The sequence below is a fragment of the Mangifera indica genome, chromosome 2, assembly GCF_011075055.1.
Source record: "Mangifera indica cultivar Alphonso chromosome 2, CATAS_Mindica_2.1, whole genome shotgun sequence".
Classification (NCBI taxonomy): Eukaryota; Viridiplantae; Streptophyta; class Magnoliopsida; order Sapindales; family Anacardiaceae; genus Mangifera; species Mangifera indica.
Window position 1 is genome coordinate 23,405,568 of NC_058138.1, and position 127,428 is coordinate 23,532,995.

Consider the following 127,428-nt stretch of genomic DNA (forward strand, 5'->3'; position numbering starts at 1 on the left):
TATATAAAGGGATGTAATTTCACGCACCCTTTAGTAAATTCTCGCACTCTTTAGTAAATTTTCGCACCCTTTTACACACCTGCACCAATTCTCGCACCCTTTCACGCACTCGTACCCTTTAGTCAATTCCTGCACCCCTTTACATTTTCACGCACCCGTTTGTATTTTTACACACCTTTTCACATTTTCACGCACCCGTTTATATTTTTACACACTTGTTTTGTATTTTTATGCACCCGTTTGTATTTTCACGCATCTCTTTACATTTTCACGCACCCATTTGTATTTTTACACACTCGTTTGTATTTTCATTCCCTTCCCGCACCCCTTAACACTTTCCTACACCCCTTTTGAGAAAACGCACCGTTTTGAGAAAAACATACCGTTTTCGATATATCTATTATTTTTCATATATATCAATCAATTTTAAATTTAATTATTTTATAAAATTTGTAGATTTTATTCATAAATTTTATTCAATTTATAGATTTTCAATGTGTTTTTTAATTTTATTCATAGATTAACATTTTCAATCTGTAGTATATCTGTTTTTCAATCTATAGATTTTATTCATTACAGATAAATTAATCTTAATGCGTATAGTTAAACGTAAATAATTAATCGGTGAACTAATACGGTAAACGTTGAGAAATTAAATGAGGGTATTTTTGGAATGAAAATTTTAATTTGCTTAAAAAGGTAAAAAGTATGAATTGCTGCCGAAAAATGTTTAAGCGGGAAAGCGACTGCCTATTTTAATTAATATCCGCAAAAGAAAAGATGCCAGCATCAGTATGCCTATATAGTACACCTCGCCACGTGCTTCGGTTCCTCCTCGGCCTTCATAATTACTTATTTAATAATACTAACTAAAGGATTAAAGAAAGACTAAATTAACATTAACATTAAATAAACTGGTTCCAATCAATAAGACAAGATGGCAACAAATTGGACTCAGAGAAAACCTGGACTGAGTTTCTTCACAGAAAGAAAAAAGGCCCACGGGCCATGAAAGGTTGGAAGGTATCCACATCCTATGGGTCAAACAATTATAACTGCATCAAAAAAACCTGAGCCCAAGCTGAGAAGTTTGTCTAATAAGAGAGACCAAACCTATATTCACATTCCGTAATGTAATTTGTAAGGTTATATTGGAGCTAAGCTGGCAATTATTCGTTCATTTCGATCAAACCTGAAATGAACAGATATGACTCAAACTTAAGTTATGGTTTTAAAAATTTTCTCAAACTCATGAGGTCTAACAAATAAAAAAGACATGAATTAGAGTTGAAAAATGATGATAAATAAAAAAAAAGAAAGCAGTGTTATATATATAACTTTGTATACAAATAATAATATATCGTTATGTGATTTGATATTATTTTACTTTTGATTTAAAACTATTTAATCACATTATGAGATATCATCATTTATATACATAATTTTATTGAAAAAATAAACCTATTTATAAGTAATGAGGTGAGTGATTAAAATTTCTCTCACCAAACATGGGACAATAAAAAGAGTAATATTATGTATATTTTGATTAAATATTAATTTATTATTAATTTAAAAACATCTACCCTCATAATGACATATTAAATGCACCTATTTACAAAAAATATATATCATCCATGTTCAACTTTTGCAAATCTTTTTTGCAGAGTGTTTATAAATTTTGTTATAGTTGTAGACACACTATTACAATTAGGGGGCGTTTGATTTGGATAATGTTTTATTACTAAAATAGAAAGATTACCTTGAAGATAGATTACTTAAAAGATTACTGAGTATAAATGATTACTATATTTGATAAAATTTGATAGGTATAAATAATTATTGTGTTTGATTAAAGGTAATAAAAAATTACTAATAAATTATTTTATTTAAATGCCTTTGAATATAATTATTTTAAATATTTTTATATTATTTATCATATTAATTAAAAATAAATTTATTTTTATCTCAAAAAATTAATAAATACTAATATAATTATAATAAATTAATATTACCTTGATAATCTTTAAATACCTAAGGTGAAGGTGATAATCAGATTACCATCTATATTATATGCTACATCAACATTGATAATAGAAGATTACTATAATATTTTATTATTGATAAACTAAACAAAGAAATAAAAAATAGATTACCAATGTAATCTTTAAAAACCATAACCAAACGGCCCCTTACAGTTCATTCTTTCTCGTTACAGTGAATTACAATTCAGGATTGTTAACAAAACTTCTATAATATAAAACACTCAGCGTGAAACGTTTAATAACACTAATATAAATTTCTCTTAAAAAAATAAAAAGGAAATTATGATGAAATAATTTTATAATATTCCCTAAAAATTTTACCTATGATCCCTATGTAAAATATCAAAAAGTACAATGAACATGGTACAGAAATCATTAATGGTGTTTCAATTATTCAACAAGATGGTATTGTCTAGGATCTCTCACTCTGATCTTCCAGTGTCCATCAACCAAACTTGCATTTCTTGCTATCCCTCTCCACTTCTTAATCCTCCAATTCCCGTGCTTTGTTAGTGCACAAAATTTCTGCAACTTCTTGGGCATGGCATCGTAAACTTCCCACCATTTCTTGTGAGCTGAATCGCTGGCAAAAATATGGTGATCCACCTTATCCCAATTACAATCATAATCCTTGTAACACAGCCATGGCTTCAATCCCACATAATGAATCGTGTAAAGATTTTACGGGATTTGATGTTCATCGTTGCCATGCTTGTCAAGCTTAAACACCTTGAGATAATTAATCTTCGAAGGCAATCTATGCCACCATGTAAAAATTTCGTTCAGAAAACCTTGGTCGCCTCCGTTATAGGAAGCCACCTTGAAGCTCTTCAGCATTAACTTCTCAAACATGCACAGAGATGGCTCGATCACCATAATCCTTTAGAGAAGAAAACAGATGCTTCTGCATATAAAATCATCGAATCTGCTCTTTATTTTCCTTGATGAAACTTAGAATCTTATCTGTTTTCTCTGTTGTTGTTCATTGAAAAAAGCTTTTCACATACTGTTTTTTCTTCTTTTCCATATCAGCTAATTCTAGTTTGTCATTGTGAAGAGGACTGACTGAAATTAACTCAGGAGTGTAGAGTTCTTCTCTTAAACTACAAATCTTTTTAGGCGCCCTAAAAATACAGCACCGATCAGGATTCGACTTGGGCTTCAGGATTTTAATGTCAATTAGCAACTCTTTGACCAGATCTCCATTCTCAAAGGCTGCAGTCATCTCCATGTTGACTGCTTTAAAGCCAAAGGTAGATAACAATAGCATGAGATAATTATTTTCTTCTCTATATGTAGCTTTCAGAGAATAACACGAAATCTCTCATAAATCACTTGAAATGTACAGTTTCAATTAAATTATTTGGTTAGTAAAAGTTTTGGAGTGAATCAATTTGGTTAATACAAATTTATATTGAAAATAATTTAGATTAAACATTTTTTTTTTCTGGTGTTGGAGTCCGGCAGTACCTCTGTTCTTTAATTTGATTTACTGAAAAAAGTAACAAGATAATTAAGCAAATGAAAATCAAGTAAACAAGAAAAAGAATGATAAGAGTCTAATATTTTGCAGTAAATACAAAACCCTGTAAAAGTAAAAATTGCCATAATTATATATTGAAAACTCAATTATGCTACTTATCATAATAGGGTAGTGTTTTAAAATCAAAATAGAACCGATTAGTCTAATCAAAAACTGATGATAAATATAATTCTAATTATGGCTGAAACTCATTTAAATTATTGAATTAAATTGACACAATCATCAACCTGGAGATGACATTTTGATTAGGTCTGAAAACAATAAATTGAGGTTAGTATCTTAATTTTTATCCTCTATATTACCTTTTGTAGTTTTTTTTATACAAACATGTGTTTACTTAAATAAGGTATTTGTTTATTTCTTGCTTCAAATAAACATCAGCTGAAGAGGTAAATAATTCAAGCGAACTAATGTTGTTCAAACTATAACATAAATTAAGCTAAAACAAAGAAGAAGAATAAGTGAATCTAACATCCAATAAGTTGTGCTCTCCTTCATCCGACTTATGTAGTTTCACTGCTCAAGGTAAATCACCAATCAATCCTTTGGCTGACACTGATATTGGGTAGCCTTTGCGTAGTGTATATCTTCTCAAGTAAGTGAAATGTTTAACTACCACCTCGGAGTTCTAGTTAATTTCAGACTTCTAAACTCGTTAAAGAAATAACAAGAAAGCTCTATGAATGTAGGTATGCCAATGCCAACGGAAGCTATCTTGAATATTTCCTCAAAGAATAAGTATGGAAGTTGATTTTCAAATAACTGCAAGGATGCATAAAGCATATTATAGTGGTGTTGTAACTAGTTGTCTAGTAATATATTATCTCCATCATCAAATCTCTTTCTTAAAAAGATCTCTACGATGAAGATGATATCATATAGAATCATCATAACAAACTTGAAACTTCGAAGTGTTGATGTTTCTATGTAACAAACACGAATATTTTTTCATTTTTTTTTATGAAACTTAAAATCATAGCAATTTTCTCTATTGTTGTTCGTCTAAGAAAACTTTTCACATACTTCTTTCTTCTTTTCTATGTCGGCTGATTATTGTTTGCCATGGTGAAGAGGATCGATTGAAATTAACTCGGAGGTGTAGAGTACTTCATTTATGCTTCAAATGTCTTTTGGCACCCTGAAAATAAAACACTGACTTAGATCAGACTCGGACTCCAGGTTTTCATCAATGTCAATTAGATACTCTTTGATCAGATCTTCATGTTTTAATGCAGCAGTCATCTCCATGTTCATTGCTCTGAAGTCAAAGGTGCATAACCATCAACTCATAAAAGACGGAATGAGGTATATTATGCATTTGAAGCAAATAGCAATCCTATCCATTATCCCAAAACAAATTAAGAGCATAAACAAGTGCAGTAATTTGAACCTGAAATCTTTACATCGATTCATCCAATATATAACTTATCCTATGGCAGGACTTGAGAACATATTGTAAAATAAATCCATATATAAAAAATTCGCATCGAACTTACTGACATTTTTAAAGATTGCATACTTTTATTACATAAGAAGTGAATTATATATAAATAGAAAGTCTTTGTTATCAATTAAAATAACCACAGCTTCAAGTGCAACATAATTAATCAATCTAATACATCTAGTTCTATTGCTTGACAGAGTAAATGGTCCGTATAAAAGTGAGATGATGGCAGCTGCACAGTTGCTGTGCCTTTCCAGATATCGCCAAAATACACGCTTTTCAATCATGCCTTGTTGTGGTTGTATTGATTGTTATAGTGATCGTTCAGAGCCTTATAAAGTTTAGCATAATGATCTCCGACTAAAGCAATTTCTACGCAGAATTTGTTGAACAAAGTTGCTGATGCCTTACTGTCGCCCATCCAATTGCAGATAATTCCCTAGTCAACAAGCAGCTGCGCATCCCTTTTGTCTTCTATAAGAGAGTCCAGAAGTCGAACATAAGCACAGACGACGAGAGAGTAACGTGGATAGCGACATTGCTCCAATGCCATGATGTTCTGTAGCATGGTGTCTGTCTCGTGGAAGACGCTTAATTGTGGGATCCTTAACTCGCCTTGCTCAAATCTTATCACCAGTAAGCGTCCCTCCCCAGAAGCACATCTGAATTTCACTCCTGACTCTTGTAGCTTTGTGGCACAATGTAACTCGCTTATATCAACGGTATAATTTTTAGTATACTCCTCTGCTGGGAAATTTTCCACTAGAGTAGCTCTTTGCAGATCGGTGAAATGTTTGAACTCCTTTTGCTTGGGTGCACGCTGAGAAAACATCTGAACCCTGAAGAATTTAAAACCAAGATCAATGAAGGAAGGGCTACCGGTGACTAAATTGTATAATCCCTCGAGTAAAATATATGAAAGTTGATTTTCCAGTAAAAGCAAGTCCAATTGTAAAGCCAATATTTCCGCTGGTGTATTTATCAAAAAGTCATTTTCATGTCCTTCAAAATCCCTCATGAGAAGCTCTATGATAAAAAATCCTTACCTACTCATGACTCTCAAGCTTGCAGGAAATTTAAGAAACTATGAATATATATATATTGTTTAGTAATAACTTTTAACACTGATATTATTTTATAAAACTAGATATAACTTTTGCTTTCAAAAGTTACATTGTTTCAACTGAAAATAAAAATTGTGATTATTCAGATTAGATATGTTCAATTGAAAAGTTATGTCTTTTTAAAATATAACTTTTGATTAGAAAATCATGACTTTTAATGTCAATAAACATGTTATTTCAAGTCTATAAATTAAAGTTTGAATTAGATGTTTTTAATCCATTCCAGTTTTTCTCTATACAATTTTATTTTTTCTTTGTTCAATATCATCACATTAATATTGTTTATTGGGAGAGTATTTAGTAGCGTTGACTTTTACTCTAGGGGCTTTAATAACAGGTCTCTGAATAACATATTCATATCTTTTGTTCATGGTTTTTCATGATGGCTAAGACTTCCTCACATTTATTGTTAGTTGTTCGTTTGAAAAGCCTTTTTTTTGTATCTCCCTTTTTGGTTTTCCATGTCTTGGAGATTTTGGTTTTGCGATTTGAATTGACAGTGATTGACGTGAAGGTGAATTCCCTAAATCCCTCGTCATCGTTGTCTTATGTCATTGTCATAGCTTGTCTCAAGCCTAGTGACTCATAGTCTCTGAATCTCAGAGTACTTTTTTTTTTTAACAAGGCGGATGAAATGATGCGTAAATTTATTGCACACCTGCGTATTTTAGCTCGTAGACTTGGAGGGGAATTTTAGTAATTATATAATTAATTTTAAAAAAATAAATATTCTTTTGCAAATGTGATCCAACAAGGCAAGATGACGGGGTCTTTGGTGGAACCACCTATGCTTGCACGGTGGCATAAATTTCTCCCATTTAAGACCATAATTACATTAATTTTCCAAATAAATATTTTTATAAGCTTTTTGCCCCACAAAATTTGAGCTTTAATTCAATTAGCTTTATAATCTTTTAAATGTAAGATTATATGAATTTTAAATGTTATTCAAGTCCAACAATAAGTTCATTAAGTCAGGTAATAGTAATCTTGAGTTTGACTTGATAATAATTGAGTGGAACTATATTCAACTTATTTATTTTAAATTCTTTAATGCTAAAGAATTAACTAAGATTTACGGAGGATAAATAGTCAATTCTTTGCCTAATAATCTTCGTTATTTAGGGGGTATTTGGTTTTAGTAATGTTTGATTACTAAAATAGAAAGATTACCTTGAAGATAGATTATTTAGAAGATTACTGGGTATAAATGATTACTATGTTTGATAAAATTTGATAGGTATAAATAATTATTATTTTTGATTAAAGATAATAAAATATTACCAGTAAATTATTTTACTTAAATACCCTTGAATATAATTATTTTTAAATATTTTTTATATTATTTGTCATATTAAATAAAAATATATTTATTTTTATCTTAAAAAATTAATAAATAATAATTTTTCTATAATAAACTCAAGATTACCTCAGTAATCTTTAAATACTTATGGTGAAGGTGGTAATCAGATTACTACCCATATTACCTGCCACGTCAGCATTGGTAATAAAATATTACTGTAATATTTTATTACTGATAAACCAAACAAGGGAATAAAAAATAGATTACCAAGGTAATCTTAAAAACCCTCAACCAAACGCACCCTTATAGTAAAACATTTTTCCAACCACTACAGTAGGTTTTTCAGATTAGGGTCTTCCTTCCTCTCTTCTTTTCTTCTTCAATGATCCTTATGCCCAACTACTTTTGTGTCTTTCACTTGTGTTGGCTGGCAATCGTAAAGTTAAATGAATTAATTCTGGTTGTCCCTCTGTAGAACTTTTTGGTGCCTTGGTGGTCTGGTTTTATATAGAAGAAGAGCATTCACTCTTCTTTTAATATTATTTTGTTGGCCAGAAGGGAAAAGGAAGAAATCCGAGGCTTAGTCATATTATCTTCTTGAAATTTTTGGAAGACAAATGCAGATTGACTGACATGTTAAGGATCTGAAAAACCTAATTTTTCTTAGTGCATGGAAACAATAAGAACTGACGAGGAAGCAGGATAGCCTTATTTTGTAATCTTGTCATTTTAATTATTGAACTAAAAAAGTATATATCACTTAAAATTACATAACTTACAAGATAGAAAATATGGTTTGTGTGATAGTAAGAAGCAAGAGTATTATTGCTGCGACATTTGTTGTGCCTCTTCATGGATTGTTGAAATATACCCTTTTCAAAGTTGCCCAGGCTCCGTTCCAAGGATTTTTGTAGTGTTTTTTGAGCTCTTCGCATAAGTTATGGTACGGCGAATCGTGTACACCTACATTTTGATTAAGTTTGTTAAACATAGCTGCCACTGAAGCATTGTCCCCTATAAAATTTAAAATAATTTTATTTTTAACAAGCAAATCCACATCCTTTTCAATATTGATAAGATAATCCATTAGGTCAACGTAATTGCTAACCAAAGCATTATTTGGGTAAACATATTGCTCCAAAGCAATAATGTTTCTGAGTAGACGTTCAGTCTCATCATCTACCTTTAGTTGTGGTATTTGCAATTCATGGACTTCTAAAAATGGGATCAACCGCTTTTGCTTTTCAAATTTTATATCAAGTAAGCTCTGTTCTTGTTTAATAATACCCTTAAACTTTATCCCTGACTAATGTAGCTTCACTGCACAAGGTAAATCACTAACCCCTTTTTCATTTGACACTGGCTGGTAGCTTCTGAGTAGGATAATTCTTCTCCGATCTGTGAAATGTTTAACCTCAAGGGCTAAACTACTTAATCTAACACCCAAAAAATCAACACAAAGGTCCATGGAGGTAGCTTCCGGGATGCCATTGAAAGCCCACTTGTATATTTCCTCAAGGATAAAATATGGAAGTTGATTTTCAAATAATTGCAAGTCGCTCTGTAAAGAAGACTTTACTGGCACTATATCTAGTAATATATCACTTTTATCTTTAAATTTGTTTAGTCTGGAGATCTCAATGATGAAGATAGAATCATATAGAATCATCGTTACAAAATTAGAACTCTTAAGTGGACATGTTTCTGCTTAACAAGCACGAATCTGTTCTTCTTTATCCTTGATGAAACTTAGAATGTGATTTATTTTCTCTCTTGTTGTTTGTTGAAAAAAGTTTTTCACATACTGTTTCTTCTTCTTTACCATATCAGCTAATTCTTTTTTGCCATGATGAAGAGGACCAATTGAAATTGACTCAGGAGTGTAGACTTCTTCATTTACTCTACGAATCCTTCTAGGCACCTTAGAAATACAACACTGACCAGGAACATACTCAAACTCCTGGCTTTCATCAATGTCAGTTAGCAACTCTTTAACCGGATCGTCTTCTTTAAAGGCAGCAATCATCTCAGCGTCCATTGTTCTGAAGTCATAGGTGCATATATAACAATTGTCAATAACAATGAACCGATAATCTAACCGTCAGAAGAAAACTAGGTTGCAAGCATGAGGTAAATATTTTCATTTCTATCAATAGCTTTCAAAATAATACACAATTTCTCATAAATCGCTTGAAATGTAAATTAAATTAAATTATGTTGATAAAGATGTTTAGGAACGAATATAAGAAATAACCCAATATTTCTGTTTTTTATTTTCCCCTCCTCTTTTTTCCTACCTACTTTCCTTCCTCTCCTCCGTAGCTCCCAGGTTCCGCCACCACAAAGACCTAACGTAGCGGGCAGATGTCTGGCAATCCAGGACCAATTGCATATGTAAAACGGTGGTTACATTTCTTCCCACAGATGACACCAAAGACTTGTATTATTCTTCACTTCTAGTTTTATGGCACATACACAATTAAGGCATATTAAACAGAAGAGTTAATAATTAATGTGGTAAATAGAGTAAGAGATAAACAATAAAAAATGACAAAAATTGGATAAACAGGAAGACCTACAAGAGATAGATGAAGATGAAATAAGACTATCAATCCATTAATATATTACTGTAGCAGTTGGTTGTTATGTATCATAGGGTTGTCTTACAACAACAATGATTTAATTGTTGAGAGAAACTCTTCACAATGGTCATAAATCTCTTAAAAAACTCTCAAGATTATGCATGGTTCACTTTCACTGTTGCCAATTATTATGAAGAAAAAATATAGACAATTAAGACATATTTAATAGAAGAGTTGATAATTAATATGGTAAATAAAGTGACAGACAAACAATAAAAAATGACAAAAATTAAATGAACAGGGAAGACCTGTAAAAGATAGATAAAGATGAAATAAGACTGTCAATTTATTAATATATTATCGTAGTGGTTGGTTGTCATGCATTATAGAGTTGTCTTACAACAACAATGATTTAATTATTAGGAGCAACTTTTCACAGTGATCATAAATCTCTTAAAAAACTCTCAACATTATACATGATTCATGTTCATTGCAACCAATTATTATGAAAGAAAATATAAACAATTAATGCATATATAACAGAAAAGTTGATAATTAATATGGTAAATAAAGTGAGACAAGTAATAAAAAATGACAAACTGAATGAACAGGAAAACCTACAGGAGATAGATGAAAATGAAATAAGATTGTAAATCCATTAATATATTATCATAGTGGTTGGTTGTCATGCATCATAGAGCTATCTTACAGCAACAATGATTTAATTGATAGGAGCAACTCTTCACGATGGTCATAAATCCCTTAAAAAGCTCTTAACATTATGCATGATTCACGTTTACTGCAACCAATTATTATGAAGAAAAAATATAGACAATTAATGCATATTTAACAAAAGAGTTGATAATTAATATGATAAATAAAGTGAGAGAAACAATAAAAAATGGCAAAAACTGAATAACAGGGAAAACCTGTAGAAGATAGATAAAGATGAAATAAGATTGTCAACCCATTAATATATTATTGTAGTGGTTGGTTGTCATGCATCATAGAGTTGTCTTATAACAACAGTGATTTAATTGTTGAGAGCAATTCTTCATAGTGGGCATAAATCTCTTAAAAAACTCTCAAGATCATATGTGATTCACTTTCAATGTAACCAATTATTATGAAGAAAAAATATAAACAATTCATGTATATTTAATAGAAGAGTTAATAATTAATATGATGAATAGAGTGATAGACAGACAATAAAAAATGACAAAAATTGAATGAATAAGAAAGACCTATAGAAGATAGATAAAGATGAAATAAGACTATCAATCCATTAATATATTATCGCAACGATTGATTTTCGTGCATCATAAAGTTGTCTTATAATAATAATGATATAATTATTGAGTGCAACTCTTCACGGTGGTCATAAATCCCTTAAAAAACTCTCAAGATCATGCATTGTTCATGTTCACTGTAACCAATTATTATGAAGAAAAAAATATAGACAATTAATGCATATTTAATAGAAGAGTTGATAATTAATATGGTAAATCGAGTGATAGACAGACAATAAAAAATGACAAAAATTGAATGAACAGGAAGACCTACAGGAGATAGATGAAGATGAAATAAGATTGTCAATCCATTAATAAATTATCGTAGTGGTTGGTTGTTATGTATCATAGAGTTGTTTTATAACAACAATGATTTAATTGTTAAGAGCAACTCTTCACAGTAGTCATAAATCCTTTAAAAAATTTTCAACATCATGCGTAGTTCACGTTCACTGCAACTAATTACTATGAAGAAAAAATATAGATAATCAATACATATTTAAGAGAAGAGTTGATAATTAATATGATAAATAGAGTGATAGACAAACAATTAAAAATAACAAAAATTGAATGAATAGGGAAGATCTATAAAAAATAGATGAAGATGAAATAACGATGTCAATCTATTAATAAATTATCACAGTGGTTGGTTGTCATGTATCATAGAACAGTCTTACAACAACAACGTTTTAATTGTTAAGAGCAACTCTTCACAGTGATCATAAATCCTTTAAAAAATTCTCAACATCATGCGTGGTTCACGTTCATTACAACCAATTATTATAAAGAAGATATATAGACAATTAATGCATATTTAACAAAAGAGTTGATAACTAAGATGGCAAATAGAGTGACTGACAAGCAATAAAAAATGACAAAAATTGAATTAATAGGAAAACCATGCAAGAGATGGATGAAGATGAAATAAGATTGTCAATCTATTAATATATTATCATAGTGGTTAGTTGTCATGCATCATAGAGTTATTTTATAATAACAATAATTTAATTGTTAAGAGTAACTTTTTACAGTTATCATAAATCAGTTAGAAAACTCTCAAAATCATACATAATTGACATTCACTGCAATCAATTATTATGAAGAAAAAATAAAGCCTTATTAATGAAAAAGTATTATCTGTTATGGGAAATTTTTTATTGAGGACAAATGGGCCCGTCTCATTTTATGTATATATGGTTTAACTTTCCAAATGGGTTCTAATTAGTAAGAGTATACTTTGCCGTCTAATTGATACAAAGTAATAATAAGGCCTAATAAAAGAATGAAAATCTTAATTTTACTAGTCTTTATTTTTGGCTTTACAATGAAAATCTCAAACCAAAAACTTTCCGATTTGATAAATTCAAACTCAAATATTGTTTTGATATTATTAAGTTTAAATTTGAGTCAAACACTATTCGATTAACTCAATTTAATGATGAAAAGTACTTTATTAAAATATTAATAAGAAGTTTGAAATGTTGAAATGCACAAGCACATGAGGGATACAATACAAGAAATCAGGCTGCTTGCATGATGGAACATATATTTTGGATGATAGTGATTAAGAATAGATTAAGTTATTCTTACACAAATTAGTTAAAATTTTGATTCTCTTTTTTGATGAATCCAAGATAGATTGAAACCGAAGACCCTCATCATGTAAAAAAAGTGTATGGAAATCTAAACCCCAAGGGTAGGTGCGTTTGAGATGGATGTTGGATGCTGCCTGGGCAATTCCAAATTCTTAAAAGAAATATCCAGAGAAAGAGGGAGGAGGCTTATGCAAAAGAGTGAACTAAGATTTAGAGCACCGATAGTCATTTCTTCACCTGATAATCTTCATCATTTATAGTGAAACATTTTTCCAAGTACTACTATGAGTTTTTCAGATTTCCTCCCTCTCTTCTTTTCTTCTTCAATGATCCTTATGCCCAATTACTTTTGTGTCTTTCACTTGTGTTGGTTGGCAATCATAAAGTTAAATGAATTTATTCTGGTTGTCCGTTAGGTCCCAATCGAAGCTTAATAAAATAGAGTTCAGCTTAGGGTGAGAACAACCCAAAATATTATTTCAAAAAATCAAGCTGTCAGTACATCTGCTGAAAGGAGTTTAAATAAAAAAAAAGAACATAACAACTTTTTCCACTACCTAAATTATTTCCCTAGGTATTAGGACCCTAACTGCTATTTAGCAGAATTATTTAAAAAAAATGCTAGACCCCATTACTTCTCCCACTACTGAAGTGCGTTTTTGTGTATGTTGCATGGCAACTGCTGGACCCCACTACTTTGCCCACTACTGAAGTGCGTTTTTTGTGCATGTTGCATGGCTCATGCAACGCACCACGTCGTGTAATCCATGGCCGAATATTTTGGACTTTTCTATGGCACTTGCACAAACCTTCTGAGTTTATCATTGTCCCCTTTCCGCGGAACCTTGTCCTCAAGGTTCAGAAAGCGAGTCTACAGGTCCTGCGAATTTTCCCAAGTAGTATCTTCAACGGAAAGACATTTCCACTTAACTAAACTTTCTTCCACAAATTTAGAGCCACGTTTTATCCAACGTGTATCCAATGTGGTTTTGAGCTCCAAGATGAAGTCACCATCGGGGGAAATAGGCAGCATTTCAGAACTGATATCATAAGTATCACCCACGTGTTTCTTGAGCATGGACACATGAAAAACCGGATGTATATGAGAGCATGGAGGAAGCTTGAGCTTGTAGGCTAAATTGCCAATTCGTTCTTCCACCAGATATGACCCGTAAAATCGACTTGCAAGTTTCTGATAGGCCCATTTAAACACTGATTATTGATGATAGGGATGAAGCTTGAGAAAGACCAAATCGTCGACCTGAAACTCGACATCTCTGCGCTTCGAATCAATCTGTTGCTTCATTCGATTATTGGCAGCATGCAAATTATCCTTGAGCTGCTTTAGTAAATCATCTGGGGCAACCAGGTTTTGATCCACTTCATGTACTGAACAGGTTCCTTCTTGATATGGTGGAATTGTTGGTGATGGTCGACCGTAAAGGGCTTAAAAAGGAGTCATTCCAATGGAGGAATGATAGGTGGTGTTGTACCAAAATTCAGCCCAAAGCAAGAAGGAAAACCATTTTCGTGGTTGATGATAAACAAAACACCTAAGGTATTGTTCTACACAATAGTTTACTACTTCAAACTGGTCGTCGGTTTGAGGGTGGTAGGTTGAGCTCATCTTCAATTGTGTGTCAGATAGTTTAAAAAATTTCTGCCAGAAATGACTAAGGAAAACAGGGTCTCGATCATTAATGATAGACCGTGGCATTCCATGTAGTTTAACAACTCCTTCAACGAATTTCTCGACAACTATCTTCGCGGTATATGAATGGGACAAGACTAAAAAATGTGCTGATTTGCTTAATCTATCAACAACAACCAGAATAACTTGCTTGCCATTTGAAGGTGGAAGTTCGTCGATAAAGTCTATAGTGATATCATCCCATACTTGACATGGGATCAATAGTGGTTGTAGGAGTCCGACGGGTGACAAGGTGTCAGCCTTAACGCGTTGGCATATTTGGCAAGAAGCAACATATTCCTTCACTGTTTTGTACATGGCAGGCCAATAAAATTGCTGAGCTAATTTTTTATATGTGCGAAGTACACCCGAATGGCCTACCCAGGTGGAATCATGAAACTCTTGCAATAATTATTGGATGACATCTAAATGGGGAGGAAGGACAACCCGATTATGAAAATAAACCAAATTATTGTGCCATACGTAAGGACTGTCTGGTTTGTCTTGTGCTTGCTAACGGAGTCTTTACATGTAAGGATGGGTTTTAGCTTCAGTCTTGATGGTGTCCCATATGTGAGCTCGAGAAACGGTGAGAGCATCAAGGCTTGGGCTACCCACTACGCGTGATAAGGTGTCAACTGCGTGGTTTTCCTTGCCTGGTGTAAATGTGATTTCATAGTCATAGCTAAGCGATTTAGAAACCCAATTTTCTTGCTCTGGTGTCGCAATACGTTGTTCGAGTAGGTACTTGAGGCTTTGGTGGTCTGTTTTGATGTGAAACTTTCGGCCCAACAGGTAAGGTCTCCACGTTTGTACTGCTTAGATGATTGCTAGCATCTCTTTGGCATAGGTGGACCAAAACCGTTTAGTGGTTCCCAATGTTCTGCTCATGAAAGCAATAGGTTTCCCTTGTTGAGTGAGAACTGCCCTTATGCCATCGTCGAATGCTTCCACTTCAATAATAAAGGGTTCATTGAAGTTTGGCATGGCTAGTGTTGGAGTTGTAGTCATGACTTGTTTAAGATTCTGAAATGCATGTTCCGCTTCATCTGTCCACCTGAATTGCCCCTTTTTTAAGAGATTAGTGAGAGGCCGAGTGATGACACCATAATTATGAACGAACTTTTGGTAGTAATCTGTAAGGCCTAAAAATCTACGTAACTCAGAGACATTAGTAGGCCTAGGCCAATTCAGCATAGCTTGTATTTTACTTTGATCCACTTTAACTCCTTGTGGAGTCATAATATGACCCAAGTATTCCAACTCTTGTTGACCAAAAACACAATTGCTCAATTTAATATAAAACTGATGTTGTCTTAATATTTCGCAAGCTTTCTAAACATTTTCAAGGTGCAGATTCCAATTCGGGCTATATATTAAAATGTCATTAAAGAAAACTAGTACAAATTTTCAAAGATAAGGACGAAATATGGAATTCATAACTGCTTGGAAGGTAGATGGGGCATTGCAAAGTCCGAAAGGCATAACTAAATATTCATAATGACCATTGTGAGTACGAAACACTGTTTTGAGGATATATGGATGATGAATTCGTATCTGATGGAATCCCGCCTGTAAATCAAGTTTGGTGAAATAGGAAGCCCCATGAAGTTTATCAAGCATATCATCCACAGTAGGAATAGGAAATCGATCCTTAATGGTCACTTCATTAAGTGCTTGATAGTCCGTGCAAAATCGCCATGTCCTATCTTTTTTTTTTACCAACAAGACCGGGGATGAAAAAGGACTAGTACTAGGTCGTATAAGTCCTAACTGTAACATGTTTTGAACCTGTTTTTCAATTTTAGCCTTTTGAAAGTAAGCATACCTATATGGTCTTATGTTAATGGGTTCGGTCCCTTCTTTCAGGTTAATGTGATGATCTACTGTCGAACTGGCAGCTCAATTTTTTGAAATAATATTCTGGATTGTTCTCACCATGGTTTTAAAAATCGGACCGGACCGGACCGGACCGGACCGGCCGGTTGGACTGGTTGATTCGTGAATCGGCACTGTAGCCAGGTTTGGTTGAATGCAAAACCGTTTTTGAAAGGAAATCGGATTGGACCGCTGTTGAACCGCTGGTTCTCGACTGAACCGCGGTCCAACCCGGTCCACTGTAGAAACCGGTTCAAGGCTGTTGCAGATGCAAAATAAAACACTGTTTTTCTTCTTTTTCTCTTCCCTTGCAGTGCACGCGACGCAGTCCTCAATTGTTGCAGCCGACGGATTTCCTGTTCCTTGCCGACGACGGTTTAAATACGGCTGCCGACGACGACGCTGCCGACGACGACGCTGCCAACGACGACTCTGCATCATAGGGGCATTCATGCTGCTCAATAGAAAGAAAAACTTATTATTGCTTTGACCCATATATAGAAACAAAACATTAGATTGGTAGGATTTACATTGAAAGAAAGAAAGTAGAAAACCTGATCTGCAAAGCTCATGTACGTAAGATTCTAGCACGCTCATATTTGGTCATAAATTTCTATGTTTTCCCAGCTGCATTTTCTGTTCATCTTCTTCTTTTTCTCGGCTTCAATAGGCTCTTCTGTAACAAATTAAAAAGTGAAACTAAAGTTCCATCGCTGAAATAGTCATAAACATGCACACTGTTGTAATATTGTGTTTTATTATGAACAGTAAAGATAATTACAACTTTGACACCATCTAATATTTAAGCCATACCATCAAAACAACTGCATATCAATTATAAGAAACTACACATCTAAGGGAAACTTCTTTCTGTGAAATGAAAAAAATGATAATTTTACATAAATATATCAGAACTCACCATGGCTAATATCTCCTCGGTTCTTAAAAAACATAGCATATCAAAGTGAAGAATTGAAACACTTATTCGTATAAATAAGAAATGTATATTACAGTGAAAGAGATAACTAACTCTATATCCATATCACTGTAATTATCGTCGGCCACGGTTGATTCTCAATTTTGTTTTTTGTGGTGGACCTAAAGTTACATAAATATATCAGAAGCGATGACAGGATCTTTTATCATTAGTGATAATGAAGAATGAGTAATTATTCATTTATTAAACTTTATATTAAACAAATTATATTTTTGATATGTTTTGTTAAATGTTGAATTGAATATTATTTGTTTCATAATGGTTATGTTGATTGGTTGATTTTATATTTTATTTAATGCATATATTAGATTTTTGATTTGTTTTAGTGTTCAATAATTAATAGTGTATGTGTTTGTAGAATTGGATTTGTTTTATGTATATGTTTTGTTTTGATGCAAAATTAATTGTTATTACTTATTATATTTATGTTCAATAATACATATATTTTGTTAATTGTGAACATTAAAAAGTACGCACAATATAAAATTTACTGTATAAAGTATATGTAATTACTAATTAAACATAATTTTTTTAGGTTTTTACACAAAACCGGTTCAAACGGTCCAATCGACCGGTTCAAACGGTTCAACCGGTCCGACCGAAACCAGTACTTAAAACGATTTTTATTTCAGTCCGGTTTTGAAAACCTTGGTTCTCACCCTAAGCTAAACTTTATTTTATTAAGCTTTGATTGGGACCTAACAGTAGTATTAGAGCCATCACCATGTCTTCCAGTTGTAATCATGCGGTACGGGTGGTAACGCCGGCATTACAGTGCTCGCCCGGGGCTAGCAGGGAGTTAGCACACAACCAGCCCACGTGGGCGCCGAGGCTGCGGAGTGTGGTGGTATGTTAGAATCCCAAGTGCAAGGTACAGAACTTGGATCCCACATTAGAAAGTATGAGCAACTAGTGTGGGGTTTATATAGCCTTAGACTCTCCCATCTCAATAGCTAGCTTTTGAGGTATGATTTTCCTAAGGTTCGTATCATTGTCCCTTAGCTAGCTTTTACGGCTTCAATTCATATATAGTTATTCAATCAACATATATATATACACACATGCACGTAATTGAAGAGTAAATTCATCAATGTGAATATATATAAACCGGACCTCCTTCTGTTGTAAATATGTTGTATTGTTTATCAGTAGAACTTTGTTGGTGGTCTGGTTTTACATAGAAGAAGAGCATTCACTCATCTTTTCAAATATTATATTTGTGACCTGCTGGAGGGAAAGGGAAGAAATCCAAGGCTTAGTCATATATCTTCTATGAAATTTCTGAAAGGCAAATGCTGATTAACTGACATGTTAAAGATCTGCAAAACCCAATTTTTCTTACCGGAAACAGAAAGAACTGACAAGAAGCAGGATAGCCTAAGAAAGAAAAAGGCCCACGGGCCATGGAAGTTTGGAAGGTATCCACATCTTATAGGTAAAACAATTACAACTGCATCAAAAAAAAAAAAAAAACCTGAGTCGAAGCCTGAGAAGTCTGTCAAATAAGAGAGACCAAACCTGTATTTAATTTTCGTAATGTGATTTGTAAGGTTAGAACAAAGCTAAGCTGGCTTAAATTCATTCGGTCAAATTTAAAATAAACAAATATAACTCAAACTTAAGATATGGTTTTAAAAATTATTATCATATGATTTGATATTAATTTTTTAATTTAAAATTATTTAATTATATAATAATATATTATTATTTATACATATAATTTTATTAAAAGATTAAACATATTCATAAATAGTGAGATGAGCCATTAAAATTTCTCTCACTAAACATAAGACAATAAAAAGAGTAATATGATATATACTTATTTTAAGTATACAAATAAATATATACGTATATATATTACCATATAATTAAATATTAATTTAAAAATCACCCATTAGTTTTAGTTCATTAAAAAAATTGGTAGTAAATAGGTAAAAATGTATATTACGATGCACAACTTTTGCAAATCTATTTTGCAGAGTGTTTATAGTTTTTGTTAAGAATTAACGGTGAGGATAAGAAAATTACAGCTGTAGACACGCTATTACAATTACAGTTCATTCTTTCTCGTTACAGTAAATTACAATTTATGATTATTAACAAAACTTCTGCAATATAAAACATTCAGCGTGAAGCGTTTAACAACACTAATATAAATTTCTCTTAAAAAATAGAAAGGAAATTATGATGAAATAATTCCATAATATTCCCTAAAAATAATTTATCAAAATTTTAAGTATGATCCCTATCTAAAATATCAAAAAGTACAATGAACATAGTATAGAAATCATTAAGGGATATTGAAATTTTTACCACTATTTTATTCCGTATATACAAAATTGTCACCTATCCTAAAGCTTTCACAAATATACCACAACAGTACTCACTTTCCCCAAAATACCCCTCTTCAATATTTCATGCATAAATTCTCTCTCTTTTGTTCTGTAATTTTTTTTTCTCTTCTTCCTCTTCTTCCAAAGTGATAAAAGAATCACTCCCACTTTTTCCTCATCTTCAAAAATAAAAACAAGAAGAAAAAACTGAATTCTTCATATTAAGAATTTTTCAAAGTAAAGATTTTAAAAAAAAAGAATAACCTATAAAAACTCAAACATATCTACTGTATATATCTTGTAGAAAATGATGATCGGAGAAGAAGATGTAGTAGTATTTAACTGAAGAAAGATAAAAAATTGACGTTTAAAGATTTAAGTGAAAAACAAAAAATTAAACATTTAACTGAAAAAAAAAACGCTTTTTTGTTATTTTTGAAGGTTGGCGTAACGCCAACCCTTGGCGTTACGCCAACCCATATTTAAAAAATAGGCAAAGGGTTGGCGTACGCCAACCGATAAAATATTAAAAAGCAGGGGAAGGGTTAGCGCACGCCAACCCATAAATATTAAAGCAATATTAAAGCAGGAGAAGAGTTGGCGTGCAATATAATAATATTATATTATATTATAATAATTTTATAATATAATAATATTATTATATATATTATACCACAACAGTATAATATATAATATATTATATTATATATATACTTTTATAATAATATATATAATATTTTATATTATAATATTTAATATAATATAATATTATATAATATTTTATATTATAATATATAATATATTATATACTATTAATAATATATATAATATAATAATATTATTATAATATATAATATTAATATTATATATATAATATATTTTATATATTATATTATATTTTTAATTAGAATATTATAATTATATTATATTATTATATATTATAATATATAATATTATATAATATAATATATGTATATATTATTTGCCATTTTATATAATATATACTATATTTTATTTTATTTCATAAAAGGGTGCGTATGTCAATGCTTGCATTTTATCTTTTATAAAGAGATGGGACCCATATCAATAAAAAGGTTACAGTATTATATTATAATATAATATATACATAATATATAAACCAAGGATGTCATTTTATATATATAATATATAAACCAAAGGTTGGCGGCATCGCCAACCCTTGGCGTCAAAATTATATATATATATATATATATATATATATATATATATATATATATATATATATATATATATATTAATATTATAATATTATATATATATATATATTAATATTATAATATTATATATATATATATATATATATATATATATATATATATATATATATATATATATATATATATATATATATATATATATTAATATTATAATATTTTATATATATATATATATATATATATATATATATATATATATATATTAATATTATAATATTTTATATATAATATAATATTAATTTATATTTCTATCAAATTTCAAATTAATTTAACAAATTAAAATGGTGAAAACTGTTAGATTTTACGCCAATCCCTGAATTTAAATATATCATAATATTATAATCTAATATTAATATATTATAATATAATATTATATATTATAATATATAATATGTATTAATATATATTAATATATTATTATATATTATATTATTATATATAATATATTATAATATATAATTATATATATTATATATATAATATATAAACCAAGGGTTGGCGATGTCGCCAACCCTTGGTCAAAATAAAAAAAAAAAGGGAGCTGGGGGCAAATGGTGGGACAAGGGAGCTGGGGAAATTAAAAAAAAAAAAAGAAAAAGTTGGCGTTAACGCCAAGCTATATTTGCTATCACTCTTTGGTTTTTTTGAATGGTAGGCCCACCTTTAATCCTTCCAGAGATTTATGACAGAAGCATCAGGATTCTCTGCAAGAAAATATTGCAGAGAATAAAATATATATAATATATTATATTAATATAATGTATATATTATATTAATAATGTAAATAATAATATTATATGTATATTACATAATAAGATTATGTAATATATTATATAATTATAATTATATTATATATAATATATTATAATATATAATAAAATATATATAATATTTTAAATTGCAAATATATAATAAAATATATTATATAAAATATAATATAATATAATTATATATTATAATATATTAAATATAATATATAATATTATTATAATTATATAATTAAATAATATATATTTATAATATATAATATATATATATAATAATATATTATTATATATTATTATATTTTTTTTATTATATAATTATTATTAATATAATATATAATATATTTTAATATAATTATAAAATAATATATTATTTATATTATTATAATATATAATATAATATTATAATAATATTAAAATATAATATATATTATATAATAATAATAAAATATAATTATAATATATAAAATTAATATAATAATATAATAATATATATTAATATAAATACATTATGTACATAGAAGAGTTGGCGTACAGGCCAGGTTGGCGTTAACAATTTTCAGATTTCACGCCAAGCTTTTTTTATTTTTTTTAGGTTAAACGCAAATTTTTTTTTTAAGTTTTAATTCTTAAATGTTAATTTTTTTTCAGTTAAATCCTACTGAATGTGATATTCTTTGATGGTCATTTTTTTCCAATTGAGTTTTTTTGTGAGTTGCTCTTTTTTTTTTAAATCCTTATTTTGAAGAATTTTTAATCTGAAGAATTTTTTATTTCCTGCTTTTGTTTTTGAAATCTGAAGAATTCAACATTTTTTTCCAGAAGAGAGAATGATTGATTCTTTTATCACTTTAGAAGAAGAGAGAAAAAAGTTGCAGAGAAGAGGAGAGAGAATTTATGCATAAAAGATTGAAGATGGGTATTTTAGGAAAGGTGATTACTGTTGTGGTATATTTGTGAAAGTTTTAGGATAGGTGGCAATTTTGTATACACGGAATAAAATAGTGGTAAAAATTTCAATATCCCAATCATTAATGGTGTTTCAATTATTCAACAAGATGGTATTGTCTAGGATCTCTCACTCTGATCTTCCAGTGTCCATCAACCAAACTTGCATTTCTTGCTATCCCTCTCCACTTCTTAATCCTCCAATTCCCGTGCTTTGTTAGTGCACAAAATTTCTGCAACTTCTTGGGCATGGCATCGTAAACTTCCCACCATTTCTTGTGAGCTGAATCGCTGGCAAAAATATGGTGATCCACCTTATCCCAATTACAATCATAATCCTTGTAACACAGCCATGGCTTCAATCCCAAATAATGAATTGTGTAAAGATTTTCCGGGATTTGATGTTCATCGTTGCCATGCTTGTCAAGCTTAAACACCTTGAGATAATTAATCTTCGAAGGCAATCTATGCCACCATGTAAAAATTTCGTTCAGAAAACCTTGGTCGCCTCCGTTATAGGAAGCCACCTTGAAGCTCTTCAGCATCAACTTCTCAAACATGCACAGAGATGGCTCGATCACCATGATCCCTGAGTTGAACAACGAACGGTCGTTCCCTGCGGCTGATAACTGCGGGAAATAGAAGAACTTATCGATTTTCTTCAAGACGAGTAGATCAGCATCGATAAAAATAACTCTGTCGTATTCAATGAGTTGCCATACGCGAAGCTTGCTGTAGTTCCATTCATTGTAGGAGTCTTTTCTGGAAAACGGGCTGCGAATACGTGAAATTCGCTTCGTCTTCCATCCGGCAGCTCGAAGCCCTTGTAAAGATTTGTCAGTTAACGATTTATCATGAAGAAGAACAAGGTCTCTTGCGGAGTTGCTTTGGATTATGCTTTGTGCCAACGCAATCGCTTCACATACGTAATCTTCTGAGGAATGAAGAACTGTTACATAGGCTTCTCTTTCATGGTCTGCTGTGTAATTCAATTCTGGTTGCTGGAAATATCTCCATTCCTCTTTTGCTGCAAATTGAAGAGCCAACACTCAAATTACTCTTAGATCATTTCAGAGTGAAATCAAGATATAATTTCAAAGTGAGCAAGCATAAGCATTAATGAAAATTTTCTTTTCTTCTAAGGGCTGAATTCCAGTCAAGTCCAAACAAGAGTTGACTCAAATCAAATATATCCAATTTGAGAGCCAATAACGAGATCGTCAGAAAAAGTTATCAGAAAATGTCAGAAAAGAATAAGAAAGGTTGTGAAAAATGATTTTCAAAATATTTTCAGCTGACTCTCGATTGAACCAACAAGCTTCAAGCCAAGTTCAAGTTAACTCACATACATTGTTTTACTTTGAGAGAGAGAGAGAGAGAGCCGAGAATAATAATATAGGGGTCTCAAGTTAGGGTAACAGCATATAAATGTAAAGGGTCAAGGAGATTAACAAAAAAATGTAGGAGGGTTAAGGTAGAACAATAACAAAATAATCAACCCTAGACCCCCCCTCCCTCTTTCCCTCCTTGTCAGGAAACTAAACTAAATTTCATGTACTTGGCAATCTAATAACTAAACCTCACCTGTTTCTGCATATCCGGGAGAGATTTGGCATGAACCAACAGGCATAATAACTTTATGTTTTAACCTTCTCAATTCAGGCTTGTAAACCCAATAATCCTCTACATGCATCACCATATCATCGCATCTAAAAATCTCAATCATGGGTCCACAAGACCCTACAAACACAACGTACACCGTCCGATCAGAACCCGGCTTCACCCGCCCACTCTCTACCGCAAGATTTGCCACCAAGATTAACCTGTAACCTAAACACATCCCTAATCCCCTCCTTCTCACCACCTCCTCCTCCGCAAGGAACTCTCGCCACTATCAAGTCAAGGTCCCCGTACTCTTCCAGCCTTGGCAACGGAATCTCCGGGCACGACGGCGCGTGCCACTTGTGATCTTCATCAATCCACTCAGGAAAAAAATCACTCCATGTTTTATCTTCGGCCACACGATCGAAATGCACGTGAACGGCTTCAACTGATGTTCCATGAACTTCATGTATATTATTATCTAAATTGACTAAACCAACTTTCAGTCTTTGACCGGCGACTTGTTGTTGAATGAGTTCGAGCCATTTGGGCTTGTTTACGATGGGGAGAGGCTCGGTTCGAACTGTGAGGGGGTCGAGGAGATGGGGTTGTTGGGGCTTGAAGGAGAAGACAATGATGAAGAGGGAGAAAGAGAGGAAGAAGAGGGAGACGATGAAGAGTTTTTGGTTGAAACTGGCTGGTTTAGAGGAGGAAGAAAAGGCCATTTTTGAATTGTATTGAGTTGTTTTTCGTGTCTTTGAAGGCTTGTTGCTAAAGGGACGGTGGTTTATAGGTCATAACTCATAACGTGAAGAAATGAAAGGATGCTTGCGGCGTGCATGGCTGCACGTTAAGGCTGCCGATTGGTCTTCTTTGGTAGGGATGCAAGAAATGGATCTGCTCACGCGCGATTGTTGCGGGTGGCTGTGGATTTTATATTTAATCTCTATTTGCTAGTAATTAAAAAGAAAATCTATTAATAATAAATCTTCGTTAACTTAGTAAATTTACCTACCTCAAAAATTGCCACGAATGAGTTTCCATGGGTGGTAAAGTAGAAATTTAAGGGCATTACATCTTATGCTAAAATTAATTATTTATTTTTTAACATTTAAGGATGAATACATTTAGTTAGCTAAGTAGAATTTGTAATACATTTTTAACGTTATTTGGGTTGAGTTTTCGATTCGAACAGATAAAACTTAAGTTAATTTAAATCTAATGAAAGAATTATAAAAAGCTATAAATAAATTTATCTTTTTTTATCATTTTTTATTTTTTATAGTGATATATAACTTCTCTAATAACTTATTTTTATTTATAGGTGATTTTTTTACTTTTTTTATTTTCAGTAATATTATTTCTTTTTCTTTGGTTGTTCTCATTTGTTAATCAGAGTAAGTTCTCCTAAGAAAATGATTTTAATTGGATAACATTTAATTAATGGGAACTCCATTTTCAAACCTAAGAAAATGATTTTACAAAAAATTAAAATAGTAATTGACATTTTAGTTTATGCGACGCATATTACCAGCGCGTGGAGACAGATGCCAAATAGATATACATAAACTTCACTTTATAGTAATTTATGAAAGATAAGAGCAACCGAACCCACCCAATACCACATCAGATTAATAAGGACTTTGTATTGGATACCTTTTCTATTTCAAAGATTAATAATATCTATAAAACTTAAATGCAGTAATAATGATGCAAAAATGGACATAAATATTGAAGTATTATTAATTAGAATATTTTAAATAAAATATAAAATAATATTTAATTATATAATAATAAAATAATATTTATATATATTTATTGATACATATAGGATTTTTAAAAAAAAAAAACCTTGACCGTTGATCCATTCATCGGCTATCTCAATTTGAAGCTAAGATTGGTGTAGACCCTCCTCAAGTTGACTTATTTAACCACTACATACCAAGATCAAGATTTTGGTTGTTAAATTTTGCAATTTATATTTTGTGCTTTCACTTTCATGGACAAATCTTGAAAAGGACATTCCTACAACAATAGAATATGAGGGTTATAAAATTGATTTTTTTTTCAATATAATTTTTAAAATATTATATTTATAAAATAATTATATGCATACACTTATATATTAATTTTAAATATCAAAATTTATATCAAAGATACAAAAATGACTTATAACATAAATAATCAAAAAAATCGTCTTAAATTTTTATAAGAACCTATATCTTGTAAGGGTTTGAGATAGTAAGATTATAATTCCCTTTTATTTAATTATATATTTTTTATTTTTATATTGGTTATTTTAAATATATAAAAACTAGAAAAATTTGTCTCAAAATATTTTAGTATTCTTTACCTAATTATACTCCAGGTCCCATTTTTTTTAATTCAAAATTTTAATATGAAATTTAATAAAATTTAGGTTTTATAATTAGATAAAGTGTATTGCGGTACAACAATCAATTTTTTAGACGCATTTGTTACAATTCAAAACCTTCGGGTGTATTTGTTACTTTCTTGAAACCTTAACAAGAAAATTGGTACATCCCCTTCATTCAAGGGCAAATTTTTATTAGTTTTTTCTTAATTAGAATTAAAGTAATATTACATATACAAATAGTTGACATTAAAAAAATGCATTCAAGCTCATGTGATATCATGTAATTAGATAATTTTTTATTTTAGATAATTCAATAGAAAATACAGACGTTGATCATTAAATCTTATAAAAAGTAGTAGCTTCCGCCTCATCCTCCATATTGGAACACTAATGGCATCTCTAAATCAAAATCAAAATTATATCTTTCTTGTGTTGCAGCACATTTCCATGTACTTTTAGCATATCCTATTTTATATAGTGCTCTTAGTCTCTTCTAATCTTCTTTTCAGGCTGAATAATTGTCTGCCAAATTGAGCCGCTAGGAATTTAGTTCTTTAATTTCCGAGGTTGCATAAGTATATTATTGATATGTTCCAATGAATCTTTCCCTGGAAGAAAAGAATAAAATATAAAATCAGTAAAGTTGGTCTACTTCTGTATCTGGTATATCTCAGAAGTGAGCCTCACCAGAATAACCGTGCTCTTCTTTCAAGAATTCAAACAAAAGAAGTCTTCTTAGAGCTCGAATCCCAGTAAGAATGTGGTAATTTTCTGAGATCAATGGTGCTCAATGGCAAGGCTGATGAATCAGAAACGAATTCGGCTTTAGAATTGGTTGATTCTGGGAAAGGAATAAGTTGTCTGGGAACTCCTCGCGTTGTATCGGTTGTTTCATCTGTTCTTGAGAGAGCAATTCAGAAGAACGAGAGTTTGCTTCAGGCGTCCAAAAAGAAGGATGTTGTTGCCATATTTCACGGCTCAAGAGTTCCCAGCTTGAGCATCAGACAATATATTGAACGCATATTTAAGTACTCAAGCTGCAGCCCTTCTTGCTTTGTCGTTGCATATATATACATCGATCGATTCCTTCAACAACTCAACGCCTACCTTACAAGCCTCAACGTTCATCGCCTTCTGATTACCAGTATCATGATTGCTGCAAAATTCATAGATGACGAGTAAGGTCTTATACATATATATTTCTGCTGAAAACCATATCTGTATTGAATTTTGATAAAATGTATACATCTTTCATCCTGCAGGTGTTACAACAATGCTTATTTCGTCAAGATCGGAGGGGTGAGCACCACAGAAATGAACAGACTGGAGATAAGTTTCTTGTTTACTCTGGAGTTTAGGCTTCATGTCACTGCAAAGGTCTTCAGGAAGTACTGTTTACATCTGGAGAAAGGAGCTGCAGAATACGAGAACATGTCCCCAACCCAGTCGGAAAAATGATGGCCAAACAAAGATGAGAACTAAGCCTACAACAGCAGCAGCAGTTGCCTTCTGTGTAAAGTTTCTGCATGTCCCTGGGGCATCAATATATCACAGCACCCAGATTCCAGTACAGGAAAAATGTCTGAAATAATGTAAAACAATGAACTATATATAGAAAAAAATTGCCTGCTCATGTTAAATTTTCAGGATTATGGTGTCAATTGAGTGTTGGGTTTAGCGCTAAACCATCAACGAGACATTTTACAACATCTAGAATTATTGTGAAATGCAAATACAGGGATTTTTTTTGGATATATTGAGGGACTGATGCTAGTTCAGGCAGCTTGGCGGCACTGCTTGAGTTTGAGAGCTTACCAACAAATTTTCACTTAAGCTCTCTTTTTTCAACGATTCTCCATTTCTTTGGTCATTCTTCTTTAAATCCTTCTCCTACTTGGGTAACCCCTCATTTTCTTTAGTGTCATTGTTTACTGTTCAAACTGGCTCAAAATGAAGCATCCCGTTCCAGATTTGAGCCGAACTCAAAACTGATTCTTGTTCAGATTTGATTTGACTCAAATTCATCCCAAATTCTGAGCTTCAGTTTCTGGAATGCTCAAGTGCAGATGCTCTGTTTCAACCACAATCATCCAGAATATATTATTGAAGTCACCAAAACGTAAGCTAATTGGAATAAGAGCGACAATAGCAAATATTCCAACAAGATTACTGTATTATCCAACCCAGCTTAAAATAGACATGGATTTAAAATGAAATAAAGGTGAAACAGCATATAATGCTGCCTTTTACAGAGGCAATGAGACAAACATGAATCAAAATTCTAAGATTGTTCAAGATTGAAACAATAACCATGGACGTTTACTCTGTTATTTATATTCAGACTCAAACATACAATCAGTCGTTAACCCAACAGGAGAAAATACTAAATATTGCTGTCACCATTCAATATGCTTTAAAAGGAAAATAAGAATATCAAAGAAAGTAAATACCCTGGTAGAAAACGAATCCAGATCATAATCTTTAGGGGCAACAATGCAACTCTGTCCCTGTGAGTTTCATTTACTTTTGTTATGGTTCTATGAAACATTTAGATCAAAAGTAACACTTTTCAGAAGCTCAGGTGCCAAACTTTAAGGGCTAAATTGTTGATGGCATCCAAAGCCTACTTACGTGTTCAAACTTTAACTTAGCTACATGTGCGATTTCGAAATCACAGCTGTAACTGTAAACACGTTTCCACTTCCCTCCATTTCCTAATTGCTCTTCATCATTTTTCTCTTAACCTCCTGGGGCAAGGCGTTGCTATCTCCGCCATCGTCCTCTGTCCATCCCGGCGAATTTGGGTGCTAAAACAAGTTTCACCTCCATCTGATCAGCATTTGGGTCCGGCTGTTTACTGAATGTTCAGAGATCAACGGCTGAGAGACAACTGGGCTTTGTATCACACCGGTGAACAAGCCAACAAGCATAACTTCCCTATGGGTGTAGCCTTTCATCTTTTTTATCATTTCTTGGTCGATAAAGCCAGGCAGCTGGGGTTTGCGTTAAAGGGTTTGCGACAGCTGCAAACAAGTATTGAAGAAACTTTAAAAATAGCAGTTTTCTTGTTTCAGGTTTGTCCTTTTTAGAATTTAAGATTATTAGAATATGAATGAAATTTAAAATATCGAAAATAAGGATTAAAATTTATATGGAGACGTTGAAGAGACTATAACTAATTTTGGGAAAGAAATGAGACGAGAGGAAATGAGAATTCTTGGGCTGTGTGATGTTATTTTGTTTGTTTGTTTCATCAGAAGCCAAGGCGCTAAAGTTCCTGAAATAGATTGGTGTAAACCTGGAGAAGATGCAGCAATGGAAGTACTGAAGGACAGTAAAGATGGGCTCTGACAGAGGTTGAAAGGCTATCCTACAAATGACAAAGAATGTGGGGTTTCTTGTTTGCATTATAGGCAGATATCTGCACAGAGATGTGCCTTGAAGGCTGGCAGGCCAATCTAAGAAGAGAAAAGCAGAAACCCTTTTTCTCTGTGAAAAGGAAAATGAACTACATAAATAGTTTCAATATAAAAGCTTTCTAGTTAAATGAATTTTGAAGTTGAAGACACTTAGTGCAATTGTTAAGATTCCGACAACTTTTGTGTAACTAATCTCCATCATAGCTCAAATTGACAAATCAGACATGTATATAAATCCCCTATGCAAAAGGGTATTTATTTGTGATCTAATTACAGACTATTGCCTTCAATCAGCTTTAAGAGATTATAACAAAGTTCAGAACCATTCACCTGCTGGAGATTAAGTGTGTTTGGAGTCGAGGCTGATTCAAACCAAACCAAATCTGAATAATGGGTCAGTTTGGACTCAGCTCAAATCTAAAATACTTTGCTCGAGACTAAAACTCAGCTCATTTGACTCCACGAGAATCATTGGAGAAGAAGAACTGAAACCAACATTAAAAAATGAGAAAAATTGTCGATGAGATGCACTCCAATTCGAGTTAAGCCGAGTTAGAACTTAATATCTTAAGCTTGAACTCAAATTGTTTAAGCTAAACACTGCATGAGGTGTTTTTCAACCAGAGGTGTGTTTCCTTGCTGCACAGACAATTTAAGCTGCCAATCCAACAATGGCCACCGCAGCTCCAACTGCAACAGTGAAACATGAGAAATAACAGGGTATATAGTTAACACAGATGAAATTTCTATAGATTTGTTTTATAGATCCAGACAATCAACACACCTGAAACAAACATAAGGGAGCGATTAATGAGTCGATGATAATGCTTCTGGGTTCTCCCAGCTTCGGTTTCTGGCATGCTCAAGTGCAGATGCTCTGCTGCAACTACAATCCTCCGGAATATATTATTGAAATCACCCAACTTTGAGTTAATTGGAATAGGAGCCTCTATTCCTATATCCTGACTAACCTACAATAGAAATTATCCCAAGATACTGTATCTTCAACCCAGTTTAAACAAAGAAATAAATTCAGAAGGAAAAGGGTGAAACAGCATATAATGCTGCATTTTACTGAGGCAATGAGATAAAAATGAGCACCACACAATCAAATTCTCGCACTGTGCAAGATTGGAACTATAAAACTTTCTTGGTTTACGTTGCAACCAAAGATGATCAAATAGAAAGTGTTGACAGACAATGCTATGGCCTAGGCATCTTTGCCCAGCCAACTAATATATCAGGCAGCAAAATTTATCTCAACAAAGGAAAAAAAAAAATAGCCACCAGAAGCCCCGAGATAAGTACTTAATAAAGCAAAAACCTTTCAGATTGAGAGCATGACTATGATGACTTGTTAACCCAAGAAAAGAAAAGACTAAATATTGCTGAAATCAGTCAAAATAATTTAAAAAAGAAAGCAAATTAGTGAAGAAAGTATATACCCTGGTAGAATCTTGTATTGCAGTTGGAAATGAATCCAAATCATCTTTTGCAGTGACAATAAGGCAAGGCACCTCATAGCCAGTATCCTCACCATGACTAGCAACATTTACAAGTAACTTGGTTGCTTTTTTCCAGGACTCATCAGAACTGCAGAAGTCAAAATCACCACAAGTGAACCAAAAATAAATACCCAAGTACAAAAATTAAAACTCCTAGAGAGATAGCTGGTTTAAGTCCTGGATTAGAAATAGTTGAACCATATGATTTGAAAAGATTTTAACGTCACAATTTATTGGATGATTAGAGCAACATCATTCTAGATTTAGTTTACCTGTCATGAACAAAAACTGCTACATCAGAGGCAGCCAAAGAATCTTTATTAGAGAGTAGTTTTCCAGCTACACCCTCATCGTCAGGAATTTCTGGGAACACAAGGATTTTTCTAGTTCCCTGCAGAGAAAAGCAAAATAGTTTTGTCAAAGGAATGACCTATCCACAGAATTAAGATTATAAACAGAAACTCAGATAATATTTGAGAGGGGAAAAAACTTATTGTTAAAACACTACTTTTAAGTAGAAAAAAATCTAACAAATCTTTTTAAAAGAGAAACAAGATCTTCTAAACACTACTTTTTAATAAAAGATAGAAACAAGACAAGAAAGTCATCTCTAAAAGATTATACTAATAAACTAATATTAGAACCTAGAGTTGATGGCAGTTATGTTATCCCACTTAAAAGCTAGAAAGATGTCGCAGCCATGCTCACTTTGACAACATAGTTTAATGGAGTTAATAAATTCACAATTTTACATAATATTTGGAATTCATAGTCTATAGCATTGATAAAATTGGGACAAGAATCTGTAAAATTTATTTATAACATACAGCAAAATACCAACTTCATAAGCTAAGAACAACAAAAGATGACTTCAAAAGAAATACAATCTGAAAGGCATGCAAAGACAAGTAGTAATATCGAACAATGACTAAACATCAGCATTCAATAAGAGTTCACACGTTCATTCTTTCAACTCTTGTAAATGAGGAAACCAAAGGTCAATTATACACACTATGAAATAACATATATCTATCCATTTCCAACTGTCCAACTACACAATTTTGCATATTTTGACCTACAACAAGACCATGTGCAAGAATTTTGTGCAAATATGTGTATTGAGAGAGAGAAACTCCATACCGTATCCACTTACCCCAGGTTGATTAATATGAACAGCATAACATTCATCAGTTGTCAGATGATTATCATTGAAGGGTCTGCAGTCAGCATGTCAAGTTTAGATTCCAAATTAACAAGTCAAACCAACCCAAAGAATAACCCGTATGAATTACAGCGAAGGATTAAGGTGATAGACCTTCCCAGAAAAGAATTTAATAATGCAGACTTTCCAGCATTCTTTAGCCAAAAACAAAGCACTTGAAAACATTTCTGTCTGATTGTTGTTTTTTACGATCTACGTCTTCTCCTGGTCACACGAACAGCAGAAGATGGATCACCAGGATATCCAATGTATATCAGATTTTCGACGGTAAGAGCTGGGTCTAAAAGTGCCATAAGTGCCCACTGCAACGCAAATATTTATTATAAATTTGGAAGCACAGGCCACTCAATTCTTCAATGGTCTCAGGCCGATCACAGGCATAAGTCAGCACAACTGCATCAGCCCTCTTCAGTTCTTCACTCAGTTTACTTCTATCCTCCGCACTAATTTATTAAACCCCACAGGCAGAAATAATTAGATACATTCAAATTCAAGCTCATATCGTAACTGTCACAAACAAGTGTCAAATTTTGATCCGAATAAAGTAGAGAGACCTTGAAGAGGTGTCGATAATGGTTATGGGCACGCTGTCAGGGTAGAATTCCTCCGGCAGCGGGGTAGCAGGCAAAACAGGCGGCACATTGGCAGGAAACATATCAGCGGCAGCAGTTACAATCAATCGTCGGCGGCGGCGGCGGCGGTGGCTGCGGTGAAGTTACGAGAGTCTGTAAAGAAAGTTTGGAGAATAAATATTTTTTTAAGTCTTATTTGATAACTAATAAAAATAACATAGTAATTTATGGGTAAGCATGTAAGGTAATATAAACCTTTATTTAAGGAGGGTAGGATTGATTTTATCCATTTTTTAAATTATATTAATCATTTATATAATTTATTTTTAGATAATTTTTTAATTTTGATAATAAAATATTATATTAACCTTAAGCATTTTCTAGTTTTATTTTTTTTGAAGTAATTAAATTCTCTAATTTAAAAAAAGATGTGTTCGTTAGATCTAAAAAATTCAAATTAAATAAGATAAGATTTTAATAAAATTATGTGTATAAATAATTTACACAAACTTATTTATAAATTATGATATATCATTATATAATCAGATATTATTTTATTATAATTTAAAATTATCTAATTATATAATAATATATCTTAGTTTATATATTTTATTTATCAGTAAGATAAATTCAAACCCCCTCAACTTATGTTTGGTTTGATTGCCTTCCAACAATATTGTTCATCTTTTAATAATATTATTCGGTTCAATTCATCTATTTGATTGTATTATTAATCAATTCAAACTATTTATATAAATATTATTAACTTGAGTTACTCTTAAATTACCTTGAATCATTTTTTAGCTAGTTAGATATTATTTTTTGAATCAATTTTGAATTTTTTGAGCTTAAATATATTATTATTTTTTGTGTTTAAATTATCATAGATGAGAATTTAATTTTTTAAAATTTAATCACTAAAAATGTTTGTTTCATCAAACGTTGTGTAGAAATTGCACTTGCCAAAAAAAAACTCAGATAGCTTGCAAGTTTGACCAAATATAACTGTTAAAAAGACTGAAAAGGGCCAAACTCAAATTTGTGAACGAGTTCCAAGTGCGTAGGAGCTGACGTAACCTAACAAGATCCGTCAAAGCTGGACGGTGAACCGAAGCCGAAACGAGACAACGCCCGGTATCACGGTATCAATTCATAACAAGTAACGCCAAAATTTGTGCACACCACAAATAGTCAGTTTCTTTTTCTTTCCCATACAGTGACGGTTTCCGTACTTGTAAAATTTCATGTGTTGAAAGGTTTTATTTTTTATTCCTTTACGTCTCTCGAAAACTGAACCGCCGCAATTGTATCGGATTAGTCAGTTAATGAAACGGTGAAGGTGGGTGTTGATCTCGAATCTTTATCGGAGGCGACTTCTGGTGCCGTAGGATCACTGTTGAGCACGACGATCTTGTACCCGCTTGACACATGTAAGACCAAGTACCAGGCCGAGGTCAAAGCTCATGGCCAGCAGAAATACAGGTTATTCATCTCATTTCTGTTGTTGTTTTGTTGCTTCCTCATCTGGGTTTGGATCTCTGTGTTCTATGTTTTGTTGTTTATGTCTGATCGGTTGATTCGTGAGTTTAAGTGCACCTTGTTCGGTGTTTATAATTTGAAGGCAATTTATTTTTTACTGAACTGCACTGATTCGCTTGGGAAATTTCGGTTGTTATTTATGAAAATTTAAAAAATGTTGAATCGACGAAAAAATGGCTGCCTGTGTTGACTAAAGCTCATATTTACGAAAGAATAAATAACGATCCTAGTTGTAGTTGTTGTTTGTAGCTGCAAGTGAGCTGAAAATAGTACTAAAATTTTACTTGGCAGTAGTTTTGGACAGTAGAGATTTCTTTGAAATTGTTAGTAGATTGGTATGCACGTTGACATAGTGCTTTTGATTTTGCAGATCCGGAAAATTCCAATTTGCGGTTGTTATTATGTAATCACTGCATGGTTGTTATTTGCCTATTTCTATGGCCACAGCTATTTCAAATGATTGTATCTGGAAAAGAGTGGTTCTAAATCAATTGGAACAAAAGCAAACTTGATTATTGCTGCTACTGTTGGGGCTTGCACTGCCATCGTGACTAGGTGAGACATCGTTTGGCTAACTTTCTGTTCATGTTTGAGAATCATTCCTGATTATGCAGGATGAGGCAGTTTTGGCTTGGCAGGAATTTCAGCAGGATCTTGCCCAACTCTGGAAACTATCCCATTGCTATCCCTATAGGTCGGACTCTGCTTCCTTACTTCAGCATCAGTTTCTACAACACCCACCTTGGGCTAGATCATGTCAGCTTCTGCAGCAAGATGCCGGGCAGGAAATTCTACAGTTACGGCAGGGACTGTCTTGCAAAAGTTTGCTGTCCTTGTCACTTTTCACTGCCTGGATTTCTGTTCTACTGCACCCAGGAATCCCTTTGCATTTTCCAGCAGATGCAGATTCCAGCTGCCAAAATATGTCACTCTCTGGTTTCGATTAATTGCTACTACAGCTGCTGCTACAACCGGGGGTCCTCTTTATGTTGCCTGCTACAGCCTCATGAAGATCAATTCTGCTAGCAGCTGCCTCCCAATTAAGATGCTGACTCAGATTAACTGCTGCACCTTTTACCTGTTTGGCATGTCTTTATCCCCAAATGCCCCGAGCAATATCCAGTTCAAAAGCTCCAGGCTCAAGTGTGTCTTGTGTGCTACAAATCTGGATGTAAACCAGATTTTGTATAGCTCTAGGATTTGGGCTGGCATATGGATTTTGCTATGTGTTTGTTACCTTGGGAGTGTTAAGATCCTGTAAGGTACTCTTCTTGAACTCTATCACTATAAGAACTTTGATAGGTCTTAAAGACAAGTGGATCTCTTTGTGTGGTTTTTCTTTGCAGATTTGTGAGTCTTTAGCGTGCTTTTGCTATCCTTCATTTTCGAAGGATAAGCTTAGATTCTTATTTATTTTAATTACCAAAAAAAAGGGAAGAAGTCTGATTTCTGACTATACATTGCAAAGCAAAACACTTTGCAGTACTATTACAAAAGGAAGTATTCTTAAACGCTGAAATAGAACACTCCTTCTAATACAAAATTATAATAAAAGTAGCACAGGGATTACAAGATAGTAAAAACAGTTTGTGTTACAGTGAGCGGCAATTGTATAACTGCTGCAACAGTTGCTGTGCCTCTCCAAAGATTGTTGAAATACACAGTTATCAACTTTGCTTTGGAATGGTTCTGATGTCAAGTACGCAGTCTAAATTTACACACATAAACTTGACTCTGATTCATACAGCTTTACCGCATTAGGTATATTTGCAATAAAATCCTTCGAATGCTTTTTTGATGGGTAGTTTTTCAGAAGTGCACATCTACCCAAATCCGTGAAATGGAGAACTGATGCTATCTCGCCACACGTGCTCTTGATCGTATCGCTGAAGAACTTAAAACAAAGAAGCTCAAAGGAAGGATATTTACCAGCAAGTTTGCCGAAAGCTAACTTATATAATCCATCTAAGACGAAGTATGCTAGTTGATTTTCCAGTAATACAATGTCTGTAAATATGTCTATGTACATTATTGGTTATCTAAATAAAAATCATCCTCAGCCTGGAATTTCCCAACGAAGAGCTCCAAGATGAAAACAACATCATATATAATCATTGTTACAAAATCAAGACTCTCAAGCTCGGAAGACTCGACATAACAATTATGAATTCGTTGCTCATTGTTTTTCATATAGCTTAAAATGTCCCATTTAGTAATAGATGTTCTAGTAAGAAAACATTGTAAATATGATGCTTTTTGCTTTTCCATACCATCTAATTCCTCTTTCCCATGATGAAGAGGCCCTATTGAGACTCACTGAGGAGTGTAAGCTTTTTCATTTACCATGCGAAGGCGTTTAGCTAACCGAAAAATACAACACCCAAGAGATGGTTGGGCTCGAAGTTTTCTCTTATGCTAATTAGCAACCCTTGGCTCTGGTCCCCATGATCTCCATCTTTGCTTGTATCACCTCGGTGATACCTCTAAAAGAGCTCGATGATGAAAATTGCATCATCTACAATCATCTTTACGAACTCATTCCTTGAAAGCATGGATGTTTTAGCATAACAATTACGAATGCATTGTTCATTGTTCCTTATGAAAGCTAAAACTTCCTTTATCTTGATCATAGTTATTCGTTTAAGAAAACTTTTTGTGTGCCTTGGTTTTTTCTTCTCCATTTTAGCTAATTTTTTTTTTACCATGATGAAGAGGGCCTATTGAAATTGCTTATCGGCTTGTGAGCAACATCGCATTCGGATAAAAAATTTTCTCCATATCGTATCAGAGAAATCATGTCATTAATACATTTGTTTCTTCAACAATCATCTATTCAAAACAACATGAATAAATATTATGTATATATTTGTCTTTCTCATTGAATAGTTTGATGTTAAAAAGTTAGAATTATTGTATGAGATGATACTAATTGTTAGTGACTCGAGGTTATTTGTGTCCTTTTATTTCATCCAAGTCAACATAACTATTTTAGTTATTGATATTTTGTTTAAAATGGTTGATAATCCACATTTTATGGCACTTTTCGTTGATATATGTATGGTAAGCCTTAACCCTTGACATGTAATCTTGTACTTTGATGTATATAAGTGACTTTGTATAGGAATGAAAATAGAGCTTAGAATATTTATCCAAATATATATGTAACTCTTTTTTCCTTAGCTCTCTGTTTTCTCCAGAAAAAAGCAACCTTAAAAATCTGTTTTACATCCTTTTTTCATTTGAAAATTGTTAATCTTTTAGTCTAGCTAATTTTTCCAAGTTCTACAACATGGTATCAAAGCATCTATGATCTTAGTGGAGCTGTGAAATTTTGAATCAAAACTCATCAGTAAAAAAAAAAAAAAATTTATTCAGTCAAATAAATGGCTTCATCCTCATTTCTTTGTCATCTCCTGTTTATAATGGTGAAAATTATTACATTTGGATAGTTAAAATGAAAGCTTTCTTAAGGGGTGTAGGACTCTAGTACTATGTTGAGGAGGAGAAAACACCACCTCTATTAGGGTCCAATCTTACTTTGAATCAAATAAGGATGCATGAAGAAAAGTTACCAAAGGTCCAAGAGTTTTGTCCATAATCCAACAAGGAGTAACTGATGATGTTTTCACCAAAATTGTAGCTTGCAAAATTGCTAAAGAGCTAGGGATAACTTAAAGAAGATTCCTAGGACAATGAAAAATCAAGGCAAAATGCTTGCTCTAAACTTGAGGAGAGAATTTGAAGTCCTGAAGATGAAGGAAGCAAAAACTATTATTGAATACACTGACCAAATCATGAAGGTAGTGAATCAGATTAGGCTAATGGGTGAGAAATTATCATTTATGAGGATAGTAGAGAAAATCCTTGTAAGCATCCCTAAAAGGTATGAGACAAAGATATCCTCATTAGAGGATTCAAAAGACTTTTCAAAATTGGCTCTACTAGAAGTAGTAAATCTCTTGAAAGCTCAAGATCAAAGGAGAGCTTTGAAGCATAAAGACGCAATTGAGAGAGCTTTTAATGTGAAGCTTATTGAGAAGCAACTTGGCAGTAGCTCAGGCATGAAACATACAGTGGAAAAAAGGGAAAAATGGAACTAAGGGAAAAGGAGTTGTATGCATTAAAACTCCATCAAGTACTAAAGTCATTAAAGATGTTCTTTTAGTTCTTGAAATTAATTATAATCTATTAAGTATGGGACAAATGTTGGAAAACAGCTATACTTTGCACTTTGAAAACAAGTCTTGCATTATTTTTTATCTATTAGGCTGTGAATTAATTACTATTGACATGAAAGACAAGAATTTTGTCATAGACCTAAAACAAACTTGTGTTCATGCATATCAACATGTTGAACTAAGCTCTCATCTGTGGCATAAAAGACTTAGTCACTTTAATTATTCAACAATGAAGCGAATGCATACTAAAAGTTCAGTGATGAATTTGCTTGCTATAAGTGATCATGATATAGTGTGCAAGGTGTGTTAACTAAGAAAAAAAACTAAACTTTCATTTCCTATCAACAAATCAATAGCAAGTGATAAACTTCAGTTGGTTCACACTAATTTGTGTGGCCCCATAAGTGTCTCATTCTTGAATGGAAGCATATTCTTCTTGCTCTTCATAGATGACCACTTTCTTAAGCAAAAGTCAGAAGTATTAGACATTTTTAGAAAATTTAAAACTAAAGCAGATAAGCAATTAAGGTGTAAGCTCAAAGTGATCAGATCAGATAATGGATCTAAATACATTTTAAAGGAGTTTATTGCATTCTACAATGTTAAAGAGATTGTACACCAGTTGACCACACCTTATACTCTATAGCAAAATAGAGTTAGCGAAAGGAAAAATAGGTCTATAATGGAGATGTCCAGGTGTTTATTGTTTGAAAAAAATTAGCTTAAAGTTTTTTGGACTAAGGCAACCAATACAACAGTATATTTGCTTAATTTGCTGCCTACCAAAGCCTTAAATTACGAGACTCCCTATGAAGCTTGGCATGGTCTTAAGCCTTCAGTAGATCATTTGAAAGTGTTTGGGAGCTTGTGTTATATCTATGAGTCTAATGAGAGAAAAACTAAATGGATGAGAGGTCAGAATGTGGAATATTTGTAAGTTATAACAGTGTATCAAAGGGGTATAAAATTTATAACCCTAAGACCAAAAAGATAATTATTAGTAGAAATGTCAAAGTTGATGAACAAAGAACTTGGAATTGAGAGGAAAATAAAGAAGGCAACCTTGGTTCAAATCTTGATCTCAGAATCAATGTTTTGCTAGAAAATTATTCTTATTCTAGTGATGATGAGGTTGTCCCTACAACCAAAATTAGATCACTTGAAGACATCTATAATATATGTAATGTTGCTCATGTTGAATCGAAGTCCTAGAGGAAGCTGCAAATTATAAAGAGTGGAACAAAGCCATGAAGAATGAAGTTGATATGATTAATAAAAATTACACATGGAGCTTGGTTGAAAGACTTGAAGATAAGAAGATTATAGGTGTCAAGTGGATCTACAAAACCAAATTCAACCCTGATGGTTTAGTGAATAAACTCAAAGCTAGACTAGTTGTTAAAGGTTACTTGCAGCAACATGGGATAGACTTTATAGATACATTCACTCCAGTAACTAGATATGATACAATCAGATTTCTATTAGCTTTGGTTGCAAAGTCAAGCTGGAAGGTGTACCATCTTGATATCAAGTTTGCTTTTCTAAGTGGCATACTAAAAGAAGACATTTATGTAGAACGACCTGAAGGCTTCAAGGTAGCAGAAGAAGAAGAGAAAGTGTATAAACTTCATAAGGCTCTGTATGGCTTAAAACAAACATCAAAAGCCTGGTACAGTAGGATTCATTCTTACCTACTAAATCAAAACTTCTCTTGCAGCCAAAATAAGTGTACCCTTTCATGGAAAAAAAGGGTAAAAATGATTCAATTATTATTGTTTTCTTGTATGTGGATGACCTTTTAATGATAGGAGGAGATATAAAGTTAATTGTTGAATTTAAACAAAATATGAAAAGAGAGTCTAATATGTCAAATTTAGAGGAAATGAAACATTTTCTTTGTTTAGAAATAGATCAAAATTCTAGTGGCATATTCATCTCTCAAAAGAAATATGCTATGGATTTACTAAAAGGGTTTCAAATAGAAAATTGCAAATCAATATCTATTCCTTTGGTTATGAACTACAAGCTTAGGAAGGATGATGTTGAGGAAAAGGTGGAAGCTTCTCATTATAGAAGCCTCATTAGCAGTTTGCTGCATTTATCTTTAAGCAGACCTAACATCATTTTTCCAACTTCTCTCCTATCCAGGTTCATGCAATCACCAAGCAAAAATCATTTGTGTGCTACTAAAAGAATACTTAGGTACGTAAAAGGAACTATGTAGTGTAGCTTATGATTTTCAAAACAAAATAATGGCAAATTACTAGGCTACTCAGATAGTGATTGGGCAGGGAGCTTAGATGATTTTAAAAGCATATCAAGGTATTGTTTCTCTCTTGGTTGTGTAGTGTTCAGTTGGAACTCAAAGAAACAAAAGGTGGTTGCACAATTTTTTGTTGAGGTAGAATACATTACTATTGCAAGTGCAGCAAACTAAGCCATATGGTTGTGAAAACTCCAATCTAATTTGAATCAAGTTGAACTAGAGAGTGTGACTATTTATGTGGATAACAAGGCTACAATTGCCATCACTAAAAATCTTGTTCATCATGGAAGAACTAAACATATCAATGCAAAATTTCATGCCATCTGTGAAGCAGAAAAGATGTGAAAAATTAGTTTAGTACACTATAGTTCTAAAGATCAATTGGTTGACATCATGACAAAGGCTATTGCTAAGCCTCAATTTGAATCCTTAGGGTTAAGACTTGGAGTTATCGAAAAAACCTCAAAGGAGGAGTGTTAGTGACTTGAGGTTATTTGTGTCCTTTTATTTAATCCAAGTTAGCACAACTATTTTGGTTAGTTGATATTTTGTTTAAAATAGTTGATGATTCACATTTTATGGTACTTTTTGTTAATATAAGTATGGTCAACCTTAACTCTTGATATGTAATCTTATACTTTGATGTATATAAGTGACTTTGTATGGGATGAAAATAGAACTCAGATTATTCATCCAAATATATACGTAACTCTTTTTTCACTTAGCTCTCTGTTTTCTCTAGAAAAAAGCAACCTTAAAAATATGTTTTACATCCTCTTTTCATTTGGAAATTGTTAATCTTTTAGTCTAGCTAATTTTTCCAGGTTCTACAACACTAACCTGAGCACCATCGACTGCACAATGATCTCCAATGTCAAAAAGGTGCATGATTAAAATGAAGAGGATGGATTCGAAGACCATTTTGCAAGTGTTCTGGAACATGAAGCCCATAATGATGACAATAACAAGCCTTTGGGTTTCTCCCATTGAGACTGAATCCAACTCGAGATTGAGTCAAGTGTGCCATATCATTTTTTAAGCCATCAGCTCAACGATCAAAGGACAAATTAATTGAATGTAGTGATTTTACAAGAAGCATCTTGCAGTAGGAGAACAAAGCAGGTGTTACAAAATTGCACTAGTCGTCATTGATTTTATCTTGATGATCAAAGCCATTGGTTTTGGGATTTGAATGGACAATGATTGGCGCAAAGGTGAATTCCATGAATCCCTCGTCATCGTTGTCTTCTGTCGTTGTCATAGCTTGTCTTAGGTCTAGCGAGCTCATAGACTTTAAATCTCAGAGTACTTTTTAAGTTTTTATAAAGGGTAGAGAAATAATGCGTAGATTAATTATGCACACATGGCGTATTTTAGTTGATCTTGTTGGGAAGGAGATGAATTATAGTAATTATATAATTAATTTTTAATAATAAATATCATTTTGCAAATGCTATCCAACAAGGCAAGATGATGGAGCCTTAGGTGGAACCATCTATGCTTCCACGTAGGCACAAATTTCTACATAATTATATTAATTTCTCCATAATTATATTACCATAATTATATTAATTTTCTAAATAAATATTTATATAAGTATTTTTGCTCCATAGAAAGCACCTTTGTGATAATATCAAACAGATGTGTTAAAGGTTGTAACCAAGCCAAATTGAGTATTATTAAATTTAAGCTCATTTCGATTAGATTTATATAAAACTCAAATTTAAAATAGAAACTATTAGCTAACATTATAAATTTAAAATATATAAATTTATCAATTATCCATTATATTTATGGCGTAATATTTAGTGGATTTTAGATGTTAAAGGTATATTAATATTATACTCGTGTCAAACTACAAATTTATTAAGCAAAGCAACAGTAAGCTTGAGTTTAACTCAACAATAATTGATTCAAACCCAATTAAAGTTATTTATAATAGTAGTTGTGCCATGTTCAATTTGATTAATAATGAACTCTTCTTAAATTATTGTAGTTTTATTCAAGGATTGTTATATTGTTTTTTGAGTTCCTCTAGTATATAATATATGTTATATATCACGGTTCAAGGTGCAATAATGATGATATGGTTAACAGTGTGAGAAAAGCATAAGAGGTTGTTGGTTTTATGATAAGATCAAGAGTGGAGAGTTGCTCAAAGAGTAAGAAGTGTAGGAGTGGACTCATATACAAGATTGAAGAATGGACTAAGTTATCCCCTTATACAAATTAGTTGAGAGTTTGATATTTCTTCTTAATAAATCTAAGACAGATTGAAACCAAAGACCTTAAACATATTTAAAAAAAAAAAAAGTGTTTGGAAATCTAAACCCCAAGGGTAGGTGCATTTGAGATGGATATTGCATAAGCAATTTCAAATTCTTTAGAAGAAAATATATATATATATAAAAAAAAAGGGAGGATGCTTGTGCAAAAGAGTGAAGATTTTAGAGCACGGGTAGAAAATAAATAGTCGTTTCTTCACCTGATAATCTTCTTCATTTATAGTAAAACATTTTTACAACCACTACGGTGGGTTTTCCAGATTTGGATCTTCCTCCCTCTCTTCTTTTCTTCTTCAATGATCCTAATGCCCACCTACTTTTGTATCTTTCACTTGTGTTGGCTGACAATCATAAAGTCAAATGAATTTATTCTGGTTGTCCCTTTGCCTGGCTTTTACGGCTTCAATTCATATATAGTTATTCAATCAAGACACACACACACACACACACACACACACACACATATATGTATACACACGCACGCACAAACACGAAAGTAGTTGAAAAGTGAATTCATCCACGTGAATAATATATTTAGACTGGACGTCCTGTTATTACTATTTTTATTGTTTATCAGTACAACTTTGTTGGTGCCTTGGTGGTCTGGTTTCATATGTAGAAGAAGAGCATTCACGTACTCATCTTTTAATATTATTATTGTCGCCAAGAACGGGAAGGAAAAGGAAAGAAATATTGAACTAGATAGTATACAAACACATATTCTTATTAAAATAAGGAGCTTCACACTACATATTATAGTAATGCAAGTAGATTTTGGATCTAACACAATTATCAATTAAAATTACACAACCTGCAAGATAGAACATATAGTTCCTATAATAGTAAGAAACAAGAGTATTATCGCTGCGACAGTTGCTGTGCTTCTCCATGGATTGCTGAAATATACTCTTTTCAAAGTTGTCTTGGCTCTATTCCAGGGATTGTTGTAGTGTTCTTTGAGCTGCTCGCTTAAGTTATGGTAAGAAGATTTGCTTTTAGGTATATGTTGATTAAGTTTGTTAAACATAGTTGCCACTGAAGCATCGTCCCCCATATGATTGGAAATAATTCCACTTCCAATGAGCAATTCCACATCCGTTTCATCATTAATAAGGTAATCCATCAGTTCAACATAATTGCAAACCTGAGCATTCTCCCGGTAAAGGCACTGCTCCAAAGCCATAATGTTTCTAAGCAGACATTCAGTAGAGTCAAATACATCTAGCCGTGGTATCTGCAATTCATTAGCTTCAAATTTTATATCAAGTACGCTCTGTCCTGTTTCAATTTCAATACACTTAAACTTTAACCCTGACTCATGTAGCTTTACTGCACAAGGTAAATCAGAAACCCAGTTTTTATCTGACACTGACGAGTAGCCTTCGAGTAGACTAATTCTTCTCCAATCTGTGAAATGTTTAACCTTATCAACGGTTGAAGTACTCAATCGAACACCCATAAATTTGCCAAAGAAATTAACACAAAGGTCCATGAAGGGAGGTAGGGAGGTGTCAACGGAAGCCAACTTGTATATTTTCTTGAGGACAAAATACGGAAGTTGATTTTCAAATAATTGCAAGTCAGTCCATAAAGTATTGACTGCTGCTGGTGTATCTAATAATAATATATCACTTGCATCATCTAAGCTCACTCGTAAGAAGATCTCTAAAATGAAAATAGAATCATATAAAATCATCGTAACAAACTCATGACTCTCAAGTGAAAATGCTTCTGCGTAACAATCACAAATTCTTTTTTCATTGTCCTCGATAAAACTTAGAATTTTATCTATTTTCTTTTTTTTCTCTGTTTGTATTTGTCGAAAAAAGCTTTTCACATACTTTTTTTTCTTTTCCATGTGAGATAATTCCTTTTTGTCATGGTGGAGGGGGCCAACTGAAATTACCTCAGGAGTGTAGACTTGCTCATTTACACTACGAATCTTTTTAGGCACCCTGTAAATAGAGCACTGACCACGAATACACTCGAGCTTCAGGCTTTCATCAGTGTCATTTAGCAACTCTTTGACCAGATCTTGTTTATAGGCAGCAGTCATCTCCATGTTCTGTAAAAAAAAGGACATTTACAGTGTCATTATTGTGAGTTAGAATAAACAACTCTATTGCATTCAAGATTGTGAGGTAACATGTGGCATTTTCCTATTAACCAGAAAAAATATATGATGTTTGAGGAAGAAAAGACCCATACTCTGTTATTATCACAAGTTCGAGTGAACACCCCCTCATTGTGCCTGGGATACTGAGGCAGAGGAGGGTTTTCAATATCCCTTGCATGTGCTAGATAAAGAAAATACAAAACAAAGTGGCCAAATCAAACCAAGCAAACTTCAAATAATCACTCAAAATAATAAATTGAAATGACAAAAGTACACTTAATAGATAACCATTACCCGAGTAATTACATGGACGAGGAACAGGTTTGATGGGCGGAGCTGCATTCTCAGTGATAAGTCCCTGTCACATAACGATGGGATAATATCAGCAAAAGACAGCCCATGAAGACAAAAACATATCAAGTAATGATCATATCATTGATAATTAAATGGTTTAGCAGCTTCCAGCAAGTAATATGATTCTACCACACGAAACACTCAAGATTGTGAGGTAACATGTGGCATTTTCCTATTAACCAGAAAAAATATATGATGTTTGAGGAAGAAAAGACCCATACTCTGTTATTATCACAAGTTCGAGCGTACACCCCCTCATTGCGCCCGGGATACTGAGACAGAGGAGGGTTTTCAAAATCCCTTGCAAATGCTAGATAAAGAAAATACAAAACAAAGTGGCCAAATCAAACCAAGCAAACTTCAAATAATCACTCAAAATAATAAATTGAAATGACAAAAGTACACTTAATAGATAACCATTACCCGAGTAATTACATGGACGAGGAACAGGTTTGATGGGCGGAGCTGCATTCTCAGTGATAACTCCCTGTCACATAACGATGGGATAATATCAGCAAAAGACAGCCCATGAAGACAAAAACATATCAAGTAATGATCATATCATTGATAATTAAATGGTTTAGCAGCTTCCAGCAAGTAATATGATTCTACCACACGAAACACTCAAGATTGTGAGGTAACATGTGGCATTTTCCTATTAAACAGAAAAAATATATGATGTTTGAGGAAGAAAAGACCCATACTCTGCTATTATCACAAGTTCGAGCGTACACCCCCTCATTGCGCCTGGGATACTGAGACAGAGGAGGGTTTTCAAAATCCCTTGCAAATGCTAGATAAAGAAAATACAAAACAAAGTGGCCAAATCAAACCAAGCAAACTTCAAATAATCACTCAAAATAATAAATTGAAATGACAAAAGTACACTTAATAGATAACCATTACCCGAGTAATTGCATGGACGAGGAACAGGTTTGATGGGCGGAGCTGCATTCTCAGTGATAACTCCCTGTCACATAACGATGGGATAATATCAGCAAAAGACAGCCCATGAAGACAAAAACATATCAAGTAATGATCATATCATTGATAATTAAATGGTTTAGCAGCTTCCAGCAAGTAATATGATTCTACCACACGAAACACTCAAGATTGTGAGGTAACATGTGGCATTTTCCTATTAACCGGAAAAAATATATGATGTTTGAGGAAGAAAAGACCCTTATTCTGTTATTATCACGAGTTTGAGTGTACACCACCTGATTGCGCTTGGGAAATTGAGACAGAGGAGGGTTTTCAAAATCCCTTGCATACTCTAGATAAAGAAAATACAAAACAGAATGGCCAAATCAAACCAAGCAAACTTCAAATAATCACTCAAAATAATAAATTGAAATGACACAAGTACACTTAATTAATCGATAACCATTACTCGAGTGTAGAGGAGGCGGAGGCGGAGGCCGAGACCGAGGCGGAGACGAAGACCCAGGCGGAAGCGGAGGCGGAGACTGAGGCCAAGACCGAGGCAGAGACGGAGACCGAGGCCAAGACCGAGGCCGAGACCGAGGCCGAGGCGGAGGCGAAGGCAGAGGTGGAGGCAGAACTACATTCTCAGTTATACCTCCCTGCCACATAATGATGGGATAATATCATCAAAAGACAGTCCATGAAGACACAAACATATCAAACAATGATCATATCTTCGATAATTAACTGGTTTAGCAGCGTCCAGCAAGTAATATGGTTCCACCACACTAAATACTCAAGATTGTGAGGTAGCATGTGGCAATTTCCTCTTAACCAGAAAAAATATATGATGTTGAGGAAGAAAAGACCCTTACTGTGTTACCATCATGAGTTTGAGTATACAATACTTGATTACGCTTGGGATACTGAGACAGAGGAGGGTTTCTAGCATCCCTTACCTCCACCAGATAAAGAAAATACAAAACAGAGTGACCAAATCAAACGAAGCAAACTTCAAATAATCACTCAAAATCATAAATTGAAACGACAGAAGTACCCTTAATTAATAGATAACCATTACTCGAGGGCAAACAACGAGGAGGTGAAACTACATTCTCAGTGATACCTTCCTATCACATAACGATGGGATAATATCATCAGAAGACAGTCCATAAAAACATAAACATATAAAGTAATGAACATATCATTGATAATTAAACGATTTAGAAGCTTCTATCAAGTAATATGATTCCCCCACACGAAACACTCAAACACCCTACCCTTAAACCAGGATCAGACTCGGACTCCAGGCTTTCATCAGTGTCAGTTGGCGACTCTTTGACCGAATCCTCTTGTGTCAAGGCAGCACTCATCTCCTTGTTCATTGTTTTGAAGTCAAAGGTCTGTCTATAACAATAGTCAATAACAATCAACTGATAATCACCCTCAGAAGAAAATTTTGACAAATTTTGTTTTTTGATCAGTTTTAACATAATAGAGTTTAGATTCGTTTATTCAAAACTAACAGGTGTTTTTTAATTTCGAAATAATTTTATGTGTTAGTACAAAAATCCCAAGCTCAAATAAACATTTGATTAATTTTGGGTGGATGAAAATGAATAAATGATAAGAATATATCATTAATTAAAATAACTAAAAAAGTGAAATTGAAACTGAATCTTTTGGCCCTGGAAAATAAGAATTGCACCAGAGAGTTCTTCCTCGCTCTTGATTATATTTCAGCTCGTACCATAATATATTTGATTTTATAGATGTGTCACTTAAACTTATGCTATCTCACTGCCTCACCTTGTATTACTATATTTATCTGTAATGTGCTTCCTCTTCTGGCTTTATATTTGATTTTAAGGGTGTGTATAATTTACTTCAAATTGTAAAATTAAACCAAACCATTTAAAAATTATATTTTAGTTCGGTTGGTTTGTAAAACGGTTTAATTTAGATTAAAGATTTTTCAAACCATTTTTTTTTGTTTAAGTTACAATTTAAGCAATTTTCAAATCAAAACAAACTATAAACTATATTTTTTAAAAAAATATATGTGTTTGATAAAATTTTTTAATAAGTAATTAGATGTATAATTTATTTTTATATTTATTTTATTATTTTATTTAAATATATATTATAAATATATTTTATATTTATATTATATTTTAAACAATTATAATTTAATTAATTTTATTAAATATTATATATATAAATAAATGGTTTTAATATAACACAAAAGAATAATTTTAAAAGATTTTCATTAAGATGATCCGATTATATATTAAGAATTTAATTTTTTATTATATATTTTATATACTTTTTTCAATAAATAAAATATTAAAATATTATAGTTCATACACCATTATTTGGGTTATTGAATAAAATAATTTATTTTTTTCATATATAGAGTCATTTTTTTTATTATACATATATATCCTAAAATATAAAATATTTAAAATATTTTTAAATTTTATATTTATCCAGTTAAGATTCACCTAATCAAGTATAAACTCACCTAATTAAGACATAAGACTCACTCACTCACCGAATTAAGAGTAAAATATGAGTTGAAGTGAGATGAAAATATGAAAATTTTTTATGATTTTGACATTGGGATGGCTGGTCAGGGTGTCAAACACCTAGCTAATTAATCTATTTATAAAAATTTGATTGGTTAATTAATTTATTATTAAAAATTTATTAGTCGAGGGGTTGGCCAACCAACTAACCCATTTGGCCAACCATCTGGTTAAACACTTAATGAACCAATTTATTTTTAAAAAATTAGTTGATTGACCAACCATCAGACTAATTCTAAATCTTATAATTTTTTTCTTTCAAAGATAAAATCGACTTAAAAAACGATTATATTTATATGTTAAAAAAATAATTATATATATATAAAATAAAATAAATAACTATTTTAATTAATATGTCCTTCATAATTTTAATTTGACAGCAACTCTTCTAGGTGGTCGAAATCTTTGATTCACGTTCACTCAGACCAATTAAATTAAGAAAAAATAAATACATGTTGATAAAAGAATATTTGCTGTTATGAGAAATTTTTAGTTGGATACGAATAGACCCATCAGAATTTCATTTTGCAGCTTTGTCAGAATTATTGAACATACTTGCACCTGAATCAGCCATAATCTTGATTCTTGCAAACTTTTTCTTTTGAAAATTAGTGACATGTGGTTGTGCATCATCGTATAATGACTTTTGCAAACATGTTTTAATTATTTTGTTTCTTTTTGCGTGAAATTTTGTTTCTTCAAACTTTGTTTAGGGAATTTTTGTATTTTTTCTTTCTATCACTTTTGTTTTTGTTTGTAAGATGGATAGGTGGATATTACCTTTTTTGAATAATTTTAAAAATGTTTTTGACATAATAAATGTCATTTGTGTTATAAATATAATTGAATAAATTACAAAATGAGTGAGTTGCAAAATGAAAAATATAATTTCATTAAACCAAGGCTGTAGAAAAGAAGAAGAAAGAAGTAAGAGTGAAGAAATAGGAAACAAGAAGCAAGACTGTTTGGATGAAGAGGTGTGTATACAAATGAAGGTAAGGGGATGTTTATATAGACAATTCACTGTCCCCATTATTGACTAATTTGCATGCTTATATTCTTGCATTCCTACCAATTTTTCTAAATTTATGGCATATGGTGGAAAATTCATTAGACATACAACACTCTCTTTTAGATTTTTACTATTTACAAATAATTATATTAATCTTATTAAAAAAAAACTTAATGAGATAAAAATCAAAACAAAAAAACATAAAGATAATTGAGACAAAATAATTAGAATATCTGTATTTATAATATACAAATAATATAATGACATAATAAAAAGATTACAATATACCTGAGTTGATCGTGTTGTTAGATTTCTACTACTTGCAGATAATTATATTAACCTTGTCAAAGAAAAACTCAATGAGATAAAAATCAAAACAAAAAAACATGAAGATAATTGAGACATCATAATTAAAATATCTGTATTATAATATACAAATAATATAATGACATAATAAAAAGATTACAATATACCTGAGTTGATCGTGTTGATAATATATTATAAATATAATTAAATAAATTGCAAAATGAGTGAATTGCAAAATAAGAAATATAATTTCATTAAACCAAGGCTGCGGAAAAGAAGAAGAAAGAAGCAAGAGTGAAAAAATAGGAAGCAAGAAGCAAGAGTGTTTGGATGAAGAGGTGTGTATACAAGTGAAGGTGAGGGGGTGTTTATATAGACAATTCACTACCCCCCATTATTAACTAATTTGCATGCTTATATTCTTGCATTCCCACCAATTTTTGACTCATATAGCTTTACTGTACAAGATAAATCATGAACCACTTCTGTGGCTGGCATTTGTAGCTTCATTGTACAAGCTAAATCATGATGCCAGATAATTTTTCAGTAGACTAATAATATTCTTGTGTCCTCTCATATATACTTTCCATCCAAAGTTCTTCTCACCACTTGGTCATTTGGACCTACAAAACCTTGCATTTTTCTTTAACAGGGAAAAAAAAACTGAAAGTTTTGGTTAATGCTCATAACAATTGAGCAAAGCCAAACAAATTATGACAACACCAAATACAAACATTTAGGGAATGATAAAAATTTTGAGTGAACCCGAGATTTCGCGTGTATTGCAGATAGATTATACGGTGGAAAAATTGACCTCCATTATGTGTAACTAAATTGCCTTAAAACCCTCCAATATGTGTGCTATTCTCCAAATAACCCTCCAATAAGAAAGTCTACATTCATAACCCCATGCATAGAAAAAATTTCAATTACCTTCTCCCATGTTTAATAATATTACAGTAAACCCCTAAGACGATTAGTGAAATTGATACGCTTCGTCGGATTTAATTCCCCGGTATAGCGTACTAAAATTACATAAACCCCCCAAACGCATGTGGTCAAATTTCACTTGCCCCCGTTACACATACTTATATTCCCTAAACTCCCCATCATGGGACACCATTTGTGGGGCCTAATAAAAGGAGAATTGAAGATGAAGTGGGCCTGATTTCACGTGATTCCGTAATTATATACATTTATGATTAAAGACGTGAAATCGCAGTTACAATTTTGGGGCATTTTCTGATGTCTTCAACTTCAACCCCACCATTGATCTGTACAAAAGAAGATAGATTTGATTCCTCCCATATGAGATCTACCTGTCACTTCCATAGTGTCGATTGGATTAATTAAGGGATAAAGAAAGCTAAACCTTGCTTTTAAGCTCGGATTGGAGTTTGAATTCATGAAAATTAAGTTTAAATTTGGTTCAATTTATTTTGAATTTGACCTTTTAATTAATTTATTATTAAAATAATATTTTTTTAATACATATTAATTAAAATAATATCATTTTATATCAAAATTTTTAATTTATAAATTTAATAAATAGTTTAAACTTAAATTCAAATTTAATTAAACTTATATAAAACTGATTCATTTTAAACTTATTCAAATTAAATTTAAACTCAAATTTAAATAAATTTAATTTGAATATAACTTTCAAAATTAACTCAAGAGTGTAAACTTTTTTATCTACACTACGAATGCTTCTAGGCACCCTGTAAATACAGGGCTGACCAGAAAAAGACTTTTATCAATGCCAGTTAGCAACTCGTTGATCAGATATTCTCGTTGACAGGCAACAGTCATCTCCGTCTTGATAAAAAAAAAGGACTTTTACAGTGTCATTATCGTGAGTTAGAATAAACAACTGTATTGCACTCAAGATTGTGACGCAACATGTGGCATTTTCCCGGTATTTTTTCTCTTGTAAAATTAATTTATATCACTAATATTTATTATATAATATAACACGTATTATATCATATAATATATTTATTAAATTATATTAATTTAATATATTTTATAATATATATTATTTTTTATATATATTTTATTATATCATATTATAAAATATATATTATATATTATAAAATATTAAAAATTATTATTCAAATTATAATTTAAATTAGAGTAAATTATTTTTATTAATTTGATTTAATTTATTTTAAAAAAAATTAAATTTTTTTTTTGGAATCCACCGTATTTAATTTTATGTAATAAGTGTCTATCCGAAAATGCATACGATTTAAATGAAGTATATAATTTTATATACTAATGTACGGCAACAATAATTTAGTTTGACAGCAATCTCTGAAGGATGATTCACGTTCATTGGGACCAATTAAATGAAGTAAAAATAAATACACGTTCATGAAAGTGTATTGTCTGTTATGTGAAATTTTTAGCTGCATACGAATAGATCCTAATGATTTTAAAATTAGATCAGATTAGTTTATTCGATTGATTAAATTAAAAATTAATTTTAAATCTAGTTTGATTAATATAAAAAGTTAGTTTTATTATTAATTCAATCATATATGATCAAATTAGATTTGATCAAATTTTTAAATTTTTTTAAATTTTAATTTAATAATAAATTGAATTAATTAATTTTTTTGATTAAATTGGTAAAATTGTGAACTAATAAAGTATTTATTTGATTACCAATCTAATTTAAAAATTATGGAGAGACCCATCAGATCTTCCTTTGTAGCCTGGTACAGGCGAATTTGTCAGAAATCTTGATTCTTGCAAACTTTCTTTTGAAACTTAGTCACGGGTGATTGTGCATCATTTGAATCATTAAGCAACTTTGCATGTGAATTTGTCCGAAATCTTGGATCCTGCAAACTTTTCTTTTGAAAATTAGGCACGGGTGCTTGTGCATCATTTATTTTGCAGGAGCATTGATATCTTTGATGGCTTTTGCAATCATTTTTTAATTTTTTATTTAAATGGAACATGTTTTTTTTTTTCAAACTTTATTCAAGAAATTTTGTGTTGAAAGATCTTTACCTCAATTAAAAAGATTAAGAATTTTCGTAATATGCATACATAAATGAGTTATGAAATTTAGATTTTTTTTATTTTGATAATATTTGAACTTACAAGAGTCGCAATCTACACAAATAAATTCATAAAATTTTTGTGATTTTTTAAAATCAATTGAGACATAATGAAACCCTTTGAAAAAACAATTTTTATTAAAAATTTTAGATCTTTAATTTGGAATTCTTCTTCTAGGATTAGGATGATTATTGATGTTTCTTTTCAAAAATATTTTTATCATGGCTTTAGAGATTTTTGAGGCGTTTTGTCAGTTGTAATAACTGTAATTTCTTTGTATTTAAAAGAGTAATTCAACTGTTTTATTTATATTTTTAAAGCATTTTTTCCCAATATTTTCATAAATATTTGGATTTTCTTTTCTTCCTTTAGGGGGTTTCTCTTCAACAACGGTCAAAGTCATTTTTGGGATTTGTTAGAGCATTGAAAATATTTTCAAAAATTACTTCTCACAAAACTATAAATAGACCATTCAAGAGTGTTTGAATTAATCATATTGATATAGTTAATTATATAATAATAATATCTAACTATTTACATCATTCTTATCTATTTAGATCAGTTTGAAAAGCACCTCTTTATTAATCAGACAGACAAGCTTTTACATAAAGGTAAATCTGCCATAATATGAAATGAAAATCTTTGGTAATCATAAAGACAATCAATTGGTATTCATAGGAAAAGATGATTAAGAATGATTTGATTGCAGAATAAGATTGGGAAAATTAAGTGTGAACGGGACTTTTGGAAATTAGGTTTAAAATGAATCAATGAGTTATGAGTCCAAGTCTTCTGCATCCTGTCGTCTATCAACCAGTAAATGCTGCACCCAGTAACATTTACAGAGGGATTGTGGAAAAGGCAACGCGTTTTGATGATTTAGAAATTGACCCATTTGGTTCTATCTATGTAAACTGTCTTTCTCTTCTTAGTTAAAGCCAAAGAGAAAAGTCTCCAGGACTTGGATTCAACGCGGTGGTTACGTAGTGTGAATTTGACTTTTGATTGTATGGAATATATATATATATGTATATATAGTGTTGTTGTTGCTGTACTTCTAAATTCTTATTCTTTAATTTTAAAAAACTTTATTATTCACTCATGGAGTATTAAATCGGTTAGTTTTAAAAATAAAATTATTATTTTATTTATAAAATTTTATCTTTTTCTTCTCTACATCTTTAAAAATAACAATATAAAAATTATTAGTTACTAAAATACAAATTTTTCCTAAAATAACAATTTATAATTATTTGTAACTAAAAAAATTAGTTACAAAACATTAAGTTTACCTTTATTTTACAGCTAAAAATTTAGTTGTCAAAACATAATTAATTGTAACTAAATTTTTAGTTACAAAAAATTAATTTTATTCACGTATTTCTCAACTAACATTATAGTTGCCAAACAAATGTATTTATAACTAAAATTTTAGTTGCTAAATAATCGAAAGGATGAAATAATTTTGCAACAAAACATTTAGTTGCCAAAATAAAATTATTTGTAACTAAAAAATTAGTTGTAGAACATTAAGTTTATCTCTATCTTGCAGCTAAAAATTTAATTGTCAAAATATAATTACTTGTAACTGAAAAATTAGTTGTAGAAAATAAACTTTTCAAATAAGTTTGGATTATGGTTTAAACTTATTAAAAATAATTTACTTTTCAAATATATTCTACTTAATAAATAGGCCAAATGGCTATTTCCCACCCAATGAAATGACATATCTCCACCCATTTAGTTTGGAAAAACCAATTTCTCACCCATTTGTCAAAATTAATTATTAATTTTTATAGTTAAAGCGTATTTATATTATTATAATCAAATATTATAATATTGTTGTTTTGTGGGGTGTCATTGTTACCTTTTTTTTTTAACTTACTAAGGTTAAATGAGTATTTTTCTTCTATCTTATTTGGAAAATTATCATATTTACCCCATATATTTTGAAATTATAACATAATCTCAATAGTTTGTAATATAACATTTACATCCCTTATTTATTGTGTATTTTGCGTGTAACGAAAAATTTTAAAACTATTGTGGGGCATTTTGAAATTTTAAAATTAAAATTTTTTGAACACCTCTAATATTTTCAAAAATTATAATGTACCTTTAAACATATGATTATACGTCATTAACACTCCTATCTATATTTGTTTCAGTATTTTAATAAAAGATTAATAAAATTTGTTAAAAAATTTAACAGTTGGATGAGAAATTTAGGATTGAAGTGTTATTTAGCCCCCTTTTATATATATATATATATATATATATAATCACTTGAACTTGTTTGTTATATGAATTAATGTAAATAAATTAATCTAAACCAAGTGAGAATCTAGTTTCCCATCTATTTGTCAAAGTAAACTGTTAATTTCAATACTTAAAGGCAATTTATACTATTTTATATCTCTTGTTTATTGTATATTTTAGGAATATAACTGAAAATTTTGAAACTATTGAGAGGTATATTGTAAATTTTAAAAATTTTAAGAAAGCCCCAAACTTTTTTCAAATAAAAAGAAACCCATAAAATTTCATGAACACCCCTAATATTTTAAAAATTATAATTTACTTTCAATCATATAATTATACGTCATTAACACTCCGATCTATATTTGTATCAATGATTTTTTTATTATTTTTAATTAAAATTAATTAGGGTTGTTTAATAGTAAAGTGTAATTTAGCTTGAGGGTTTTTTTTTTTTCTTTTCAGTAATTTTATAAAAAAGTTAACAAAATTTGTTAAAAAATTTAACATATGGGAGGGAAATTGGCTTTTCCAAACTATATATCATTTCGTCAAACCTTAGGTGGGAAATAGTCATCAGGCCTACTAAATAATATTGTATTATAATTATATATAACATGAAATGAATATATAAAATAAACAAGTAAATTATATTTATATTTATATATATAACAAGTGATATAAATCCCCATTTTGTTGTATTTTATTTGAGTCTTTACAACGTAACTATCACTTATGAAACTATTGAAAGAGATTTAAAAAATTTCAAAAATACTCTCAAATTTTTCAAATTTCCAACAACCCTTGAAAAAATTATTAACATCCCAAAATTTACAAAAATTACAAAACACCTCAAAGATACGATTATACATCATTGACACTCTTATGCTTATTTATACTTGCAATTTTTTATTTTTAATTGAAATTAATATAAATTAGTGACATAAAAAGTTATTTAATAAATTTTGGGGACAAAGTGTGATTTGGTTTGAGGGCTTTTTTTTCTTTTCAATAATTTTATAAAAAAAATATAACAAATTTTTTGATAAATTTTTGCATATGGTGAGAAAATAATTTTTTTTTTAAACTTAAATGGTGAAAATTTCTCATTTCATCAAACCTTGGGTGTGAAATAGTTATTTGACCTATATATAATATAAAACAATACAGTTTATGATTTGGTTTGAAAACCACCTAACTTGCAACCCAAAACCGTAAATTATTTTTCTAAATTTATTAACCGAAACCAAATTTAAACCAAACCAAACCAATACATAATAATTTATTTGTGGGAGAAAATGATTAAATTAAGTAAATTAAAGTGATGGATCTCCATATAAGATTCTTCCAAACATAAGTCTTGGTCAATGGTTGTTAAGGTGGTGGAGCTTTCTTAGAATTCTAAATTTAAACTCATAATGAAATTAATCTTTTATAAGTTTAGACAATTGTGTTGAGAGACTTGAAAAATTAGGAGTATTTCACTTAATTTTAGAAAACTTTAAATATTTACAATCACATCGATAAAAGTGCGAAGGAATCATGATCATTGTAGGTCATATTTTCTCTAATAATGTAAATACACTTTAAGAAAAATTTAATACTCCTTTATGTCAACCAATGTAATTGTAACACCTAGCTTCTATAAATTCTTGACTTGAAAAATGAGGCTACGTTCACAACACTGTTAGAAAAAGTTGATGGTCTTCTAAGTCTATGTAATTGGAATATTAATAGAGTACAAATATGAATGAGAAAAAGGCAATTGTTGCATTCACATTGACTCAAAAAGTCTAAAAAAAAAAAAGACAAACGTGAATCGAATATGAATAGGCTCCCACTAAATAAAAAAAAGTTAAATTTGTTTCCATGATTTACTATTGAAGAAATTCATAAAGTATAGCTTTAATCAATACAAGTAAAATCTTATGAAATCCTTATATGTTTCTTTAATTACATTAACTAGGGTAGTAAATAAGCAGTGTACCTGTCAACCAGTTTACATTAACTTGGAAAATATGGTATAAAATTATTTAATAAAATTTTAGGGGTAAATATATTTAATAAAATTTTAGGAGTAAAGTGTCATTTACCCCTTATATATATAAAACTATATGTACAAATAATATTGGATATTATTTTATATTACATTTTTAATTGTCCAATCATATAATAATATATTGTTCTTTTATTATTTTAGGAAAATTATAATAAATGGCCAAAATTAAGGGGGTTTAAGAAAATTATCCAAAACAATAAGGTTTAATAAAAAATGCCCAACTTTTGTGAAATGACAAAACTGCCCTTGTATATTAACAAGGAATTCCCACTGTTTCCACGATTTTTGAGTAATTTTTTTATTATTGACATTCTAAAGTATTTCAATATATTTATTTATTCATAACATATTATTTTCAATGTAGTTTTCACAAATTGATGTTTTTCAATTCGAATTCAGAAATACAAATTTCTTCTTTCTAAACGAATTTGTAGTAATTGATATTAAATAAAAATGAGAGTGAAAGTGAGTATTTAAGTGATATAAAATATGTATGTAATAAGAGTGAGAGTGAGGGACTTTATATAAATGTGATGAAGAGTAATTTTGATATTTTAAAAACATTAGGGCATTTTTGCTTAAGAATGGTGAATTTAGGTGTTTTTGCTTAGAAATAGTAAAATTAGACATTTTTGCTTAATAGAGGGGTAATTTGACTATTTATTATAATTTCCCTTATTATTATTAGGGTAAACATTTTTTTTAATAGTTGCTTGAGAAAAGATTATATTGAGTAAATTACTTTGTACAAAATCCCTCATTCTCAGAAAATACTCTGTACAAATAAGATTAATATTTTTAAATTTGCAGTGTCACATCCAGAATAACTGTTGCTAATTAATCTGAACGGTCAAAAAACTGCAAATAAAGATTTATATAATAATTTTTCACAAGATAATGGAAAGAGAGAATAGGAATGGAAAGAAAATCATGCCTACAAAATGTGCCAACTCCAATTTAAAGCAATAAAGACGAGAAAAAGAGGTAATTGTTGCATTCACATTGACTCAAAGTCTAAGAAACTGTATAAACGCAGAAATGAAAAGTAATATTACGTCTAAAATGTGTTTGGTATTTTTAAATTAGACAAACAAAGTAATTATAAATTATAATATTAGTATATATTCAAAAGTAATATTATGCAAACAAATTATATTTATTATACAAAAAATCTTTAACAAATTGATGTGAAAATTCTACTTTTTTTTCGTCTATATGGATAATATTATTCATTTATTAATTTCCTTTTATTTTAGTTGTTTTATTTTTATTTAATGTATATTTCATTGTTTGGAGACTGAGAGTTGAGCAAAGTATTAATACTTTTTAATTGCATTACTAAAAAGTTATTGATTTTAAATAAAAGAAGAAAAAATATTTTATTAATGGAAAACACGTGGAAATCCAAGAGAAATGAGGGTCTCATTGTAATATATATAGAGTAAGGGCATTGTGTTGTGAGTCACAAGAGCTAGCAATATATAGCTTATTATACAGATTAGAAATGGGTTGTAAGTGGATTTTGATGTTGTTAGTAATGGAGTTGGTTTGTTTGGGTGAGTGTTGTCTGGATGAAGAGAGAAGTGCCCTTCTGCAACTTAAACCTTTTTTCAATTATTATGATTTTAATTACAAACGTCTCAAGCTTTCCAATTGGGTAGAGAATTCAGACTGTTGTGCATGGGAAATGGTTAAGTGCGACAACATTAATGGCAGAGTCATCGAACTTGATCTTTCTAGAGAAAGTTATTTGAATCTAGAAGAACCCCGATATCTAAATGCATCTTTGTTTTTTCCTTTCCAACGACTACAAATACTGTATTTAGATAACAATAATATAAACGGTTGTGTTGAGAGCGAAGGTCAATTATCTTTCTCCTTTGAACTTTATTATTTCTATATTTAGCATTATATTTAATTTTCTGTTAATTTATTTACATCTACCTAGTATCATATGATTTTAATAAAATCTACAAATTCCTCAAAAATTTCTCCTTTGTAGATTTATATTATTTGTAAGCATTTAATAAAAATACTGGCAAAGGTCCTCACATATATTCTGTGAATAATTTTGTGATACATTATATGATTATATACATGAAACAATTTATTGGCTTGAAAATGTTTGAGTAGTTGCAGGTTTTGAGAGGCTATCAAGGCTGAGAAACTTGGAGCAACTAAGTTTAACTGGAAACAAATTCAATAATAACATCTTATCATCTCTAGCCAGTCTCTCATTAAAAAAATTGTATCTAAATGAGAATAATTTGAATGGGAGTACTAATATTCAAGGTAAACCATAATTTCAACTATTTTTTCTTTGTCTTTTTTGTTTTGTTGAATTTACAATATAATTAGATATTTTAAATTAAATATATGAAACAGTACTTAATCTTGTGAAATTGTTTGACTATTTTTAGGTTTGAGTAATTTGAAGGTTCTAGGTTTAAGTCATAACAACCTCAATAATAGAATATTATCATCTTTAGCTGATCTTTCTTCATTAAAATCTTTGTATGTGAATAAAATTAGATTGAACGGAACTGTTGATGTTGAAAGTAAGCATGATAAAATTTCTCTTATGATCAATTTTTAATCAATTTTGTTTCATTTATCACTAGGATTATATTCCCTAAAGAACTTAGAGGAATTGCACATGAGTTGGAATAAGATTGACCAATTTGTAAACTTCAAAGGTAAATAATGATTTCTGTTTCATTTCTTGGTATATATTACATTGAAGATTGTTGATTATAAATTTAGTTTTTTAACATATAGATTATGGAGGCTTGAAGAACTTGAGTATCCTTTATCTATATAATATGGAAACCACTAATGCAACTGCCCTCTTCTTATCAACATTGATGTCATTCTCCTCCTTGAAGACACTTTATTTTTCATATAATGATGCTACTCAAATTGAGATTACTCAAGGTAAGAAATAAGTTAAAGTTATGATGCAAAAACAAAATTTCTGACAAATTTTCAATTACTTATCTAGTGTTATTTTAACAGAGTTGCACAATGTGACCAGCAGCCTAGAAGAATTGTTCTTGGATTATAATAAGCTCCATATAAACTTTCCAAATATTGTTAAAATTTTTCCTTCACTGAAATATTTGTCAATGTGGCATTGTGAGCTCAACTACTTCTCAGAAATTAAAGGTATATAAATGATTGTGTGACGTGCTATTCAGATCAATTTCCATATATATAACCTAGAGTCATTTTAAATATGTTGTTCTGTTACAACAGAGTTGCAGAATTTGACCAGCTTGGAAGAATTGCAGTTGTACTACTCTAAGCTCCCCAGAAGTTTTCTACAATTTGTTGCACCTTTTACTTCACTGAGAGATTTGTCAATCAGGAATTGTGAGTTCAATGGCATCCCAAAAATTCAAGGTAAATAAAAGATTAATTACAATGTGCTATATATTCTACTTAATTATATGTGCAATGAAATTCACGAAAATTCATGTCAATATTGTAGGTCCCCTTAATCTAAAAAATTTGGAAAGTTTGGACATGGAATATACTACTCTCAACACAAGCTTTTCTAAAATCTTTAGGCTGGGAACTTCTCTTAAAACATTATCATTGTCTCACTGCGGACTCAGTGGCACATTGGCTGACCAAGGTTAGTAATTTGCTCATATTCTTTCTCCTTTCTCCTCCCTAAGTCAAAATTAATTATAATTACAATGACCTAATGAGAATATAAAGGAATTACAAGTATTAATATACATAAAATTGTTTTTAATTTTAAGCTTGGAGATTGCGATTCTACCTTCTATTGTTTAAGACATTGGATTCTTCATAAATAAAAGACATGTTTCATTATAGGCTTGTGTGAGCTGATGGATTTGGAAGAGTTGGATATTGGCTATAATGATTTAACGGGTGTCTTACCTCTATGTCTTGCAAATTTGACTTCACTTTGACAATTAGATATATCTTCTAACCAAATTATTGGAAACATCTCCTCATCTCCCCTTAATAACCTAAAATCCATTGAAGTCCTCTACATTTCAGACAATCTCTTTGAAATCCCAATTTCACTCAATTCATTTTTTAACCTTTCAAATCTCAAAAATTTCGAGAGTGAAAATAACCAAATTTATATTGAAACCATGTCATATTCCATGACCCCAAAATTCCAATTAAATTCCATCAAATTATTTTGTTATGGAAGTGTTGGCCCTTTTCCAAAATTTCTTTACCATCAACATGACTTACGATATGTTGATCTCTCTCACATTAACTTGACTGGAGAATTTCCGTATTGGCTATTATACAACAATACCCAATTGAAATCACTTATACTAGTTAATAATTCTCTTTTAGGGAGTTTCCAACTATCATTTCAACCTCATATGAATTTATCAATACTAGATATCTCCTTAAATTTCTTCCATGGTCAAATTTTGATGAATATTGGTGCAAAACTACTAGGGCTAATGCTGTTAAACATGTCTAGAAATGATTTCAATGGTAACATTCCATCTACTCTTGGTAATATGAGCTCATTGCTAAGTTTAGACATATCAGACAATAACTTGTCTGGTGGAATACCTGAACAGTTGGTCATAAGTTGCTCCTTACTAAGAGTACTTATTCTTTCAAACAACAATTTGCAAGGCCAAATCTTTTCTAATAATTTTGGCTTGACAAAGTTACGAGGTTTACAATAGGATGACAACCATTTTAGAGGAAAGATTCCAGAAAGTTTGTTAAATTGCTATACTTTAGAAGTGTTACATCTCAATGATAACAATCTCTCAGGTAAGATTCCAAGATGGTTTGGAAATCTATCATATTTAATTGATATAGTGATGTTTAATAATCAGCTTGAAGGTCTACTTCCAAAGAAACTTTGTCAATGTCAAAATCTTGAAATTTTGGATATTTCAGAGAACAATATATTTGGAAGTTTACTGCCCTGTCTTGGCCTTTCAAATATCAGACAGGTTCACTTGTCAAGAAATAGATTAAGGGGACAATTAAGAAATGCTCTTTGCATTAATAGTTCTTTCTTGGAGGTCTTAAATCTTAGCTATAACCACATAGAAGGGGACATTCCAAGTTGGATCGAGAAACTTTTGTCCTTACGTTACTTGATCTTAAGTAACAACAATCTTAAAGGTGAATTACCTACACAATCATGCAATTTGAGAGAATTATGTTTGATAGATCTTTCTCAAAACAATCTTTTTGGTAAAATCCCTTCTTGCCTAAATTTTACCACCCTCTATGAAGGAAGTGAGAATGATGAAAGTTTAATTTATGAATTTTTTGTTCCTTATTATGGAGTTGTGATAAGGGGAAGTGAAGAATCAATACAGTTCACTACTAAAAGTATATCTTACTCTTACAAAGCAAAAATGCTTGCATATATGTCTAGAATTGATCTTTCATGCAATAGATTATTCGGTGAAATTCCTTATCAAATTGGAAATCTTACAAAGATTCATAATCTTAATCTTTCTCATAATAATTTAACAGGATCAATCCCAAAAACATTCCCAAACCTCAAATAGATTGAGAGTTTAGATCTTTCTTACAACAATTTGAATGGGAATATCCCTTCTGAACTAGTAGAGATAAACACTTTGTCTGTATTCAGTGTAGCATACAATAATTTATCAGGCCAAACACCTAAAAGGATTGGACAATTTGCAACCTTTGAAGAGAGTAGCTATGAAGGAAATAAATTTCTTTGTGGATTGCCATTGAATAAAAGTTGCTACCCACCAAAATCACCATCGTTGACACCAAAGGCTTCATCAATTATTGAAGAAGATGATAGTGATCTTGTTGATATGAATATTTTCTATATAAGTTTCGTAGTGACCTACATAGTTGTACTTATAGTATTCGCGGGAATTTTGTATATAAATCCATATTGGCGACAGACATTGTTTTCTTTTGTGGAGATGTGGATGCTCTCTTGCTATTACTTTGTTATTGATCATTTTACACTTTTTTGTCGTTAAATTGTGTTGTATTATGTACGTATGTCAACCTTTTATATTTGAATATAAGGTTTTAAAGTCAAGTTATAAAAAAAATTTATTTAACCATATAAATGCAGTTTAGAAACCTAAACAAAATTCTGTAGTTTATTAAATGTATACCAATAGATTCAAGAATAGCAAATTTTAGCTTTCAAGTTCTTATGGCATTATTATTCAAGCTATAAAAATATACCCAACCATCCCCACAAGCATTCCTAGAAGAGAAATGGAAAGCAGTAATGGTGTCCAGAATGTGTACTCCAACCATGATGAACCAGAACACCATAAAGAGTGTACTTTAAATCTCTTTCCTGCATGCACAAAAACATAATACAGACAAGAACTGATATCAGATCCATAATATATTGATTATAACTTAACAACAGGAAAAAACATACTACAGACAAAAAATGAATATAATTTGAAGCTGATATCTGATCCATAATAAATTGAACCCATAATGGAATTAAAACTATTGCTTTGATAACATTTAAGCTGGTAAATTAAAAACAAAATGTAGCCTAAGACAGTAAAAAGTTCACTTACATAGGAACCTGAATGATTCCCCTGTAGCATTATTTTACTGCCTCATACAACTCTGAATGACTAGGATGAGTTTCCGGCAACATAGCAATTCCCGTCAATTGAGGCCGTGAAACTAACAAATACACATGAACATATGCAAAAAGCACATTCAAAAATAAATAAATAATAAGTAAAAACCATAATGTTATTTACTGTTGCCATACCGGGACTTCACTCTTTAGTAACATGCCAATTGATCTTCAATAAAACTACCCAAAGCAACGAAACTAACAAACTTCAATAAATTAGCATTTCAGAAAAAAAACCTCATAAAAAGCCAAAAAAAATAATCTTAACAAAGTAAGTGCACTCACGATTCTCCGAAAAGTCATCCTAAAACTCAGCTCAGGATCCAACCCACAATCCCAAAACTCCGAACCATCACCTCTCGGACCCTGTCCTTGACCCATCCTAGCTTTCTTTTGACAATTTTGAAGGGAAAAAAATAAAATTGTATATCATTCATTGAATCCGGATACAACTGTATATAATACAATAGGTAACGGTTATTTTACAAATATGTAAATAAGAGAGCAATTGAACCCTAAACTTATGAACAAAATTACTCGTAAACTAACACTAATAATTGGCCCAAAATTACTCCTTAACTAACACCCCCCTTCAAATTGATGTTGTTGGGAAAAAAGCATCCATTTGGAAAGTAAGTACTCCAGTCATAATCTTGCCATGGGCTTTGTGAAGAGGTCTACCACCTGATCATGAGAGCAAATTTTCTTTAAAGAAATGACATGGTCTTTGACAAGATCTTTGATATAATGATAGTCAACTTCAATGTGTTTCGTTCACTCATGATATACTGGATTAGATGCAATGCTAATGGCATTTGTATTGTCAACAAAAAGAGGAATATGGGAAGTAATTACAACACCAATTTCCTCCAACAATCGAAGAAGCCAAACAATTTATGAACAAGCAGCAGACAAGACTTTATATTCAACCTCTGTGGATGACTTAGAAATACGATCTTGCTTCTTACACTTCCAAGAGATCAAAGAATCACCCAAGAACATGTACCAACCTGTGGTAGAATGATGGGAGTCAACACATCCTACCTAATTAGAATCAACAAATCCTTTTAAACTCAAAGATGTAGCTGATGAGAAAAATAACCCTTTGTGAATAGTCCCTCGCAAATATCGAATAATTCATAGAAGGGTTGAAAAATGCATTTGGCGGGGATCAGATACAAATTGACTAAGAACTTGAATAACATAAGAAATATCCAGTTTGGTCATGGTAAGATAAATAAGACTACCCACAAGTCGACGATATAAGGCAGGATTGGTAAGTATTTCACCATTTGCTCTCCCATATTTAGTATTTGAGCTCCATAGGTGTGTGAACTACCTTGTCATTAGTAAGATTAGCAAGTTTGATTAGATCTTCAGTGTAATTACGTTGAGAGAGGTATATTCCTTTTGTACCATGATGAACTTCTAAACCCAAAAAATATGTCAATGTACCAAGATCTTTCATATGAAAAGAAGTGTGCAAAAATTGTTTTAGATGAATAATGCCCTCTTAATCATCCTTTGTAATAATCATATCATCCACATACAAAAGCAAAATTGTAATTCCAAAAGAAGATTTTCTTAAGAACATACAATGATCAGTTTGACTTTGAGAAAACCCAACACTCATTATGGTGGACTTGAATTTCTCAAACCAAGCACGAGGTGCTTGTTTTAATCCATAAAACGACTTTTAAAGTTGACATACCAAGTTAGGTGTTGGTAATGAATAACTAGGTGGGGGTTTCATGTAGACCACCTCTTTTAGATCACCATGAAGGAAAACATTTTTGACATCCATTTGATAGAGAGACCATTTTTTTATCGAGGTAAATGCAAGTAAAGTATAAACAGTGTTCATCTTAGCAATTGGCGAAAATGTTTCTTCATAATCAAGACCATACTTTTGTTTATAACTTTGAGCTACCAATCGGGCTTTGTACCTATCAAGAGAACCATCAACTTTAATTTTTATGGAATAAACCTATTTATTGCCAATAAGAGATATATTAGGAGGAAAAGAAACCAATTCCCAAGTATGATTTTCCTCAAGTGCATGGAGCTCCTCATCCATGGCCTTTTTCCAAGACTCTAAATTAGCTGTTTGAGCATAAGAATTACGTACAAAAATAGAATTCAATGTAGTGTGTACGACATATGATTTACCATATTGTCCTGGTGAATAACCATATCGTTTTGGGGGACTTACATGACAAGAATAATGTCGTAGAGGAGCAGAATTCTCAACTGGATTTGTTTGTTCAAAAATGGTAGCTTTAATAGGATCCTTATTAGGAGAGACAATGCTTGTGGACTCAATGAGGACTAATGTTGTTCTAGGAGAAGTCTCCAATTCACCATTTCTATAAGAAATATCAGAAAATGATGGCAAAATAGAAATAGATGATGTGTTATCACAATTCCTAGACTCATAATAATACAAATGTTCAAAGAAGACAACATGTCTTAAGACTCTCAAACGATGATTTTGAGGATCATAACACAGGCAACCCTTTTGGTTTTGTCCATAACCAACAAACAAGCACTTGATAGACTTTGCAGACCATTTATTGTGTTCATGCTAAGGAAGGTGGACAAAACAGATACACCCAAACACACGCAGATGAGAATAATCTGGAGATTTGTGATATAAACGGAGATAAGGAGATTCATTGTCAAGAATAGGTGTAGGTTGCCTATTTATAAGATAAACAACTATCTGAGTAGCTTTAGTCCAAAAAGACTGTCAGGTATTAAAGTCAAGAAGGAGTGTTAAAGCTATTTCAACGATATGTTTATTTTTACGTTCAACGACTACATTTTGTTCGGGATTATTAGGACATGAGCGTTGAGATATAATTCCTTTATTAGAAAAAAAAATTACACAACTCATTGTTCATGTATTCTCTCTTTGAATCAGAACGAAAAATTTTAATGCATTTTGAAAACCGAGTTTCCACCATATTAACAAATGACATGATTATTTTAGGAACTTCAGCTTTATTACGCAAAAAATATATCTAGGTGAATCGTGTGACATGATCAATATACAAAATAAAATAATGACACCTCATGCGTGAAAGAATAGGGGATGCTCCCTAAACATCACTATGCACTAGATCAAATAGAGAAGAATAACTAGATGTACTTGACAGAAAAAGAAGTTTGTGACTTTTAGATTTAGCACAACTTTCACATGAAAAATCAAGAGAAGGATTAGTTTTATTTGATGGCATGCATGACTTTAACATCATATCTAATTGTTGAGTATGTGGATGTCCTACCCTACGATGCCATAAAAATCTAAGATTATTAGCTAACTCAATATCATTTGAAGAAGCGGAGAGAAAACAATAATGACTTGGAGCCTCATTATAATGGAGTAAGAACATTCGTCCCCATTTATGTCCCCTTGTAATCACCTTCCCCGTCTTAAGATCTTGTGCAATACAACCATAAGAAGAAAATGAAACTAAACAATTTTGTTCAACAAGTTGGCCAACAGATAATAAATTCGCTGAAAATTTTGGGACATAAAGAACATCAAATATAGTTTGGGTTGTGGTAAGAGAAAATGGAATTAAAATAGTGCCTTTACCAGAAACATGTAAGTTGTCACCATTAGCAATAGTAACAAAATGATTGGACTGGGATTGTGATTTAAGGGAGGAGAAATGTTTCAATTCACCAGTGATATGATTAGAAGTAGCAAAATCAATATGCCATACAGAAGAATTCAATTTCATACCTGGATAGTTTGTAGCAGTAAGAGCATTAGATATAGCACCTGGAAGAGCATCAACCACTGACTCTTGGATAATACGTTGAATTCCTTGATAATCAATAAGAGAAACATTTGTTGAAGCACCAAGATTACTTTCAATAACTTTATAGGCCCGATGGGTGTTTTGCTTGGATGCTCATTTTCTACGACATTCAGAAATAACATGCCCTTTCTTCTTACAATAATTACAAAAATTTCTCTTTTTGTAAATTGCAACCATATGACCAAATTCTTTGCATTCATGGCATTGAATGTGGTTCATATCTAAGCCTTTTGATTTCAGATCCTGTGAAGTAATCATGGCAACATCAAAGTTGAAGCTTGCATTAAGAGATTGTTGATTTTGAAGTCTAGTCTCTTCACGAAGAAGCTCAGAAAGAACAGTATCCAAATCTGGAAGAGATTCTCTATTAAGAATATTGGCACAAACAATTTCATATTCCGGACGAAGTTTCATAAGAAATTGAACAATCCAACCTTTCTTGCATTCCTTCATTACTTCATGATATGCTACTGCTGATAAGTTAGAACTAGAGTTCATGTCTTGTTCAGACCATAGGGCGAGGGTTTCGGAGTAGAAGGTGCGAATATCTTTATCATCTTGCTTGTATTCAGAGATAACATGTTCCAATTCAAAATCTCGAGCATGATTAGACTGAGTATATACCTTTTTCAAGTGACTCCGCATTTCATATGCATATTTGAAAGAACGTAAACTGATGGCTATGTCTTTGGTGACTGAATTGAGGAGCCAAGAAATTCCTCTGGCATTGTCAGTCTTCCATTTTGCTTTCTCTTTCTCATAAGTTGGCTCTTCTTTAGAACCATCCAGAATATCTAGCAATGTTTTTCCTTCAACAAACATTCAGAACTGAAATTCCCAAAGGGGATAATTGTTTCCATCAAATTTGATGTTAAGGACATCATGATGTTCTGTAGCCATGACTGGAGATCTCTGATTATATGAATAGATTAGTAATGACAGATGTAATATGAACCAAAATATAGTAGAAAGTTAACCAGAGTAGAAGAACAAAAAGATTGATAAAGAGTCAAGGCTCTAATACCATGACAATTTTGAGGGAAAAAAATAGAATTGCATATCATTCATTGAATTAGGATACAACTATATATAATACAATGGGTAGCGGTTATTTTACAAATATACAAATAAAAGAGAAACCGAACCCTAAACTTATGGACAAAATTACTCCTAAACTATTGCTGATAATTGGCCCAAAATTACTCCTTAACTAACATCTAACATCTTTTGCTCTGAACCACTTGGATTCAGCGTCTCCAAGTTAAAATCCCCATTTTCTGTGGGGATTTTATGTGACTATGTGGAAGTAGGAGTATTAAAACCTACTCTGTGATTGTGGGGGGGGGGGGGGGGGGGGGGTGGCGGCAATAAGTTTTGTGTTGTTTTGGACTACGTGATTGAGAGATGTTCTCAATAATTTTCGAGTCCACCAGATCCGAAGATGGCTTGGACTCCATATAATAATGGGAAATTTTAAAAAATAGCCAAAATGCCCTCCCATTAAGCCAAAATGCCCAAAATCACTATTTCCAAGCCAAAATGCCCAAAATCACTGTTTCAAAAAAAAAAATGCCTATGACTTTTTTTAAATACCGAAATTACCCTTTCCCTCATATTTATATAACTCTTCCACTCACTATAGGGTTTTAATGGAATTTTAGATAAATATTGGGGGTTTTTAGATATTTTACACTATAAAAGATTTTGATATTTATTTATTTATTTAAAACTTTTTCTAAAATGACAAAATTACCCCTCCCTTCATTTATATAACTCTTCTTACTCATTATAAGGTTACATGTAATTTAGAATAAATATGGGGGGTTTTTGGATATTTTACATTGTAAAGGCATTTTCATATTTATTAATATATTATATTACTTTTTCTAAAATGTCAAAAATACCCTTCCCCTCATCTATATAAACTCTTCTCACTCATTTTATTTCCACACACTTCTCATATCACTCAAACACTTACTCTCACTTTCATTTTTTTTGTTAACATCAATTAGTAGGGATTCGTTCGGACGAAGGAAGTTCGTATTTCTAAATTCGACTCGAAAAAATACTATTCATCAAAAAAAGGTATTTATGTTAATTTTATCCTAAAACTTCATTTTATTTGTTAAGTATAGTTTTTATGTCGTAATATGGGGGTTAAATGCAATATTTGACAAGTATTGGGGGTTAAATGTAATTTAGGATAAATATGAGGGGTTTTTGGATATTTTACATTGTAAAGGCATTTTCATATTTATTTATATATTTCATTACTTTTTCTAAAATGTCAAAAATACCCTTCCCCTCATCTATATAAACCCTCCTCACTCATTTTATTTCCACACTCTTCTCATATCACTCAAACACTTACTCTCACTTTCATTTTTTTTGTTAACATCAATTAGTAGGGATTCGTTCGGACGAAGGAAGTTCGTATTTCTAAATTCGACTCGAAAAAATACTATTCATCAAAAAAAGGTATTTATGTCAATCTTATCCTAAAACTTCATTTTATTTGTTAAGTATAGTTTTTATGTCGTAATATGGGGGTTAAATGCAATATTTGACAAGTATTGGGGGTTAAATGTAATTTAGGATAAATATGAGGGGTTTTTGGATATTTTACATTGTAAAGGCATTTTCATATTTATTTATATATTTCATTACTTTTTCTAAAATGTCAAAAATACCCTTCCCCTCATCTATATAAACCCTCCTCACTCATTTTATTTCCACACTCTTCTCATATCACTCAAACACTTACTCTCACTTTCATTTTTTTTGTTAACATCAATTAGTAGGGATTCGTTCGGACGAAGGAAGTTCGTATTTTTGAATTCGACTCGAAAAAATACTATTCATCAAAAAAAGGTATTTATGTCAATCTTATCCTAAAACTTCATTTTATTTGTTAAGTATAGTTTTTATGTCGTAATATGGGGGTTAAATGCAATATTTGACAAGTATTGGGGGTTAAATGTAATTTAGGATAAATATGAGGGGTTTTTGGATATTTTACATTGTAAAGGCATTTTCATATTTATTTATATATTTCATTACTTTTTCTAAAATGTCAAAAATACCCTTCCCCTCATCTATATAAACCCTCCTCACTCATTTTATTTCCACACTCTTCTCATATCACTCAAACACTTACTCTCACTTTCATTTTTTTTGTTAACATCAATTAGTAGGGATTCGTTCGGACGAAGGAAGTTCGTATTTCTAAATTCGACTCGAAAAAATACTATTCATCAAAAAAAGGTATTTATGTCAATCTTATCCTAAAACTTCATTTTATTTGTTAAGTATAGTTTTTATGTCGTAATATGGGGGTTAAATGCAATATTTGACAAGTATTGGGGGTTAAATGTAATTTAGGATAAATATGAGGGGTTTTTGGATATTTTACATTGTTATGGGGTTTTAGATATTTTACAATATATACAGGATTTATATAACATGTTAAAAATATATAAGGATTGCTTTGATACAAGACGACATACAAGGGTGTCAAATGAAATGTTATTAAAATTAGGGCGTATTTTCATGTTAAACATTGCAGGCGCATTATAATTAAAATTATAGGTTTTTTCGAGTTTCACCGCTTTAGGATATATCAATGCACATTTTTCTTATTTCTGAAGAATTTTTCGATTATTGTCATTCTATGGTATTTCAACTTTTAGGATTCAAATTTCAGTTTTGTTTTTTTGAATTTCACCGTTTTAGCATATATCAAATCGTATTTTTCAGTTTTTTTTAGAATTGTTCAATTATTACCATTCTAGGGTATTTCAATTTTTAGAATTCGAATTTAAGCTCAGTTTTTTTTTTAATTTATCGTTTTAGGATATATCCACTAGTATTTTTCAGATTTCTGCAGAAATTATTTATTATTGACATTTTAAAGTAATTCAAAATATAAAATTTGAATATCTATTTCAAAGTATAGATATTATAAAAACGTTTTAAATAGAACGTTACAAACAGATAGATGCATTTTGATATAAGATAACATACGAAAGTGTTATATAAATTGTTAAATAATTATAGGGGGGTAAATAACATATTAAAAAAATATGAAGAGTTTTTTTTAATTATTAATAATTGTACGGCTGATTTACATAGTTATTATTGATTTTTTTTTTATACCTGAATAATTATCTTCAAAAACTTGTCATTGCAGGATTGATATTTAAAATGGAGGGTTATGCATCAGTTCGTTACCAGGGAGAATGGATTCAAGGTCGCAACAACACAATGAAATATGTTGGAGGAGCCAAACAATTGATTAAAATCCCTTATGGAACAACATTCGAGGGATTTATTGAGCTTTTGACGGAGTATTGCAGTATTGATCCAATGAAAAACTACATTCAAGTATCAATGAAGCCAAGAAAAATTGAGCTCAACTGTCCCATCCAGATCCAAAATGATGAAGATGTGCAAGGTCTTCTTGAGATGTCCCAGTACTTTCAGGAATGTATTCCTGTTTTTGTTATATGTACCCCAATTGAAGTGCAGAAGGAAGAAGATGAAGATGAAGATAAGGATGAAGATGAAAAAGAAAGCAGTTGGGTCAAAAAAGAATACGATTTGGAAAAGTTGATTGATTTCAGTAATGACCCATTATATATTGCAAACTCATGGGCTCATGGAGAAAAAGATATAGTTCCCTATTGGGGTGACTTCGATGGAAATGATATGCCCGACATTCCTTCAGACGATGTAGAGCCTGAGTATATGGCATCAGTAACCGAGGGTATAGATAGTTTACGGCTTGAAGATCCTACTTCAGGTGGTGGAAATTATTCTGGGCCGTTTTTTGACAATGTCCCCACTGATCCATTTAGGTGGCTTCCTGATTTTCCTCCACAACCATCAGCATCATCAAGTGGTTCCAGATCAATCCGAGAGGAGAATGGGGTCAAGATTGGTGATATTTTTCACAGTAAAGTCCAATTGATTGACGCCATGACACAATTCGCCTTACTCAAAGGATTTCAATTTGGTGTCAAAAAGTCTGACAAGAAAAGGTGGGAAATTAAATGCAAGGCTGAAAATTGTAAGTGGTATATACATGCAACCAAGTCCACTGTCGGTGATGTGTGGGGGATCAACTCTATGAATCCTACCCACACATGTTTAGTTGATCAAATCATGCCACATCACAGACAAGCTGGGGCCCGAGCTTTAGGTCAATTAATGAGATCAAAGTTTGTGATGATTGATCGAATTTATCGACCTAAAGAAATAATTGTAGACATCGCCGACCGATATAAAATTGATATTTCCTACTCACAGGCTTGGCGGGCAAGAAATTGGGCTATCAATTCATTGAGGGGTTCACCGGAGGAATCTTTTATGCTGTTACCAGATTATTGCTACAATTTACAACGTACTAATCCGGGCACCATTACTGCTATTGAAACAGACGATGAACATCGATTTACAAATTTTTTCATGGCGTTAGGATGTTCCGTTCGTGCGTTTAGTCAATATCTTCGCCCCGTTATTTGCATTGACGCTGCTTTCCTTAAAGGTCGATATCTGGGGCATTTATTTATTGCGGTGGCTCTTGATGGTAATAATCAAATATACCCTATTGGTTTCGGTGTCGGCAAAAAAGAAGATCACGACACGTGGTGTTGGTTTCTTATGAGAATTAAAGAATGCATCCCTGACTTCTCTGAGCTTGCAATAATCTCCGATCGACATCATGCTATCTACTCGGCAATGACTGAAGTCTTTCCAGATGTCCACCATGGATGCTGTTGTCATCACCTTCTGTGTAACATGCGGGCAAAGTATAAACGGGACTCAAAGGTATATTGTAAACAAGTTATTAAATTTATAACAGTTTATCATTTTCAAACATTTTGCTTACAATGAGTTTTCATATTTTTTTCCCTCTTACAGGTCGCGGGTGCATATTGGAAAGCCGCTAAATCATACACAGAGTCTGAATTTGGGCAGATGATGCAATCCATTGATTCAATGAACCCCCAAGCTGGATCTTATCTACGGGATGTCGGCTTTCACCGTTGGAGCAGAGCGTACTTTCCAGGGCATCGATACAATATCATGACCACAAATATTGCTGAGTCATTTAATGCCCTTGTCAGGCATGCACGGGGCCTACCTATAACCATGCTCTTGGAGTTTATTCGTGGTACAATGCAACGATGGTTTTACGAGAGGAGAACCCATGCAAGTAAGTATCAAATCGATATTAATTAAAAGTTGTCTCATATACTTTTTTTCACTTTGTTAATCATATTACCAAATGTGTTCTTAATATTTTTTCTGAATTACAGGTGAATGTCATAACTTCCTCACCCCTTGGGCGGAAGATAAAATCAGTAATCGTCTTGAAAAATCTGCAAGTCTGGATGTTCGACCGATTACACCTACTCGGTATCAGGTTGTTGGATTTGATGGATTCATGGGTATTGTGGACTTTGGTGACATGTCATGCACGTGTAGAAAGTTTCAGCTTTCACGTATTCCGTGCAAGCATGCCATTGCCGTTGCACGACATATGAGACTGACTAATGTGCACGCATGGGTTCATCCATTCTTCCGCACCGATATTTATCGTGCAATATACCAGGAACCAATCAATCCTCTTGGAAATCAATGTGATTGGTTACACTCACCGGAAGACAGAGTTATATTGCCCCCCGTCCTCGATAGTCGTCGTCCAGGTCGTCCAGCCAATAGAAATCGACGTCCATCACAAGGAGAAATTGTTACACAGAGGATTTGTAGTCGTTGCCATGAACCGGGGCATACACGAACCCAATGTAAATCCCCAGCACCGGTCCCGAGCTCTGCCCCCCAGCGTTCACAAACAAAAGGCAAAGGAACGAGATCTTGACATGCTGCTACTAAATTTTATTTTTTATATGATTCTTCATTGTTGTACTTCAGGTTTATGTAACCGATGTATTTTTATTATGTTTCAAATGTGTAATTGTATTGTCATTTGATGTAATAAATTTAGTGTTACTTTATTTCAGTATTACTTTATTTTCTCTAATTGTTTCAATTGTGTAAATATTTGAGTAATTATACGTTTTTATTGTTTTTTCATGACAAGATCAAGTAAAAAATGAACTCAAATACGATACACATCCATATATAATCACAAATAAAGTATATCATATACATATAAACATACACTAAATATATACATCTACACATAGGAATAACGATAAATATACATCCGTGAGCTACTCGATACAATGAAAGTACAACTGCGTCGCTAATCGTCGACGCATAGAGGTAGACGACTCCCGGGGGAAAACGTAGCTCCGTGACAACGCCAAACACTCAAAAAATCGCAACATAAATACGCCACAGTCACCAGAGCCTATCCCCTGCTGAGGGACATCCGACGCTCGATGCAAAGTAAAGGGATCACGTCGTGGAGTCATCCTAGAAGCTGTCCAAAAACTCGTCGCCTCTAATAACGCGGGAATAAAGGTCATGTATGGTCGCATGCGCTGCTCCAGAGTCCCTATATTCCCTGTGAATGAAACCTCTGAATCGTACACTGTAATCGACCACTCACGAAAATCTATAACTCCGGCGACCCAATGTGCGTTCCCGAAGTTTATAGGGATGAAAACCTATAAACAATGAGACATTTTAGTTACTTATCGTTGTCATTATGTTCTTGAATGTAGTAGAAATATATATAAACTATACCTGATCGACCAGCCCCCATGGTTTGTATAACAATCCCGGGGTGTACGCTGCATCAACCATCCTCGTGAAGAGCCCCGAAAACTCAAACTCGCCAATCGGGGTGGTCTGCCAACTCTGCCAGGCCATCTCAATATGGCCTCCAAAGAATGTGTGGGCAGTCGTCCAACGCTGTGAGATAGTCGACTGGTGATCGTCCTGCTGCCGACGTAATAAAGCCAAAAAGGAATCCACATGCTAAAATGGTATAAACAAGTTCACGTGTTAGTTAGTAATAAATATATCTAGCTTTTTATGAAATTATAGGCAACTCACATCGTCAGTCAACCACTCGCGCAACTCTACAACAAGCCTCCAGAAGCTGGCCTTCGACTTCGACCCGATGAAGTAGACATCATGTGAGTCGGAAGCTGCAGCGCTGGTGTACCACGTGAGGAAAGATTCCTCACGCTCAGAGGCAGAGGATGGAATGGTCGTAGGTTGCCGTTTCGCCCTCCCTTTGAGTGGATTCGTATACGGGGTGCGAACCAGGGGACCCTTTCGGATGATCCGGCCACGTGCTGTACGAACCATCTGCATGATCCCAAAAAAATAATTAATTCGTCATTCACCCTACGTAACAATTAGCATTAATCGATTTATCTTACCTTTTCCAAGTATGCGGGAGGAGGTTTAGCTGGATAATCCTGAATCACGGTCATCTCCACCACGCGTGCTCCCTCGGCGGACTAGATAATATAAATTTTGAACATCTCAATGACCAATATATACAACTATTTATATACTAAGTATGATTGATATACCTCAATAGGGATGACCTCAAAATCGTCCTCCTGGAAGTCGCCCTCCTGTGAACCAATATCCACTATTTTTTTGGTCGAGCTCGGGATATCAGCAAGTAACCATAATCGCTCGTCCTGAAAAAAGTTCAAAACATCATCAAATAAATAATATAATTGAAAAGACAGATCAAACAATGACAATTTAAAAATAAAGTTAACCTGAACTTCCGGGGAAGGTGTTCGGGGAGAACCCTCGATCGATGCAACAGAAGGACTAACCGATGCGTCCTCTGGGCGACTACCCTAACATATTAGTAATAATAACTTTATTAGTGATATTTCATATATAACAATACTATAATATAATAATGACATTTAACAATAAATATAAATTTCAAACATCATACGGACCTCGTGTGGGTGACGGGATGGTATTGTGGTATCAACGGGGGATGTCGGTGGGATATCCTCGTCCCTCTCCTGTGCGAATGTAATAATAGTTGTCAGAATTATAACACTGTTGACATTTTATATAAGTAATAAATTATAAGTGGTTTTACAACCTGAGCGACGGAGGCTGGATATGTACGCGTGACGATGTCCTCCAAACGAGTCATACGATCCTCTAATCGAGTCATCTGAGAAGAGACATCGTCACGTAATCGGGTCATCTGGGAAGAGATATCGTCGCGAAAACTCGATATCTCACGTAAAATCGTAGCACCCCAATGCGCTAAGGTAGCATCAGATGTAGAAATACTGGGTGATACGAATCGAGGACACTGCTCTGTGGCATGACGGGTAGTGCGGTCCTCCACTCCAGGATGCTCCTCCACGCTAGGGTGGGCCTCTAATCCGGGATGGTCTGTCGTCCGTGGGCTCTGAACAACAGGGGAACATATAGGCTGCTCCATAACAGGAGGCTGAATAGGCTCCTGATGTGTCTGAGTCTCTACAGGTACATCTGAAGGTCCCGAGGATGGAGGAGTCTCGTCTCTAGTCGCGGTCGGAACCGAAGAAGATGAGGAAGAATCAGCATCGGGTAAACCGGTGTACTCACGAATCTCAGCGTACCACGGTAAACCCTCCTCGATCGATGATGGGTCAAGAGGGAATGTGACATCCTCCTAATGATGAAGATATATAAGTCAAAATAATTGTAACATATAATGAATTAATCGACTTATTAATTTACTAATACATACCGGATCACCAGTGAAAATACGACCTATATGAGTCCAAACAGGGACGTCTCGCGTACGCCACCTCAACATCCGTGGGGACGCATAGAGATCGACAAGGTCAATCCAATCGTGTAACGTCTCTAAAGTCTCATATATCCAATACTGTAGTATAATCATATACGAGGTAAATATAAAGCAATTTATATTTTTACCAATTAATATATATAAATAATAATATAAAACTTACCTGAAATGCGAAAGGAAATCCGTAAAGGTCGTATTTACGGATTTCCTGCATCCGTCCGGAGCAGACTCTCTCACTCGCCTGTGACATAGAATCGTATGTCATCTGCCATACAGCGACGCCCCACGGGTAAGAATTAAACCCGTCCAAATGATCAACTAACTGTAAGTACTCCATGGACACCTTCTTTCGTCGATCATTGCCCAACAAAACCATATGTAGAATATACAACAAGGCAAGTTTGACAGCGTCAACATCGTCATCCCCCCATGGCCTCGATAAGAAAACACGCTCGATGTCATGATACTGCACCTTCGGACAACCGCGAAAGTACGTAGATCTGATCCTATGTCCAGAGGAGCGAGAAATATATGAAGAAACATCGGTCCGACGGCTAAACGAAAGCCCTGTCACCAACGCAAACTCGAATGGACTAAACCTCACATCAACCCCGCTAACCCTAAACCAAAACTCGTCTCTGGCAAAGGGTGGATGTAACTGTCGGAGTAAAAATGCATGAACCAATATCCCGCAGAATTTGGTTTCGGGTAAACGAAGGAAGGACCCGAAACACGTCCTCTCAAATAGTCGCAGCTGCTGAGGGGTCAATGTAGAAGAAATCCGGGATAATGCCGTACGCTGTGCACGAGATATCGCATCTGCCCGAAAGTGTCTGGACTCATCGGGAATGCGCAACTCGCTCTCAATCCGTCTTCTTTTGCGAGAAATATCCTGTAACAATCACGTAAAATTTTTTAGATATTCACAAAAATAAATTTGTAAACAAATGTATTAGTGAAAAAAACATATAAAGATGAGAAATATCAAATAATTAAAAAGGAAACGACAAAACTTAACAAATAAGAACAGAAATTCGAGTTCTATACGTTCAACTTCTGTGGAATGTTAACAATCGAAAAAGTTATCCTTAAATGACGGAAAATAGAAAAAACGAAACTGAAATTCATACTTTATAGGTTGAAATACCTTGAAGTGACGATAATCAGAAAATTGTTTGAAAGTTTTGAAAATACGAATCGATATATCCTAAAATGGTCAAATTTGAAAAACGGATGTGAAATTCAAATTCTATACGTTGAAGTACCTTAAAGTGACGATAATAAAAAATTCGTTCAGAGATCGTGAAAATACGAATCGATATAACCTAAAATGGTGAAATCTGAAAAAACGGAACTTAAATTCGAATTCTATACGTTGAAATACTTTAAAGTGACGATACTCAAAAAATCATTCGAAAATCGTGAAAATAAGAATCGATATATCCTAAAATGGTGAATATCGAAAAAACGGAACTGAAATTCGAATTCTAAACGTTGAAATTCCTTAAAGTGACGATAAGCTCAAAATCGTTCGGAGATCATGAAAATACGACTCGATATATTTCGAATTGGTGAAATTCGAAAAAACGGAGTTGCAATTCGAATTCCATACGTTAAAATACCTTAAAGTGACGATACTCAGAAAATCATTCGGAAATCGTGAAAATACGAATCGATATATCCTAAAATGGTGAATTTCGAAAAAACGAAACTGAAATTCGAATTCTAAACGTTAAAATACCTTAAAGTGACGATAATTGAAAAATCGTTCGGAGATCATGAAAAGACGATTCGATATATCCTGAAATTGTGAAATTCGAAAAAATGGAATTGCAATTCGAATTCGATACGTTGAAATACCTTAAAGTGACGATACTCAGAAAATTATTCAGAAATCGTGAAAATACGAATCGATATAACCTAAAATGGTGAAATCTGAAAAAACGGAACTGAAATTCGAATTCTATACGTTGAAATACTTTAAAGTGGCGATACTCAAAAAATCATTCGAAAATCGTGAAAATAAGAATCGATATATCCTAAAATGGTGAATATCGAAAAAACGGAACTGAAATTCGAATTCTAAACGTTGAAATTCCTTAAAGTGACGATAAGTGAAAAATCGTTTGGAGATCATGAAAATACGACTCGATATATTTCGAATTGGTGAAATTCAAAAAAACGGAGTTGCAATTCGAATTCCATACGTTAAAATACCTTAAAGTGACAATACTCAGAAATTCATTCGGAAATCGTGAAAATACGAATCGATATATCCTAAAATGGTGAATTTCGAAAAAACGAAACTGAAATTCGAATTCTAAACGTTAAAATACCTTAAAGTGACGATAATTGAAAAATCGTTCGGAGATCATGAAAAGACGATTCGATATATCCTGAAATTGTGAAATTCGAAAAAATGGAATTGCAATTCGAATTCGATACGTTGAAATACCTTAAAGTGACGATACTCAGAAAATTATTCAGAAATCGTGAAAATACGAATCGATATAACCTAAAATGGTGAAATCTGAAAAAACGGAACTGAAATTCGAATTCTATACGTTGAAATACTTTAAAGTGACGATACTCGAAAAATCATTCGAAAATCGTGAAAATACGAATCGATATATCATAAAATGGTGAATATCGAAAAAACGGAACTGAAATTCGAATTCTAAACGTTGAAATTCCTTAAAGTGACGATAAGTGAAAAATCGTTCGGAGCTCATGAAAATACGACTCGATATATTTCGAATTGGTGAAATTCGAAAAAACGGAGTTGCAATTCGAATTCCATACGTTAAAATACCTTAAAGTGACAATACTCAGAAATTCATTCGGAAATCGTGAAAATACGAATCGATATAACCTAAAATGGTGAAATCCAAAAAAACGGAACTGAAATTCGAATTCAGAAAAACGAAACTGAAATGACGTCGTTACATCATAAGTTGTGTCAAAAAACAGCAAAATTTGAAAAATCGAATTTGAAATTTGAAAAATACATATAGAAAAACCTAAAACAGAAAAAACGGATATAAAATTCGAAAACTACCCGATCAGAAACCGTGGATGAGAAAAATCTCAATTTAACCCCAAATGAAAATTCTTTAATTAAAAGGTCCAATGTTACATCCAAAATTTCCATAAAACCCCATTTCTTGTAATGAATCTCATCCAGCTCTCCAAGATTTTAAAAAACCCAATTTACCCCCCAACTAATAGGAAACAGGCGCTGCCGTGGGAAATCACGTTCTGCCGTGGGAAATTCCGTTCCCACGGCAGACTGCCGATCAACATTTCAGCCAATTTCGGCCAATTTTTGGTCGTTTTGACCTCCGATTTTTGCATAAATCAAATCCACACATTCTATAACATAAAACCCCTCAATCAATTCAACAAAAACAACCAAAAATCCAAACATTTCAAGCAATATTCAAAGCGTAAACCCTAGAATTTCAAACCCAAAATTCTCAATCAAATCTCAATTATATCAGCAATAAATTGATCCAAACAAGATTACGGGAGATATACTAACCTTCTTTGCCATTTTCGGTTGCCGGGAAGCTCCAAAATCGACGGAAATGACGTTGCCGTGGGATTGACGTGGGAGGAGGAAAATTTTTGCGATTTTTCGTGGAATGCACAGTAAAATCAGAGCTGCCGTGGGAAATTTTGCTTTGTATATAAAGGGGGGCAGGTTCGTAATTTTGCTTTTCCCACGACAACCTGCGAAATTACAAAAAAACCCGACGTGGGATAATGATTTCCCCGACACCCCAATGTTTTAAAAAAGCCAGTTTACACCCCCACAACCCATTGTTCATTCAACTGCCGTGGGAGAATTCGTCCTGCCGTGGGAAATTCCGTTCCCACGGCAGCTGCCGTTCCATTCGGCAGCCAATTTCGGCCAATTTTTTGTCGTTTCGACCTCCGATTTTCACATAAATCAAATCTACATATTGTATAATATAAAAACCCTCAATCAATTCAACAAAAACAACCAAAAATTGAAACATTTTAAGCATTATTCAAACCGTAAACCCTAAAATTTCAAACCCAAAATTCTCAATCAAATCGCAATAATATGAGTTATAACTTGATCCAAACATGATTACGGGAGATGTGATAACATTAATTTCCATTTTCGGTTACCGGAAAGCAAGAAAATTGGCGGAAATGACGTTCGCCGTGGGATGGCCGTGGGATGTGGAAAAAATTCGAATTTTCTTTGAATTGCACAGTGAAAATTTGCTGTGTTTATATATGGGGGCAGTTTCGTCATTTCACAAAACATGGGCATTTTTGCTTAAACCTGAATTTTTTGGGCAATTTCGCTTAGACCCCTTTAATTTTGCCTAGTTTTTAAAATTTCCCTATAATAATTTATGAGAATCAATTTCAAGGTTGATTCTAAAGGAACTTTCCCAATATGAAATCTTGAAATTTTGGACCTTTAAGATAAAGAGTACAATATCTTCGAAAGCTTATTATCTTTGAGTTTGCCCTTCAGATATCAAACAAATTTATTTATCATAAGGTCATTTAAAATATGTTTTCTAATAAATACTTCGGTCTTAGTTATAGTCACGTAAAAGGGGTCTCTCAGCCCCTTCAACAGATCTCTGATGAATCATCGGTTTTCAAAAAACTAATTTGTTTCTCTCTCAACAAACAAACACGCCCTTACTTAACAAACTCACCAGAATTTCAGTTCTTTCTAATTTTGCTTCTGCTTCAGCGTCTCGAAACTAAAAGCACTTCCTCGCCAGATTTCACCACAATTCTTCTACCGGAAACCTCCTGATGGACTGCTAGAGATCTCCAAGCGAATTTACGGTTTGTTCTTTTTCTTTATTTCATTTTTTTTATTTTTATTTGATTATTTGTGCTGCGTTTGGTGAATTGTGATTGTTTATCTAAATTATTATTGAAATCGAAATGAGTTGAAGATATTAGATTATAGTTTTTTTTTTCCCTGTATGTGTGTGTCTGAAATCTTTTGAGCTGATTTTTTTGCCGCCAAATGCGGCTTTATTGACTTTGTGAAACTAAGGAAACAGTGTTTGGTTTTCATTTGAATATCGTTCAATATTAATTTCATCGCATTACGTTCTGTATGAATTGGCATTATTGTTTTATAAAGAAGAAATTAATCTGATGTTAGAGTTGTTGAATTGGATGTTGAGTATCATATGCTGGCAAATGAAGACTTTTCTGTGATTTGTAATGGATAAAAAGTTTTTGGTCTATTATTTGCAATTGGTTGATCACAGTCTAATTTCGATTTTCGAATTTCGGTTTTTGAAATTAGTGGAGAAGGGAGATTAAAGAAGTCCAATTAGTTGAAGTGATTGGATTTGTGAATTCTATTTAATTTCGTAGAAATAAAGAAACAAAGCATGTTCTTTTGGGATTATTTTAAGAAACAGAATTTTGAATAGTTAATTGAAAAAAAAATGTGTAAAATGTGGCTGGAACAGAGAACAGTTTTCTGATCATACAATAAGATACTGAGAATGACAAAAGTTATTGAATGCATGGAAATGTAACTTTGTCGAATTTCAGTATGTGTTGCTGTTATATTGATTTACCTAGAAAGAGATTTCAAGCGATTAGATTAATACAATTAAAACTTCCAGAACTTAAAAGACATAATAGTCAATGTCAGTTGGTTATTGTTAAAAAGAAATCACATGGGTGGTCGAAATGTTGTGTTCCTTGTACATGCAAAATGAAGGGAATGTAGTTTATGAAATTTCAGTTTTGAGAGAGAGAAAAAAGTATTTATAATGTTAGTAGAAGTTGTGATTTTATTTGGAGCTGGTCAGATTAGGCTTTGTCATCCTTTTTATCTGATTTTTTTTAATTCATTCAAGAATTTCTAGTCTACTTACGTATCTTGCTGATTAATCTTCTTTGATATTGTATAATAGTCTGTTATAATGAAAGAATAATAATAACTTTTATGTGTACTTTAAAAAAAAAGAACTAAACTAAGAGATAATTGCCAGCATGATTTCTTTCATTTGAAACTTGAAAATGAAATGTACATTGGTGATTAATGAGTTATCATTTTGTGCGAATTTAGTTTTCAGCAGCTGCTTTACTGATAATGCCCGGGAAGAAGAAAATTACAAAGGGTATGTAGCAGGAATAGTTGATCAACTATGAGAACACTTTCCAGATGCTCAGCTCTTAATGTTCAATTTCCGTGAAGAAAAGACCAAAAGTCTTATCGCTGAGGTCTTTGCTGACTGTGATATAATCATAATGGACTACTCCCAGCATTATGAGGGTTGGCCATTGCTCACACTGGAGATCATCCACCATTTTCTGAGATCTACCAAAAGTTTGCTCTCACTTGGGCGGCAAAATGTGTTGATAATGCATTGTGAGCACGGTGGTTGGCCAGTTTTGGCTTTCATGCTGGCTGCACTCTTGATTTATAGGAAGCAATACTGCAGAGAACAAAGACTTTAGACATGATTTATAAGCAGGCTCCTCGTGAGCTTTTGCATATGCTCTCAGCAGTGAATCCAATTCCTTCTTAACTGAGGTATTTGCAGTACATCTCATGGAGGAGTATAGACTCAGAATGGCCTCCTTTGGATAGAGCTCTCACCTTGGATTGGGTCATTCTCAGATTTATTCCTAATTTTGATGGAGAGGGTGGTTGCAGTCCAATATTTCGAATATATGGACAGGATCCTTTTCATGTTGATGATCGAAGTACCAAAGTCTTATATGCAACAATGAAAGGAAGCGAAACTCTGTGGGCTTCTAAGCAGGTAACTCTATACACCCTTCTTTTTATAAATTCAAGTTTTGTTTCCTTGAAGAGTTCTCATCTCATTAGACTATGAAAAAGATTTTGTCTTGACCCATGTTATTAATTCTTAGTTTAAGGTCGTGTGTATAATGAGCATTATAAACACGCATGCATAGGAAATGATATAGATGAATAATTAGAATCTGGACATTAAATGACCCTCAAAGCACCAAACGTTTAAACTGCCTCAGGGAGGTGAGCCAGTTGTAGGATGTCTTTCAAGGGCATAAATGCATAGTCATTTCTAGTTATTCTTATTCAGATTGGACTTCTCATGAACAATTTGCAGGATTGCATGTAATGATTGTCCTTTAGAGTTTGATTTGTATGCATTACTAGAATAAATGAGGTGGAGTTTCAATGTTTGATTCCGATGGAAAGACTTTCATGTTTGGATAGGAACCTACCCCGTATGCTTTTTGTTATTGGGTATACTTCTCATAAATCTTACGTACCTGCCTTAAAAAAAATCCATAATCATTTATTTATTATTCTTTCAACTTTTTATTCTTGTCTTTTTGTACATTTTCTCCAACAAAATAATACTTCAGATTTGTTATTAAATTTGATGAGGACCAAGTTGTTAATATTAATGTAAGAGAAGGTGTGGGTACTTGATATGGCATAGTTATTCATTGAAGTCAAAACTGTCTACCATCAAGCAAATGTTTCTACAGGCTATATCGATGGAACTATTCTCCTAAAATGGCCACTGAAAGCATCCAGCCTTACCTTTTCTATTCGACTGTGAAATAGGATTATCTTGTGGGTTAGTTTAGTTTTGGAAATCTCTTCTGTATTAGTCTTGATTTCATGTTGATGGTTTACCTAAGCCTGCTTTTGTTTATGCGTGCTGCTTGGTGACCTAAGAGGTACTAGATAGGTTTATCAAGACCAGTTGTGCACAAGGTTAGGTCTCTAAAATTTGCTGGGACATTTTACTTTTTATGATTTTTTTTGCAATAATATCTTTTTTTCGTTTAAGGACAAACTTTTTTTTTTCTCTCTATATTATATTTTCATCATCGTCATCATTACTATTATTTTTTTAAATTGCTCCTAATATTTGACCCAATCTTGAATATTGTGGGATGCTAAAGAATTATTCCTAAAGGGATTCAGAGCAGAGGTATATATCTTAGCCACATTTGTTTGGCATAACTATTGGTTGGTGCTTTTGTTCTGATGTAAGTGTACTTTTTGTATGAAGATTCTTTTCTTAGACATGGATGATGCTGCTTCAATTGTCAATCTTGATATTTCTTGCTTTGAAGAGAAGGGCCTTCCAGTTGAAGCATTTTCCCATCACACAAATGATTTTGCATATAATGTGCTCCAACGCTTAACTGCATCAAATAGTCTCCAAGAAAAGTCAGACACTAATTCAAGCACAGTTTTGCAAGATAGCACTGAGAGCTCAATATCCTTGGATCCGATGTCTTATTTTGTGTCCTCACCACTAGTATCTTCGATTTACAAATGAGAATAAAGAGGAAGAACCCCAAGATTTTGGGAATTCCATTCAACCACCTGGTCAATATGATTTCTTCCAACAGACACTAGAATCTTTATTGCAAGATTCATCAACAATGGGGTCAAGACATAACGGTGGATCTGAGGCTTCAAAAAGTAAACCTTTGAAGCATGATGACAAAGTAAAGGTCACTCATGAGATGATAACATTTGTTAGTGTCTCAGACACAACACTAGCTTAAGAACTGACTGTCCTATTTAGACCTCAAACTGTGGATGTCAACAGTGTTTTTCCACCACCAACTCCTCCACCTCTTATTCCAATTCAACCTTCTTCAACTTCTAGTGCCTTGAAAGCTGTTCCTCCATCACCACCTCAACCACCTTCAATGTATACTACTATCTTCCCTTCACCTATTGCGAGTGTTTCATCAACCGTTCCCAAATCTTCATCCTTACCTCCTCCTCCTCCAACACCACTTCTTAAAACTACACTCTCTAGTAGAACTCCAAAAACTTTAATTTCTACTTCTTCCCTTCTAGCCCTTGCAGTTGCTTCATCATTGACTACCTCACCTGCACCTCCTCCAACACTAGCTTTGAAGGGGAAATTAGAAATTGGAGTTAGACCTCTTTCACCCTCACGCCCTCCCTCTCCTCCTGTGCCGCCTGTGAGGGAGAAATCTGACATCAGAACTGAAACTGTTTCACTCCCACCTCTTCCTCCCAAGCCACCTTTGAATGAAAAATCAAACATTGAAATTGTAACACCTCCACCCCAAGTCCTATCACCTCCTCCTATGCCACCATTGAAGGAAAATTTAAACATTGGTGCTAGAACTTCTCCAATCTGACCGTTACCCACACCCCCTCCTCCTATGCTACCAATGAAGGATAAATCAGACACTGAAGTTGGAACCCTACCCCCTGCCCCTCCTCTTCTTGTGCCGCCTTTAAAGGAGAACTCTGCCATTAGAGTTGGACATCCTCCACCTCCACCCCCACCTCCTCTTTAATGTTACGGACAGCCTACAAATTCCACAGTTTCAAATCCAATTCCCCCACCACCCCCACCTACTGCCATTTTGTCCTCAAATCCTCCTCCAATCCACCCTGCTCCCCCTCCACCCATTCCTTTTGGTAAGGGGGCATCAAAGATTTATCTTGCTTCCCACACTTCAGTTCCTCCACCACCGCTGATTTCTCCTGCTAGTACAAAGGGTTGATTGTCACGTACTGTCAATTCAAGGAATCAACAAACGAAGAAATTGAAACCTTTGCATTGGTTGAAGTTAACAAGAGTTGTTTCTGGGAGTATATGGGCTGAAGCAATAAAGTCTGGTGAAACTTCCAAGTGTGTTCTATTTGCTAAAGAAAACTTTTATTATTTGATGAACTAAACTATTACTATACCTAAAATTTTATGAATTAATAGTTGCTTACATCTTGATCTAAGGCTTCAGAGATTTACTTGTCAGAACTTGAGAATCTTTTCTCAGCTGCAGTTGCAAATCCAAATTGTGGAGAACCAAGTACCCATAGTGCACGAGGTCCTAAATTTGATAAAGTGCAACTGGTAATTATTTTTAAACCTAAGCTTATATATGATACATAATTAAGTTTGTTTCTTTTTTTGGAAGTTGTCTGCTTTAATATTCAACTTTTTGCCTTGAAATATTTGTTGTCAAGATATTTTCTTAGAGATCATCTAAAGCAAACTTTTTTGAACATCATGTTCAAGGCATCTTAGTGTATGAATTCTCTTTTATACATCGTGTTGAGTAGTTTCAGCTCAAGAATAATGATTTTTCATAAAATTAGATTGCCTAAATTTTCTAATTACAAAAAAAGTAATAATATTATAGATTTCATTATTTGGGTGATCATGCAACTATTGAGGAAAGCAAGTCATCTCTTATATCATAGGACATGAATTGCTATTTTATTGGCTTCTCTTTTATATCTTGTTCTCTAAAAATTTAATTCTAAATGAACTTGAATTTGTGGTTAATTTTCCTCTTCTTGACTAATGTTGTTATTTCTTGTAGATTGATCTTCGATGAGCAAATAAATGTGAAATCATGCTCTCAAAGGTCAAAGTGTCATTGAATGACTTGATGGTAAGATGATTCATAGTGCTTATCACCTGTTACCATGTGGTTCACTGAAAATATCTTAATAAATTTCCACTACACTGCAACGTCAATATAGTCATAGCCCAATTTAACAAGCCTTATTCCAAGACCATGACGCTTAAATATGAACAACCATGTGTTTCAATAGGCTATAATTGTGCATAAACATCCTGTCAAAGTTTAACCACTGCCATTGGGCCTTTACCTATAAGTTTAACCTTTTTATGTCAAGCTGTTATTTGCATTATATTAGAGTCAAGTTAACCAAGTGTGGCACACAGGAAGGGGCATGTCAAAGCTTACATACTTTTGTTAGACATTTTACTTATCAGCTTAAGCTTTCTAGGTAAATATTTCCTTACTTTAATTATGAAATATCTATTTCTTCATGTCCTAGTAAAAAGATGTCTTTTGCCCCGTCCTTTTTAGCTATTTCAAATAGAGTTGTTCTATTTAGGGTTAATACTAAATCCAGATGGATTAGATGATTAAATTAAACTCCCTGCAAACCAAATTGCTTTGGTTTAGAAAAGTTGGAAACCCAGGTCTTGTTGATATGGTTGTCTGATGATTATAATCTTAACCACATATCCCTGTGTCATCATCCTTGACCCTCAAGAGACAATGGAAAGAAAAAAAATCATTCTAGCATGTCATCTTCTCAATATAAAACATAATCTCAGTGCATTTTACTTTACAACTTATTCTCCTAAATTTCCTTATACAGAGACATGATATAATAGAAAATATTTTCTCATCTGTTATTTTATGTGACCTTCTTGAACATTTATAACTTATAAAGCATTGACCTTCTTGAATATTTTCTCACCTGATTTGGAGTTATGTTAGATAGGGATTTAAATTGGAACTTATTGCATTTACCCTCCTCAACCTTTTATGCATCCAAATTTTTTGTTGGAACATTCATGTTTAACTCTTTGTATATAAATTTCTATATTTAACTTAAATTTGAATTCTTATTATTTGGATTTTCTTAAAGAGTTAGTATCAACTTGAGTAATTATATACATCCCAAATAATATCCCAAAATTCACATCCCAAATGATGTGTCATCCTATATGACGTTGCCGTATCATTCACCACCTGACACATTTAGTTTCATGTCACCACCACATAGGATTACACATCACTTGTGATGGGAAATTTGAGGTTACTTTTGGGATGGGTAGTATCACTGGTCATTGTTAGGAACCCAACATTGTTCCAATTCTCAACCATATTAAACCAAGTAATTGACAAACAAAAACAGAGATGATAGTTTGCAATATATGTTGCATGTTAGTTGTTTTTACAAGAATAACAATTCTCTTTCCTGTACACAAATAAGAAAACAATAATACTCACTCGCAATTGTTTGAGAAACCGAAATTGCTCAATGAATTTCCTAGCTTTTGAGAGGCTAGACACTCTCCCTAATTCACCACAAGAGTTGTGAAACTGAGAAGATTGCCACGGAAGCAGGCACAGGAACCGAGGTTGTATTTGCAAGCAACTTCAAAAATTCTTTAGTTTGCTTTATATTAAAGATGTATAACTTGGAGGAAAATAAGCCACGAAGGCTTCATCTTGGTATCATAAAAAAGCTATCATAAACCCCAACTAATATTTTGGTATTCATTATAGGTTTATATAGTCGAACTCTTTTAAATATTGGCCTAACATAGTATTATAAAAGAGTCCTTAGCTGTGCTTGACAGGACATAAAAGGCTTGAATTGAAGCTCATGTTCTTTTCATGAAGTTTTCCTTCACACTTTATATCCACTAGTATTATTATATGTATAAATAAATTTATAACATTTAATGAAGTAATTCTAAAATGAGAGAAAAAGTAAATTATTTAATAAAATTTTGGAGATATAATGTTATTTAGCTTGAGAGATTTGTTTGTCTTTTCAATAATTTTTCTTAATTTAAACAATGCAGTCAACTTTTTAGCAAGGTTATTTAGTCAGCAAGGGTGTGCTTTTTATTGCATTCCTTAACTGTAAGCATAATTTTTTTTTATTTTTTGTGGCAACTTATAAATAAGATAGTTCGATTCAATATGGAGTCAATGAACTCAAAATTTTGAGCAATGAGAAAAATAAAAGATTAGAAAATAGCTATTGAAAATAACAATTCAAAGTTACTGATTAGTATTTACATAATATAACTTTATATATCTAATAATATCAATAAGGAAGTATCCTCTTTATTTTTTTCAATTATTTTCTAAAATAAAATTGATAATGAAAAATAAAATGGATTAAAAATGTTTATATAATTGATATGGGTGGATTACTTGTATTTGAAAAGATGTCACCTGATTATCAATGAAATATGTCTTAAATATAGTTTATTAAATAAAGGTAATATTTTTACTTTGAAAATAAAATTGTGAAAAAACAATTTTCAAATTCTGTTTAGAAGATGCAATATGATATTTTCTTCATAAACTTACAGTGTCCCTATAGGTTTTTTTTTTTTAATTATTATTAAGGAAAATATATTTATTTTTTCAATAGTTGGTGAAAACAGATTATACTGAGTAATGATTGTTCAATTCAACAATACACTGTAATTGATTTATTTTTAATAAGATTAATATTTTGAACTAAGATTAATATATTTTAACAAACTACAAAATAACTGTAGCTAATCAATTTGTATGGTGAACGAACTCCAAATGTATGATTTAATAATTTTTTTGGCAAGATTTAAAAAAAAAAAAAAAAAAGAAGAAAGAATAGTAATGGAAAGAAAATCATGCCTAGAAAATGTACCAACTTCCATTTTAAAGCAATAAAGATTACAAAATATGAACTTTCCAATAGGATGCATACTTGGGTTAAGGAAAGTTTGAAAAAACAAACTTATTAATGATGACGGGCATAATGCTCATTATCATGATAGAGTGGTTGCATACTACAGGTGAAAGTGAACAAGTATTGTAAAATAAAAAAATAAGAACCAAAAAATTGAGTGTCTCAATGAGAAGAAAAGTAGTAATGATAACCCATGTATAATTCAGGTAACTAGCTAGATTTGATAATAAATATTCTTAAGTATGAGATGATTTATAGGCAGACCATAGCAGGTATTCTATCAATATTATTGGCCCAAATTCTAAAAAATATTTAAGTTTCATGAGGTGAATTTGTAGTGAAAGCTATGAGTGCTTGTATATCAATACTAAAATGTTATCCCCTAACTTTTCCACAGATTTCAATTTATATACTTTCAAAACCATATGCGCAAAAATTCACAAATAAGACAAATATAATCAATATCGAGTCAACAAACTTGAAATTTTGAGCAATGAGGACAAGAAGAGATTAGAAATTAATAAGCGATTTAAAATAATAATTCAAAGTTTATACTTTAAAATAAGCGATCCAAGGGCAAGGGTGCCTAGAACGCTTCGTAGAGGAAACGAAGAAGGCTACACTCCTAAGTTAATTTCTATTGGTCCTTTTCACCATGGCAAACCAGAATTAACTGACATGAAAGAGAAGAAGAAACTATATATGAAAAATTTTCTTCAACGAGAGGAAATAAACGAGATTCTAAGTTTTATCAAGGACTATGAAAAAACCATCCGTGCTTGTTACGCAGAAGCATTTAGACTTCAGAGTATTGAGTTTGTAATGATGATCCTGTATGATTCTATCTTCATCATAGAAATCTTCATAAGGGAGCAACTTGATGTTAGAAGTGACATATCACTAGTTACAATTTCACTATGCACAGACTTGCAGTTATTTGAAAATCAACTTCCATACTTTGTCCTTGAGCAAATATACATGTTAGCTTTCACTTCCACTGACATGCCTTTTACCTTCAAGCAGCTTTCCTATCGCTTCTTTTCGGCATTTACATGTGTGGAGTTAACTGCTTTATCCCTCGAAGTTAAACATTTCACAGATTGGAAAAGAATCAATCTACTCAAAAGCTCCCTAGAAACAAGCTCCCTAGAAACAGTGTCAGACAACAAATGGATTCATGATTTACCTTGTGCAGTGAAGCTACATGAGTCAGGTGTAAAGTTTAAGAAAATTCATATTGGAGGAGAACAGAGTTTATTTGATATAAAATTTGACAAGCGAAAGCAACTGATCCCATTTTTTGAAGTCCATGAATTGCAGATGCCACAGCTGCTAGTAGATGAGGGGACCCAACGTCTATTCGAAAACATCATTGCTTTGGAGCAGTGTCTTTACCCAGAGGATACTCAAGTTTGCAATTATGTTGAACTGATGACCTATCTTATCAACACTAAAGAGGACATGGATTTGCTTGTTGAAAAAGAAATTATTTCCAATAAATTGGGGGATAATGTTTTAGTGGCAAATATGTTTAACAAACTTAATGTACTTCAAAGACCATCGTCATACTATCACGTATACGCCCAGCTAAAAAGGCACTACGACAACCCATGGAACAGAGTCAAGGTAAATTTGAAAATAGGAACTTTGAAAAGAGTGTATTTCAACAATCCATGGAGAGGTGCAGCAACTATTGCGGCAATAATACTCTTGCTTCTAACTATAGTACAAACTGTATGTTCTATTTTACAAATTGTGTAATTTTAATTGATTCTTGTATTAAACCTAGAATCTACTTGTGTTAGTGTAATTTTCAGTTTCAAGCTTCTTGTATTAATAATAATAAAAAAATTTGAATCAGTTCTTCCTGTTTCCACTAATAATGATAAGATTTTGCAGATCCTTAACAACTCAGTCAATCTGCGTTTGTCTTCCAAAATGTTCGTAGAAGATATGACTAAGCCTTAGATTTCTTACTTTTGGCTTCAGCAACTGGTTTTGTTTTGAAAGGCAGGAAGGTCTTGCCACCCATTAATGGCTGTAAGACTTCCAGTACTTCAACACCATCTTCCTTCTGGTAGTTCTCAAGGGTACAGCAAATGGTACTCTCTGTTGCAAAGAGTGTAGAGTTCAACAAGTGCACATATTGCTTCGTCTGTTCATTGCTCTGCAATATTTCATAGTTACAAAAGCACAATCGTGAGTTTGTAAGAATTCCACAGAGATAATATTAAATGATTCGTTGTTTCAAGGAAAGTGTAGAAGGGCAGCAAACTACACATCATTTGGCTTTGCCTGCACTAAATAGGAACAAGTAAACAGAACATACCTTTTCTCTGACCATGTCGAATCTCCAATCTTCTCGATTGATAATCTGTACAATTTGAACATGATACCAACTCTCTATAGGTTTGCGATGCAGGAAACCATCCTTCCAAATCATACTTCTTCACAGCTGCATCATTCAGAGGACCAAAGACAATGGCCACAATTTGATACGGGATGTTTAACTGCATGTAAATAAAATTCAATTAGAGCCAAACTTTTCCTCATGAATTATTAGATTGTTGATCCACACTTTGCTATTAAAATAGATCGATATAGGAATCAGACAATGATTGTCTCCTTGACAGAAACACATACAAATATGAAATTTGAATTTTGTTTCTCAAGGGTTAAAAACAAAGCCAGAAATCCAAAAATTGACATGTCACATATGGTTGGCCTGTTTATCCAACAGATTCCCTACAGATTTACTGGACACAGATATAAAAAAGATAGCAAAATAATTAACCGTAAGTAAAGAGATGAATAATAGAGAGATATTAGTGCAATTGCATAATCATGCTGAAAGAAAAAGAAAGAAAGTCATTATACCATTTTGTAGAAATCTTCAGAGTTTTTCATCATTTCCTCGTGCATTTCCCATGAGTCATTTCCATTTGTTCCACTTTCTCAAACTGATGAACTCGGAAAATTCCAAGAGTATCTCATCCATATGAACCAGCTTCTTTATGGAAGCACAACGGGTATCCAGCATATCTGATTAAGAAATTGTAGTGTCCATAAGCAAACACAAACAAGAACTCCTTTGTAGCAATAGGGACAATGGCTTCAAAAGATTATTGCCTTAGAGGTAGCTCAGAAGGATGGATCCAGTCATCTATATGATAAGCACAAAGAGGCTGTTCATATGTCGCAATAAGGTACTTATCGTCTCCCTCACCAGTAAACTATCAACATCAACTATAAGTCATGCTCAAATTTTAGTCAAGAAACTCCAAAAGGAAAAGCAGTTTTAGTTCAGCATTTATATTTATCTGATTGAAAGACACATAGTGTCTGTGAAAGGAATCCAACTTTATAACAACAATTAGCTCTTTTGACCAGCTAGTAGAAAAAAATTAAGAGAAGGTAATATGTATTAACACAACCTTGTAAGGCTCTTCATCAAATTGTGCTAACTGAGCACACCTGGCCATAATGTCTTTTCTCATGAAGAATGGAGTTTATAATGATGTCTATCCTCTTTTCTCCAAGAAATTAAGACCAAAATTTATCAACGCTAGATTTAGCCATACACCATCTCCTTTCAAGTAGAAACCTCTGCCCCCAGCAACATCAGCACCTATTTCAAGGCAAAAGATCAGTACACAATATACTACAACGGATGGAAGTAGAAAAAAAAAATGATGAAAAATGAATAGAATTGCTTTACACGTTGGAAAAGAACTAGATAATCTGCTACTAGGTAGTGATGCATATGAAGTCAATATACACAACAAAAATGACCAAAAAAAAAAAATCAATGGTCAAGTTCAAGTAACAAAATTGGACAACTTATTATGGCTCCGAATGGAGGATCTTGGCTCATACAAACTCAAATAACCAAAACATGCAAATGCTTGAGCAAAGTAAAAAGAATTAATAATAATACAAATTTTTTGGAACATCATCAAAGCATAATAGAACCAGAAAAGTTAGTGAAATGGAATTATAAAATCACCCAATCATAGATTTATTCATCATACCAAGGACTACCTATCATAAACAAAAAGTTATACGTCTCATCTCCAATAAGAGAAAACAAATAAATAATAAAGCCTGAATACAAATAAAAAATTTTAATACCTTTCTTCAAATCTGCAATTCCGAGAAGCTCAACGTGATTCTTTAGTTTTGGCTCCATTCTTTTCTCTCCCCATGTCTAATCACAGCATTATCTGCCTACACAAATCTTTCCCACTTCATCACCTACAGCATTGTGCAACATATATGTACACTAACTCAGACAAGTCACATACCTCATCATCACTGACTGGTACCAAGGAAGCACAGGAACGCAGGGAGGGAGGAGTTTCAGCATTTCCAAGACGTTTCGGTTTCTGAAACACCCCAAAACTTGTACAAAACGTTTCAGGGGCGTTTCAACAATTTAAGAAAAAAAGGAAACGTGTTTCAGATTTTGAAACTCGATTCTTCGACTGAAAAATTGATATAATGGAAATTTGCAAAACCTGCTCTCCATTTCCTCTCCTCATGGTCATCGACTGTTTATCTCCTCTCCGCCGTCAGCTATTCATCAGTTCATCATTGTCATTGGTAGTCGACTATTTGTGACTTCCTCTCTGTTGTCGTCTATATTGACACTATTGTTCATTTTGGTCTGAACTGAAGTATTCCTCTCCGCCGTTGACTGCTCGTTAGCTCTTCAATGTCAACGACAGTCGGCTTCTCTTCAGTTCTTCATCGTCTTGACAGTCAGCTTTTCTTCAGTTCGTCATCGTCATCGGTAATCGGCTATTCATCAGTTCCTCTCGGCCGTCAACTATATTGATAACCTACAGTGTTGTGCTGTTCATTTTTCAGGTACAAAGATGTGTGTATATCGTATGCATGTTTTTTCACATGTTTTTTTTTTTTAAAACTTTCTATATATCACCCAAATGGAAACTTTTTAAAAATGAGTAACTGTGTTCATTTGCATGTATCTTATTGTATTCAGCTGTGTTTTGTGAAGTTATTAGACCATTGATTGTTCATGAGGGTGAGACCAAAGACAAAAATCAAGTGACTATGAAGATGGATTTTGTAATATTTATGCCATAATATCAAGGCAAAAACTAAGTGACTGTAAAGATGGATGTTTAGCTACCAGCAGTCCTGTATTTGTTTTGAATATGGAGGGACTGTATTTGATCCTGGGTGTCAACATGATAGCCTAGATTGTTCTTATAAAAATTTGGTATTTATAAAAAGCTCATATATTTTTTATATTTACACATTTTCCCACATTTCAATTTCCGATATTTTTAAGAAAATACATTTCCAACATTTTCACGTTTCTGTTTCCTTGCTATTTAGACTCATACTGAATCATGCACAGGTTTCCTACTATTTCCAACTTTGATTTCAATACAACCTATGCCTCACGAACTTCAACTTCTTTGTCTGCAGTTGCTCGCTTGACCTCCTCTGACTTTGCAATCATCTCAATTGCATCATCTTTCGACTTTAACCAGGACAATTACAGAATTCAGTTTCATAATGAACACCAAGAATTTTGAAACAAAATAGTAATAATAATAATAAAGTGTTCAACTGTAAGCAAATAATTTACACAACATTAGGTTGCCTTTATACCCCATACAGAAGATATTCATACAAGAAATCCGCACATGTTCAAATTGTAAAAGTGCATTCACAATGCAAAATAGCTACATAACAAACACTCATGGATATATTTATGTTGACTATATTCACGTCAGCAAGCACATATTGAACATTCTGCTTCATCGTCCAAATACAATAGTTAAGTGTTCTAAGAATTTCAATTAGGCTGTGTTTGCTGGCACAAATTTCAACAATCTAATTGTATGTAGACCAATCTGAAGGCCACCGCATTACATACTCAACAAACTCAATTTCAGTTCATAAACTCTTGATCCAACGCCTACTACCATGGGAAAAAAAAGTTCCATTTTTGTTTAGTTCTTCTGCTAATTTTTTTTTTGCTCAGTACAATGTTCATATCTTTTCCATTTCTAGCTGCTTTAGTAGCTCTTATATTCTCAATTCTGCCTGTGATTTCTTAGCTACCAAACAGAACATAAAACATTTACGACATCAAAATCCAAAAAACTCACAATTTTGAGCTTAGCTATTTCCTTATTGATCTTGTTGATCTCTTTCCAGATATTCTCTAGATCAAATTGACCTACACAGAACAAGCAAATAAACAAAAAAGGCAAAAAGCAAAACAAAAGAAAAATCAAACTACAAGTAGATGATAAAATAATTACGTTGGCGCCATTCTTTGTCGAGTCCAATAATCTCGTCGACGAGTTCAACAGTGGCGAAGCGACGCCGTCGCGACTAGCGTATAATCTCAGGGTTGAAACCTTTCTCTTCTTTGAACAAATTAATGTCTAACATTTTTCCACTGTCTTACGAGAAACGAGCGACAAAGAAGAAGATAAAAGTGAATGTATAAGCCTTCAAAAATCCCTACCTTTCTCTGCTTAGCTTCGCTTATCCGCCGTCTTACTAAAGACGGGCTCCCACGAAGGGTCAAAATTCCATTACCTTCACTGGCTTTTAGTAAAATTCTAAGGATTAGGGATGACAATTTGGGCCTGACTTTAAGGCCCGACCCTAACGGGAAGTGAATTTCCTATAAAAATAAGGAAGGAGACGAGAATAAAAAAAATCTTTACAATCGGGGACGGGCCGGGGATGGAGATACATGTATCCCCTCCTCGCCCCTACCCTTCCTCTCCTAACCCTTATCTTCGTCCCTTTATATTAATATATTTATTTAAAATACTAATATATTTTTATAATTTTAAATTATTTATGTTTTTTAAATTTATTTAGGTTTTTGCTGTGCATATTAAAGGAGTTAATATATTATATTTATGATATTTGAAATAATAAATTAATTTTAATTTTGCTTAATTTTGTTATTTAATATATTTATATTGTATTTACAAGGTAAAAATAATATATTTTTTTTGCAAGTACGAGGAGGGGATTTTTTTCTGCGGGGAAGGGGAAAAGATGGGAAGGAGATTTCTTTTTACGGGGAGGGGATGAAAAATCATTTCATCTCTGTAATGGGAATGGATCAGGGACGGGGATTGATATCCTTTACAAGAACGGGGACGGAGATTGAGATCCTCTCTCCGCCACTCTCCATTGCCATCCCTACTAAGGATCCCAATGTTTCGAAACTAGTACAACTTAACTTTCCCTTCAACCCCTCACAGGCTGCAAAATTGCGGCTAAACGCCATCACATATTTATTTATCAATTGTATAAATTAGAAAATACAAATATGAGATTTTAAACTTTTAAAATTTTATTGATGTTATATTTAAGTCAAGCGAAATTGAACAACATTAAACTTTAATTCAAATTTGGTTTCATACAAATCTAATCATGAATTGCATACAAACAACCAATTTGTTTACAACCCTAATTCATTGCGAGAGTGAAGAGTTTATATCCAAACTTAACATTGACATGATGAAAGGATTGGTAACATTACTCTATAACTCACCAGTCATCATTACAAAGAAGTAAAAATAATATTCTCATCTGTTTTTAAAGCAAAATTTCTATTGTTACCCCTTCCTTTATGGGTGTCTGTTCTCTTGATCCACCCAATCACATATAAATAAATAAGTAATACAACTTTTTTGTACACTGAATTGCCATGCTACAGCTTCCACTAAAACAACGGCAATCAATTTTAAGTAATGCAATATGGAATCTGAAAATTTGTTTGATCAATCAGGCACTGTGTTCACTGGGTTCCCAGAAACTCGAACTGTGGCTTTTTCTACCAGACACAGTCCCTTTGTCTGCAATTGATGCCCCAGAAGCTTTATTATCCAACTGGGATTCAATTGACAACTTAGGCTGCAGAATTTCTCAATAGAAAGTTTCAACTTCCACTGGTATCCTTATTAGCGAACATACGGGCGCAGTAAGTTTGGAGGATTAGTTGTTTCAAGATTTGCCCACAAGTTTGCAAGAGGTAGGAAATAGTGCTCACCATTCCATACCACCATTTTCATATCTGATACAAGCAATCAAATAGAAACTTGGAAGATGAGACACAGAATTCAAAAACATGGTTGTGATTTCAATCAAGTTGAGATATTATGAATTGTTACCTGGCACTGCTCCAGAACTTAGGACTTAGTAGCATGAATGGCTTGCAAAATTTTGGCCAAGGATCCAAGAACTTCAACAACCCTGTAAATCTCTCCAAGTGCAAGTGTATACTGCTTGCCTGTACTTACCCATAATATAGCATTAACCACACCACCATAGAAAAAATATATATTCAAGAAACAACTACTAATATGGTTAAATAATCAGTACCTCGAGGGTCAGAAAATAATTGACTGGAGACATTCTTTTCTAAAGACTCTTTCCAAACCAAGGCACCATGTCTCAGCTCTTGCGCACAAACAGACACCATTTTGAACCAAGTGGAAAAAAAAGAAGACTGCTCCTCCCACAATCCCAACTTTAGAATCTTTGATGTTGATGCCACATGTTTTAGGAGTTCAATTGCTGACCTCCAATCTTTCTCTGCCTATTTAAGCAAAGTATATGATTCAAATGGCAAAAAACTGAATCCCCTACTTTGCAATATAACTTATACAACCAATTCTAAAATAAAAAGAAGACATGTATATGATCATAATACTTCTAGTTTTCATTCTTTAAAAGATAGGAACATGTAGTATCCATTAAATAAAATCATGGTTCATCATAAAATAAAAGAAAAAGACACTTACAAGTAGCAGCCTCATTGATAATTGATATTCTGCCTCAAGCACATGGAACTTCGGTTCCTGGAGAACTTCAATGAATTCATTAAGGTGATTATTGGTCAGTGGCTGATTCTCTGAGTGAACCATGGAAATAATACCATCTTGGTGCAATTCATTATACAGATCCTGTAACAGCCGAGACAAGAAAAGATTACCAAGTGTAGTTTTCTCAGAAGCAATTATAGAAAACGGTGATCAATTTCTACAGTATCATCATGAAAGAGGAAGCACCATGAATTTTGTCAAATTTTTAGTTATGTCAATATCATTGTTTTACTACCATTCTTTTTAACCATGCAAGAAAAAAAAATTATTGCATAAAAATTTCCATCCTGAATTTCTCAAAAGACTCCCAAAGATACAGAGAGTAAAACAAAGACTAACAAATTTCATATTTTCTTTAACAGATACTGATAATATTTGGTTGCACTATTAAAAACTATCATAACAAGAAAAGAAGTTAATGGCCAATAAATAGAATGCCAACGAAAATACTCATAAACAGGATATTTCCTTGTCAGTAGCTTCTAGCTTACCATCTTCACCACTAAGAGCAGCAGTACTTTGTGCTTTCGAACAAATCTTACAACCTTTAGATTGTCAAGATGGCACTGTGCAACAAACCATAATTCATCCTCTAGTTTGGAATAAAAATCAGCATAATCTTTCTGCTCAATCAATTTTTTTGGCTCCACCTTGGTAGAGTGTTTCACATGTGGATCTTCAAGACCAGGAACTGAGATCTGTTCATCAACTGTCCTGGAAACAGCATCTTTAAATTCCCAAGAATCATCATCCAAATCACCATCACCATCTACTAAATTAGAATCCACAGCTTTAATTAAAGAATCAAGACCAATTTCACTAGGCTTTTGTGAATGGTTAACAGGAGCTTTCTGCTCAGCTTGATTGTACAAACTTGTTATGAGATCACTGATAGATACTCTCGAACCCTGACTCTTCTTAATGTCATCTGTCCTGGAGGAAGCAAGATTGTAATTAGAAACATCTTGATGAACTGAGAAGTCATCATTCTCTAGTTCACTATCCCCAAAAATGGACAGAGGTAAGCCTCCCCTATGGCTCTGCGACTTAGTGTCTTTGAGTAAGTAAAAACCAGATTAGAACATGAGAAAATTCTTATTAAATAAAAGCATGCACATGCAAACTTTTAACTTGTTCATGACACTCAAACTTGCCAAAAGATACAGGTTGACCAATTTGAAAGTAAGATGAAATTTAGATAGAATACAGATTTCCATTAATGTAAATTTCCTCTATGTTGGCTCCTAAGCACAAACAATTGAATTGCCAAAGATCCAGTCACAGAGTTTTAAGAAACACACACAGCCAAACAAATGAGTTAAACCTGAATATCAATGTGACAAAGAAAATGCTGTCTCTAAAGCAGGACAACTTGGAGCTCACTTTGACTCATGTTACAAATATGAGGAAGCTTTCGCTAAGTACATTGTCCAAAATCTAGATCGTAGTTAATTACATTTAAAAGGAAGTCTAAGTAATTCATTACCGTATCATTTGATCCAGTTTCTGAAAAAGCATCCTTGAATTCCCATAAGGCTTCTCCTTTCTCAACATTGCCAATAACAGATGTAGAATCTAGTCCATTTTCATTATCATTCTTCTGCTAGCTTTTTGACAATGAACTGGAAATACCATCTGGTGCCACAGAACTTTTGCTGAAATCAAAACCAAAGTCAAATTGACCAGTTTTTTGAGAGATGCCATTTGATGCAGCAAATAAATTGGTAGGAACCTGCACCCCACTATCATTCTTCTGCTCACTGTTTGTGAACGAACTATTAATACCATCTGATGTCAGAGAACTTTTGCTGAAATCAAAACCAAAGTCCAATTCACCAGATTTTAGAGTCATCCCATTTGATGAAGCAAACAAACCAGTAGGAACCTGTGCCCCATTTTCAAAGACAAATGCCTGCTGAGCTCCCTCAGAATTCCCAGTCCCTTTGTTGTTGCCCTTCAAATGAAAGGATGTCAGTCTCTTACAAACCAAATGAAAATAAAATCAAAAGTCATATATGTATATATTTAATGATGCCTAGAAATATAAAACATAAAATCAATGCAAAATAACAAATATAGCTTAAAATTTTAAATAAACTCCCTCTCCAAGTACACAACACTTGAATGCAAAATTAAGTACTAGGCAGTACCAATTGTAGATAAAGACAGTTAATTATTCCCAAACTTCCATATAAAGATTCTTTCAACTGTCATAATTCAGAAATCTCTAAAATACTCATACTGTTACAATCCATAAAAGACAAATTACTACAATATAACATTCAGTAAGCTATATTCAAAATTTCTATTTCACTGTTCATGACTTCAACAAGAATATTCCTTGTGTTAGCCTTAAGCAAAAAATCTATATTCAAACTACAAAAACCCCAACAAAACAAAAATGAAGATTCCAAACTCAAACATAAGCAATTTAAAAAACCAATGAAAAATCAGATCAAATCAAGAGAAATAGATTTACATTAATATTCCTATCGCCAGACCATGGTTCTGGTTTTGCATCCTTAAACTCCCACTCATCATCATCTTCAAAATCCTCACTTTTGTCAACTAAACTTGAACGAAATCCATTTGCATCCTTATTTACTCCATTAAGGCTTGAACTTAACCCATTTAAGTTTGAACCACACACATTCCAACTTGAATTAAGTCCATCAACATTTGGCATTGGTACATTCTAAGGTTTCACCTTGTGTTGACTCTGGTTCAAAAAGTTGGCCATAAAACAGCAATTTAACAATTTAATTAACTCAGACAACAAAAACTCATAATCTTGAAAAGTTTTCTTTTTTTATGAGCAAAAAAAAAAAAAAAATCACTTTATCACATTACAAAGTTTAAAGTGAATTACGACTTTTATGTTTAATTTTCAGAGCAATATTTGCATAATCTGTTGCATGTTCTACAAGTTTTTAACTTCAACATGGCAAGTTCATGTTTTTTGCAAGATTACCACCCATCTAATATAATAATTTTTTTTAAAATTTTCTTTCCATTTCCACGATTTTATCAACAATTATATAGAATTACCTTAAAATTAAAATCTCCGTTTGGTAATTTAGTCTCTACAGCCTTAAATTCGCACCCATCATCATCCTCGTCTAAAACTGGATTAAATCCATTTGAATCCAAATTAATCTTCGAATCCATGCCATTCAAACCCAAATTCGATACACTTCCCTCCAAGTCCGACCCTTTTGAATCCAAATTCAACCCATAAGAACCCCAATCGTCCAATTTTAAACTCGACCCGTTTATTTCAAAATTGGACACACTTCTCTTCAAATCCAACCCCTTTGATTCCGATTTCAACCCATAAGAATCCCAATTTTCCAATTTTAAACTCGAACAGTTTGAATCCAAATTCGATCAACTTCTCTTCAAACCCAATCCATTTGAGTCCAAATTCAAACCCGTACCACTTACCACCTTGCTCGGCTCGCTCCCAGCATATAAATTCGAAATCAGATCGCTCATATTTAACTCCGATCCCACCTTTTTTTCAGTTTTTTTCAACTCGTTTGCACCATTAAATAATAAACCCGGCTCACTTGATTCATCCTCCTTCTCTTCCTCTCCAAACAACGATAACGGCAACGCGCCCTTGGTTTTCTCCCACTGAACCCGATTCCGACTCGGGACCAAGTCAGGCTGCGCCACATCATTTATCAAACTATCAGCTCGGCGATAGACGGACAAATGAATCGGATCCAGTGATTTGACAGGGAGCGTTTCCCAGCGGGAGAACGAAGTGGGTGTAACAAAATCGCCCTAATCGTCATCAATTTTATCTTGAAGATAGGAACCGTTGGTTTTTAGGATTTGAATGGACGGTGATTGGCGCGAACGTGAATTACCCGAATCCCTCGTCGTCGTCGTCTTCTGTCGTTGTCATTGCTTGTCTCGGGTGTGGCGAGCTCGTATCAAGGCGGATGATGCGTAGATTCATTACGCGCACCCCGCGTATTCTAGGTAGTCCGCTCTGTTGGGAGGGAATTTTAGTAATAATTTAATTAATTAAAAAAATAAATATTATTCTGCAAATATGATCCAACAAGGCAAGATGACAGGGTATTAGGTGGGACCATCTATGCTTCCACGTCGGCACAAATTTCACTCATTTATTAACATTATTATATTAATTTTCATTTTTATCTTAGTATAGAAATATTATCAAAATAATTTTAATTTTATTATAATTATAATTTTATTTATTTTTTAAAATAAAAATAATTTTATTTTTAATTAATATTAAAAACATTTAATAATAATTATATTTAAAGATATTTAAATAAAATAATATTTTAATCAATACAGATGACTAGGGTTTACCATACATTACACAAAGACTATATACTAAAAAGAGTCACCACCACAAATGGTCAGCACCTGCTTCCTCCTAGGTTAACATAATTCCCATTAAACAAATGCTAATTGAAAGATTAAAGAAATTAGATCTACTGCTCCAAATTTTTAAGAATCAGGATCAGGATAAAAAAAGAGAGAAAGAAAGTTTGAATTGAAAATTTTCCAGATTCGTAAAATCTTTCTGCAGCATGCATGGAGATAACATTTATATTATCAATGGTCTTTATGAAGTTTGTGAATGAACCTAAGCTACAAAGTGAGAGAGAATACAAGTCAATGCTGTGAGACCCGACCCGAGTAAAATATTAGGAGAGCTCTTTTGAATCCTTTACTATTAACTATTCCGTAACACTCACTGGAATACTTAATAAAATAACAGTCCATATGAGTTTCCAATGAGTGAGTCGAATTATTTTATAAAAGCCTTTATTTTCTCTATTGCTTACTCATATTATTTTCATCTCAACCTCACAACTCCAGTATTACGTATTTCTTGTTATGGTAATTCTATACATCGATAACTGACAATAAAATATTTATTATAATTTTATCAAAAAAGTAAGAACATGTGTATTTAATCTACCACACTTTTTACATAGCTGCAGAACATGTTTCATTTTATTTCCCATATTTTTTTCATTGCTGAAGAGCATGTTTTATTTAACCTCGCATATTTTTTACATAGCTGAAGATGATTTCCTGACTCTTGCCAAGCAATTATCTTTGGGCCTTGAATGGGGTAAATATATCAGGGGAGATCTGGGATTAAGTCGCTCGAGCCGATAATTCATGAGAAAATGGTGAAGAAATACAGCAACTTCAAGTTTGGCCAAATCATTTCCAGGGCACAGCCTGCTTCCTGCTCCGAATGGAAGGAAACTTCCAGCTTTTGCAGTATAACCTTCCCATCTCTCAGGATTGAATTCTTTTGGATTCGGATAAATTTCAGGGTCGAAATGAACACTTCTGAACCATACCAAAACTTTCCAACCCTTCGGAATCATGTAGCCATTTAAGTTGATATCTTCTTTTGCCTCTCGAAAAACATTGACTGAGATTGTCACAACACGAAGTGTTTCATCAATCACCTTGTCAAGATATGTCATTCCTCGAATTTCTTTAAGACTCAAACCCTTCTGAGCAGATGGCCTCTTTTTAACAATCCTCTCTTGCTCCTCTTTAGCTTTTTGTAAAAATTCTGGGTGCTGTTGCAACAAAATAGTAGCCCACATCATTGTATGACCAGAAGATTCATGGCCTGCATTCAAATACATCACAAAAATATCAATGATTTCCTCGTCTTCCATTTTACTGCCATTTTCATCTTCAACATCGAGAAGTTCATCCATCATGTCTTTCTTTTTTTGCAAATTATTCTTGTCCTTCCTCTGATTTCTTCGCTCGGCCAGTATGGATTGTAACACAGCCACTATATTTTTCCGAGCCTTAAGAGCTTTATTGTAGGCAAATCCTGGAATATTAATTGCCATAGCTCTAATCCCGTAGTTAAAAGCTGTATATTCCCTCTCTAAAGCGTCCATTATATGCTCACTCTCAGAGCTAAGAAAAATGCACATGATTATCCTGAAAGTGAGCTTTCGGAGTTGAGTTAAGAACTCGATTTGTCCCATTTTGGCCCATTTGTCGAGGGCGGATTTGACACTTTCTTCAATATATTCTAAGTACGCAGACAATGCTTCGTGGCCATTGATTGAAGCAGCAGTTAAACGGCGGAGACGCTTGTGCTCTTCAATCGAAATGTCAGTGCGAATGAATGACTTCTCCCCCATCAGTTTCATAGTGGCGATTGGCCAACCGGCCTTAAACCCATCATCATCCATTAGTACTCTTCTGCACGTTTCTGGCTTTGTTACTATCACACTCGGCTCCCCAAACATGAATGCTTTGTAGATTCCAGTACGCCCATATCTTTTGGCATAACTTTCCATGAACGATTCAGGATTAGATGACTTGAAAGCTTTAAGAAAAGACCACATATTGCCAATCAGAGGCCACCCCAGATCTCCTGGAGGCAAAGAGTTCTGCTTTTCACCAAGTTTTCTCTCATACAACCACCAATTTGCTCTTTTAAGAACCCATTTGACACTCATCAAAAAACAAACCACAACTCCCCAAATCGAACTCATCATCATCATCTTCAATGTTGGTACAGCAGTGAAAGAGAAATGGGTAGAAAAGTAAAATCCTGTACACACGTTTCTGTTTTATGTACACGTGAGCTAAGGCTTGTATAAAACACATGTAACTAACTCTAGTTTAGTTAAGCAACAAAAATCTAATGAAAATACAGAAAGCAAAGTAGCAGCATATTCTCTCTTACGATCCTTTCTTGGCTTTCTTCTCTGTTGCCCCAATCTTGATTCTGTCTTTCTTCTTCTTGAATCACTATTACTTTCATGGTATCAGAGCGCGAGCCAAACGGCAGGTTTAACAGCCTAAGTGTTCCTGGATACAAGTGACAACGCACCCAGCCAAGAATCGGCTGAGCCAAAAAGGCAGGTTTAACAGCCTAGGTGCTTGCACTTAAGCGGGGGTGTTGACGACTCAAAAAAAGAGAGTCTCACATCTAATAAATAGAACATAAGAGAGTGATATATAAGTGTGTGAATTGGACCTTAACATAAGCCAATTGGTTTTATGTAAAATGGGTTTCAATCTACACACTTGTAAGCTCAATTTCCGACATGGTATCAGAGCCATCAGACATGCGTCGATAATGGCAAATTCACAAGATCCAATCTTTGATTGTTCAACTATCCCTGAGCGAGGGATTGATTCATCAACCAACTCTGCAAACCCTAGCTCACAAAGAGGATCCACTGTCCCTTCAATTCCGTCTTCCAGTTTGCAAGTGATCTCACCAAAGCTTACAAGGTCAAATTACTCTTTCTGGAAATATCAGGTTCTTTCCACAGTTGCATCTCATGATTTGGAAGAACACTTGGTTGGCGTATTACCTCAACCAGCACCATTTGTCCATGTAAGATCCGAAGATCCTAACTCTTCTACTGTAATGGTAAAAAATGTGAACCCTGAATATGTTCTTTGGAAGAAAATTGATAAAATGCTTGTTTGTTGGCTTGTCGCATCTATCTCTGAAGAAATTTTCTCTGTAATTTCTAAATGTCGTGCATCTTCAGAAATTTGGAATACTTTGGAAAAGGAATTTGTAAGTGCTTCTAAAACACGCATGCTACATGTTAAAAATCTGCTGCAGACAACTAAGAAAGAGAATCTAAGCATAGAGAGTTATGCATTAAAAATGAAAGGGTATGCAGAAATTCTAGAATCTGGAGGGCAGTTTGTTAGTGACATTGAGATCATTAATCACATTTTAGATGGGTTAGGCCCTGAGTATGATGCAGTGGTAGCAAGCTTAACAACTAGAATAGAATCGAGTGCTGAAACCCTCAATCTTCAAGATGCCATATATATCCTCCAGAAACATGAAATGAGGCTAGACAAAATGACAGCTACACTGAATTCAGTAGTTTCTATGGATTATCACAGTGGCGTAGTCAACACAGCAAGTCTTGTTAAGCCACAGAGTATTACTAGCATTGGTAGTCAATATGGTGAGCAGTCGAGTCATTTTGTTGGTAATCTAGCTCATGAGCAGTTCTACAATGAGGTACCCCCATCATTTGCATCTCAGAATCCTTCCAGATCTACTTACCAATCCAGAACTCAGACTTATATGAACCATCAGCAGCCTTATCAGTATCAAGGTGGCTATCACAATAGTTATCCATCTATTAATCATGCTGGAAGAGGTAGAGGAAGGTTTTCTAGCAGAGGCAAGGTGATTTGTCAAGTTTGCAGCAAAGTTGGACATACTGCTATTCAATGCTACTATAGATTTAACACCAACTACAACAATCCTTCCATTTTACCCCAGTTTCACACCAATTCACCTAGCTTACCTCAGCCAATCTCAGGACCTGTGTTCTACCAAGAACCTCATTACAATAATTCATCTCAAAGAGCTCCTTTATCGCAATCCAATACTCCTCAACACTTGCCTTTGTCAACCTATCAACCTCAAACCACCCAGCCTTTCACCAATAATTCTTACACCAATCCTATGCCTACAAACCAGCCTCACACATCAAATTCCAATCCTCAAGCCTATGTTACTCAACATTCTGCTCAGCTTACTCAACCATCAACCCAAATAGCCACTCCTGCTACTGTACAAGATCTTACTTGGTACATGGATTCAGGGGCAACTGACCATGTTACCCCTGACCTCTCTCAGCTAAGTGTTGCAGCTAACTATAAGGGAAATGAGCAGCTTCAGGTTGGCAATGGTGAGTCCTTAAACATAACTCACATTGGTCATGTCTTAGTCCCTAGCAAATTTCAGTCCAAAGCCCTTTATCTAAAAAATGTTTTATGTGTGCCTCATATAACCAAAAATTTACTTAGCATTTCAAAAATCACAAAAGATAATCATGTTATTGTTGAATTCTATGCTGATACATGTGTTATTAAGGACAAGTACTCTCAGGCAATTCTACTACAAGGGCATCTTAAGAATGGTTTGTACCAGTTGCACATTCCCAATCACTCAATCTCTCAGCTCAACTCAAAAGTCAAACCTGTTCTTCCTGCTCAGCCTTGCTCAAAAGCTATCAATAATTCTGCTACCATTCAGCCTTCAAAAAATACTTTCTTCAAGTCTGATGTCTCCACTTGTGCTGAAAATAAGAGTAACAATACCTTATCAGAAGTGAATGTTGGTTCTCTTTCAAATGATTTACATTTTGCTGATACAAATGTTACGATAAGGTCCTTTGTTGCCTCAAAAACTAATGTAAACTTGTGGCATGCAAGACTAGGTCATCCAAACAATAAAATTCTTGTACATGTTTTGAAAACTATGAATAATAGAATTGCTTCTCATGATATACTTTCTTTTTGCCATGCCTGCCAATTAGGAAAATTGTCTCAAACTAACTTTCCCAAATCAGATTCAAAAACAAATAGACCTTTAGAGTTAATTCATTCAGATCTTTGGGGACCCTCCCCTGTTACTACACCTGATGGCTATAAGTACTATATACATTTTATAGATGATTTTAGTAGGTTTACATGGATATTTCCTTTGAAAAATAAGTCTGAAACTAAAAATGTTTTCACTAACTTTTGTAATCTGGTTGAAAGGCAATTTGATTTGAAAATTAAATGTTTGCAAACTGATTGGGGAGGGGAGTACAGAAGCTTGGTACCTCTACTCAATAGTCTAGGAGTTGAATTTAGACATCCATGTCCCTATGCACATCAGCAAAATGGTAAATCTGAAAGGAAACACAGACATATTGTTGAAATAGGCCTTACTCTTTTAGCACAAGCTGGACTTCCCCTTAAACTCTGGTGGCATGCTTTTCAAACTGCTGTCTATCTCATAAATAGATTGCCATCCTCTATTCTTGATCTCGATACTCCTTTTCATAAATTGTTTGACAAATATCCTAATTATTCTAAGCTGAGAGTGTTTGGTTGTGCTGTGTATCCTTATCTTAGGCCTTATCACACCCAAAAATTTGCCTATCACTCTACAAAATGCATCTTTCTTGGGTACAGTATGCTTCACAAAGGTTATAAATGCATGGATTCTAATGGTAGGTTGTATGTTGTTCCTACGCTAAAGTTTCATGAAAATGAGTTTCCTGCACTAAATGATCTTGAATTTCAGTCCTTAGGCTTGTCTTCTGTCACAAAAGTTTGTACTCAACTCAAAAATTCTCCAAATACAGATATTAGAAGTTGGAAACTTCCAGTTACTCAATCTAACTCTAATCCAAATTCTGAGACTGGTCATAGATCATCATCTTACTCTAGTGCACTGTCTCCTGTGTCTAGTCCTGTTATTTCACATAATCAGCATAGCATTGCATCAACACATGATTTTGAACCTAATCTTTCTACAGCTGATACATTATGTACACCTATAGCTTCAACTGAACCCATTGAATTTTCTGCTTCACCTTGTAATAACAGTATACCTCAAAACACTCCAAACATTTCTCTTGTCTTACCACTCGTTCAACCTACACAAACACCACCCATAATCCCTCTCACAACCAACCAACATTCTATGCAAACAAGAACAAAAACAGGCATACTAAAGCCACCAAATTATGCCACTCTCTTATCAAAACCAACCATTTTCTCCTTGACTAAGACACCCAATGCTGAGACCAATGCTCCTATAGAACCTACTACTGTCAGTGAAGCTCTCTCAAATCCTGAATGGAAGGCTGCCATGAAAGCTGAATATGATGCTCTAATAGCCAATAATACCTGGACCTTGGTACCTCACACTGCTGACATGCATTTGGTGGGATGCAAGTGGGTATATAAGACTAAATATAATCCAGATGGCACAATTCAAAGATATAAAGCCAGGCTTGTCGCCAAAGGCTTTCAACAAACTGCTGGGGTAGACTATTTTGAGACTTTTAGCCCAGTAGTTAAAACTGCTACTATAAGGATTATTCTGTGTTTGGCTGTGCAATTTAGTTGGGATGTCAAACAAATAGATATCAATAATGCCTTTTTAAATGGTGACTTAGAGGAGCAGGTATATATGTCTCAGCCAGAGGGATTCATCACTGAATTTAGGAAGAATAAATTAGTGTGCAAGCTAAATAAGGCCCTGTATGGTTTGAAACAGGCCCCTAGGGCCTGGTTTGACAAATTGAAGTCTGCCCTCCTTGCTTGGGGTTTTATAAGTGCTGTCATGGATACAAGCCTGTTTTTGTATAACAAGAGTGGCAAGGTAATCTATGTATTGGTGTATGTTGATGATATCTTGCTAACTGGCAATGATATGACTCTTGTTGATAAGTTAGTTCAACATCTAAATGATAAATTTGCTCTGAAGATTCTAGGGTCACTGCACTATTTTTTGGGTTTTGAAGTTACAAGGTTTTCTACTGGTCTTCACTTGAATCAGACCAAGTATGCTCAAGACTTACTGTCAAAGACGAAAATGGGAGATGCCAAGCCTTGTACAACTCCATTTGCCACTGGTTCAAGGCTAACATTAGATGACAGCCCAACCTTTGATGATCCTTCATTATACAGAAATGTAGTGGGTGCTCTTCAATACTTGACACTTTCCAGACCAGACATAGCATTTTCTGTGAACAAGCTGAGTCAATTTTTGCAAAAACCCACTCATACACATTGGCAAGCTTGTAAGAGAGTGCTCAGATACATTAAAGGAACCCTCAGTTTTGGCTTGCACTTCACACCAGGAAACATGCTGCAACTCAACTGCTTCTCAGATGCAGATTGGGCAAGTAGCTTGCATGACAGAAAATCAACAACAGGCTATTGTCTCTTTCTTGGTCCAAATCTCATCCAATGGAGTTCAAGAAAACAGAAGGTGGTTGCCTTATCTTCTACTGAAGCTGAGTACAGAGCTCTTTCCCAAACAGCCACTGAAATTGCATGGGTGAGGAGTTTATTTACTGAACTTGGATTGCAGTTCTCAGCCCCACCTGTGGTTTGGTGTGATAACCAAAGTGCAAGCTCTCTTGCTTGTAATCCTGTGTATCATGCAAGAACCAAACATATAGAGATTGATGCACATTACATCAGAGATCAAATTTCTGCAAAACAGCTTGCAATTCAGTATGTGCCTACTGAGTTTCAGAAGGCAGATGTTCTTACTAAACCATTAGCTGCTGGACAATTTGCAACACTGAGAGATGCACTTAATGTGTGCAGTTTGGAGAATTTTCTGGTCTTATCTAAGCAGTAGTTGTCACCTGAATGACTTAAGAATGACTTTAAGGCATAAGCTACGAAGAATGACATTATGGCAGTAGCTGGGTGGCAGCAGTAGTTGATTTTTTGGTAAAATGTTTGAGTTCTGATATTATGGGAGCAGCTGGGTGGCTACATTAGTTGATTTTTTTAGTAGTTGTAGTTAATTGCTGATGATGTAGCAGCAAATAAAATGTTGATTAATTGGTGCATGAGGTTGATTAGTTGTCATAGCATTTGAGGATGAATAATTAGCAGAAGTTGACTGAAGTCGAATGAGAGCTGAATTTGACTGAAACTGCAATGGAAAGAAGAATCTGAAAATTGTTGATCTAGTGTTAGGACTTATAGAAAGTCCTGTTTATGGGGGGATGTTGGTACAGCAGTGAAAGAGAAATGGGTAGAAAAGTAAAATCCTGTACACACGTTTCTGTTTTATGTACACGTGAGCTAAGGCTTGTATAAAACACATGTAACTAACTCTAGTTTAGTTAAGCAACAAAAATCTAATGAAAATACAGAAAGCAAAGTAGCAGCATATTCTCTCTTACGATCCTTTCTTGGCTTTCTTCTCTGTTGCCCCAATCTTGATTCTGTCTTTCTTCTTCTTGAATCACTATTACTTTCATTCAACAACTCCATAATTTACACCACCAAGTTTTCCTTTCAGTCTGCCATATAATAAATATATTTTTATTAACATGAGATATTAAAAATTCAGCAAAAGATGCAATTCAAAATTCAAAGTTGTATCACCATATATATTTTTATTACTTCAAAAGAATAATGCTCCTATTGTAAAATTTGTACCATAAGAAGGTAAAAATATGAAGTAAACTCATTTAATGAAAATAAATGAGTTATTAATTGAAAGGCCATTTACATCACTTTGTATACAAACTTTGTAACACTATTAATCAAAATTTGAAATATCTTTTGTGAGTACGTAAATTTAAAGTATCTTTGAATATAATAATATTACACTTACAAAGAACTTTAATAAAATCTTTTATGTAAAGTTGTACTGAAGGTTCGTGTTAGTAAGTTGTATTTGTATTATGTTTTTTCATGTATCAAGTTAGAAGACATTTAATTTAAACTCCAACGTAAACTAGAATTATGTTTAAATCATGTAGCTTAATTATAACATGTTCTATGAATGGATTGACATGACATGTTTCAAATTAAACCATTTAAGAAATTGATTGCATCGTGTTGTGTCAAAACACGACTCATTTCAATAAGTTTAACCATGTTTGACTTGTTCAAAACAAAATTGTTCTATTACAACTTCAATATTTATTTATTTTATCCACTACTTATAAAGATTATAAATAAAGAAGTACACAAATTAAATATAGAAATTAATTAATTACATAAAATATAATTAATTACCTAGATGAAAGAACATATAGAAATTAATCATAAAGAAGTTCACAACATACATATTTGAAGGTTACATAATAAATTTTCTGTAAATCATTCTAATCATATATATATATATATATATATACACACACACAAACACACACACCCATACACACACACACTATTTTAAAACTAATTTATATTATATTATAGAAAGTACAGACTATTTATTTTTAATTGTTTTCGTTTTTCTTTATAAGCTTACAAATTGATATTCTTAATAGACTAGATATACCTTATCACGAATTTTCTTTCTTTGTTATGAATGGTTTGTATTTTTGAGATCATCTCAACTACCTTAATATTAAACTTTATCTAAGATTATTCCAATTACGACAATACATCGATTTATTGTAAAAAAAAAAAAAATTAATTAATTAATTGTAGAATTTATGATATAATATAGCTTTTAGTTAGTTTCTTTTTTATGTTCTAAGATCAAGCAGAAGTGAATATTTCATACTCAAATATTTCATATTAATTGGTTATAAATATATTAAGTATTTCCCAATTGATTATCATTTATAAAACGAACTAAGTACATAAATAAGTATTGTAAAAGGAGCTTTAGTTTACTTTAAAAAAAAAAAAAAAAAAAGCTTTAGTTTATTTGAACCTGAATATTTTTGCACAGAAAATCAAGAGTGCCGTTGAGAGTACCAGCTTCCCAGGATATCCGCCTCTAGTTCCAGTATATTGTCTCAGCTCTCAAGGATGTGTATATATATATATATATACACACACACACACACTCGGGACCATATGTTTAATCATGTCATTCAGCAAGGCTTAAATAAACACTTTAGTTAAGTCAATCAGCGAGGTTTATAAGCAAATGAGGTCATTAAAGGTGGATTCGGCCCAAACTGGTTTGGTGTTAACTTCAACAAACTCAACTTGAGTTAAAGAATGATTATTTGACGGCCAAACGACTATTTCCCACCCAAGGTATGCTGTAATGACAAGTTTCCCCCTTTTAACTATGGAAACATCAAACACCCACCCATGGCCGGTTAGATTTAACCAAACCCTAACGCCTGAAAATTTTATCTCTTTTTGCCCCCATAAACTTTAAAAACTAAAATTTCCCCAGACGAAGAACTTCGTCTTTTCCGACGAAGTTCTTCGTCTCCCAAGGCGAAGACGACGTCGATCGAGGCTCCAAATGGGAGGAAAGCATTCGCCGGAAGGAGAGGTTGCTTTCGGAGGGAGAAGTCGTCGGCAACGGAGCCGGAACGGTCGCCGGAGATTTCAAAACCAAACCTTAGGGTGAAACTGTAACTTTTTAAAACTTAGGTTGGGGGAGAATTTTAGTTTTTAAAGTTTAGGGGGGTAAAATACATTCCATTTTAGTTTATTTTTAATATTATAGTGAAAATGACGATTTTACCCTTACCATCGTTAGGGTTTGGTTAAATCTAACCGGTCATGGGTGGGTGTTTGGTGTTTCCATAGTTAAAAGGGGGAAACTTGTCATTACAGCATACCTTGGGTGAGAAATAGTCGTTTGGCCTTATTTGACTCAACATAGAAGTTTTATCGGTGTAGTCGCACTAGAGCTCACATTAATTACAATTTTTTTTTCTTTTTTTTTTGCTATTTTTCTTTTTTTCTCTTTCTAATAACTTCGTATTCAGCATTACTATTTATCAGCTCAAGCTTAAATTGGTTTATTATATTTGAACCAAACTCATATTAACTTTTATTCAGACTTAACTCAACTCAAATATACCATTAAAGGTTTCATATATTTTTTCTCTCAGATTATGCACCTACATTCCTACATACTACGTCAGCCTAAATAAATATACAAAGGATAAAAACTCAGATCAGGTGAGGTACTATATGCGTAATACAATTGTAAAGATAATATACTTAATATAAATGCAAATGGGGTGGGTTTACGTGATTAACCATGAGCAATTAGAAAGCGGTGCACATATAATGTAACATGCGTTCTTCTCACCTTACATATGCATAATTCTTATTTAACAAATTCTAATTGAAAATTTTAATAAAAAATCGAGTTAAGTTAATGTTTATATACAACTAGGTCTACTGATTAATGTGAAGACTATAATGCCAAGTGATTAATTTTATATTTTAAACTCACTTAAAATCTCATTGGTGATTTAAGTTGAAGTATTATTCTGCAATTGTTTGACATGTTCAAACGAAAATAAAAGATCTAATTTATAAATCAAGGATGGACCTCATTATAATGTCACATAAAGAATAATGTTAAGTATACATACCATTCTAGATTTATCCACTTAATATGACGTCACTCATAAGCCTGACAAAGAGAAATATCAAGCGGCATTTGGTAGTTTACTGAAATAAATATGCTAAATTATAAATACTCGACCGACAGTGATTAATTTAATGAACAAAGTATGTTCAATTTGCCAATAAACTAGTATAATTACGACCTGTAAAATCAAGTGGGGCCTATGAACTATATAAATATGTTCCCTATTCAATTTGATCATAGAAAAAAAATTGTGTATATTATCATTAGGTTTATCCAGGAAGTTTGAATAAACCAAAACAGGCTAGGATATTGACAGGTTTAATTTGTCTTGCTTCGGATTTGTATCAGGTTTTCTTGGAGAGCATCTTTGATTTTGGTAATCATGTTAAGTACTTGCTTTTGAAAGAAGAAGTGCAAATCATTATAAATATAAAAAGTATTATTGATTTCTAACTGAGGTTTTGGATTTTTCAAAGTAATTCTATGCATGGATTAAAGAACCGAACCAGATCCCCCATCAGTTTCATAGTGGCGATTGCCCAACCGGCCTTAAACCCACCATCAGCCATTAATACTCTTCTACATGTTTCCGGCTTTGTTACTATCACGCTCAGCTCCCCCAAACTTGAATGCTTTGTGGATTCCAGTGCGCCCATATCTTTTAGCATAACTTTCCATGAAGGATTCAAGATTAGATGACTTGAAAGCTTTAAGAAAAGACCATCTATTGCCAATCATAGATCATAGCAAAATTCGTAAATGCATGAAATCGCTCAAATAATATAATAGTAAATTAAGAATAGTTCCCACAAAAATTGTTTATTAAGTACCAAAATTGTTTTATCTCTATTATTATTTAAACTAACAAGAATTTGAATTTTTTTTATTTTATTGAATCTAAATAAATTGAAATTGAGATTAAAACTGAGCTAATAAATGCAAATTTAAAAAATTATAGCAAAAGATTAAATAGTTACAAATAATCCAATATGAATATAGTCAGGATATTTTGATTTCACTTGAACTATTCTATTTAAATTGTTTCATTCATAATCTCACTTTAATTATTCACATTATAGTTGAACATCTCTAGTTTTATTAATATTCTTATATATTAATCAAAATATATTATTTTAATTTCCAATAACAATTTTAAACTTTGATTAATTTATTAAGTTTTATGACTGTTCATTTTGATCCACACAAAACAAGTTATATACCTTTCACTCCAAGCTATTTTTTTATGGAGTTTAATATCTAGATCTAATTATAAAATTTTCTTTCCAGTATTTTTTTTATAATCACAAATCAATTGAATAGTAATTAAGTATTCAAAAACATTAACATCAACATCAACATTAAACTCTTAATATGAATAAAAAAAATCAATTGAAATAATTTTAAATATTTAAATTATCAAATTAGATCAAAATACCCTGAAAAATAAATTTAGTTTACATTGAATTTAAAAATTATTGATTGACGAATAAAATAGTTTATAAGTTAAAAAAGAAAAAAGGAAAAACTTTTGGATAATTCTTCACCCTAACCTTGATCCTTTCTCCAAAAGTCACTTTCTCCCAAAAGTTATGTTTCAATTTTCTTGGTTCCTCTCTCTTCAATACTCATCTCTGTGTACTTGACAAGAGTTGAACTTGAAATAAGGGGTAATTATGACATTTTATTAAATAATAAAATTTCTCTTCTTCAAATGCATAACATATTGCTTAGATGTAGCAATTAAATGCTATTTTCATCCTCAATAGTTATTATGGTTGACTTTCAGCTAATTAGAAATATCAATTTTTATTTTTCTCTTCTTTACATATTAATCTCTCAAGTTACATATTATCTACACATTATTTACTTTTCTTAATTCACCTAATATAATTATAATAAAACTAAATCAAACAAAATAATTTATTAAAAACAAAATCATAACTTAAGTAAAAACATATTAAAATCATTTATGAAAACGAATTACATCAAGAGGTCACCCCATATCTCCTCAAGGTAGAGAATACTGCTTTTCACTAAGTTTTCTCTCATATAATGGCCAATTTGCTCTTTTAAGAACCCATTTGACACTCATCAAAAACAAATCACAACTCCCCAAATCGAACTCATCATCATCATTTTCATTAACCTCATGATATACATCACCAAGTTTTGCTTTCATTTTGTCACGTAACAAATATATACTTATTGATGACTGCATATTTTAATATATGTATTTCTCTTGCATTTGATTTTTTAGGAGTATCTTATGTCTTATTATGTTAGTTTATGTTTAGTTTTATGTTAAGGTATGGTTGGATAGATTAGAATAAATTGAGCTGAGTTTGTGTGTGTTACCAAATGTTGCTTCAAAGACACATTTGGAAAGTTAGTCCATATCCTAATTAGAGTAGGACTTCTGTTCAAAAACTGAATATTTAAAAGGGTGTATCCAAGGTTTTTATTGTCCAATTATGGTGATTCAAAAGCCCAAATTTATCTACACATCCTAAGCTACAATTCGTATGAAAGGGTTAAAGTCCAGAAAGATCATTTTCCTATCCGAAGGAGAACATAATTTTTATTTCTTTTGTACTCTTCATTCCATAATATCTAGGTAAGTTCTTTAGTTCGATTAAAGGGAACTTCATTCTGGTTGTCAAAATTATGAGACTCTATTCGTAATCTTATTTACTTTTTTATTCAAGTATCTATGTTTCTTTATCTTAAATGTTAATGACTATAAGATCTACTTAATTAAAAACCCTATTAATTGATTGAATTGTGTGGTATATAGCTAAATTGAATCCATAATTCGTAATTGTTATAATTTTTAATTAGAGTAACAATTAAACAAGAATAATCATGATCCAAATTTTTTGTGCTTGTCTAAAATATACATAGATGAGGTAAATAATCTGACACTTATTAAATTTTTATTCATCTTTAACTCCTTTGTTTGTAATATTATTAGTAAATTCATGAGAATTGCGTAATACCAACTGATTTATTGATAATAATTAAATTGTGTGTTGAGATTAAATTAACGAAATTAACGAAGGTACAGATTCTCTAACTTTGGTAATCTAGAATTAAATATTTGAATAAAAAATGAAATTTATATATTAGATTTCAATGATAATTTTGCAACTGTACTAATTTTTGTTAAATTGAGATTATTTTTTATTAAATTTTTATTACTCAATTCAGTTTTCAAAAAAATTTTTTTCTATCAACTAACAAGAAATAAACCCTTTTCTTTTTTCGTCTGTTATTTGTGATATTAATTAAATAATTTAATTAATTAATCTTTGTGAATCAATCTATACTTACCATTATTACTAATTATAAGAAGAAAAATTTAATATTTAGTTGCACTAGACAAGCATCACTTATTAACATGAGATATTAAAAGGCCAAACGACTTGTTCACACCCAAATTCCCTGTTATCTAACTTTTTACCCATTAACTATTAAAATCCAAATATCTAACTTTAACATTTTCTGTTACTCTGTAACTAAAACAATTGTTTTACTTCTTTTCAATAGAATACCAAAAATACTCTTTAATTATTAAGATAACTATTTTATCTCTTTTTAATAAAATAATCAAAATAGCCTCTCATTTAAATTACCAAACTAGTTTATTATTTGAGTAATTTAATGTAAATCATAATAATTAATATTAATAATAGGAAGAGTAAACCCGAATTGCATTAATGCTTCATGTAAGAAAAATAATAAAAGGGTTTCTTAGGATAAGCAGAACAGAAGATAATTATCGATGCAGGAGACACATAGATGAAGAACAAAAGAATCTTGTGTCTTTGAATTTAGACAAAAAGGGAAATAGACGTATTAGATGAAGCTGCGGCCTGGTACGTGCAGCCTTTCTATTTCAGAGAAAAGAAAAGAATTTTGCGCCGTCGCCGTGAACCAATATGGTGTGGTTTTTTCTTTGAAAAGAAGAAGGTGAAAAAAGAAATGGAAGAAAGGAAAGGGAGAGATAAAATCTTTGTGCCAAAGGACTTTGTTTTTTTTTTTTTTCCGGTGAGTTCTTCAGTCATGGTGCGGCTCTTCTTTGAAGAGAAGAAAGTGAAAAGAGAAAGGAAAGGGAGAGAGAAAATCTTTGTGCCAACTGCCAAAAGACTTTGTTTCATTTCTTCAAATTTTGTTTTATTTCGTGTGATGTATGGCTGTATCTTATTCGGTGAGATATAAAAAACAATATTTAATTCACCGATTTTTTTTAATTTGAATGTTAAATAATAAAGTGACCTCCAGGTGTCACCACTCTATTAGCCAAATCTTCTCAAGTGAATCAGAACCGTCCATTTTTCTCAAAATTTTACAGTCGTGGATGCCTATAATTACAACGTCTGACAAAGCCGCACAGGTCAGACAAGATGTGCGGGATTTTCCCAACAAATAAGTGGCTTTTCATTTTGTACGATACGTGTTCCTAACAGGTTCAGCCACGTCAACAATTTTTAATAAATCTCCGACCCATTCCACACAAATCGAAAAAAAAATCAGTTGTTATTAAACGGCGCTCTCCACATGTCACGATTATACGAGACAGCGTAAAAAGTTTTTGAATATCCGCCGCTTCATTTAATTTTTGTCGATTTCGTTTTAATAAAGGCCAAAGAACTATATCCCACCCAAGGTATGCGCATTTTCAAGTGCCCCCCATTAACTTTGAAAATCTCATTTACCCACCTATGGGCTGTTAAAATTAACTGAATCCGTTATTTATATCATTTTCACCCCCTAAATCCTAAAAACTAATAATTTCAACCTCAAATTAAGTTTTAAAAAATAGCATTTTCCCTCCTAGGGTTTTCAGTTTTCAAAGTGTGTTTTTTCGGTGGCGTTTCTTCCTCTCCGATGATCTCCAGGTGACGGCTCTTCCTCTTCTGGGAGTGGTGATCGACGAAGACAAGTTGTCTTCGTCGCGTCTTCCTCTAGACGAAGACTCTTCATCGATGAAGAGTCTTCGTTGTCAACGAAGACCTCTTCTTTGTCTCTGAACGAAGACGATTCGTCTTTGTCGAAGGCGAAGACGATTCATCTTTGTCGGAGACGAAGACTCTTCGTCTTGACGAAGACAAGTTGTCTTCGTCGATCACCTTTCCCAGGAGAGCCATCAAAAGAAGACCGTGCTGGAGAGAAAGAGTCGTGGCCTACAGGTCGTCGGAGAGGAAGAAATGGCACCAAAAAAACGCACTTTGAAAACTAGAAACCTAGGGAGAAAATGTTATTTTTTAAAACTTCGGTTGGGGTGAAATTATTAGTTTTTAGGGTTTAAGGGGAAAAATTAAATCAAATTTAAGTTTATTTTTTATAATACAAATAAAATGATGATTTTATCCTTAAAACTGTTAGTTTTAACCGTATACGAGTGGGTAAATGAGATTTTCAAAGTTAATAGGAGAAACTTGAGAAATGCGCATGCCTTGGGTGGGAAATAGTTCTTTGGCCTTTAATAAACGAATATTTTATTCGTTTATTAAAACTAAAACCATTTCAAATCAAGAGAGGTGCATTTTCTTTAATGCCCTTTTTCCTGACGTCTTGCGTTAAAGTTCACTCTTTATGGATGGCCTTTGGGTTTTTAATAATTAATTAATGGGAATTTGATAGGACGGTAAACTTGGGGTAGGAATATTAAAAAGTAAAAGAAGCATTTCAAAATTCAAAGTTGTGTCACCATATATATTTTTATTACCTCAAAATTAAGCATAATGCTCCTATTGTTATTTTTGTACCAAGGGCTGGATTCGAGTCGAGTCGAGTCAAGTTCGGTTCGAGCTCGAGCTCGGCTTGTCTGAGCCCGAAACAAGCTAGGCTTGGCTCAGCTCGATCGAGCTCGAGCCTAGCTCGAACTGGTTCGAATTGACTCGATAGATTTTTTTTAAAAATTTCTTATACAAAAATGACGTCGTTTTGATTAATATATATTAAAAATGATGTTGTTTTGATAATGAAAAACGAACCTAACCGAACCGAGCCGAGCCAAACCGAACGCGACCCGAAACGAGCCGGTCTTAGTCGAACTCGAGTCAAACTCTAACCGAACTCGAGCCGCCCATTTTTGAATTGAGCCGAGCTCAAACTGGCTGTGAGCTGAGTTTGACTCGGCTCAAATCCAGCCCTATTTGTACCATAAGAAGGTTAACACTATGAAGGTTAAAACTATTGTTATTAATTGATAATTCTGATTTGATAGAACATAGTAATGGTCCAGTAGGTGATGGTCTAGAGCTTCATAGAAATTTGGTGGAAGGACAGGACTATGTTTTAGTTCCTTGACAACTTTGGGGAAGCTTATTCATTGGTTTTTCATTTTCTTCTAATAACCTTTCCTTCCCTCTCAGGCCATCTTTGGCCGACACAAAAATAATTTCGTCTTCATCTCAATCAAAGATAACTAAAGGGGGGATAGAGAAAGACTAAGAGAGAGAGATAAAGCGAAAAGGAGGACAATTGATGGATGGTGCAATAAATTGTCATCAAGAATAAGAAGAAAAAATTTTCACTTTTTAAACTTTAGGTAAGAGAAAATTGTGAGATTTTTAAGTTTGAGGAAAATAATGTAATAAAACTTTAATTTTTTAATTTTTTTTAATAATAACAATTTTATTTATAACTTTAACTAAGCTTTTTAATAAAAAAATGGTTCATTGGTAGACATTTAGATTATTGAAAATTGAAAGAGTGTGATTTTAGAATTTTACTATATCTTAGGCAGAACAAGTCTTTTGGCCAAAAAATAAATAAATAAATACATATTGATAAAAAAGTATTTTCTGTTATGAGAAATTTTTAATTGGAAACGGATATATATATATATATATATATATATATATAGTTTAACTTTCCATACTTCTTATTAGTAAGAATATATTTTGCCGTCTAATCCATTCAAACTAATAACTAGGTCTAATTAAAATTCGAAAATCTTGATTTTATTGTTCGATTCTTTATTTTTTCGGTTTATAAAGAAAATCTTTCCAATTTAATAAGTTAAAATCCAAACTCTGTCTTAATATCATTGAATTTAAGATTAAGTCAAATACTATTCCATTCCGTTCAATTAGATTATGAAAAGTACTTCATTGAATAATATATAAATAGAAAGTCTTTATCATCAATTATCAAAATCACAAAGCTTCAAATGCAACATAATTCATTAATCTAATATATCCATTCCTTGACGTTGTACATGGTTTGTATAAAAGTGAGTAACAAGATGATGGCAGCTGCAACAGTTGCTGTGCCTTTCCAGATATCGCCAAAATAAAAGTTTTTCAATCTTGCCTTGTTGCGGTTCCATGAATTGCCACAGTGATCATTCAGATCCTTGTATAGTTCAGGATAATGATTTTCTGCTAAAGGAATTTCTACGCACAGCTTGTTGAACAGATTTGCTAATGCCTTACTGTCGCCCATCCAATTGCGGATAATTCCCTCGTCAACAAGCAGCTGCGCATCCCTTTTGTCTTCTATAAGAAAGTCCAGAAGTTGAACATAAGAACAGACGACCAGAGAACCGTGATAGCAACATTGCTCCAAAGCCATGATGTTCCTTAGAATGGTGTCTGTCTCGTGGAAAACGCTCAGTTCTGGGATTCTCAGCTCGCCTTGCTTAAATTTTATCTCGAGTGGGCATCTCTCTTTAGAAGCACATCTGAATTTCACTCCTGATTCTTGTAGCTTTGTGGCACAAGGTAAGTGGCAAAAAGTAGACATTTTTCTTTTGAAATCTCCCACTAGAGCAGCTCTTTGCATACCGGTGAAATGTTTGAACTCATTTTTTAACTCTGTCTTGGGATTGTCCGGAAAAAACATCTGATCCCTGAAGAAGTTTAAACAAAGTTCCCTGAAGGACTCGCCTTTGGGGACTAAAAACTTGTATAAGTCCTCGAGTAAAAAATATGGAAGTTGGTTTTCCAGTAAAAGCAAGTCCAATTGTAGAGCATACATTTCCGCTGGTGTATTTATGAAAAAGTCACTTTTATGATTTCCAGATTTCCTCATGAAAAGCTCTATGACAAAAATAGCATCACGTAGAATCATCCCAACATACACTTCACTCTCGCGCTCCCAGGCCTCTGAATAACACTTTCGTATCTTTTGCTCTTGGTTTATGATGAAGGCTAAGACTTCCTCACGTTTCTTGTCAGTTCTTTCTTCGAAAAACTTTGCTACGTAATTCTGTTTTTGTTTTTCCATGCCTTTGAGATCTTCTCGGCCGTAGTGAAGAGGGCCGATTGAAACTATTTGAGGAGTGTAAGCCTCTTGATTTCCTTTACGAATGCTTTTGGGGACTCTATAAATACACAACTGATCAGGATGGGGGTCGGGGTCTTCCTTTATGTTAATCGAAGAACTCATCTCCACGTCCAAATTGTCGTACCTCCTACAGTTAAAAACATAACACACAATGATAAAATTGAACCTCGATCGGAGACTCAAAAACTCTCTTAGACCTTCAAAACTCTAGACACCACCTAGATATGGACCCCCAAAATATATAGCATAATACACACAGACACACACACACACTCGAAATTAATACCGTGCATCTTCAAGGAATTAATCCAACCAATTTCTCATGAACAAATTAAGAACATGAATAAGTAGAGTAATTTGAACCTGAATATTTTGGCCGGAAAATAAGAAATAAGAGTACTGTGGTTGAGAGCAGCAGCAGCTTCCCGAGATCCTCCTCTCCAATATGCCTGGGAAGGAATATCAAAATAACCCAATGTTTCTGTTTTTCCTTTTTTTTTTTTTTTTTTTCCCTTCCTCTTTTTTCCTAACTACTTTCTTTCTTCTCTTCCGTCGCTCTGAGCCTTTTTTTTTCTCTCAGTCTTTCTTGATTCTCCGCTGCCACAAAGACCTAACGTAGCGGGCAGATCTCTGGCAATCCGGGACCAGCCTCGCTCCGGTAAATATCATACTTTAGAAATTTTTTAAAGGTAAAAAAAGTTATTTTAAGATATTTGACAATTTTTTTTTTTGACCAGTTTAAACATAATACAGTTTAGATTCGTATATTCAAAATTGACGAGTGTTTTTTAATTTCGAAATAATTTTGCGTATTAGTATAAAAATCCTAAGATCAAATAAACATTTGATTAATTTTGGATGGATGAAAATGAATAAATGATAAGAATATATCATAAAAATAATTAAACAAGTGGAAATGAACCTGAATCTTTTGGGCTCAGAAAATAAGAAATTGCAGTGTGATTGATTGCACCAGAGAGTTCTTCCTTGCTCTCGATTATATTTCAACACATACCATAATATATTTAATTTTATAGATGCGTCACTTAAACTTATGCACGTGCCATAATATATTTGATTTTATAGATGCGTCACTTAAACTTATGCTATCTCACTGCCTCACCTGGCACTATATACATCTATAATGTGCTTCCTCTTCTGGCTTTATATTTGATTTTGTATAACAAGTGCCTGTCGAAAATCAAAGTAGACTAGTAGCTAATTCAACACTTGTGTTCCACGTGTTACCTACAAAATATAACTTCAGTCTTTAGATTTTAAACCATTCACTGATCAAAGCACTGCCCTCACAATTTGTCGATGATGAACAGTAAATTGCTAATAAGTGTAAATTGTATTTCTTTAATATATATATATATATGTGCGTGTTTGATAAAATTTTCTAATAAAAATTAGATGTACAATTTATTATATATATTTATATTATATTTTAAAAAATTATAATTTAATTAATTTTTTTAATTTATATATATATATGAATGATTTTAATATAACAGAAATGAATTTTTTTAAAAGGTTTTAATTCTGGTAATCAAATCGTGTATTAAAAATCTAATTTTTTATCGTGTATCGTATTATATAATATACTTTTTAATAAATAAAATAGTAAAACATTAGAAAATCATATTTGACACGTCATTATTTTGATAAATATTATAAATATTTTTAACATTTTAAAATATTTTATATACACCTTTACTGTACTATCATTTTTTTTAAATGTATTAATTTGTATCGATAATATATATTATATAATAAGATATATATTCTATCATATAATATATTTATTATATTATATTAATTCAATATATCTTATGATATATATATTATATCGAATTATAAAATATTGATAATTATGATTTAAATTATAATATAAATAAAATCAAATTTTATTTTTTTAATTTGATTTATAAAATCTCTCTAAACACATTAAATCAAATCGAATCCACCGTATTTAATTTTATAAAACAACATCGATCTGAAAATGCTAATCCAATACTCTCTCAGAGCTCAAAGATGAGCTGCCAATCTATTAATATATTATTATCATAGTAGGTTTGTATGCGTTATAGAACCATCTAACGACAATAATTTAATTTGACAACAACTCTTCTGGGTGGTTGAAATCCTTGATTCACGTTCACTCTGACCAATTAAATTAAGAAAGACTAACAAAATTTTCTGATAAGAATTACATCTACAATTGTTTTTATATTTACTTTATTACTTTTTAAAAGTATATTATAGGAATATTTTATTTTTTTTATATATTTATATTATATTTTAAAAAATTATAATTTAATTAATTTTTTAAAATTATATATATATTTATAAATGAATGATTTTAAAAAATTCTAATTATAGTAGTCGAATTATGTATTAAAAATTTAATCTTTTATCATATGTCATATTG

General features: G+C 32.7%; 9 protein-coding genes, 2 long non-coding RNA genes and 4 pseudogenes across 25 annotated transcripts; 5 read left to right on the forward strand and 10 right to left on the reverse strand.

Annotated features, from left to right (window-relative positions):
• Positions 1 to 5,468: 5,468 nt before the first annotated feature.
• On the reverse strand, positions 5,469 to 6,047 carry LOC123208736. Its single transcript, XM_044626253.1, has one exon. It carries the CDS (start codon positions 6,045 to 6,047, stop codon positions 5,469 to 5,471), a length of 579 nt encoding a protein of 192 aa, XP_044482188.1.
• Positions 6,048 to 22,880: 16,833 nt separating this feature from the next.
• Positions 22,881 to 25,131, reverse strand: LOC123209691 (putative UDP-glucuronate:xylan alpha-glucuronosyltransferase 4). Its single transcript, XM_044627820.1, is given in 3 exon segments — positions 22,881 to 23,815; positions 24,373 to 24,602; positions 24,604 to 25,131. Coding segments are annotated over 3 exon segments (1,671 nt in total). The 5' UTR covers positions 25,116 to 25,131; the 3' UTR covers positions 22,881 to 22,886.
• A 2,339-nt stretch (positions 25,132 to 27,470) lies between these two features.
• On the forward strand, positions 27,471 to 28,400 carry LOC123209775 (cyclin-P3-1-like). Its single transcript, XM_044627913.1, has 2 exons — positions 27,471 to 27,945; positions 28,030 to 28,400. Exons 1-2 carry the CDS (start codon positions 27,548 to 27,550, stop codon positions 28,223 to 28,225), a joined length of 594 nt encoding a protein of 197 aa, XP_044483848.1. The 5' UTR covers positions 27,471 to 27,547; the 3' UTR covers positions 28,226 to 28,400.
• A 792-nt stretch (positions 28,401 to 29,192) lies between these two features.
• Positions 29,193 to 33,568, reverse strand: LOC123208737 (annotated as a pseudogene).
• Positions 33,569 to 34,492: 924 nt separating this feature from the next.
• On the forward strand, positions 34,493 to 37,099 carry LOC123204850. Of its 3 annotated transcripts, none has more exons than XR_006499634.1 (3): positions 34,522 to 34,967; positions 35,395 to 36,286; positions 36,838 to 37,099. It is a non-coding gene; the product is annotated as an uncharacterized LOC123204850 (long non-coding RNA). The 3 variants fall into 3 exon arrangements; XR_006499633.1 differs by lacking the exon at positions 36,838 to 37,099 and having other exon boundaries at positions 34,526 to 34,967; positions 35,395 to 35,579; positions 35,649 to 36,369; XR_006499632.1 differs by lacking the exon at positions 36,838 to 37,099 and having other exon boundaries at positions 34,493 to 34,967; positions 35,395 to 36,369.
• A 7,360-nt stretch (positions 37,100 to 44,459) lies between these two features.
• LOC123203202 (UPF0481 protein At3g47200-like) lies at positions 44,460 to 51,276 on the reverse strand. Of its 10 annotated transcripts, none has more exons than XM_044619476.1 (12): positions 51,224 to 51,276; positions 51,039 to 51,090; positions 48,431 to 48,557; positions 47,617 to 47,809; positions 47,405 to 47,499; positions 47,130 to 47,193; positions 46,928 to 47,016; positions 46,647 to 46,710; positions 46,445 to 46,533; positions 46,164 to 46,227; positions 45,962 to 46,050; positions 44,460 to 45,818 (listed from the first exon to the last, which is right to left on the reverse strand). In XM_044619476.1, exons 3-12 carry the CDS (start codon positions 48,533 to 48,535, stop codon positions 44,556 to 44,558), a joined length of 2,115 nt encoding a protein of 704 aa, XP_044475411.1. In that variant the 5' UTR covers positions 48,536 to 48,557; positions 51,039 to 51,090; positions 51,224 to 51,276; the 3' UTR covers positions 44,460 to 44,555. The 10 variants fall into 10 exon arrangements, with proteins under 10 accessions (XP_044475411.1, XP_044475401.1, XP_044475452.1 ...); XM_044619466.1 differs by having other exon boundaries at positions 48,431 to 48,553; positions 51,224 to 51,261; XM_044619517.1 differs by lacking the exons at positions 51,039 to 51,090; positions 51,224 to 51,276 and having other exon boundaries at positions 44,460 to 44,987; positions 45,660 to 45,818; positions 48,431 to 49,060.
• Positions 51,277 to 59,983: 8,707 nt separating this feature from the next.
• LOC123208739 lies at positions 59,984 to 64,439 on the forward strand (annotated as a pseudogene).
• Positions 64,440 to 64,605: 166 nt separating this feature from the next.
• Positions 64,606 to 65,078, reverse strand: LOC123198611. Its single transcript, XR_006498084.1, has 2 exons — positions 65,007 to 65,078; positions 64,606 to 64,771 (listed from the first exon to the last, which is right to left on the reverse strand). It is a non-coding gene; the product is annotated as an uncharacterized LOC123198611 (long non-coding RNA).
• Positions 65,079 to 83,397: 18,319 nt separating this feature from the next.
• LOC123208740 lies at positions 83,398 to 90,866 on the forward strand (annotated as a pseudogene).
• LOC123208741 (PE-PGRS family protein PE_PGRS26-like) lies at positions 87,352 to 87,948 on the reverse strand. Its single transcript, XM_044626254.1, has one exon. The coding sequence runs from the start codon at positions 87,946 to 87,948 to the stop codon at positions 87,352 to 87,354; it is 597 nt and encodes a 198-aa protein (XP_044482189.1).
• A 1,392-nt stretch (positions 90,867 to 92,258) lies between the features above and the next one.
• Positions 92,259 to 93,791, forward strand: LOC123208743 (UPF0481 protein At3g47200-like). The gene is made up of 2 exons (XM_044626255.1): positions 92,259 to 92,263; positions 92,504 to 93,791. Exons 1-2 carry the CDS (start codon positions 92,259 to 92,261, stop codon positions 93,696 to 93,698), a joined length of 1,200 nt encoding a protein of 399 aa, XP_044482190.1. The 3' UTR covers positions 93,699 to 93,791.
• On the reverse strand, positions 93,739 to 98,602 carry LOC123203488 (annotated as a pseudogene).
• Positions 98,603 to 99,327: 725 nt separating this feature from the next.
• Positions 99,328 to 104,826, reverse strand: LOC123196453. 3 transcript variants are annotated; one of them, XM_044610506.1, is made up of 8 exons: positions 103,880 to 104,826; positions 103,311 to 103,550; positions 102,318 to 102,785; positions 101,323 to 101,764; positions 100,751 to 100,912; positions 100,329 to 100,545; positions 100,118 to 100,236; positions 99,328 to 100,020 (listed from the first exon to the last, which is right to left on the reverse strand). In XM_044610506.1, the coding sequence occupies exons 3-7, from the start codon at positions 102,383 to 102,385 to the stop codon at positions 100,136 to 100,138; spliced, it is 990 nt and encodes a 329-aa protein (XP_044466441.1). In that variant the 5' UTR covers positions 102,386 to 102,785; positions 103,311 to 103,550; positions 103,880 to 104,826; the 3' UTR covers positions 99,328 to 100,020; positions 100,118 to 100,135. The 3 variants fall into 3 exon arrangements, with proteins under 3 accessions (XP_044466441.1, XP_044466448.1, XP_044466434.1); XM_044610513.1 differs by lacking the exon at positions 103,311 to 103,550 and having other exon boundaries at positions 101,377 to 101,764; XM_044610499.1 differs by lacking the exon at positions 103,311 to 103,550.
• A 1,051-nt stretch (positions 104,827 to 105,877) lies between these two features.
• Positions 105,878 to 107,370, reverse strand: LOC123209742 (ent-kaurenoic acid oxidase 2-like). The gene has a single exon (XM_044627878.1). It carries the CDS (start codon positions 107,368 to 107,370, stop codon positions 105,895 to 105,897), a length of 1,476 nt encoding a protein of 491 aa, XP_044483813.1. The 3' UTR covers positions 105,878 to 105,894.
• Positions 107,371 to 123,822: 16,452 nt separating this feature from the next.
• Positions 123,823 to 126,119, reverse strand: LOC123208112 (UPF0481 protein At3g47200-like). 2 transcript variants are annotated; one of them, XM_044625542.1, is made up of 3 exons: positions 125,917 to 126,119; positions 125,358 to 125,624; positions 123,823 to 125,121 (listed from the first exon to the last, which is right to left on the reverse strand). In XM_044625542.1, exon 3 carries the CDS (start codon positions 125,094 to 125,096, stop codon positions 123,897 to 123,899), a length of 1,200 nt encoding a protein of 399 aa, XP_044481477.1. In that variant the 5' UTR covers positions 125,097 to 125,121; positions 125,358 to 125,624; positions 125,917 to 126,119; the 3' UTR covers positions 123,823 to 123,896. The 2 variants fall into 2 exon arrangements, with proteins under 2 accessions (XP_044481477.1, XP_044481474.1); XM_044625539.1 differs by having other exon boundaries at positions 125,358 to 126,119.
• Positions 126,120 to 127,428: the final 1,309 nt, after the last annotated feature.

Coding starts and splice junctions, on each gene's coding strand:
- LOC123209775 (XM_044627913.1), top strand. CDS start 27,548: ATGGTGCTCAATGGCAAGGCTGATGAATCAGAAACGAATTCGGCTTTA. Junction 27,946..28,029: donor GCAAAATTCATAGATGACGA/GTAAGGTCTTAT, acceptor TTCATCCTGCAG/GTGTTACAACAATGCTTATT.
- LOC123196453 (XM_044610499.1), bottom strand. CDS start 102,385: ATGTTGAGAAAGGAGAAGCCTTATGGGAATTCAAGGATGCTTTTTCAG. Junction 100,546..100,750: donor TATCAATGAGGCTGCTACTT/GTAAGTGTCTTT, acceptor TTGCTTAAATAG/GCAGAGAAAGATTGGAGGTC. Junction 100,237..100,328: donor ATTATTTTCTGACCCTCGAG/GTACTGATTATT, acceptor GGGTAAGTACAG/GCAAGCAGTATACACTTGCA.
- LOC123208736 (XM_044626253.1), bottom strand. CDS start 6,047: ATGAGGGATTTTGAAGGACATGAAAATGACTTTTTGATAAATACACCA.
- LOC123209742 (XM_044627878.1), bottom strand. CDS start 107,370: ATGATGATGAGTTCGATTTGGGGAGTTGTGGTTTGTTTTTTGATGAGT.
- LOC123203202 (XM_044619450.1), bottom strand. CDS start 48,643: ATGTTAAAACTGATCAAAAAACAAAATTTGTCAAAATTTTCTTCTGAG. Junction 46,228..46,444: donor GAACTTGTGATAATAACAGA/GTATGGGTCTTT, acceptor GTTATGTGACAG/GGACTTATCACTGAGAATGC. Junction 45,819..45,961: donor GAACTTGTGATAATAACAGA/GTATGGGTCTTT, acceptor TTTTTTTTACAG/AACATGGAGATGACTGCTGC.
- LOC123208112 (XM_044625542.1), bottom strand. CDS start 125,096: ATGAGTTCTTCGATTAACATAAAGGAAGACCCCGACCCCCATCCTGAT.
- LOC123208741 (XM_044626254.1), bottom strand. CDS start 87,948: ATGGCAGAGTTCTCCTTTAAAGGCGGCACAAGAAGAGGAGGGGCAGGG.